This window comes from Pelecanus crispus, chromosome 3 (assembly GCF_030463565.1).
Source record: "Pelecanus crispus isolate bPelCri1 chromosome 3, bPelCri1.pri, whole genome shotgun sequence".
In the NCBI taxonomy this organism is placed as follows: domain Eukaryota; kingdom Metazoa; phylum Chordata; class Aves; order Pelecaniformes; family Pelecanidae; genus Pelecanus; species Pelecanus crispus.
Genome location: NC_134645.1, coordinates 28578097 through 28722275, shown reverse-complemented (window position 1 = coordinate 28722275; position 144179 = coordinate 28578097). Strand labels below are relative to the sequence as shown.

The window sequence follows — 144179 nt, the reverse complement described above, 5'->3', positions numbered from 1 at the left end:
TCCAATTGCATCTGACATTTCTAATGTGATACTCCTGGTTCACTTTCAACCTTTCCTCTTCTATAAAGGATAAATAAGAACAGACAGAATTGCTCATTGCATTGATGCAAGAGCTGATTTACGAGTGTAAATTCCCGACTGGTACAGATCAGCCACTTTTGAGCTGCGGTAATTTCTACAAACTCAGAGTGGTATACTGGTGATGTATGAAAAAAAAATATTTTCTTAAAAATAAACAGCCCAATACCAAACCCAAATGTCTGAAGTAAATATAAAAGCATAGTAACATTCACTAGCTTGATGAAATTCTACTGGAGTTAAACATTTCCTTACCTATAAAGGATTGTATAGGGAAGCGCTGTCCTTACAGTTTAAAAGAAGCAACATTCTGGGACAAGATAAGGATAGTTTTAGCAGTTATAGTTTTAAATATAAAATATTGCATTGATCTAAAAGCCTACCTTTAGCTTTTGATAAAAATATAAATATAATTGGCTTTGAATAAAAGACAAATCAAAAGACATGCTATTCTTAAAACTCAGCTAGGTTTCAGGTATGTATTCAGCAGCACGCTTCTAAAATAACAATTCTTACGCAAGCTACCCATAATGATTAAAATACATCTCCGAACCTCGCTGCCTTAATCTTCACAGTAGTTTTCAGTGATATGGAGAAATAGCAGAAGTGCTTACGACCCATACCTCATTAAGGACACTCAATTTTTAAGACGTCATGCTTTCAAAATTTATACATTTCTCAGAAGCAAGGAGTTGGAGTTTTAATGTCAGCTGGAACTCTGCTATATACTGACACCAAGTAAAAAAATCCCTGCAGAAGACAATATCAAGTCCAAATGAGACTGGTAAGCACTTCACACCTAATCACAAAAACAGTGCTTAGTGGAAAATGCCCCTCTCACAGCAGGACTGCTAAAAGATGTAATCAGCAAAGCAGGGCAGGAGTCACATATACAGCTTTTCAAAAACCCTGTTTCTGGTCAAAGTGTTGAGACACTGTGCGGTCAGACCTCTCCTTGGCAGTTTGCACGGGGCTGAGCTTGAAAAGCAGTTATATGCCTTTTGGTCCACGTCTGCATGAGAGGTAGAAATTGAACTGAAGGTGTGAAGACACAGGAAAATTCATAGCATGCCTGGATGCCCTCACTCAGGAATTTTAAGTGGCTGTAGATCTCTGTAGTTTATGCCTCAGAGAATTAAATTATAGTGAATTAAAGACTCTGCTGCACAAACTCAGGTGATTCATGTTGGGAAGATTTAACCAATTAGCAGTCTGTTCACTCCTGTAGCTGGAGACTTTTCCAGCAGGGTCATAACTTGGCCTGCCTTCAGCCTCTCTGCAGTGCTGCACTTATCACTCTGTCTTATTAATTGCTTGCACAATCAATTGCAGTTTGGATTACCTCTCGAGTCAATGAACTGTGGCACTAGGAATTAGGCCTTCCCCGGCTCCTGCACTCTTGCTTTGATGATAGGAGTAAGTGGGGAGGACAGGCAGGTGGAAAAGGCAGTGTCCTCTGTCACGCCAGCTAAATCTTGCAGAGCCTATGTGTTAGGACCCTGAAGCCATCTTAACGTCTTGCAGAGTGAATGTGCTTTGAATTATGTGCCTCGCCTCCTGCCTGCAGCAGGGTTTCCTTGAGCTTCCTGAGTATGTCTATGTGCAAACAGGCCCCTAAAAAGGGGCTTCTGCCCTACCAAGGCAAACAGGAGAGGGAGGCTGGCTGAGCGTTCCTGCCACCTGGGGTTACCCCAGGAATAGTCATGTGGGAAGTAAAAGGTGCTTTTGCCATTTACCTCATTATGTTGCCTGGTTTTCTTACTGAAGCCATAAGCTTGAGACTGTTGCTATAGGCGGGGATGCTGAGTGACGAAAGGTCTGTACTACCCACTTCAAGAAAAAATATGCCAGCGTGAGGTAGGTGTAGAAGGAGCTGAACCCCACAGGGATGTAAGTTCAGAAGTGGCTGAGCACTGTGTATTGAAGGAAATGAAATAAAAGGGAGTAAGTGCACAAACAGACTTGTATGTGAAGATCTTGAGTGGCTCCCCTGCCTGCAGTGGCTGGTGAAGAGGATGCTGCGGCTGTGGTCCCTTTCTGTGCCTGCTGAGGTTTCCCGTGGAGGTCCCTGTGCTGGCCATGGCAGGAGGGCTGAGTGGCAGAAGGCAGGACAGCTGCCCACCTCTTCTACAGGTCAGGAACAGGAAAGCAACGGACTGAAAAGTTAAAAGCAACCACCAAGGTTGCAAGATGGCCCTGAGTTAATTCTCGTTTGAATTATTAGTGAAACCAAACCAAACCCTCCCCTTTTAATGCAACACTTTCCTGTGATGGAGAATCCAATTTACCCTTGGTAAATTGGCCCAGTGATTAAGTACAAACATTGTTTAAAAATTACACAGGGTTTCGAGTCTCACTTTTTCTAGCTTCAAGTTCTAGCCATTTGATCTTTGATGCATTTGATTGCTAGATAACAGACTGAAATCTGCTCAAATTCTTTTTCCCCAGGTAGGAATTTTTAGGACCTATCCAAGTAACTCCTCAGACCTGATGGGATAAATACCTTGAGCCCCTGGAATTGGTTGTTCTTAAATGTGCTTTCAAATCTCCTAATCTTTCTCAGGAAATTTCTTGGAATCTTTTCTAAGTTTTCAGAGGTTTTTTGAGTGACAGACGCAGCATCTCCATCACAGATGGGTAAGTCTCATATGCAGAGAAAATCTAAGCTCCCTACTTCTATCAATACTCTTTAATTATACACCTAATGACTACATTTGTCCAGGGCCACAGTGCTGTACTAAGAACTCACACTGAACTGATTATCTGTAAATCTGTCCTGCTGAAGAGAATGTTTGTTTACTGTAGAGAGCCAGGGGAGGATTTATCCTGCTGCTGACTTAAAATGCAAATACTTTTTCTAGGTGGCTGTGCTAAAACATGCAAAATACCATTCCCCTCAGTCAGAGAACCAGGCTCTCTACCCCAACTAATATTCTGCAATGACTTGCTCATGTTTTATCATGAGAAGACAAGGAGGCTGGTTTTTGCAAGTATGATGTGTCCCACACTTGGTCTGTGGACGCGAGAAAGAATTTAAATAGACTCATAAGTGCCAAGGGAACAGAGGGAGACACAACACAGCAACTGGCACCCCTCTCACTTGATTTCCCACAATGGCTTTGTTACCAGGACTAGCTGCACTTGTCAAATTTCCTCTCCCTTGAAGAAAAAAAATGAGAAAAATTGACAACAATACATCCCTGAGGGCTGCATGCCCAGAGCTAATCTCTGCAGCTCATCTCAAGGCTGTGCAGAACCGCCTGAGGAACACCAGTTTGTGAAAGCAAAATAGCCAGCATGCAGTTCATTTATAACAGCAATGAGACCTGGCAGAACAGTGCTTGGGGGAGGGTGGAGCTCTCCGTGTGAGTTCGTATATTAGGGAATGAATATTTAGTCTTTCAGGCCTCTGTTGCTGCTGCAAGTTTGCATCATGATAAGGTGGCTTGCTCATAACCTGCAGATATTAGAGGAGCCATGGGTCGTATCCTAGTGGTTGTAATGACTAACATCCTAGGGAAGGAATGTGATTAATGGGATGGAGGCACTTCATATGTGCTGCAGCAGTGAATTGCACAAATAGTAGTCAGCAAAACCAGCATGGTTAATAATTTTGGTGTAATAAGTATATGTCACCATGCTATAGAGTCATACAGAAGAGTTTTCTGCAGTGAATGTACCTGGGAGATAGAGGGGACCTCTGGGCTTAAGCGTCATAGGATGTAGATGGGAGACATGAAGATACAGGAGGAAGTACATTTAAGAAGGGTTTTGGGCATGATTCTCCACACCATTACTTTTAAGTGCCTCTTAAGTGAGAGAGGGAGCAGTTTATACCTGTGTGTGTTGGCACCACAGAACTGTGGGTGACAGCACACCGGAGGGGATGGCAGGGGAGTGCACACAGCAGGAGGGCTGGAAGGCATGGGAGTTGCCTTGGGTCTAAGACGGTTGTCCATCTTCTGGGGAGTTACCTGACTAAAGTGACCCCAAAGACTTTAAACCAGCATACAAATGAGGGTGAATTAAGGGGCACTAACACCGTACATTTGCTCAAGTCGTATTACTTAAACTCAAGGTTACAGAAATGTAAAGAGCCAAAGCACCGAGGCATTTAAAAAAAAGTAATTCTTTAACAGCCTTTCTACCAACACGAGGAGCTTGGGCAATAAACAAGAGGAATTACACATTCCCATTTGTGAAAAGAAATTGGATATCATCAGGAGTAGTGAGAGCTGGTTGTAAGACCAAGGTAGCTGGAGTGCCCAAATACTGGCCATAGCCTCTGCAGGATCATTAAATTGGGCAGCAGGGGTGTACGTGCATTTTAGGTGCTTGTGGTAGGCTGGGAGGAGCTCTCTGCATCAAAGATGCCATTTGTACGCTACAGTGATTTATTTCTAAAAGGCTAAGAGCTGTTATATGCTGATGGTCACAGGGCAACATACAGAAGGGCTGGGAGGCAGTGGTTGAATGGAGGAGAAAGAGTGAAGGAGAAAGACCTTTGTGGGTCACCAAGAGCATGCCCTTATAATCTAAGCAAGGTAAGCAGAAGTTGTCAAATTTTGGAGCATGTGTGCATTCTTCCACTCACACCGTAACCTCAGAGTTTCTAAAAATGGTAGGTAGTTTTCTAAGAACAAAGGAAAACCTGGTTTTACCTATCATTAAGAAAACCCTATATTAGACATTATTCTGTTGGATAAGGCGGCTTGGTTACTGCAGAAGAAAGTAAAAAACATTGTTGAAATGTGAGTGATCAAACCCAATTGCATTTGCTAATCCTAACTGGAAGACAGATATATCCATCAATCTCTCTCCCTTGCTTTCTCTCTGCTCTAAAAAGAGATAATTCTCAAAAGACAAAATCATAATGAGAAAAATTGAAACAGCACAGTACAAACGATAATAGAAAACTCTTCAAGAAAGGTTTATTAAATTTCAAGCCCCAGCAATTCAGCAATTGGGGAAAAACAGGCTACAGATTAGAAGCGAGAGCAGCGATTACATTTGAAACCAAATACATGTATACACATTCATGTACATTCCCATACAGCAAATTGGAATGTGAGGATGTCAAATTTAACAGAAAATTCAGAAAATTGATAAAAGAGGCTAAAGAAAACTCTGAACAGCCTAAACATCTTTGTTTTAAAGGGATTCTTTAAATATATGAGGAACAGATGAAACCTTAGCATGGGTACATGGAGAGTCATTGGCAAGGATGATAAAATTATCAGTCTTGATACTAAAAACTGGAATTTTTCTCATAATGGTGCTGTTGGAGCCATGCTAGTTTAAAGTTTTAGGTAAAGCACATTTTACAGGGAGTGATAAAATCTTTTATTAGACTTGCTATCAGTATGATCAAAACTATCCATTAGTCTAATAAAGATATTACCTTTCCCTGAAAGCTTTGCCTCAGGATTGTTCAATAATTGTTTGTTCTGTGGTCAGAAAGAGGCAGAATGATCATTTCGTGTCTCAGTGTGGTAACAAACACTTCTCCCCCTGTTCTTAAATAGGGACAATGTTAAACAGCAACTATTGAAGTTAAACATTTTACAATTTCAGAACTATAGTGCTTGTATCCAGAAGCATTGAAAGGATTGCCTGAGGAGGTTTATGAACTGCTTGCACTGATTTCTAGCAAGTCTTGGAGCATGAGGGCTGAGGGATGCCAGAGCTCATATTATGCCACAATTTAAAAGGGTAAATTGAACGACCCAGCAAATTATAGACCAATTAATCTAGCAATTCTCTGGAGGAGACATCACGTAAAAATAGAAGAGGATCCATAAGTAATGAATTAAAAATAATAGTAGAAGTATCGCTGTAGGTTTGTGAAACATCAGTTTGCCCTGCTTAATGATGTCAATGCAGTATATTTTGATTTCTGCAAAACACCTGAAATCTGCCATCTTGATGAAAATATTGGCAGTCTGCAAATACCGTGGTGGGCCCTTACTAGGTGGATCATATGCCAATTAATCCGCTACATTGCAAGATGTAACTGTGAATGGAAAACTGTTATCCAAAGGAGGGTATGTCTGTCGGCTCTTCACAAGAACTCATTCCAGTACTGGTTTAACACTTTAGAAACCAATATAGTACTATTCAGCAATTATTATTTATTATTTAGCAATTTTATGAATGATTTGGAATAATCATCATCTGTAGAGCTTGCAGTGGTGGTGAAATGGGTGGAGTGGTCAATAACTTGGAGAGACCAGGAGGCATGCAAGGTGATGTGTCTAGGGACAAAGCATGATGGGCATCTCATTAACAGCATTAGGGCTTGTTGTGGAAGGTGCATTGAACATGTGGGCCAGCCGAGCTGTTGAGGCAGAGCCGGTGAATGCAGTGCTAGGTGTACAGGGGAGAGGCTGTTAAGAGCGGACAGGGATGCAGCAGTAGCTCTCTGTGGAGCCGCAGTGATGTGGTTAACACTGCACTGTACCCCATCCTGGTAGCCTGGCTGTGAAGCACTGAGAAATTGGAAAGGGTTCAGAAAAGTGTGATTAGGTTGTGTGCAAGTTTGAAAACATGCCCTGAAGACAGTAAACCTGCAGTGCAAGTGAGCTTCTAATTGGAAGGGCCCAATCATTCACTGCGCAGACAGCTTCAACTGCAATTAAACTTTTTTTTTTTAAGAGAGATTGAAGTTGGTCTTTTCACTTGGGTGTGTCTAGTTTATCCAAGGTAAAGAGGCAAGCTGTTCATTATATATGTCTGTCTAGAGGAGAAGAAGATGCTGGTAAAAGCCAGCTCTGTAATGCATCAGGAAAAAAGAGTAAGAACAGAGATGGAAGAGAGATTCAGGATGGGCATAAATATATAAATGCATGCTTTTTCTTCTTCCTTTTTTTTTTTTTTTAACAGAGAAATAATCACCCAGGTAGGCATCTTATGTTGAGGTCACTGTGCCAGTTACGTTTCTGACCACGCTCAGTTACCTTTCCAGGGGACTTGGCACAAGTGCACCAAAGCTATAGGTTTGCTGCAGATGGTGTGGTGAGTTTGGCTTGTGCCATGCAGACAGCAATGTCAGAATTGGCTTTCTGGCCTTAAAATCTTAGAAGTGAGGAATGTCTTACTGGTTTAAATGAGCAGGGGCTTCAGCCTGAAGGGGTGAGTAAGCTCAGTTGGAAAAATAGTGGGAATCTGCTGGAAGGCGTGGGTTTAAGGGCAGTTGTGGGTGTCCGTACAGTGAAAGGTTGGGCTCTTCTGGCAGTTCATTTGTACTGCTGTTTATGCTGACAGAATCACATTAATCGTTTTTTAGCTCCTCCAGAATTTTAATGATCCTGTACAGATTTAACTTTGCCATTATGGGAAAGTGGTTCTTTGTTATGAACACAAGTGCTCAGCCTGGAAATCTCAAACCACCTTTACAATCTCCATCCCCGCAATAAAAGTCTCTGGATGGCAAAAACTGCAGAACACCCATCTAGCTTTTATGAAATCAAACCCTTAGGCAAAACTCATAAAAAAAAAAGCAGTTGGAAAAGAATGATTTTATTTTGAAGTACTTTGCATTTTGCTATGTGTTAAAATATATTTTTTCTCTAATCTATTCCTATATTTGCAAGCAGAATCTAAAAGGAGATAATATCATGCAAAGAGCGCAGTGACCCGATACATTTACTATTACCATATACTTGTAGAAGCCAAATGAAACAAGAGTGTTTTCAATTCCATGTAAATAAATACGTATTTTAATAACAGTTAATGTCAGTTCATAAAGGGAAGCACACCAGGAGAGTTCTTTAAGAGAAGATTACACTCTTGGTGCAAAATCCTTTTCTAGAAAGTGATTGAGAAGAAGTATGAACTTACAAAATATCATCTCCAACACAGCAAAGTCTCAGTTCCATTTTGTTCTTCCTCCCTTAGGCAAGTGGAAAGACATTATTAAGGCATATCAATCAATTTTGGTAACACCTTTATTGCCTAATAACATCACTGTGTACATACTGATAATTTCTCCACATATTGTTTACACAGTACATCTTACCAGTCCCTGCTTCCCCCATATAAAAGTTATCACAAAAAAGTGCATGTTGAATAATCCATGTGCACAAAGTGCTCAGTGATACTTTGACGTTATCCACCACTGGCAGAATCTGTGAGAAATGTAAAGAAGAGAAGGTCCCTTTCGCTCGGGTAGCATAACCCTGTAATGTTAGTCATAGTCAGTACTCCTCATTGGCTTTGCCTTCAAATTGTACAAGTATCTTTCAGGGGAAACGTGTCATGCAGTCGTGCACGAAGAATAAACTATAGGTGTATCTAGAAGTTAAAAAACCTGCACTTTATCACGAATCTGCTGTCAGTCTGGTTTTGGCCAGAGCTCAGTACTGTTTGGTCCTTGGGTTTCATCTCCACTCACCACAGACATAGAGTCAAGGCTGAAACGATGAGTGGTTGTCCCAGCATCTCCTTCAGCTCTTACATCTCCTTTGGCTCTTACATTTATTGTTTACTGAGCGTGAAATAGCACGTAGTGAGTCTATGCTACCATACAGGAAGGTGGGACTGCAAGGAACCAGCTGTGTCTTCATGACTGGTCCCTCCCCATCACAGGCAACCATGTTTTAGGCACTTTATTATAAAGAACCGTTGAACACCTTATGCATGTACCATTCCTTTCCTCACCAGCTACAAAACAAACTGAAGAAATGTGGTAAAAGACCAAAACCTCCAAATACAGTGTGCCACAGGACAGATGAGGGCATTTCCAGTGTCCCAAGACTTGCAAAAGTGAGGTGTTAGTTGGAGAAAACTCCCAGACTGTCATGAAGTAGGCCATACCAAGCAAGAGAAAAAGGTGGAAAGCAACGAAACTGAAAGCAGTCAGCCGGGTAACAATGATCATTGCAAACTGATCTGGAGAAAAACCGGTTTCAACTCCAAACCAGATGATGAGTTTAACCCTGAACAAATGAGGGAAACACACCAACTGGGCACCTGGTGGGGTTTAATATCACTGAGCACACACTATATGGTCTCCTGTGGACAAGCTCTTGTGCTTCAGAAGAAGGCGGAAAAAGCCCAGCCCTTCAGAAGCCATGTTACGTATGTATAAGGAGGAAGAAAAAAGCAAAAGAACCGCCCATATCCCCTGTTCTAGTACTCTCAGAGATTTGAGGCATGCGTAAGTGCAGAATAAATAAAGTGTGAACAAGCACTATGAGCAAACACTATTAACAAGCAAGCTCCGATCAACAGCCTGCCCTGCAGATATTGAGAAATTGGAGGTCTCAGGACTGATACAGCAATCTTATGTTTTAATCCCTTCTTTATAGAATCCCTTCCATAAATTTATTATCCTCATTTTAAAACAGTGGGAGGTCCAAGCTCCCACTATCTTGTATGTAGACTGCTTCACAGTTTTATTTTTTGGTTAATCAGAATCAGTTTTGCACTTTCCAGTCTAAATTTGTTCATTCACTCATGTCTATTTGATTTTTATCAGTGTTATTCTTAACTGAAACGATTATTCTTTCCTTGGTATGCACTTTCAAATCCATTTATAAATAGTCATAATAACGGTGATGTCACCAAGAAAACTGTATGTTTGGAAAATGGAATTGGGCAGCCCACATCTTCTGGCAATGAGTAGTAACTGTTGACTGACTGCGACTGCTTCTGGAACTTACATTTTTTGGCTAGTACTGCTGAAACACTCAACTCATCTCACAATAGACCTCTTGCAAGTTAGAAGTGAGAAGATGATATAAGTGGGGCCAGAATTAGCATTTCAGAGACCTGGGCTGTCTTAGTACATGCAATGTAGTATCTGCATTAGCATTTTTGAGCAGAATCAGAGTGTGTTTTGAAATTAATTTCCTGACCATCCCTCCTCATTCTACTTTTGGTTCCCACTGTGGCGTAGTCTTGGACCACATGGCCTTTTTAGAGCAAACTAGAGACATGCACCTAATGCACTGTGAATGTGGGTTCATCTCTATGGGACCAGACTAGAAATAAAGAAATAACCAGGACTATCCATGTGGGTGTTGTGAACCGCACACAAATATCGTGGACCTCTGGTCTTCAGGTATTCCTCCCTGCAGCTACACTCCTCCTGGGCTGTGCTACCTGATAAGCCTTAGATGTCCTGCATGACCACAGCAAGTGATTTCAAGGATCTGTGGCCCATGTTTGCCATCTGTAAGATGGGGTAATTTGTGGTTTTTCTTGAGATTGTTAGAATCATCTGTGACTTGTGCTGTCTGCTTACAACAGTGATTACAGGAATTTTTATAACCTCTTCCTTTTTGTGGCACCAGAAATTTCCCATTGTTGTTAGTTAGTAACCAACTGAGCAGAGGAAGAAAAAAAAAAATAGCTGACAATGAGTTTACTGAAAAAAACCATGGCTTTGAAGAACTGAAACCAATTAAATGTTTGGTTTGAATTTATTAACTATTTTTGAAATGAAAGGTTTTGTTTCGATATTTTACATTACTTTTTAAAATTTCCATAAGATGTTATTTTTCATTTAAAATTAATACAGATTTTGTTTTAAAATATAACACCTGGTTATATAACAGAAAACTATATCCAAAGCATTTCATTTTTAGGTCAAATATGACATTTTTTTTTTTACTTTATCCAGAATATATGTTTTCTAGAGTTTTTCTTCGTCATTTTTCAGGTAAAAGGGTAAATATTCTGATCTGATCACGAAATTGAGAAGAAAAACAGAAATCCATTGTTCCCCAAGCTACCCAACAAAACACTGAAAACGAGCAAAATAAACAGAGAGTGAGATTACTTTTAAAAGAAAAAGCCTCGCGTAACCTCAGTATTCCTTGCAAGCCTCCTGTGGTTACACTACATCTCTGTAGTGCAGCTTTGAATCCTAGAACGACAGTCTTTGGTGCACTACTACATCATTAACGTGTCTGCCTTTGCCTCTGAGATGGCAGAGCATCTCTGCTTGAGACAAGATGTGCACCCTCTGGGAAGAAGGGTTTGTGGCTTAATGCAGCCCCTGGCTCAGGCGAGTATCTGTCCTTACGTCACCATAAACAACTGTGATTCATATGCAGATATGTTGCATACATTCACACATTTAAAGCATTCCTCTTTACACTGATTTAGACTCAGTTAACAACATTAGTGAACCCTTTTAGCACTTTTTGACAATAGCTCTGAATTAAGCTATTTTCTTTTTTTTCTTTCTCTCTCCCTGTGTTGTGAAACAAAGACAAATATATCTGAAATTTTTTCTTCTTATGATTGCAGCTTGGAATAATTAAATTCAGTAACTCCCTTCTACCCAGCAGTGAGAAAGACTTTCCATCATACTCAGCAGTTACGTGATACAAACCTGGTTTCTGGTTCCTGACTAGCTCCAGCAGGATTTTCTTTGAGATCTATTAGAGACTGCAAATCTTCAGCAGAAATTGCAAATGGAATAATTTAGCTGCCTCCAGAGCAGCACAAATTTCTGGTGTCAGAATCTCATTGATTTGTTTCGAGACCATTAATAAAAGCCACATGGCAAGTATTCTGGGCCTTCATTTGTCTGAGCTCACATGCAGGAGTTGGTTAGAAATAGTCTCTCTTGATGCCAGTCCCTGTTAGATATTTGTTATGGACCAGATGATTTATTTCCTCGTGGTTTTTAGACCCCCAGTGAGCTGAATGTAGAAGGCTGCCTGGGTCTGTAAACCGCAATTCCCCAAGCTGCCTACAGGAATGGACACACTGATTAATTGGAGGGAGACAATTAATTAATACAAGATTCAATGCCACAGAGCATCTGTTCCAATAAAGACAGGCCAGTCTTCAGGTTCTAGAAGAAAAGCAATAATGTAATGTGTAGCGATATTTTAAAAAAACAGACTAATTTTTCCCATGACCCTCCAATCAAACAGATAATAAAGAAGAAAGAGTTTTTTTCAAAATTGGTTGGGCTTGCTTTAGCCACGTGAAACAATGCTGGGTGGAGCTGAACGGTTCTCACTGCAATACTACTTTGTGCCTGCATTTGTTGTTTTTGTCCTCATCCTTGAGGCAACAAAACAGCTGAGGAGCCTTGAGCTAGCCCTGAGAAGAATGTAGTCTTCAGCGATCTGGAAAACACTATGTGCATTCCTAATGGAGAACTGGATTGTTTTGTCTGGATTTACACCATGATTCAGGCAATGAGTTGCATAGTTTTGTTCCTTTGCGGGGTTAAGATTAACCCCATACTCGGATCATGTGGCTAGTGTGATACTTTGTATGTTCGTATGGTAAATCATATATATCATGAAAGCTTCAGTGATGGAGGATGTAGGTAGGATGTCCTTTATTTTTAAGACTTCATTACTCTTACAAGATCAATGACAGGAAGGAAATATTAAGGAATAAAACCACATATGCTAAGAGCACATGAACAAAGCACACTTTATGTTGCAGATATTCCTTTGTTCATTATTTAATGAAATTCAGGCACTGTCATTGGAATGAGTCTCCAGTCTACCATCGGAAAGGCAGCAAACTGCAGTAATTCCTTCTTGCATCCAGATTTTCCTATTACACGAAACCATAAGTTCATTCCTCAGCAAACATGTGTGCTCAGTAACACTGCTTCTAAGAAGAAATAAACAGTTCCCAGGGCAGACCCTCTGCCTATGGTCCTGGAGATGATAGCTACAGCTCTGATGGGAGCAACCTTCTTCCTCAGAGACTGACTTCTCCCTTCTGTGGTCATATTTTGCTGCTGCTGGCAACCTGGCTGTACATTTTTCTTGGAGCCTCGTTGTTGTGAATCTGGCGTGTTTGGTAGGAAAAAAAAACATTCCCCTGGCACCTTTCCCTTCTGGGTGTCAAAATGCACTGAAGGGTTGTGTAATTTTCTTTGCAGTGTATGTCCCCTTCGGAACATATTATTACATTTAATCTAGCAGTGTGGTGGGTGTTTGGGGTTCATGCTGAGCAGAATGCTTGCATACATTCCCTCCCTGAGATTTCACAGAAATATGACAACTTTTCCAAGAATAGCTCTGGGAACATGGTGGTGTTTAAAGTTTCATTTTGTGGGGGTTTTGCTGCTGCTGTTTTAATTTTTAGACTTTTCTCAATTTTTTCAAAGAAAGCATCTCCTATATCATTATCATTCATAAATAAAGTGTGAACGTGCTAGGCCAATATCTGACACTTAAATTCTTGGTATTTTACTAGATAACAGTGGTACAGCTGACAATTCAGAAAATTTCAAAATAAGTTTTCTTATTAAAGCAGATTTAATACCAGCTTCTCAGTATAATCACCATGCAGTATCTGATATAATTCAATCGATGAAGGGTAAATCTTCAGTGAGCACCACCGCTGCAGCCCTTTTAAACTGTCTGTATTCAAAACTCGTAACCTGAGCATCAACTTTTGTCCAAGGACGTATGGAAAATACTTAGTTTCTTGGTCTTCCCAAGGCAACGCTGAGGATCTTCTTCCTCCTGTGCATGTGGAGCATTTTGTAGTAGTCACTGAGAACCTCAGAGAGCTAGCCCCTGTACAGGAGTTGTAACCTCAGTATAGCAGACTTGACTCCCAGAGCACATTGTCTTTTTATTAATATAATTAGTCTTTTGTCCCATAAATGGAAAAACCTGGAAATACATTAAAAAACCACTTGAAAGCATAGTGTAAATCTTTACCAATGCACAGAGAGAGAAATCCTGAAGTGAGTGTGCATCTATTATAGGGCTGGAAATAAACTAATCTATTTTTCTGAATTTCCTTCTAGGTGAAATGCTTATTTGAGAGGGAGGAGAAAGAGCAACAAAATGACATATTTGCAGCAGTATGTGACAGAAGATACATCAGGATGAATGCCTGCCTTTTTGCTGTGAGCAAATCTCTTCTGTCAGACTCCTATAAAGGGTTCACTCATGTGTGCAGCACCGTCTCCAGCTTCTCACCAGGTATTAAATGCATCCTAACTCCTGTCAGCTTCAACAGCATGGACAGTGGAAATGATATCTGGGGATCTTTTACATAGCACAGGAGAAACTATAACCCTAGTCATGGTCAGATATCTGACTCAGGCCAGTTATAGCTTTTTTCTTTGTCCTATGCACCTTTCAGATGCTATTGACATGCAGAGAGCAGCAATTGCTGAGCACTTGCAGAGTGCTTGCAGATGGGGTAAATTCAGTATCACCTGCCTGTGCCAAGGTTCCTCCGATGGGTTAGCAGGGCTGGCCATGGGTCAGGGCCAGCCATGTGAGCATCCCCTGAGGTCCCCTTTGCCCCTCCCATGTCAAACTTGAATGTGCACTGGTGGGGGGGGGCGGGGGGCTCATAGTCCTTTGCTCTTCTCAGACCCCCCGGAGATGCTGGGCACCTTGATGCTTTTACACAGGTGGGACTACAAAATTTCCCTCACATACCCCATCCTCTCTCTAATGAGTTATGTCCCATGGGCAGGGAGCAGAGGAACGAGGTGGGCAAGGTCACAAGCACTGGGGTAGAAGGAGGTGGCCTCTCCTGTCCCTACCTGCCAGCACCCTTGCATTTTAACCATGGTTTTTGAGATAAGCTTTCTTGCTGTTGTCCTTAAGGAAGGAGTGTTTCTCAGTTTAGACATGATGTAATGCTCCTTTTTTCATTTCGGAAAGAAAACAGGCATTACAGTCTGTACTTCAATAATCTATGCAGTTAAATAACTCACTCTGCAGCTGTGTGGGGGAGCATACTGCAATGTCAGTCTCAGAGTAACTCATTTTTCAGGCACAGCAGCACTGAGGAGGAGAATCTCTGGCACAGGGCTGACCTTGGATGGGGAAAGCAGCCAAGAGACAGTGCCATGCCGGAGGCTGCTTTGCCCGCTGTTTGCCATCTGGAGTGATGGTCAATCTGGGCAAAACCTCCCCCCAAAGCATACTGTGAACTGAGGCAGAGCAGAGCATCGTGGCTCTGGCTCCCTGAGATGGCACTGTCTCACGTGGCTCATTCCTCTCACCTTTGGCTCCACGGCTCTCTTCTGAACCAGAAACTGCAGCAGGAGGGAGCTGCTTTCCCCTGCAGTTTGTGCTCTCTGTGGGGCATTTTGGACATTTCCCAAGGATGAAGGGGGTTGCATTACAGCATAGGGTGCCCCTTTCCAGCATGGCACAAGCTTGAAGTGCATGAGACATGGGGTGGAAACATCTCTCTGGGCATCGGGCATCTCTGATAAGGCAAAATTTCCCTTGATGTTCAGCAGCTTGAAACGCCTCTCATTGGCGTCAGTGGCATGTTTCCCATAGAGCAGGGCATGGGTCAGCTGCCCATGCACCCTGTTGGACATGCTTTCCAGGGTGCTGCACACCCACCTTTTTGGGACCGCTGTAGTAGGGCTGTGCACCTCTGCTCTTAATGTACAGATTGCCCCAAGAGCCTGGAGTTGCTGCGGGGCATGCCTGTCATTTGTACACCAGCTTTCTTGGCTGCAAGATCTGCTGTAGGTAAAACATCTGATTTTGAGACCATTCAAAAGTTTTCAGCTGCTTGGAAACTTCTGTCAGCTCCTGCTGCTCAGCCCTGGTTTTCATGTCCTTCTCCGAGCCCAAGCCTCCAGCATAAAAGCCTATTGTATTGACACAAAGCAAGACCAGAATTTATTAGTATTTTTATTATTTCACTAGCATCAAGTGGCTGCTGTGAAAGCCCATCACGATAAATTCCTCTGGGACATGATGGCCTGAACCTGATCAAAGACATTAGGGAAGCAGAGTAGTGAGCAAGCACTTCCAGCCAGTCCACGTGTGCCAGGAGCGTCAGCATCTCCGAGGACTGATGTGGAGAGAACAACAGGTGCCCAGCAGTGCTCTGACAGCAGCCAGCACGTGGCGTTACTATGGAAAAGGGATTGTATTTTTTTCTTTTTTTAAAATGCTGTACCTAAAAGCTTTGAAAGGTCAGAAGTTCTCCAGCATAATGAACACATTTTTCTGAGGTGTGAAAGCATAGGATTTGCTAATCCATAATATTTTTTTCCAGCTGAACCGGTTAGTAAACAAAAACCTCCCTGTAGGTCCATGCTACCTTACTTTCCAAGAAGGAAGAAAAAAATCAGAGGTCAAAAAGGATCTGTGGCCTGAGCAGCTGCATAACCCACTAGGTTTTACTTCACAACAATCTCTAACATGTCAGGACCTCAAGCCTCTGCAGAAAAATTTATACCATTTGTCCAAAATGGCTCAGAGGTCAAGTGAAGCTTGACTGAACTTACAGAGTGTGTGTTGCAATGTGAAGACTATTGCTCTCTGAACTGAAAGCAACAAGTCAGTCCTGGTTTTTCTTTTTTAGTACCATGTGCACATTTTCATTATGCTACACTGAAATGTCACATTCTTCCTCTAGCTAAACCAGAAAAAGCTATGGATGGAATAATTTTGGTCTAATTCCCCTAAAGGAAGAAGTTTGGAGGAAGCAGATAACAGTTTCTTCACCCTCAGTCATGGCAAGAGAAAGGGTTAACCAAGCTGTCCAGAAAAACTTGGTGAGGCTGCAGGTGTGAGAAAGGAGGAAGCAATACTCACTGCTCTGAGAAGAAACCTTGAAGTCCATTCCTGGCAGATGCATGGGTTGCATGTAGAAAGCAGAGCAATCAGGTTATAAATAATTCTGAAAGATATGACAGAAATGGTTATTGAGCAGCACTGGTAGCTAATGCCATCCCATTCATATGCTAAGCACTGGATGCTGTAGAAATCCAGGACAGCTGCTTTCTACTTAAGAGGAAAGGGAAGCTTCTGAATTATTAATATGGATGGGTTGAGAGTGGATATTCTATGCAACTGTGAGTTAATCCCATTAAAGGGAATGGCTAGGAAACAGTGATGAAGCGTCACAAGTACAAAAATAGCAGGTGGTCACAAAATCCTGATGCTGGGAGAGCATGGGTGCATTGCACAAACTCGCCCTGTCCTCTGGCCCCTCCAAGCCCAGCTGACAAGAGCCGGTGAGCAGCGGGGACAGCCCACCGCCAGGTCCCCATCTGCGGATGCTGCGCCCTTCGTCTCTGCCTGCAGGGCTTACCAGGCAGAGAGAAATTGTGCAAAGAGCTAGGGGACGTGAAGAGGGGAAAAATGCATGTTCACAGCAATTGCCCGGCAATTAGCATTTCTGCTTTCTGCAGTGGCTGCTTGGTGCTAGGAGCTTGGCCGGGCCACCTGCAGAGCGTGGGGCACACGTATCCAGCCAGCCTGATTTTGTGGCCGGAGGCTGCTTAGACGTGCTTTTTTTTTTTCTGGCAGAGCTTTTAAAGCACAGCAGCTTTCTTCACTCTGCTATTGCTCTTATTAGCTGGTAAATGCCAGCCAATGTCCTGTAAATAATGTGATGATCAGTTTTCATAATTGCTAGCATCTCTACCTCTCCATCTCACTCTGTCTAAACCTAGCTCTTCTGCAGGGTTTAGTCTCTGTTTGCAAAAGTCCTCTCCAAATCAGGACACAAATACTTTCAGGGATCCTTTGGGCTTGGCGAAGGCTTCTCCTTCCATTTCTTCTTTTAATTCTCCCAAACAAATTGTCCCACCTGTCAGCCTTTTGCTCACCCTGGGGAATGCTGACCAAGCTCAGGCTTCTTGCCTTGAGCCCCTCAAATCTCCCCTTTAAGTTGTTTGTGTGCTTGAGGAGTGCAGGCTATTCCCATCAGAAGTGAAACATCTGCCCCAGGAGCCACATGCTTTGTCTATGCTTGTAGGCACAGAATGAAAAATGGAAAGGGAAAGAAAACCAGAATGTGTTTGCATGTGCAGGGGAAGAGGGGAGGGAAATGCATGTGTGGAGGGGAGGAAGAGAGCATGAAACACTTTCTCTGATGAAAAGTCATCTCTGAGGTAAATGACAGCTGTCAGTATCGCTTTCACAGTGCCTTTCGTGTTTACTAAGGATCTTGTGAAGGAAAAAAGACAAAAAAAAAGAAAAATAAAAGAAAAATATATTCTTAGTTTTTAGAGAGTTTTCTTGATTACAATATTTTTCTGTTTCAGACATTACTTTGTAACTCCATAACTGGTGTCCCTTACAGGCGGGGCAAGTGCGAGACAAAAGGGAGATGTGAAAGCATTGGTTCAAAGAGATATAACAGGGTGGGAAAGGGCAGAAGCAGAAAAGCAAAGGGAACATGTATGCCTTGAGAGGTGGTGGAGAAAACAGGGAACTGGAGTACAGAAGAGAAATGTGGTGCAGTTTGGTGAGTAAGGAAGGAGGCACAACAAAAAGGAGCTGTAACGATGGCAGAGCTGTAGGCACTGAGAGTGGTGCCTGATCCCCGTAACCAGCTGGACTGGGTGCTTTCTTCCTGCTCCAAACAAGTGGGTGCTTTAGCTTTTAAAATGCTACATGTGAAGAATGTGTAGGCTTGCGGGGGAAGCAGAGGGTCTAGCTCTCCCACCCCCCAAAGAGCCAGGGCCAGCCCTCAAGTAGCTGTCAGGTTCAACTTGCTCCCACGGAGCCCGCAGATCACACCGTTGAGTAGTTAATGGTGTTCAAACACCATCTTATTTTTATGTCCTGGCTCTTAACAAGTAGCAAGAACAATGCAGTAGCAAAGCACAATGTATTTATTTCCATAGCTCCATTCTTACTCCCTTGCTCAACATACACATTTGCACCAAAAAAATTTTGCAATAGGATGAAGGAGCTGTGTGAAACAGAGGGGAGGGCAGTGTCTCCCAAGCCTGCTGTCTGCTCTCCTCCATGCACCTACCGCTATCTGTTTTGATTTAATGCCTCCACAGTAGGCAGGACAATATATGCTCAATTGTTTCACAGGCTTTTCTCTGCAAGTTACTCTCATGCAGTGCATGATCAAAGGCAATTCTGCAAAAGCGCTGGGGGCTTGCTCTCATTTTGTAGCGCCTAACATGCTGCCTGGGGAAAGCACGCCTTGCATATACATGTGTAAGTTTCTTGGGCCATGCAGCTCTGATGACCTCTGGGAAGTGAAGAGGAGGCTTGAGTCAGTCTGCAGATACCGCCGTGATTGTTGATTTTGACATTATCACCCAAGGAGCAGTGAGGGATGGGGTCCTGGCATGCCTGTCACTGAACAGACACGAGGTGGGAAGAGAGATAACTCTGTCTCTAGTGGAGACATTAGTACCCTGTGCAGGCATGGGAAGACTGTGAGAGTGGCAAATGGGAAGGACTTGGTTAGAAATGGATCAGTTTCATGAAAACTGAAGAAAAAGATGGAGATAAAGCCTGGAGGCAATGAAGGAGTGAGACACTTGCATTCAGCAGTGGTAAAAGTGGTGCTTGGCAGTGAAACAAGTGTTTTTGTGTATGTGTGTAAATCCGGCTGTAATTCAGCAGAGGAGCTCATTTCGTTTGTTCCTATTTGTAAGAATACATATAAATCCCTGCCAGAGGCAACGGCCAGCCCAGCCGCTTGGCTGTTGAGAGGACAGAAGATTTTGTGGCCTCTCTCCTGCCCTCTTGCCGCCTTCCAGCCCTTTGACCACTCTCTGCAGAGGGAAGGGTGCTTGCTTGGACAGGCTGGGAGCCAGGACACCCAGCTCCAACACACCTTCCCTTTGCTCAGGCTTTCTTCCCTCTGTTTTTTTCTCCACACAGCTAGAGCAGACAGGAGTTCAGGAGCTCCTGTAGCCTGTTTGCCTGCTTTCTGGAACTTTCAACTCAAAAAAGGCTGTCCTGATCCCAGGACACAGGAGTTGCCTATGGAGAGGTGGTAGATGCCCCATCCCTGGAAACATTCAAGGCCGGGTTGAATAGGGCTCTGAGCAACCTGATCTAGTTGAAGATGTCCCTGCTTATTGCGAGGAGGGGGGGGGTGTGGGGGTGTGGTGGGTGGAGTAGATGACCTTTAAAGGTGCCTTCCAACCCAAACTGTTCTATGATCCTAGGATTTACCAAACTTTTTTTTTTTTTTTTGAATAGTATGTTGCTCTGTCGCTATTTCGTGATTGCAGAGCCTCAGAGCCAAAAGGGCACATAAACAAATGTGTGTTAGGAGCGGCCGGGGCCGATGGGGCAGGGGTGGGCAATTTTTCATAGGCAAAAAGCAAGCATTCCCTCCTCAACATGCAATTCACTGCAGTGCAGAAGGCCAGCACAAAACTTACACATCATGTCAGCCCCACTCTAAAGGTCATTTATTGTGGAATAGTTCTTGTGCTGATTCTCTGAACAGGGATGAATATTTGTCTTGGTGTGGAGCATTGCTTGCAGGAGGCCCAGCTTAGAAAAATTCAACATTGTTTTTTTATGAGCCTCCTCAGTGCAATTCTTTTCACTCCCCTCATAAGAATTATTTGTATAGTCTTATTTTAAGTAAGAGAAATTTCATTCTCCCTGTCTTCCCTCTCCCTCCTTCCTCAACACTGTTTCTTCAGAGTTTGCCAACATTAAAGAAGCAATAAAGCCTTTGAAAGCCTCACTAGAACTCTTTCCTCAGACAGCCATCTTCTTTTTGCTGGCTGAAGAGCACGGGACACAGGAGATTTTGTCCCAATACTATCTGGTTTCTGGGTGCAGCCTTAAGAAAATCCTTCTACTTCTGACATATGGCAAAAGCTCCTGTTAAGTGCTTTATTGCATCTTGTTTTCCTGGACTCCCTCCCTCCCTCCCTCTCTCCTTCCCTCCCTTCCTTCCTCCCTCCCTCCCTCTCTCCTTCCCTCCTTTCCTCCTTTCCTTCCTCCCTCTCTCATTTGTGATTCTCCTTATTCTGCTAGAAATGAGTGCTTCACCAGGCTTACCCTTCAAAAGCCTTTTTATTCTTGTGGTCTTTTGGGAGGGAGGGAAAAACATGAGGGTAAGAAGGGTACCACTGGAGGCTAGCCTTTGTGTAAGTATGTATTAATTAAAATAGGGCAGATGATCATCTTGTTTCATGCAAAACCGTAACCCCTCCCCCCCCAACAGTTTTCTGAGACTAAAGGGATGCTAAAACCTCAAGTTTTCTAAGGAGGTCTCCTCATGAGTGTCCATGAATCCCGCTTACCCAGCTCCTTAGGTCCCTGTGAAGACCTCTGCCTATGTTCTTCACTATTGTTGACATGCAACTGTTAACTGGAGCTTTGCAAGAGTGAGGAAAGTGTGGAGATTGCAATAACTCGATGAGCAAAGGAAACAAGTATTATGCAAACAGCCTCAGCTTGCTCACAGCCCTAGGCATTGCCATCTGTGTCTGCTAGGCAAGAAGATGCCAGACAGAGCACTGGCGTTGTCTCTCACCTATTGAAAAAGTGACATGGGATCTTTAATTATGAAAGAAGTAACCAGAAGCTTCTTGGGCTACGATTCACATGGGACACTTCACAGAAAGAAAATAAATGTATTTGTTAATGAATTATTCCTAAAGAGGAACCAAACTAAAGGATTTCTGGATGGTTATTTTCCAGAAATTAGGTCAGACCTAATTAGTTGCATAATTAATTGCTTAATTACCTAACTAGTTAACTGTTAGTGACCTTTTTTAACTTGTGACAAATGCATGCATGCATGTTTCATAGGAGTGGCCCCACAGTACTTTACAGACTGTAGCTCCAACTCGGCAAGTTGTGCGACACAGTTTAGCAGTGGTGACACTGCCCTGCGATGCTATGTGATATGTGGACGTTTACATAAAGCAACAAGGAGAGCTTTGGGAGCTGCTCTTCAAATGCCCTTCAAGGTTTTTGAGCAACAGTGAGGCTTTTCTGAACACAGGTCGCCTGCTTTCTCCCCAGTTTCACATGACTTCACAGATGGCCCTCCTCATGGACAAAAGCAGATCTCTTCTGCTGGCATTGATGAACATCAAAAAAGGACTAGCACCTACAATCAGGGTAATCAAAATGGGAGGTCACTTTTGAGGAGCTGAGAATGATGATGCTTGCCTAGTTAACACAGGTGCACAAGGGACAGCGAAACTGAGACCAAAAGCACACTGAGCTGGTCCCTTCATTAGCAGCATGCTGCAGGACAGGTGCTGAAGCTGAGCACTGGTTACAATGGTGTTAAATGCATGAAAAAAATTCTGTAGGCAGAGTGTTACCATGAGGTAAATGACACCTTTATGTGAAAAAATAGAATATTGACGCCTTGAAAGCTTTTTTGGTGACTAATGAGTGTGTCAGTTTTGACTCCGGTGGAATCATGCAAAGACACCACCGTCCACAGGAGGAAGGAAAACTGCTACTAAAAGTGGTGGTGTGGGCAGCAGCAGTTGTTAAAGGAAGAGAGAACAAGTAGTCCAGGAGAAAGGTAATGCTGGGTAGGAAGGGAAGCTGAAGTCTCTGGAAAAACCCCCAAACCTTGATTAAGTCAACGTGGTGAAAATGCAGTGTCATGGATATGCCATCTCTAGAAAAAAAGTCTAGTTCAACTCAATTTTTGCCTAGTCCAGGCAAGATAGGTCTGCTGAGAAACAGACAATATTAGCACAGGTACAGCTTTGAGCAAAATCACTGTTTCTGGTGCCCTTGCTAACTCAGCATTATGGCACAGCCTCATGCCATATAGGCATACGCAGAGACGCCACAGTAGAGTGAACCCAGTCTTAGTGCAGACCTTGGCGCAGGAACGAAAAGTTAAAAAACAGAAAAGGCTTTGGGCTTTTCCTTGGTGTGAGTTCAGGCAGTCCTTGGAGCATGTGGGGATTTAAAAGCTGCCCTAATTTGGCTGTACTTTTCCAACTTTTGATGGCCGCACTTTTTTGAGACTGTGTTTCCTCCCTCCTCCTTCCCCAGCCTTCCCCCAGGGCACTTAGCGATGCCTTATGCCACCATGACATCTGTGGAGCAAGACAAAGGTGCAGCTGGCAATGTGGGGAAGGAAAACTCTGAATCACCTATGTAAAAATAAGATTTTTTTCCCCCAACAAACTCCAGGGAATGTGCAGAAGGTAGGGAGATGGATCTGTGTGTTTCACCCTGATTTATTAAGTTGTCTGGCTCAAAACAGTGACTGTTTCAAAGCAGAATGTTTTAAGCTTGGGAAAGGGCCAGTTATCCTCACAACAGTCACTCAAACAAATAACCAAAATGGGAGATAGAAAGTGTAACGCAGTGTAAGAAGATGTGCACCCAAGTACACAGAGAGCAACGAGCAGACTTCTGATCTTCCCACTGCTGACTTCTGAAGAAATATTTCTAAGGGACATGGATTCTGTTCATACATGACTGCAGGTGAAACCAGAGCACTTCTAAACACAGGCAGCACAAACCATCATCATGGAAAGGACCAAGATGGGGTAAAGCTGGGACAATGAAGAGGCAAGAGTACAGACGTCCAAGGGGCACATGCTTGTCCATACAGCATAGGCAAGAAAAGAGGAAGAAACTGGGAGCATTTAAAGCTAATTAGGCATTTGTAGCTCACAAGAAATACAAAAGAGTTGCAATGCAAAGGTGACTGTTGATGGTGCAGTGTGGAGCCTGGATGGCCCCTAAAGGAGCTGCTATCCTTTTTTCTGGAGGCACCATATACACACTATTTATATCAATCTTTTGCTTTTTTTCTTTAACACAGTTCTTTAACAACGAAATAAAAACCTGTGACTTGAAATTCCTTTTAAGTTTGTCTCTCCAGAGGATTTTCCCATGCAAATTTCTATTGCTTGTTCCCTGGGAACTATACTTCAGCCAAAATAGCCCCTTTAATGCAGAATTTTAACACTGGATATTCGGATGACTCAACAGAAAAGCCCATATTGCTCAATCCTGCCCTGCAATCTTCCACCCACTCATAAATACAGCATGTTCCCATCTGTGCACTGCTCTCATTGTGTTCTTGCTTCTGTTCTTTTTTGGTGTGGGTACAACTTGGTGCAGGTGTCCAGGTTGGGGTTATGAAGTTCCAGATAACACATAGCAAAGTCTGCATGAGACAGAAAAAAGAAAATACAATATTTCAGTTAGAACAAGGTTAAGTGAAGCATTCGTCTGATCTGTTGGACCAGGAAACATGTTTTTTGTCTCACCCAGCATTATTTCTCTTGGAAAACCAGTGCTTTACAAAAGGTTTTCAATGGACTTGGGGCGGGGGGGGGGGGGGGGCAAAGGGTCCTCTGCAGTTTCTTAATGCTTGAAATCCATTCCTGAGTACTTTCATCCCTAATTAAAGGTCACCTACTGGTTCGAGAACAACTGTTAATGAAGAGTTTAATTATCCAGATGACAGCTATAAAATCCTACTCTTTTGCTTGAATATTTTAAAGCAACAAGGCCCAGATTTCCAAAATGTGCTGGTAACCAAGTATGTAGACCTAAAGCTCACCCTGAAGAAGAGTGTGTATGTGCAATTCGCATGTGCATACACAATGGGAGATTATACATGCCCATATTAAAGATGCAAATCTGTGAGGAGGTTTGCATGTGCTTACTTGACCATTTGAACGAGACCCACCTTTCTTTTCTGTTCTTTCATTCAGGGAGGGGGAGGGATGGTTAAATTATTCCTCGAGGATAAATCATTTTGCATTATTAACTCTTCTGAACAACAAAGATGCATAAATTAAATGTAAGATTATCTGCTGTGTCCTCAGTGAAATGATTAGGATGGAATCTACAGGAAAGAAATGTGGTCAAATGATCTGAAGACTTGCTAAATGCGATGCAAAGCCCCATCTTGCATTCCTAACAAGCTCAAATGTAGACCTGCCTTCTAATGAGCAAATCCTGCTTGGCATATCTGTGCAACCCCCAGAGCAATGTTATAAAGAAAATGGCTCATGGTTCATTTGCTCTACTGAGTCAGGTTTTTGCTTTTATTGATGCTTTTGCCCAGCTGCTCCCATTATCTTTACCTGTGGTGGCAATTTTCGTGATGCGGTCTTTAGTCCGCCAAGCCCAAGTGGCCCCATTTCTCACTTCCCATCACAAGACCAGATATGTGTTTTTCGGGGAGGTCAGGTATGGGTTCCCCACAAGGTACATGCCTGAAGGAGCAATGCTTCTGTCAAGCAGATGAAGGAGTTTATTATGTCCTCAAAGGCAGCAAATTCACTGCCACATAGTCTCTTTATGTCACTCTGATGATGGCACCATAAAGGCAAAGACAGCCATAACTCTTTAACTGGGCATTTTCTGGGGCTTGGTGAGGACTGAAATGCAAGGGCCATATAAGGGTATGGAGGGCAACCAGAAAGTATTACAATATTGTTGACTGTCATATGGTCTTTGGAGCAAGCTAGCAGTGGGCTCCAAGTTAGAACAACTCCAAGTTTTTTCCTGTGAGTCAGAGCTAGGCTTTGACTCGGTTTCCTTGTTACCTGTGGCCTGTCTCTCCTACACACACATGCACCCATGTGTGCACACAGATGCACACTTATTTGTCTGAACAAAAGACTCAACAAAACAGAGCTCCAAGCCCTGGCTATAAAAAAGAGGGAAAGAAAATTAGAGTGCATCACATAATCATATATTAAAAAGCAGAAAAACACCTGTCAAATTTCTGTCAATGGTTTATATCTTATTTAATAGAAAATGTGAATTAATAGAAGAGATCGGTTAAAACAGACAGTCAGTGCTGCTAAGTTATCTGGTTAAGAGGTCTCAAACATACCTTTCTGTGCTTTGTTAACTCTCCAGGAGGCTACAGGAGGGTTTTCTTTGCAGAGTCTCTCATCAGCCAAGTTTCATCCGTAGGTCACAGTGACCTGACTGTGGAGGCTGTGCCGCATAAATGGAGCTCTCCAGATAAGCAGTAACATTTATTGCATACTTCGTCAGCATATCTCTGGCCGTACACTTGTTCTCAAGGCACTTTGTTTTGATATTGGTTTTATTAAAATAGGTTTCAGAAAGGGAAATGTAAAATAGTTTAAAGATTACACACATAAACATGTTATTCAGTGCTGAGAAAATCCACAGCAGAAACCAGCAGGCTTTTTTTACATTACAAGCATGAATAAAATGTATCTTGCATTTTTTTTCTTATACTACTTTCTTCAAAGAAAAAACATTGCTTTGAGAAATTTCTATAAAAGGACCAATGTCCCACAAAGGGAAAGACACAGGTCCTACGATGCCCCTCACCATTTGGAAGATGCTTAAAATTAAAATCCAAAGAAGAGTGAAAACCACGGAGATCTGAGGACTGTAAGAAGGAGGTTTTTGTCTTGGCAACCACATGGTCAGCCTCCCAGCTTTGGAGCTGCTGCCACAGCCTAAGCTGCCACTGGAGCTCCTGTGTAGCACATGTGGGCAGGATGACATGTGCCTGAAGCATTTCTGTGCTATTGTCCTGCTAGGGATGAAGCAAGGTGTCTGGTTATGCAGGCTCTATTTGCTCTTCAAGTATCATCCATCCCTTGTTTCCTCTGGAGGAAGAGCTATGGGCTAGATGGCTTCATCCCTTGGGCCCTGGTCTGGCTCTGGCTACAAGACACAACCCTGCCAGGTCTTTTTGCAGGGGTGTTTATTTGTAAAGCATATTTAACTGGGTCCTGATTCTGCAAAAGTCTGGGCGATGGTTTTGCATGAAGTAGATGATGTGTACCAAGCTCATGTGACTGACATAGCTGTGAGAGGATTTACAAGACTGGTTTCTAGACTATGCCTCTTATTTCTTGAACTGCCAGGTCTCAGCCTATTGCCTTTACAAATGGTCAGGGCCCAGGCAAAAAACTGTGATGCATTACAAGTATTTGCTCTATTTATCAATAAAAATGGGCTAGTATTTGCCAAAGAACACTCCTCATTTTTGGCCCAAGAATAGATTCAGGAGCCTTCTTTTAATGCAAGTAGACTATTTGTCATTTTGGAACATCATCATTCAGACACTTCCATTGGGATGGGTTTTAATGACTGCACACTAGTACACTGTGTATGACATAAAGCCTTTGTGAAGAAATGATTCCTCTGAGTAGTCAGAAGAGCTTCCCAGAGATGAACTGTCTTTCCTGTTTTGCTCTTTCGTTCTTTCTCCTGGATCTTGGAGGAAGTGTTACTTGTATTGAGTAATGAAATTTCCCCCCCAAAACACACTATCTTTGATCTCCCCTGTTTTATGCACTAGGGAGCTGATACTTCCTTCCCTGGCTAGGACTGAATGAATAACCATCTCCTGTAGTTATTCACATCAGGTTCAGATGCTGAAATGTGAAGCTGATGACAGGGGAAATTATGGATAGAAGCATCAAGAATTGCTACTGGAATTTTAGGAGTTGTAGGCAGGAAATATTCAAAGCTCATCACATTTAACCATGAAGACTCCAAAGATTTGTTATCTCATGGGGCAAAACCATGAATATGAAGTGGGAATGAAGACTTAACTCCTGTCCTGGTGTTTTCTTTATGCCCACATACCCACACATAGCCACACAATCAGCATGAGAAAACCCTACCCAACCCTAAATCTTTGGTGTAATTTGGAATTATTAACTGTCAAAGAGTTTGATATTCAAATCATGTAAAAAGTCTGTATGTTCATTGAGATGTTATTCAAAACCTCTGTAAAATCAGGAAATCTTGATTAACAGTTTTTTCTTTTTTCTTATTTCAACATACGCAGCACATGTTTTTTTTCAGGTCTTTAAATCTGGACCATCATCTGGTAATGTGCACGTGAAGGATTTCTATAGAAGGAAAGGGGAAGAAGAACTTGTAGGATTTCACAAAAACTTTTGTTCAGGTTTTCTAAAGCCATATCGGATCCACCGTCCTTTACATAACCCAGACAGTGCAATGCACTAATACTGCTGTATGGCAAACCTGCCTCAGGTGTCATGTTAAAGCAGCCTGTTGGCCCATCTTGCCATACCCAAGGGGTTCAGCTACCCAAAAGTGATTTCAACCCAACTTTGTGAGACCAAATTGAGAAAACATCTTCCTTATTATGAAGGGGTTCTCCTACTCTCATTTTTGCTCTTTCTCATCTTGAAAACAAATCCCAAACCAAACTCCTTAATCCAAACTCAGATGACATCTGGTTCTCTAGGTCTGCCAGTCTAGGTCAACACAAATCCTACCCAAAGTGACACTTTTGTGCAGGGTAAGACAGGTCCATGCAGTGTGGAACAGCTAACAAGCAGCCTAGCTTCTGCCCCTCTGCTCTGGTGAACAGAAATGGAAACAACACAAAATATTCTCATTCCTAGTAATTCTGGGCTGAAGGAGGGCTTTAAGTTGGCCTTCTGTGTCCTGTAACCCCAGGAAATATGATTAAAGAGCTAATTATCTGTCATTATTATAACATGTTTGTACAGACAAAAAAAATTAATTCTACATACTTTTTTCTTTCAACCGTATACAACCATGACTTAATTCTCAGTAAGCAGTTAACATCTTCCTAGAACGAAGGCAATCTCTGCCTGTATGGTGGGAGATACCAGTTTATAATCTTATTTATTTCTTGAGACAATTCTACAAGAACACTTTGGCACATGCAGAAGTTTTGTTCTTTGTCCTTCAAGAACTGATGAAGATGATGTGTCATCTCTGATGGCTGTTCATTGAACAAAAACCGCAAAGCGGAAATAAAAATGTTTTCCCATAAAAAGTTTACATGCTATGCTGCAGTCATTATTCAAATTCACAGTTGCAAGTGATTATCACACTGCCTCAGACACAAATTCATGCAAGCACTTCAGTTCAAGTGATTCATAGGAACCAATGAATAAATAGTCCCATCACTGTTTTTTGATGCAGGAGGGCAATGGCCATTTCTAGTGTGGAAATTATGCGCACATGAGGAGGTCTCTGTTCTGTAAATCTGGGCTTGCATTTCACAGCAACCAAACTTGCTCAACAGGATGAAGAAATCCCTGCGGAAAGTCTTTGTGAAAATGGCATAAAGAAAAGGGTTAGCACAGGAATTGATGGGGTAAAACAAAACCAGAAGGATCTTGGATTTGGACACTGTGATGAGAGGAACCTTGAGTGAGGCTGATATTGCAAAAAAAGATATTGGTGCCATGCAGAGGAAGTCCGTGAAGATCAGTATGGCCATGCGCTTGGCAATCTTGGTGTCACTGTTTGAAGAGATTACATTAGGGTTTCTCACAGTAAAGTAGATGCAGATGTAGCAGGCACATATGATCACAAATGCGAGTACATTCAACACTAAAAGAAATATAACATAAGCCTGAGAAAATGGTGTTTCTATATCCATGGGCAAACAGATGCTGACCTTCATGTAGCTGCTGACTCCAAATATGGGAAGAAGTGCCACAGTGAAAGCAAACATCCAGCCAAAAATCATTATAATCACAGCATGACGAAATCGAACTTTGCGGTCCAGTTGCATGGCATAGGTGATGGTATGCCACCTTTCCAGAGTTATCACAGTCAGTGTGTAGACTGACAGTTCACTTGCAAACACTGTAAAAAATCCTGCAGCATTGCATCCTGCCCCAGTTTGCCAGTCTATGGCATAGTTGTAATACTGGCTTTTGGTCTGGATATCTACAGATGCAATAAACAACAGATAGATACCTATGCAGAGATCTGCAAATGCAAGATTGCACATTAGAAAACGAGGTACGGTGAGTTTGTATTGACTGCTTATTAAAATGATGAGGACAACAATGTTCCCAGTGATAGCTAAAATATTGATAAACCATATCAGGACTCTCAGAATGTTGTATCCCATGATATCTTCACATGGATTGAAAGCATCAGGTTTAGGTGAGCAAGCTACGTTAACTACTTCATTGCATAAACCATAGTCAAATTCACTCTCTGCTGGGTCAAATCCTATGCCATAGTTGGAAATATAATCTTCAGCTGCAGATCGCCTATGTATCTTATCGCCAGGCTGCTCATCAAGGTCTTGCTTGGCCTGAGATATGCTGCATATTGGATGTAATTCAGTGCTGAAATTGTAAAAAGAGTAGAGTTGGAAACTAAGAGTCATAGCACAAGGCATACAACAAACATGAAATCATCGAGTTTCCATTAACAGCTCAGTTTTTTTGGGTTAGCTTATTGCATAGACTACCCTGGAGCTTGAAATTAATAGTCTGGCTGGTCCCTATTTATAAAATATTACATGGAAGTGTAAATGATTTGGAAACATCATAAAATGTAAGGGAAAGGAAAGCCTGATGTTTGCTTTACTAGCAATCATGACGCAGTTACCCACCTGGACAGGTGCATTCTGTAAGAAGCTGTCCTTATTTCAACTGAATTTCTCACATAATCTGTCATTGATAAGCTGATTCTTGCATGGAGGAAACATGTGATGATGAATTCCTACATAAGACTGAACTTTGAAGAATGAGTCAATTTAGCTGTGCCCGTAAGGATTCTGTATAATCACAATAATGCTACTATCCCTTAGTATTGCTCTCAAATTCCCTTTTTCCTAAAGTTTTTGGCAGTCAGTGTACCATATTCAATGTTGTAACTCCTTCAGGGCACAGAACAACTCCAGTTCGTGCCATTCATTTCGAGTATCTCACATCATATTGGTAACTGGCCATTAACACAAATAAATAGCATAAATAAATTCATGCAGTCTTCCAGATAATCTCTAGAAGCCAGATGCCAACATGGGTACAAACACAAGACATGGCAGAACATGTTGCTTAAAAATTGTTTTTCAAAGAGAATGGATTTGAAACCAAGCAAAGTGAAGCCAAGCCAAGCCAAGCCAAACCAAATGAAACCACACCACACCCAACGTACCCAATATTTCTGTAGAAACAGTAGTTGCTTTTGCTTCTGTCAGAAAGTCTTTTTTAAACCTTTTGCATATTTTAGAAAAGGTAGACAAAGGAAATAAAGGAAGAGTTTCAAGAAAAAATGTCTTTGAAGGTAAACCAAGTATTTTTTGACAGTTTTGTGTTTGACTTCACTTACTAGAGGACTAACTCTATGCCTTTCTTCTCCATGCCTAGACCAAAGGAAGAAACACATGTTTTGGCTGAGATGATAGAAAGATGATCAGCTCCATCAAGCTAAGAAATATCAAGGCATGTTAACAAGAAATAAAGGGTCAGACTTTATCAACTGCTTCTCTAGGCTGCCTTTGAAGTTTGGTGTCCCAGAAACTTGCATCCATAGCTTTGCATAAAATGGATCCAGACCTAATCTGAGTTAGGGAATAGAACAACTGACAACGTGTTGCAAAACCGACACAGTTCAGATCTGCCTACTTTCATCTACAGCCTAGACAGCAATTTAGGTGTATAATTTCTAGGACAGGACCCCAGCTTATCTTCCACCCTGACTTGCAGTTCAGTTGAGAGAAGAGCTTTCTAGGCAAGTTAGGCTGAAATTGTTAAACAATTGGTAGCAGCTTAAAAGGAAGAATTCTTTTTTGTAACTTAATTTTACCCTTTGCGCACTCACTACATCTTCCAAAAATCGAGTTTAAAAGGTCTGCAAGAAAAGAAAACTAATGAAGGCCCAGCACCAGAAGGTGAGGGACGTTTCCTATGAGGTTCTGAGTATCCTCTACTATTATCAATATTTTTTATCTTGCCTGTCAACTGAGGCAGAAAACTGATTTTCTGTGAGGTCAAATATGCACTATGGAGGTCACAATAGCAATAACAAGGCATTACATTTTGCTCCCCTGTGTTCTCCTCACATAAGGATGAGTGAGGGGTCCAGTGTATTGATCAATATATCAGCAGTTCTCTAGCTGAAAGGGAATATGTGCTTCCAAGGAGCAATAACGGGAGAGAAAGTCCCTCACTTTTGAGTGCAACAGGCACTTGAGGGTCCTGAAAGCTACTGCAATTGGTGGTCCTTCATAAATGAACTGAGGGGAATGTTTTTATCCAGTCATTTCTCAGCTATGGGTTAAAAACAAACCTTTTCCAAAATTATGGTGGCACTGCCTGGAGCTAAATCTGTCCCCTGATAAGATTGCTATATAAGGCCAATTAAGTATTTCAGATTATTACAATTTATTCATTCTTGAATTATTTTAGAGCCACTGGTGCCAAATAAAATCAGGTTCCCATGGAGTTAACTACTCTGTTTTCTCCAAGGATGGGTGGTGAGGAGTCTCCCACCTGGTTACCTGTACTGTGAGCAGATAAGATGGGCAGTTGCAAACTCCCAGGGGAAAGAAGAGCCATCCTCTGGTACTGACTGCTTACTGGTTCTTTGCCCTAGGATATTTGCCCTTTGGGCTGTATGGTGCATTCAGAGCAACAAGTTAAAACATTTTTTTGGCAAGAGATGCTTGCTTTCTTTTGAGACAGCAGGTATCATAACACAGTTCATTTATTCAGTCTATTTGTAACCCTCTGTTAGTGTTTAACATTGTTTCGCTCAAGTAAACCCTCTGAAAAACAAACTAGAAGAAAGGACAACTTAAAGAATAATGTTAAAATTGGCAGAGCAAGCTGACAAAAATAGACAAAAATGACTACCTTTGTACAAGTGGTTATTTTATGCGCTTCGTCTGGATCCGGTGACAGCAGGATCTTGTGTGCTGAGAAACACACTCAGCAGAATAAACAGTCCCGAGCTAGGTTCTGTATTAAGCCCTATCTCAAAGCAATCATCCTCACTGAAAAGTGACATCAAGTGAGTTGTAAGCAACTGATATTATGTTCTCATGAGACGAGGCCCAAACACAACTCCTGATGCTGCCACGTTTTTTTAAAAAAATAGGATTTCAAGTGACAGCTCCTCCAAAGAATAATGATCAAGTGTAAGGACAGAGTCGTATCAATGTCATTCTTTTAGGCAGAAGGTGATCTTTGTGTCAAAGAAAGCCAAAAGCTTGCTGAAGTTCATAATGGTCTATGTCAAGTTGAGGGTTTTAACATCCAACCTCTGCCCTATCCACACTTCAAGGATATTATTTTCCAGTCACAGGAAAACGTGAGGGGTGTTCAACACACTGCACTGGGCTTGTCCTAAGAAAGCAGTTTACCTTCTGTTAGGCCAGCATCACAATATTCCAGTGTAATAAATGTACAGATCAATATTTACCATATAATCCTTCTTGGAATGGGGAAAAAAAAATCAAAATTGCCTACATTTTAATTTGTGTTTCAGTCTGGTGGAGCTCTGCTTGATCCGCCATCCTCCAAAATTTAGAAAGCCCTGCTGCTGTAACAGGTTTAAGCTTTTTGTTATCACAATAGAGCCTGTTTGCTGGTGCAGGCAGATTTGGGAGAGATGACTGAGCATGATCCACTATGGCAACTTATTTTCTCTAGGGTTCTCGAATGCTGGACATGTCTCAAAGAGGGGAAATCTTACATAAACAGGGCAGCCAGAAAGGGGCCACACATCCCTGTCTTAATTCCTTCCCGAATTTCCCATGTGAATGCTAACTGCTGCCGTGATCCTTAGAAATGCACTTCTGGGGGTGATGAGGCATCTTTTTTATCCTCCCTGGACTACCTGGAAGTATTCTGAGACCCAAATGGCCACAGGAGGATGACTGTCTCCTGTGAAGGTGCATGGCAAGTCAGGTCACATCACGGTTCTCACCATCACAAGAAATGCCTGCTGCACTGAACCAAGCACAGCTCTTGCCAAAGAGATAATACACATTGTGTGATCAAGCACTGCAAGCTATTAATAACTCTTAAACAACCCGAGCAGTCTTCAATGCACATGCAGCTTGTGCCAGCTGTCAAGAAAACTGCTTTGAAATGAAAGTGGGTGTAGCTACTGTATGTGTGTCTAATCTCTGCTGAAGTGTATGGCAATACTTCCGGTATTCAAACTGAACTAAAATGCATCAATTTTCTCTTTTTAAGCTGGAGAGTTGGTATCAGTCTCCCACCAATTTCAGTACAAGACACATGACTGTGTGAAAGAAATTACCACTTTTAATTATGTTTTGAAGCAGTTAACAGGAAGGGTTGATCTAAATAATTGGTTCTAATAATTTTGCATTTACGCTTAATATATTTTTTAAAAGATATGTCTGGTAACTATTAAGAACATAGATAAATACATTCAACTTTGTTCTGTTGACCAGGGTGATACAGTTCACGTGCACATTTATTCAAGTAACTACACATCATATAAAGAAGAGCATTTCCAACTTGCATACTATTTCTTAGCATTGTATTACACCTGATACTATAGGGGACTGTGAAGTCATGACCAGACTTGCTCCAGAAGCAGCCCTGCTGCCACGTGGTGCTCTAGCTCAGCTTGCTGGTGATCCACACTTGGGTTACATGAGTTCTGCACAGTTCATTGGCATTTCTTTGCAAAATTGAACTTGCCCAGGCTGTGGGAAGGGCTATCAGTGTCCTCCTTGGTTTCTTACCTGCCAGGGCAGAGGCTTCCGAAAGCGGTGCTGTACTAAGGGGGAAGTGAATGCTTCAATTCCCTAGGGCAAGTGTGACATAGAATCATAGAATCGTTTAGGTTGGAAAAGATCTTTAAGATCATCAAGTCCAACTGTAAAGATAACACTGCCAAGTCCACCACTAAACCATGTCCCTAAGTGCCATGTCTAAAAGTCTTTTAAATACCTCCAGGTATGGTGACTCAACCACTTCCCTGGGCAGCCTGTTCCAATGCTTGTTAAGCCTTTCACATGGAAGTTATTGAAAACCCAGGTGAGCGGACTAGATACTGAGAGATTACCAAAAGGTCAGAATTATTTCCTCCTGTAGCTTTCTTTCAATAGTAACTCTTACTCTGTTTTTCAGAAGTCCACTTGCATAATTTAAGGGGTGGACTCTGGGATTTGGATCCTGATTTGGCCCGAGCAACCCAGAAGCCAAGTACCTTCAAAAATACGAATCATAGTGATATCAAGGTCCCTTTGCAGATTCAGGACTAAACATGTTTCCATTGGACTCTTTGGCCAATGGACCACTTTGTCATCAGTGCCGGAGGACTGGACCCATTTCTACTTAGCAAGCTACCAAGCACTGTGCCTGCATAAGCCTTCAGAAGTATGTGAAAATGTCTCCTGTTGATAAGCTGTCCTAGCAAAAAGTTTAGCATTTTGGATCAAAAATGGGCAATGGGGTATGTATTCTGTCAGATACTTCCCTTATCACTGCAGTCTCTACTGTGAGACTTGCACTCTTTACACAGGTAGTTTTGCAAACACACATAGGTGATATTTATTAGCTATCAGCACAAGCAAGATCAGTTACCTTTCATTGCCTGGTGACAATACAATGCTAAAAGTAAAATAAATGGCTGTTATAAGTATTAAAATAGAAGCTACTAATAGTTTATGCTTTCTCTGCATCATTTTACTTTTCTTTGAAGTTTTAGGCAACTTCTAAAGACAATGTCTTGAATTGTAACAACGATCCATATTTTTTTTTCTGCCATGGCAAATTCCAAGTCTTTGAGGACATCCAGTAAAGGAAGAACTTCAAACAATAACAGGGGTTTCCGTAGGTACCAGTTCCTCATGTTTTCCAGTGGCACAAATTCAGGAGGTTCATTAGCTAGTTAACGTGTACATTTAAAACCTATCTGAGCAGCCAAAAATACTCAATGAGGATCATTGATACCTGAAGTCTTACTGCAACTTGCTAATGGAAAATTAAAATATGCGTGGAAAATTACTTTGGAAGGCTAAAAAGACACCCCACCCTGCTCTAGGTTAACCATTTAAGAAATCATGTACAAAAATGTTCTGTATGTAGACTCAACAGACAACATATCTGTGGCATTTGGTTGGACAACATTACAACGTCAGTGCAGCTTGCTGAGAGAAGAGTTTAAGATCATTCAGCAGTCCTGTTACCCTCCTGAACTGATGGCCAAATATTGACCAACTTCTCTGCAAACACAGCTTTTCCTCCAGCTACCTCCTGAAAAGTTATCAAACTTTTCCTGTTGAATGTCTTCAGCATGGCTCCAGGCTGATCCAGGACAGCAGGTCCCAATGAAAGATGGACCTATTGCAGGTTGGGGCTAGAGCTGCAGCTGGGAAAAATGCTGATGCTAACACAGCTATCAAAATTTATTACCCCCCTGGAATGGAGAGGCAGTGCACTGTGTAGCATGCATAAACATGTATGTATTGTATATTTATTTATTTCTATCCATTTACTTACCTGCACTGAAAAGACCTTTCCTATCCAGATTTTGAAGAAGTCTATTTAATTCACTATCAACTGCTGAGAAACACCAACAAGGAAAACAAATGAAATCACTTACTTTTGCCTTTTCCAGTTTGTAAACGCACAGCAATGGCTAGGATAGGTGAAGTTTGCCTCAATCAAAGATCTAAATTTGCTTAAATCGGGAAGCTTTTTTAAATTGTATGTAGACCTTGCTCTTAGCTTCTTAATGAGTTCTAATCCATGACTTGGCAGGAAACTGATTCTTGTTCTTGAAATATCCCTTTAAGAAAACATATGAAAATCTTGGTAAAAAGCAAATTTACTTCTGCCTGACAGTGGGTATGTGTTTTAGAATGTCCTACTCATTCTCAGAGTAGTGATTGGAAAGAGATCAGCTGGAAATCCATGCTGAAAGCAGGATCCAGGGATAACTTTGGTGTTCCTTCAGGAAACCTGAACTAATATTGCAAACAACAATCAAGTGATGGCAACTGGTTTGAGAAAAAAGAAAAAAAAAGTCCCCAAACCCTCTGAGTAAGAATTAGCAGGAACATAAACCATTAGTGCCATATGATTCTGCGTTTAGTAAATACCCAGTAAATGCACCAAACACCCCAGAAAACTGTTACAGGATAAAAAAGGCTGATGAAATCACAACAGAAGTTTGTTACATGAACATCACATGATGGGAAGGCTACTGTGGAAAAGGCAATAAACACAAAGAGAGAAGCTCACAGGGGGGTACAGATGTGAGGAGAGGTTGGGGATATCAGGTTTTGTACTCATTAGGAAGAAAAAGAGATTAAAGAAAGACAGGGGTGACATGGTTCAAACTGTGAGGAACAAAAATAACAAAACATTTCCAGAGGTTTAAACAAACAACAGAGAGAACAGACTGAAGCAAAGAAAGGGGCAAGATTACAGGAGGTTAGGAGAGATGTATTTATGTGGAAGGCAATTACTGTGTGGGACAGGCTATCAAAGGCAGCAATGGAAGCAGCAGCTACAAATGTAGTAAAGAGAGCATTAGTGAGGCTTTTAGAAGGAAAAACATTGTGCACACACTAAATCTTGACTTGTGTCAAGCAGGTGGGAAAGGGAAGAAGGACCAAGGGTGCTCCATCTGTAGGCTAAGGGATACTTGGAAACCCATCCCCATGGTTCCAGGGTGGAACAGCTAGAGCAAAATGTCCTCACATTTCCCTCACTAGGGCACAAACTGTGTCCCTCAGCTCGTGACAGCAAGCTCCTTTCTCTTAGAGAAACAGTAAAATGGACTATGCAAAATCACCCTGTCCTCCCTTAGCACATGTGCTCTTATGGCGTGAGACTGATCCAGGCTGCAGTGTTTCCTGAGGCTGCTCTGTTCTTTATTCTCTGACAAAAGAAAGGAATTTTTCCTAATCAAGGAATTGGACTGACAATATTTGTAATTTTCTCCATGCCCCCTCCAAGATACAGTTTCCAATTAATCCATAACAGTACCATGTCAGGACAACATATTACTTGATCTCTATTACCCAACATGCACAAATTGTTTTTATTATCATATTAATGCAGTAGAGTGGTGCCACATGAGGGGGAGACCAAGTCTTAGCAGCATGTAATAAACTTTAGACAGTTGCTATGTACCATATGCACATTTGCACCTTTGTTCTCTGTTCTAAGCAGCAAAATTAATACCAGGAAATGCCTCTGTTTGAACTCACAGTCTTTAGCTTATGGTGGCCGAGCCTAACAAATTCATATGCAGCTAATAAAGCAGTTATTGATGGTGGGTAAAGATGATCTTTGTGTCTGTGCTGTACCTGCAGCTGGAGGCTTTGCATCCAGGCTCTGAATGTATGTAGAACCTTCAACAACTGGACCATGAATTGTGGCAGCAGAGGAGCAAACGTAGACCCCACTCCACTGCCCTGGCCTGAGGCCATGACTTCTACTGGAAGGGTGAGATGGACCTGTGGAGTCAGAAATACTTTGAACTTCTGCAGGTCAGGCTGAGAGAAGCCATGCTGTGGTCCTGAGGTTGTTCTGGGACTGACCCGTTTCTCACAGGAGCTAAAAGCTGCAGCTGAAGAGAAATTTTAGGCTATCGATTTCTGACTTAGACTCCTGAAGAGGTAATTAGGTTGCAACAAGCAACCTCGATTGTTTCATGGACTGACTATTGCCCTTAGTATGCTGCCTAATGAAAACTGTCACCTAGAGTATATGTTCATGACTCAACAACTGAACAGCAGTTTTCTGCCTAAATCCATGGACAGCATCACTCATGGCATCATTAAGAGCCTATGAAACTTCACAAGGTCTCATAATTCTGAACAAGAGCATGGAAAATGTTTTCTTTGGCTTGTTAGCTAAAAATCTTTACTGAGTCCAAATTGTTATTACACTGGATGGAAATAACAAGTAAATATAAATAGTAAAATCACCTAGAATTAAAAATGGCTAAAATGTTACTGCGTCTCTGGGCATGTCCAAATAATTTCATAAATATTAAATATTTGTCCATGAAAATATTTTCTTCTTCTTTTAAAAATCCTTCTTTCTATGCTCACTATTGCACATAAACAGATGTGAGTTAGGGAAAGTGTTTTGCACACTACTGCAGAGTTTGTTGGTACGTCTGTTAGGGATATTTATTGATACACCACTGACAGACCCCCAAACAGTAAGCACAGATATTATGCAGGTGGTTTAGTAACTTACTCCACTGAATTATCACAAGCAGACCTCAGTGCAGAGGTTCTTTGGGATGTTCATCTCTAGTTAGAGGCTTGATAAATTAAATAAGCACAATGAACAAGATGATAAAGTGGCAGTAGGAAATCAAATCAGAATACATGTTCTTGTACTGTTGTTTCGCTGCTAGTCATCAGCCTTGACAGCAGCCGGTGCAGGAACAGCAAAATGAATCTGACTTCTCTTCCAATCACTTCCCTTTCCCACTGGGAGTCTCTGTTGGATTAGCAAAAATACTGACCAGCTGATGAGGTTTGAAAGGCACATACAGAAATAGCGAGAAATGTCTGGCAAAGCAGAAATCAGAGTGGGGTAGACTGATCGGTAAGAACAATTTTCTCTGTGCTTGTATCTAAGCTGATCTCTGGCTGTGCTTCAGGGACTCAGCTGTTGAGCTGGGGATCTATGGGAGCTCTCCTTTGCCCCCCATATGTGGGTTTCCCGTTGAAGACAAATTGCAAGGATAGGATGGACCACAGCCATACCTTGCCCTGCATCTGAGTCAGGACACAGCCAGAGAACTCCTAAGGACTTCAGTAAAAACTGGTGTAAGCCACTACAGCTCTGCAGGCACCAGAAGATGATTAAATGAAACAATCTGGCTGAAAATTGAAGCTATGAAAATCCAAGTTGGAAATACAGTGTATTTGTGTAGAGAAGGAATGTGTATAAGTGTGGGAGTAATTAGCCATTTGATTTACTTGCCTACTGTCAGCACTGAAATCCTTTAACTCAAAACTTGATGTCTTTCCAAAAGAGATATTCTAATTCAGCCAGGAGCTGCAAGCCTGAGAGAGGATTTGATTTGTGAAACTGTGTAGCCGGTACAAAGGCTAAGATTGGTGCTTTCTTACATTGCTGTTTGTGTTTCTTTCACATTATTTTAATATGCTAAATTATAAAATAGAAGTTGGTATTAACTGGCAGCAGAACACTGGTTCAGGAAGGACAAGAGTTAAAACATCCTGACGTTCATTCTAATAAAACATTGCAGTCTGCAACACAGATTTGATTGCAACAACACTATTTGTCCCAGCAAAGGTATGATTATGGGTCAATCATTTCCACAAGTGAAAGCACATTCCTGGTGTACACTACAGTGACAGATGAGTAAGAAGGCTCTTCTTTTGTGATCTCAGTCAGGATAAAAAGGTAATTTCCCATCCATAGAATAATGGATGTATTGGTAATGGAACAGAAAACTTCTTACACAAATAACTTTGTGTTAGAAATTGAACTATCAAATGAATCTGAACTACAGCCAAATCAATTTGATAAACCTCCAGAATATGATGGTATCAGCTACAGCTTGCAAAGAAAATGCATTTACTTTTTGCTACAGGAAACAATGCTTTTCCATAGAAACATAAATGATATTACTGCGGAAAAGGTGCTCCACTGGCAATCTTTTCCAGAGAAGGAAGACACTTTGAGGGAGTGATGGAAGTGGAGCAGAATGCAGTAACACGTACCATAGCTCTTTATATCATAGATGCACTGACCATCACAACACAGAAAAAAGACCTTCAGAAGAGCTCTGATCTGAACTCAAGTTTAACCAGACATTTTTCTCCCACTTTTTTAGATTTCTAACCACTCTAACCTCTGTGTAAAATCTTCCAACAGCTCCAATGACCCCTTTTGACCCTTTCTGGGTGACTCCTAGCCCTCTCTGGACATCCAGGGTAGATGGGAAGAAAGAAAAGCTCTGATGAATTGGTAAGACAAAAAAAGACTTCCATGTCTCTGTTGTAGCTCTTACATGTTGTAGCTTGTGCTCAGAAACACAAACAGTTGTGCACACTCACAGGCATTTTCAGATCCAATGGAAAACCGTGGCTTGAAGTAATGGTAACTGAGATCCATGAGCATCCTACTGCTGAATTCTCTACTGCTGAGACCTTGCTTTCCAGCTTATCACCCACAAAATACATTTTGTTGTAACTGTGTGAGATATCTCTCATACCTATCCCTACAGGGGATAGGAAATCCCAATCCCTATCCCTATAGGGTAGGGATTTTATCTTTAGAATTAAGTTTCAGAGATGCAGTGGCAGATCTTCAGTAGCAAGCAATTCAGATTTAAGCACTGAGGACCCACACACCTATTCTTGAGTTTGCTCAAACAAAAAATGAACAGCATTTTTCTCTGGAAAAAACCAAAGCAGAACTACTCTCTTACAGAGCTTAATCAACTGTGGAGAGAAATCTGGATCTAAATCCCTGGATCCAACTACTCCCAAAAACTTGAGGACAAAATGAAAACATGGATCTAGACTGAAATTTCAGATATGGCTTCCAGTTTTTTTATATTCAGAACTACACCTCCAGTTTTGAACTCCAAGATTTGTGAGATGTTGAAATCCAGACTGGCAATCACATGTTCTTCTCTGTTCTTTTCTGGGGAGTTAATAATTAAAAAAAAAAAAAATTGAGTATTACTTACAGAACAATAGGCCCATTGGCTCCTTGGAAGACCTCATTTGGTAATTTTTCTAGGTTGTGATTATCACTTAGATTTCTGAAAAACACAACAATATTGATGCTAAAACAATCTGAGATTTAAAAAAAATAGCTTGCAGCAGTTACTACCTTCTAATAATTGCTTTTCAGAATAAACAACAGAAATAGTTACAGCTCATCCAGGTAGGTTCCATTAAATGCATGATTCTCAATTTCCCGAATCCCATTTTTATTTAGCCATCTGCAACAGAGTAAAAAAAACAGAAGACTTGGGTTCTTATTCATGCTTCATAGCTAAAATGTATGTAATTCAAATCAGTGAAAGGGATCTCAAACAAATAAAATTATTAAGTGGATATTCAAATGATGAAATTTCTGTGAATACTAGCTTGTAAGATCCCAACAGTTGGAGGAATTCTTTGGAGAGTACAGACAGGAATAGGGCAGATGAGTGCCACCATCAGCGATGATAGCTAGAGTAAGTTTCTGAAGCAAGGGCAGAGCTGATGAAGGCACTGGTGGTGCTCACGGCTCCCCTGGGAATGCTGCAGCGGAGTCGGTGAGGCTGTTCCAGGTTAATCCCAGCAGGGGTGAGACCAGGATCTTTCCTGCTGGTCCTGTTGGTGCCACTTGGTTTTACTTTTTTCAAGATGCTTTTGAAACACTGAGCCACAGCTTAACCTTTGCCAGTTATTAGAAAAAAAGACTACCACCTGTGGTGGTCTTGTGTCCTCAGTGGGGCAGGCAGAGAAGGAAGGTTGACCATCGCCAAGCTGGGCAGGAGGGGGATGGTGGTGATGCCAAACTGTCCGGGAAGTGGCTGATTCCTCCTAGTCTGCTGCCTTGACAAATTACACTCCCTGTCTGCTCTGCTGCCCCAGTCCCACCTCCGCAGGCTCCTTCCCCCAAAAGGAGACACAGGTAGTGAACCTGGGAATCAAAGCTCCTGGGGCTTTCCGCCAAGTTTTTAGTGTTGTGCATTAACTAATTAGTGTTTAACGTCCTTCCCTCTCTTCCCTTCACAGTCCTAAAAATTTACATTTGGGTCAGTTATATTTTTCATCTTTACGGTGTAATCTTTCATCTTGCTTTAAATGTCACTTTGCAACTCACGCCCTCTCCAACAGGCAATGACGGGTCTGATTGATGGCAAAAATGGCCTGATTTAATTAAACTGTCAGCAAACCTGGACGTTTTGTTTCTAATTCACACTGAAAGCTGAGCATGCAAGTGACCCGCTTATCTAAGGTCCGAGGTGGTGAGCTAAGGTCAGCATGAAAATCAGTTGTGGGTCTGGCTGAAAGGATTACTCTTTTGACCATGACAGGCAGATGTACATAGCTCCATGTCTATAACGTCTGTCAGGTCAGATCAGGAGAACTGTCACCGTCCCCTTCACTTGCAAGCACTGTTAGACATGAGTGAGCAGGCACAGACAAGAGACATGTCCCTGCTTATAGCATTTAAAACATTTATTATATTACATTGATCTTATCCATTCATAGCTGCCAGGCTGATATATATGCTTTTAATCACAGTATTAGCACTTACTGCGTTCCCTCACTGAACATGATGCTAATGCAATGAGATACTAAGGTTGTAAAATCAGAGTCACTGTTGCAATACAAGGTGGACTATACACTCTTGTCACCTGGCTAATCGTATTCAAGTAGTAAAAAACGCAAACAAAATTTTACCTAAATCCCAAGACCCCATTATACTTTATACAGACAAGTTTCTATTGAGACAAATTCTCCCCTCACTCCACTAACTCTTACGTTATCAACAAGTGACAATGAAGGCAGAGATCCAGAGCTTGGGCATATGGGCTTTTACTGACTATTTCATGGCTACAGCAGTGTTTTTAATACACACTTTAAAATTCACCCGGTGCAGCAGGCCACTGCCCCTGAGGTAATATTTACAGCCTATTTCAGGGCAGGAAAGCTCTATGTTAGGCTCTAAGTGACATGCAGACCTGGAAGCAAGGTGAATTTCTTCCATAAATTTCTAGCACTTCTTTACCAAATGTATCCACAGTTCCAGTCTGTGCAGATCCCATGCATAGTGCAAGATCAGATACAACCCAAATTACTGGCTTAACCATGCTTGGAGCCTGCCACAGCTAAACCTGCTAAAATTTGGTCTCTCCAGAATGTGGAGGCTCAACGGGTCCTCTGTGTTTTTAATGCCATCTTGACATGCCTGATTTCACAAAATGATGTTGCTGTAACAGTAACTTTTTATTGCATTGCATAGTGACTTCAGTTTTGTCTAGAAAACCAGCAAATTTGGGTCTAAAATGAGGCAAGTTCATCACAGCACAAGGAAAGCCCAATCAGGGACTCTCAAAGAGCACACGCAGGACCCCTGTCCCAAGGGAGAACTACAGCAGAGTCAGGACATTGTCGGTGGAGTCCCCATCCCTGGAAGTGTTCAAAAAACGGGTAGATGTGGCATTTCGGGACATGGTTTAGTCTAGTCTACCCTTGATTGGCTTAGAGTAGACTTGGTAATGTAAGTTAATGGTTGGACTGGATGATCTTAAAGGTCTTTTCCAACCTAAACGATTCTATGATTCTATGATTCTATGATTGTATGACCAGGGAGGTGGTGGCCAGGTCTGCTTGCACAGCTCTTGCTGCTCCTGCACACACTGGTGGGCATGGGGAGCCCATGGCAATGGGGCTGTTTCAGGAGGCAGGGCAAAGCACCTGGAAGGGGACACGATCTGCCCTCCAGGCCAATTTTGCTAGCAAACCAGCAGCCTTAAGTCCTCAGAGAAGACTATCCTTCAATACACAGGCAGCAATCATATAAGCAATGGGACATCCTAGGGAGAGAAGAAAGCCAGTTTCATGCTGCTCAAGTGGCACAGAGAGGTCAAATCACAGTAAAAATCTGGGACATTTCTCTCACCCCTTAGTGATATTATGGAAACAAATACAGTACTTGTATACACAGTCCCACCTGAGTAGCAAATATTATCATCACAGGAGAAATGATAAACCAGTACATTTAGGGTATCATGACTTGAACATATATTTGAGAAAACTGCATGTGTGTTTAAAACTTCAGGGAACTTGATGTAGACAGACGTTGTGCATAACTGATGGGGAAAAAGGAGAGAAAACAGCTAAGTGACTTGTTACTGGCCTCTCTTCAAATACTGATGGTCTGACCTTGCTCCCACCAAAATCAACGTGAGCCCAGTCAGTCAATCAGATCTTGCTTGTCTGCTTTGATATACGAGGTAAACTGCACACACACAGTGGGAAATTTTTCCAGTCTGGCCACTGGCTAGGTGAAATGAAGGCAGCTTGTTAGCAAGCAAATAGTACGTTTTGATATACCAACAGAAAGGATCAAAGAAGCCTGATGGTTCATTAAAAAACATGACTGTTAAAGTCAAAAGTAGAGTAATCTAACCACGCAGCTTGAAACTGCCTTGTGAACTGGCCTGTATCAATGCATTAACATTGTGTACAAATATACTGCATTTCCAGAACATCTACAAATATTTTGCCTGCGTAATAAACATCTTTGAATGATGTGTCTGACTGTAAATATTTATGAGTCATGCCATTCTTTTGAACACAATTTGTATCATATGGAACTGTTGTTGTAGGTGGAATACGTTTAACCTTGGCATCAGTAATTACTAAATTTGCTCTATGCTGTGCTTCTAAAATAAAGAGCAGGATTAGAATACAACAACAACAACAAAAAAAAAACCCAACAAAAGCATTCATTTTTCACAGCAGGAAAACAGAATACAGAGTTTTGAGGGGTAAGGGAGAAGTCTAAAACCTGAAGCTGAATTTGGAAGTGCATAAAATAGTGCCAATCCCCTGGTTTCCTTGACCCTATTCTGGAGAAGAAATGAGCTAACGAGGAGAATAATGGATTTGCTATGTCTTACTCACAGAATTACACTTTCAGAACTCAGGCCCGTGAATGAATTTCTTTCAATTGTACGTATATTGATATTGTCTTGAATATCTCTGAAAAATAAAATACAACAGAAACACCACCTTCTTCTACCTCTGTGAGCTTTTCAATAATACATACCATTTCAAACACAGTATTTTTCCTTATAGTCAATCTGAGGAACTATTATATGCAGAGGGTGATGACTTAAGTTTTTAAGACATTTTGTCTGCAGAGCACAAAACTTCCTGGTAAAAAAGGCTGGAGCAAAACATTTCCAACACCCCAATACTTTCCTCCCAAATATGCTGAAGCCATTAAAATGCATAAAAGCTCAGGTCTTATAATCCTGAGGCAGATTAAATTGTTCCTCCCGCAAATATACTGCCCAGAAAATGCAAGCTGAGGGGCTGCGAGGCCACCAATTCTTGCAGCCTTCCAACCAGAAGAAGGAAAAGCCATTAGCCTTTTTGGCCTGATTCAGCAGGGTACCTACCAGCCCACGAATAATTCCCCTGCTGATGTCAACGGGGTTGCTTATAAGCTTTGTATGTGCTTAAGAACTTAAGACATGGGACCCCTGTCAATGCAGTTTGTTGAACTGACAAGTAGGCATTTCAGACTTTCAGCAGTTTTGACTGATATGAAAAAAGGAACGGCAGATATACGTTCTGTTGCTTGCTCAAAATAGACCTCAAAGAAGTTAAACAGTATTACTCATAATTTAGACTGGGGATATGGTTGTTTTCATGCTGTTTCTGTTGGAAAGCACGGAACGAAATGAATTATCTGCAAAGCTTGAAATTTAGTGCGGTTCCAAAATTATCTCACGCTGACAGTTGAATACAGCCACAACTCTGCATTAAATGACACTTACACAGAGGCCTCATTCTGCAAACTGAGGTCAGCAGAGGTAGGAATAGGGAGGGAGCATGGCAGCCATACAAGTGAAGTGAATCTTTCTGCTAAGGATCTGCACAAGCCCCTTACAAAAAAACCCGACTGATCAAGACCTATCTTAGGGACTTAAACATTGGTACAACTGAAGCCAATGGGAATTTTGTTATTGACCTCAGTGGGGCCAGAGTTTGAACGAAGGTCTAGTTTGGGACTCAAGCAGTACCAAGGCCTACTTACTCTTACAGGAAAGTGAGGAGTTTCACCTGAAAAAAAATCAACTCTTGCTCAGCAGGACACAATAATTCAAGTCTAGTTAAGACTGATGATAAACACAAAAGTATACAGGAGGAAGGCTCTGTAGCTCTGTATCTGTTGCATTTGCTTAGTGGTTTTGGGAAGCCCTGAAAAACAGTTCTCAGAATTATCTATGTCAAGTGTATTACAGAAATTTATTTCTTATCTTATATGTCTGTATACTATATTCAGACATCCCCCTCTATGTTTTCTATGCGTTTTTATTTCTATTAATGGCCATTACTAAGACAATTTCAGGATTAACATTTCTGCAGCTTGAAATCTTCTAATCAAAGATTTGAACATGTAGAACTTTGCCTGTGCATTAACAATGTATCTTGTCCAAAGGAAGAGAAGAAATAGTTGCTTATTTCCTGGGTTTTCTGCTTTCAGTTATACTAAGAACTGATGGAAAAATTTATGTCAAGATCTTTTTCAGTGAAAAAAACATCAAGCTTTTTATGATATGCATTTTTTACAGAAAAAAGTTGCTTTTACAGAAAAAAAAAAGCCTGCTTTCACACAAAATTTTAAACAAATATTTTTTTCCCTGTTGGCACTGGAATTTTCCATAGAAAAAAATATTTTGTACTCTGGACAGTTTTACTGCCAGTGAAAAAAATGAGCATGGTTGAGACATTTCTCTGTGATTTTTTTCTTTTTTTTCCTCTGTGATGTGGTCACCTCTCCACAGAAAATAGCTTGGAGATCAGCAACTCTTCCCAAGCAGGCCAGAGAACTGTCACCAGGTGGCAACAAATTTCCACTGCCACCAGCCTGGTTTGGATTTCAGCTGGTGAAAGAGGAGTAAAAGGCTGTTATCTGTCTCCTGGGCCATCCAGACACACACTCATAGTGTAGTTAAAGGAAGAGCGGTCTGTAAAGTGCAAGTTATAACTCTTTGTAGAAGGGAGACCTAGAGAGAGCTAAGACCTTTTGGGCCACATTATCATCAGTGCCTACAAAATTACAACTCAAAACGCTACCACGAAGCTAATAAGTGAACAGAAGGGGAATCACATCTTGAAAGGTTTTGCTGGAGCAGGAGAACATTCAAAGGGAGCTTTTAAAAAGTGAAAAGCAGACAAAACTTACAGTAAAACTTTCTGGAAAGAGTGCACCTTACGGACAGCAGGTAAAAACCGAAGGCCAGTGTTTGATATTAACCTAAGGGGGAGAGAACAGATGAAGATTATTCTCTCTGCCCCAGGAACAAAGCAATAATTAACAAAGAAGGAGGAACATTGGACTTAAAACAGCAGCCACAAAAGGCAGAGTTTAGTCACAAACAGGGGCTTTGCCCATAGGAAACTTGACATTCTAATGTAAAAAGGTTTTTCTCCAAAGCATGAGCTGAATTCTGCCCCGCTGAAGTCAAGGGAGAAACCCTACCTTGGATAATTACACAGTTCCTCCTGATGATCTCAGGAAACTGTAGGTATTAATCTCCCCACTGCATTCTAAGAAATCAACTGCAGTGACACAAGATAATTATTTTCATAGTAGCTCTTTTAAGACAGAAGTATCAACTCATGACAATTTTAACCTTCTAGTCTATTAGAGGATACATTAATTCCACTGGAAATAACATTATTTCATGAAATTAAGAGACAACTAGGACACTTTATTCCCCAGCACCCCCAATAGAGAGGAAGTGAACACATGGGAATGTTTCAGCAGTTCGTGTAACTGGAAATAGGCCTGATCCTCTGTATTTAACTACCCTCCCACCACGTCAAGCATCACTGGCCTCTGCATTATGGTTCCTGTCCATGAAATACCATCCCAGAAACGCTGACTCTGAAGGACTCCTTGTGCCCACAGCCAGTGCAGAAACATGGTCACAGGTATCCACAGAGCTGTACCATGTCTATTTTAAGAAAATTTTGTTATCCAGAGCAGTAGCAAGGGCAGGACAAACATGATGTTGCCATGCAGCAGGAGATGGCTGGAAGGAGGGCTGAGCGCAGGAGGGAGGAGGAGCTGGACCGGGCTGGGCTCCAACCAGCTGGGTGTTTTTCCTCAGTCACCACATGTCTCATTTTGACTCTACCAAACAAAGAGAAAATTTGGGTTCTTGAAAGTTTAGTTATACCTTTAGTGTGTAAGATGGTAGAGAAGGTAACCTTTCACTGAGAATATTGGTTCCTTAAGGAACATATTAGTAGCATACAGAAGGTATTTGTTATCCTGGCACTAAAACAGAACAATATTCTTTCAATACTGGATATGGGGTTGTTTTTCAGATTCATTCCTGAATAGTTGAATGGTAATGAAAAGCACTGGTTGAGACTGGAAAAAAGTAACAGCATTCATTTGATATTTATTAAGAACCTAGATTATTCCAGGAGAGTTACAACCTTTCCGGTTTCATAATCCAAACTGAAACCGAACACCTCCATGTGACAACCAAATCCTACATTTGGGCACTCAGGGTGAAACACAGGTCATTAAAATAGTCATTCACTTGCATAAGTCTGCTCTGAGCTCCCTGAGGTGGTATCTGGATATCCTCAGATGTTGAAAAGCCAACTTGTTATCTCTATCATCTTATAACAAAAAGCAATGCAATATGTGCAGGAAAAAAATAAAGAAGTATAGTGAATATTCAAGAAGCCAATTTGGGAAAGTTGCTGAAATGTCATGACTGTTTCATCTCAGGAGTCAGAGTGGTCTGACATTGCATTAGCTTAAAAATAACAGCTGTCACATGTGAGCAAAAAAGCTCTACAAAAATGCCTTTGAAAAACTATTACACACAGTTAAATAGAAAGCATGATTAATGAAGCAGGTGGATTTCACAAGCCTCTTATTATTTAAAGTACTTCTGCACTTATACTTTGTAAAAGGAGTTAGCTGAAAAAATTAGAATAGAAGAACCCATACGTCCCCCCCTTACAGTATTTTAAAGTACACTCTCTAAATTACTGGAGATGTACAGGGTTTTAATTGAAAGCTGCCTTTAATTTTAAATGAGTCATATGATAAAAATTCATGCAATTCTTTTCACGAGCCACTTGTTAAATACGAATTATGACATGCATTTCCTTTAGTAGGTAAATGAAGAAGCAAACTGCTGCCAGGTAGTGTGTGGCTATTGCAGGACAGAGGAGAAGGCATGAGAAGCTTTCCTTTCTACAGTACTTTCCCAAGAAAATCTCAGTCCTCATGTTGCAGTAATGGAAAATGATGGTACTCTAACATATGTTATTCAAACACTGCTCCCAATGGCAACTTACTCCCAGCGTATCAAAATGCCACACTGGTTAGCAGGGCTTTCACCATACATGTGTGAAAAAACACATTCAAGGCCTTGGGTGGTGCCATAGTCCTGATCTTTCCAGTAATCTCAAAGTGTTCAGGGTTCAATTTGTACTGGTGTTAACTGAGCAGCATGAGATGAAGAGGAAAGCATCTTTGACAAATCATTACATATTGAAGTAAATCTACAGGTGGCACAAAGCACTGATTGCACTGAGTCACAGAACGGTGATTAGGAGCAGGAGAGGATGTTCTTTTAATTAATTGCAGAAAAAGAACTAAAAAAATATTTAGCTAGACTGCAGCCTAGATCTTCCCTCTCTTTTTATTCAAACAGCAAATCTCCAGAGGCCTTTAAGTGGATAATCTTGTTAGAATGTAGATAATCCAATTTACTGAATATCTTTCCTGCAGGACAGTTTTGTCAATATATTTACCATATAACGTATACATCCTTAGTAGCCTCACTTTAAACAAGTGTCCTCTTTAATCTGTGTTATAACTGAGTCCCCCCTTGCCATGCATAAACAGCTTGGTAAGAACCTGTTTTTCAGATAGCTGATGGCTGCTTTCCAAAGCATTAATTGTCTTTCTGAAAAGGCTTACCGGAGTCAGCACTTAAGAAAACGTAGCACCACGATCAGCAGAGAAAAAAGAAATCTTTCAGAAACTAATTCCTGGAAGATTCTGCCTGCTTGTCTCCAGATATAGCAACACGCCTGCTCTTTTTTTACACCAAATTGGTAGGAGCTACTCTGACAAAACTGGGAACACAGTTTAGCTCATCAACTTATTGTGGGTATTTGCTAAATTGCAAACCCAAGGTAGGCAGAGATAAATACAACATCACTCAAGCAGCATTATTTTTGTGTCCCTTAATCATGCTGGTTACTTCATACTGCACATGAGCCTGGCTCCAGAAAGAGATTCCTCTGACTCATGTGTCCCAGCCTTGCAGGCTAAGCTGAGCCTATAATCCACAACACCCACTTCTGGGGCAAGGCCTTTAACCATGAGGCTGCCATGTAAAAGGAAGGAGTGGAGCATCACTTCTTTTTACTGAAAAGCCAACTCCATGCAATAGGTCAGCAATTCTGTGGGCTTTGCTGCATCTGCAGAAAATACAGGTTTGGGTTTAGGAAGCATGCCAGGTACACGTGTGTCAGGTCCTCCACAAAATAAGACCAGGCAGGTACAAGCAGCCACAAGACTTTGGAGTGGGTTCTGCTCTCCACAGTGCAAACTATTTTGCAGACAAAACACATGTTTTTGTGACCTACATTTCCCCTCCCCTCAACAATCCAGCTATATGCCCTCAAAATTGATCTGAAAGGAGTGTTACATTTAAATCTTTCTATTTTAAGCTGAGATTGCTTAATACAGGACATTGACACATCCACTGTAAAAAAGAACCAAAGGACACAGATTACACATGAGGACTAATTTGGGAAAGAAAATAGGTTTGAAAAGCCATCACTACATTATTAAACAGACAATGCCACAGCTCTCCCTAATGAGAGCCAGATAAATAATCTTGTACTCATGAAAAGGTCAATAAGTTACCATTTTGAAGCAGTCTGTCTCTTTGGCATATATCCAAGAAGACCAATTAACAATTCTCTTCACTGCTTCTAAAAGACTGGTGAGAAAGTTAAGGTTGCATTTTTCTAGAAGGTTTAGAGTATTTCAGCATTGCATTTTTTAAACATTTTTCTTTCCTTAGTGTTTTTTGCCATACTAGTAATGACGATGCAGGAGATAAAGTGAGTGGGAAAAGTATTTGTACCCAAGCTGACAGAGATAAAAGCATATTAATGTTCAACAACTAGTGGCTGTAATGAACCCATGAAGCTGATGAGAGGACTGACAAGGCTAGCCAGAGCTTCTTGCCTGCCTGTAAATAAGACCTAGAGGTGATACAACTATTTTTAAAGCAGCACAGAGAAAGCCTTGCAAACAACGTGTTGCAAAGATCATTAAATTGATGGGTTATGTGTCTAGGCTCAGTCTCAGGCATTAACACTGGTTAATTTTTCTCTTTTTTTTAATGAAAACTGCCAGTAAGTATATAGTTTTCTGCGAGATTTTCTGAACTGTGTTTTAACAGTTCCATCACAGCCATAGCATTGTCATGAGGAACCAGAACACACATCTCATACCCTGCCAGACTGCCACTGCAGCTGGAAACTTCAGAAGAACCACAATGAGCCCAGCAATGGGCAGGTACCTGAGTCCCCCTGCTTTGGCACGCTGGTTGCATCTGGGTCTCGCTATACCTCTTTACACCAAGATACAGGGGTGCCTGTGCCAGCTGTTTTAATTGGTGGGTCGAACCAGGAAAGTCTAGAGAGGTCTACGGCAGGGTCTGCAGCAGAAGGTCGGGCCAAGGACCTCTCTGAGTACAGGCCTCCATCTCCAGCTCTGCTGCCTTGATGTGGACTATTTGGAAAGCTGGCATGAACCCCAGCTGGGGAAAAGATACACCACATGGGCAATAGGAATACATTCCAGTGGGATCAGCATCAGGTTTGCTTTTCCACTCACACACAACCCCATGCATGGTCAGACAGAATCTTCTGATCCATTTTGTGACAAGATATTTATGAAGTCACTTGCTATTCCTTCCTAACTTCCAGTTTAACTGCTGGAGAGAATTAACTGGGAGAAATAGGTTGTGATGTACAAAGGTTTGTTAGTTTCCCTTCATGGCCTTAAAACTTTTATCATTTCTCAAATAGCTGTTGACAGTGTTTCTATCCACACAGATGCTTAACCCTTTTCTGAATTATTTTGAACTCTAGTCCCACATAAGCTCCCCTCAGCATCTTGCCTTGTATTTTCACTAATTGACTCTTCCTCGTATGTCAGTGAAAGGTGAATACTGGGACTGGGTTGCCTTTACCAACTGCCATTTTGCAGCCTTCCATCAAGGTTTCTGCTTTCTCATTAACTTAACAGTCCTATTCTTTCAAACAGTAAAACTCTCTGCCCTTTCAATGGGAGGTTTCTAAAAGGGCAAGCACCAGTGAGTGAAACAAGGGAATGGAGAAAATGGCAGTCTTTCCTACAAAAATGTGCCAAGAGAGAGCACGAAGGTATGACTGTACGTAGAAAGAGTGACTTGAGCATAATGTAACTCGGCATCACACCCAACTCACTGCTATGTGGAAGGCTCCTGCAGGGACTTTGGGTCCTGCTCCTGATCCTTATGGTGTGAGTTGGTGTAACTCCACTGAAGCCAAAGGTGGTGTGCTGATTTATACCCTCAGCACAGCTACCTCAAACTTTGTCATTAGCACGAAAGACACATTCATCTGTTCAGACTCTCAGAGCCATGAAGCCTGCACCTTTTGTACTATTTATAGTCATACAAGAGGGGTGGGGTTTTTTTTGCCTCCTAAAATGAAGGCACAGAGGGGATGCAACATAAATCCATTAGTGGAGTAAACACCAAAGATGGATTTTATCAATTTAAATTAGAGAAAAGCTTCAGCACAAGAATGAATGTGAATGAAGTGCCCATGAATAAAATTAGAGAAATTTTTCAAGTCACCAAATAATTGAGTTTCTGCAAAAACCTCCCCTGGAAAAAAGAGAGGAACCAGGGAACAGTGGAGAGCATCAAAAATGTCAACAAAGCACTTAATTAATGGGATGGGATACATGGAGTGAGGTCAGTAAGAAATGAGATACAGTAGTCTGTAAAGTCTCTTCCAGTCCTATATGTCCACAGGAGAGAATACCTTAAAAAATACCCAAAATAAATTTTCCTCTGATTTCATCCAGTGAGTAGAACCAGCTAAAGAGGGGTGGGGAATGGTTAGTTAGACAAACAACCCTCTACATTTTTGATCTGTTGCTTCTATACGTCATAGTAGAGCTGCTGCAGCCGAATTTTTATACAGGTAGCATGTCTGAATGTTTGAGCCGACATGTATGGGAGCGTGGAATGACAAATGTTCAAAAGAGGGAACATCCACTAAAGTAAAGAGAAAAACTTGCACTACTTCAGATATTTAAAGTGGGGATTTACCTTTTCCTCACAACCTATAGTTTGTGTGTTCCACATTTAAAATTCACTGAAATTAGTGTGTTCATTACTGTGTTCACATTTCTTCTTCTTGTTCTTCAATTTTGTATGAAATAAATGTGCTCACATTCTTTCTAACCATCTGTACACCTGACAACTCTACTACCCATAGCAGCTTGTTCTGAGGATTTTACATGGGATAAACAAATGCTGTGTTTTCATTCATAGGTAGCCAGAATTACTCAAAGACAACATTCACCGCTGAGTGACTTGGGCTTGAAACCAAATGAATAAGGCATATGATTTCTCCTCAAGACAATGCAGATTTAAAACTTTGTTTTCCTGCTGCCAGGAGAAAAATCTGTGTTTCAGTTATGGACATAAAAAAAGTTAAAATTTATCAAGGTGACTGGTGAATTTGGTAAAGCAGATATTGGTAAAAATACTGGGGAGAACGGCAATCATACCACAACTCTAACCACATAATCCAGTTCAATGAGGGTTTAAACTGTAATGGTTTGTGTAGTGCTAAATACACATTATCTCTTAAAGTCCAAACCTTAAATCTCAAATCTTCAAGTTCAAATTCAAACCAATGCCTCTTGGCATTTTTGAGCTCACAACCTGTCAGTGATTTTCAGAGACCTTAAACACTCATTAGCTTACTGGGAGCTATGCTTATTAGACCACTGACTCAATTTCATCCCATCTTTAGGAAATATCTAACCAGACAATTAAGCACTTTTAAGTACTCAAATGTAGAAATCATGATCAGGCTTCTTGGATGAATAAGGCTTCTTGTATAAGTAAGGAAAACAAGGTCAGGTATATGTGCTCAGGTGGATGGACATACAAAAGTTAAGCTAATATCCTGCTGGGTGTATATGCCATTGCTCAGCAAAGAACACTGTTGGAGCTTATTTAAGCTACAGCCATTAAAAACAATTACTGTTAAACTGAGTTCATTGGACTTCATTGGGGTTTTATGCAGAGGAGAAATTATTAGTCACATTAAGATCACGTGCTAAAAGCTGTAAAAATATTTTTGAGTAATAGTTTATTTTAAGGATGGATTCAGTTATCACTGAATTGTGATGGCAACCCCGTGGGAACAGATGTGGCAACCACAGTTGTGCAACCGGCATCCTTGATGAGGCTGGCTAATGAAATAAAGTTATACCATACACCAATACATTTGTATTCTAAGGTTTTAATCATCGTTAATGAAAATCATTGCTATAGTACTGCCATTGCCAAATGAAAGAGAATTTGAATGCTTAATACCACATGTAGGAAGTATAACAGAAGGCAGAGCCATAGCAAAGACAAATGAGAGAGATTTTGTCCCAAAGATCTCAGGAGGAATTTCAATCTAAAGTTGTTTTTATAGACAGAAAAAAGGCCCAGCTCCTTTTCTCATCATTCAGTTTCAACCTGTTGCTTAGAAAGGCTCAAGGGTCTTATGTGTGTGAATGCTCCATGGAGGGCATTATCATCAGCTTTTCTGAGGACTGTGTGCAGGCCTGGGGATGAAAATGTGGATTGACAACAGGCAACTAGTAGGGGAGAGAGGACATTATCCTGTCTTACCACCCAAAAAGCTTGGCACAGCAACACATCTGTGTCATTCAAAATTACTATAGTACTTGCAAAGAACAAAAGATCTTACAAATATCTGAGGCTTGGAAGGTGTTGGAAGGCATCTTGATCAATGTATACAAGGTTGTTGGCCTTCTCAATTCTTCTGCAAAGAGAAAATGAAACATCAGAGGAAATATATCGATATATTGATCTTAGAATATCTGTGGTTGCCCCATGATATAGTGGTACTATATGCTGAGATTTTCTTTTTTACAGCAGAAGATCTGCACAATTTCAAAGAGCAGCCTACCACAGACCTGGAAGAGCCCACCACCTTTTGATATCAGCAGTGGTTTGAGGATAAATTTCAGGCTGCCCAGGGAAAGAAAGGGACAGATAGATAAGAAGATGGAAAAGACAAAGGGAGATTTCAAATGTTCCTTTATCACTATGAATTCTACAGAGCTTACCTGAAACAAACTGTAAAACCTTTGATACTTGCCTATAATGATTCTTTATAATTGTCTCCTTTGAATTTAGATTGATCATTACTTACATTTCATGTAGTTTGGGAAGATTGGAAAACACATTTGCTTCTATGACCTCCAAGGCATCATTCTGTGAGATCTCTCTGAAAAATAATTTAAAAGTCAAGATATTTCAAGCCATGGTGAAGACAGAATGGACAACTGAAAAATTCACAGTGAACTTTTTCCTAGATTACTGATGAGTTTTAAAAATACTGTGGATATCAGATAAGAAAACAGACCCCCAAAACACCTATGAGCTGCTACCAAGCCAAACAACAACAGTCAGGAACAGACATCTTCTGAGGTGAAGTTTGTGTCTGTAACAGCAGTCCTGCACCTCCTGTTGTCACCATTCCCTGTGTATTAGAAGGCAGGGCCCATCCATCATTGGCTATTGGATCTCTGACATCACTAATTACTGATAGAGATTTAATGAAAGCTTTTAACTTGGTCAAGAAAAGAGGGGGTGAAAGGCAACTGAAATAGAGAAGACAGCTAAAAAGTTCCCAAGATATATGACACAACTTCAGCAGTAGGACATGATGCTGTCTTGACCTGATGTAAATTACAGAGATTAAAATTAAGCCACCAGCAGACACATCCTTATTAGCAGGAGCTGGAGACCACAGATGTGAAGAAGTCTTCCACATCTTGGAGAAAACCCTGTTTGACCTCTTCTGTATACAAATAATGTCCACTTCCAGCCACAGAACTGCAGAATATAAATGGCCAGTTTTCTGTTATCAACACACCAGAATGCATCTCCTGCTGGTCCAGAATACATCCATTTTTTTCCTCCTTAATCTGTGGGATGGCAAAGAGATGGCTCAGGCTTTCATGTAATTTAGAGCTCAGGAGTTCTCCTGGTTGATCAAGGGGTAATTACTGCATTGCAACCTGTCCTGATTACATCCCTTATGCTGGTGATGACCAGGGAAGTTGAGGTAAAAACAGCTATGCCAAAAGATACCCCACTGCCATTTTTGGAAATGGTGCAAAAGCTATTTCCTAGGCTGAGGTCAGCTGTAGGAAGTAAAATTTGTAATACAGATGGTGATAGTGTGATGGTCTATTGGATTTTAACGGTAAGGTAACTGTGAACATCTTTGGAATGAAACCTTGGATAAATAGTCAGATTGCAAACTGGCTGGCACTTGTTCCTGGCTATCTTGTTCTTTTGAAATTATATTGGTTGCAAATAGATTTGAACAGGCCTGAGGAAAAACAATAGGTCATAACGATAGGTGCAGAGTCACAAAAATAATCACAAAAATTATTACAAGTAGTATAAAAAGTATTCCACTTCCTTCCAACTAACAACTGAACTGTACCTGCCAAATTACCTGCCCATTTAAGACAAGCAAAAGCCTTGCAAAAGATAAGTTGCTCATCTGACATTTTCTGCTTTAAAAAATGCCTCAATGAGGTGTTTTGATATTTGATAATTTTTATTTTAATAAATAAATTTTGATATTTTTTATTTTAATAAGAAGCTCTCCCTCCTGTTTCCTCAAGGTTTTCACAGAAGAAACCCAGCTCTCCTCTGCTCTGGGAGCTCTATACTGGCTGGAGAACAAGAAAATAAAGGTACATGAGGAGTGACAGTAGGTGCTTGGTAGGGTGCAATGAGAACTGGGTTTGTTTAACAATGCTGAACCACCAGCTCACATGTGAACATGTTCCTCTTTATTATTTAGGATTCAGCAGCAACAAAATGCTTTGACCGAGACTGGGATTCCTTCATGCCATGCAAGGTACACAGCCATTGCAAGGGACGTTTCAAAGACTTTTTATTATCTTCCTGCTTTCTTTAAAAATAATGCATTATAAGATATACGGTAGAAGCAATCACCCCCTATGCTGTATTTATATGACAGTACAATTCACTTGTTTAACTACAGTCTAGAAGATTTAACAACATGGGAGGTGTCTCAGACTTTTAAGATTCAGTTTGGTTTTGCCTGTGCACTTTTTGGGCGGTCAGCAGTATATTTGTCATTCCCTGCAATCTAAAAATCAGTAGTCTAGAAAAAAAAATTCACAGAAAAAGCAGAACATATAATACTAACAAATCCATTTAGCCAGAAGAGATTTCATGCCGCTAAACAGCTCAGGGAAAAATGCTGCAGATTTGTTGGCCTTATACAGGCAAAAAAAGTTTATTAAGAAATCACAATACAGTAGTGACCTCATCCGACTGATAGGGCTGTCGAGGGTAATAATTTTTTATAATCCAATCTGCTATCTAACTTTGGAGCAACTTGGATGATATACCTCTTTTAATGGAATGCTTAAAACCGAATGTTTCTGCATCAGGAGAGTGTTTTGGCTTTCTAAGAGTGGGATGGATTATGGGCTTTGTTTCGGTTAAAGAAATCGAAGATACAGATCTGATTACGGTAGGGCATGAGCAGGCCACAACACTTTGGAAGGCTTGGAGAATGTGTGGTTAAGGAAGGAATGAAAGAGAGGTAGGAAGATAGGAATCTCTAAACCGTTTTTACAAGATTAAGTTTTTAAAAGATTAAGTTTTTAAAAGAATTAAGTAACACTCATATGATGGGGGTGTTTCAGAGATTTGGGGAATGACTTGGCTTTCGTTCTAATATTCCCACTCACAGGTACAAATGTGACAGTAATTTTTTTTTTTTAACAGGTAATGAAAATATGTCCATTTAAAATTATTTTTGCTGTCTTCCAGCTCAAGCAAACAACTACTGCAGCAGTTGTGGTTATGAGCCTCTCAAGACAAGTAAAAGGAACAGAAGGGAAACTCATCAATGTCAGAAGGCAGTAACCCTTCTGGTGTTGGGCTTCATCCTCTGTCTTCATGGGATTGCGAGGGGTGAGGGAAAAGGACAAAGCCCTCTGTCCCCCACGATGAATTGTGCATCCTCTGCTACATTCTCTCCAGGAAATCCTGTTGGTGATGACCTTATTCATCATCATTCTTCGCAGACGAATCCCGGTTTACAGCACTAAAGTGCTGTTTTCTGATGGAAGGCCATTGCTATTCTTGTCCTTTGGGGTGTCCATATACCTGTTACAGGCTGTCATTCAGGTAAGAAGGATAAATTTAAAAAACCCATTCAGTTTAGGAGATCAGTCATACACTGTGAACAATGGGCAGTATTAGTCTGGGTTTTGGTTGCCTAATTTGCGTGAACAATTTATTCGTATCTGGCAACAAATGCACACCCTGCTCATGGAAAACTGAAAGAACACTATCTTGGATACAGGTATCTTTGGCATTAAAAGTACAAACCACTGCTGCTGACATCAAACAACTGACTCAGCAGACTCAGATTCTCTGTAGAGGAGAGCAAATAATACCTGCAGCAGCAGCTACAAACAGAAAAAGGGGATTGCTGGCTAGTATTTGTGCAAATGATTTGTCTTACAGTATAAATACACACAAACAGATGATTGCTCGTAATGCATATCTTATTATATGTCATCATGAGAGAAGATGGGACTGTTATTACATTGTTTGTTTGTAATGAATAATACTATTAGCTCTACTGCTAGCTATCACAGCAAATCCACATGGCAATTTGAGCATCATTTCTGATGCATGCAAGCCTTTGAATACATAGTATGCAAAGCAACCAGGGGCAATTTCTTAAAAAAATCCAAACCTCCAAAACCCCAAACCACCCAGTGGCTGCAAAGTGCTTAGGTGTCTACTAAGCTTAGTTTCCACTCACTGCATGAACAGCTCTGTTGAAATCAACGGTAATCCTCAAAAGCATAAATTGTTTACTCAAACACAGCCTAACAGAGGAAAACCTATTCAGTAAAAATGTTTTACAAAGGCACAAAGGATAATTGTTTTTATTTTTCTTCAAAGAGAATGTAAGACTTCAAGGTGTGACAACATCACATGACTAAGGAATTTCCTCTAATTTGCCGCTAACGTAGCAAACTGTAATTGTTACTACCTACTCACAAGCAACTGACTGCAGTGTAGCATTTCTATGTGCAGTAGCCAGTGACAGTAAGGAGAGAGATGGAAAATAAAGAGGAGGAGGAAGGTGCTGCCTAGTAGCAGTACAGTCTTAGCTTGGTTTAACCTGCCTGCAAAGCTGCCCTTAGGCAGGGCTGGAGGAACATCTTCATTCTATGACATCTGTGACAGAGCCCAGCATGAAGCATAAGAAGTATTCCTTCCCAGACCAGCTGCACTCAAAGCATGACCCATAAAAATTAAGATACATTGAAACAGCCTTTCAAACAATTCTATTAGCAAGGAATTTATAGTTCATGGCAGATTCTTTGTAGTCCTCTAAAGAAAAAGTCTTTTAGAGTAATCAAAGCCTTACAGCAAAAAAAAGACTGTATTAAACTCACAAACTAATGGTCTTGCAGCCAAGTGGTCTCACATTTCAAAATAATGAAGGAATAAAAGACTGGACATGTATATGTCTTTTATGATAAGAATTCCTTTCAGGATCAGAGCAGGGCACACAGACAGGTCACTTCTCCCCTGCTAGGAAATGTGCCTATTTAAAACAAATGTGTGTGTATGTATGTGCATATATATACAGATATAGAAGTTTGACATAGATGAGTAAGTGGAAACTTGTGTCAAAAGAAGAGCAACACATACGCGTGGCCGAAGACCAGCTTAGAGGCTGATCACAGCATCAGTCCCTTACACGGTGCCTAGGGATGTACTCTCTCGAGCACAAAGACCTTGTAATACCGGCAGCAGGAATGACAGAGTAACTGGTGCCCAACTGGTGAACTTGGCTGTATGATGACCACAGTAAATGTGGGATTCATGGATTTCTGCGTTTCATCTCCCTGTGGCAGACTAGCAGAGGGGGGTGCCCTGTGTGTCAAGGTTTCTTGGGCACTTGTTGGGTGCGTCCACCTTGCCCACAGACATGGCACATGGTGTGAAGGGGGGATTTTCCCCTCTCCAGCCACACTACCCTTGACTGTAGTGCTGGGTGTGACCCACTCCCTGCAAACTCCTGCAGCTTTCCTTAAATTCCCTTCCAGAGCAGGTACGTACATGGGCTATACACTTGATCTCTTCACCTTATACTTCTTGCGATATGTCATAATTGGGCCTTTTGGCCTTTTATCCTCAGCCTTTGAGGCAGTTTTTTGTAGCACAAATATCCTGTGGATTCCTGTGAACATTTTTTTCCGCTCTATAGGTACCTGTAATTAGCAGCAATACTGGAGGTATCAGGTACTGATTCCCAGAGCAGGTGGCTTCACTGGGCTCTCTGCACTGCAACAAATCATAGAATCATAGAATCATAGAATCATAGAATCATAGAATCATAGAATCATAGAATGCTTCGGGTTGGAAGGGACCTTGAGAGATCATCAAGCCCAACCCCCCTGCAGTAAGCAGGGACTGAACCTGTCAACTTGGCGTTATTAGCACCATGTTCTAACCAATTGAGCTAACCTGGCTTTGCATTGATTTAAGGGAAAAGGGAAGGAAAAAAAAGGACAACAAATTTTATCTTTTTCTCCCTCTCTTTAAATATAAATACTCTTTAGAGCAATTTGCGAGGTCAGTTTTACTTGGTGGTTTGACTGATGCCACAATTTATGTCAGGCTTAAGAAGGAATTAGCACTAGTGTGGTGTCACACAGGCAATCCTGCCCAGCATTCACTGGGTGAGCACCCATGGGAGCAGCCTGAGAAGTGTCTGAACTGAAAAATTAAACACCTGGCTACCTCTGTCTTTGTGTCGTAGATAGAGGAGCTCTCATTTCTTTCAGTCTGATCAGAAACAAACCAGTCTGAAATCTCCTTTTGAAAACTCCCCTCTAAAGTGACAACAAAATACTACTACATTGATTTAAACAGGTTACAAAAGAAAAGCTATTTTTCTTAAAAGTATTAGAGACTTTTGACCTTTTAAAAATAGATAGTTGACACTTTCTCCTGCCACTTTCCTTGTGAACATGAAAAACTTGTCTCCCTACCATGATTTATTGAACACCAGGGAGTTACAGGCTAATATATCTTAGCAGTTATTGACATTTCAAAAATGAATTCAAGCACTGACTCTTCTCATCACCTCTTTACTTTGCGGAAGATATACATACATGTTGTACTAACCTGACTAAATAAGTGGGATACCCATTTAACCAACTGAGTATTAATAGTGATTTCACACTTAGAACAAAATAGTGTACACATTAAGTCTTTGAAGGAGATTATCAGGAGGCACCAATACTATGTCTTCCTGCCTTCTCCAAAGGGCATGACATCGTATTCTCAAATAAATCAATGCAGGCATGGGAAAAAGAAAATGCAAATTTCCACACTGCAGACAGAAGCAAAGGGGACTTTATTTCTATTGCTGCTTTGGCACCATGCCAGCAATCCAGATGAAAGTCTGTTGAGAGTTTGGTTGCATCAAATTAATTGTCCATGTAACAGTTTTAAATTGGTCTCTCTAATCTGAAAAAGCACGCGATTAGTCTGCAGAATTGGAACTGATAATGACCGCATCCAACAGCAGAAGCCGCATCATTATAAGAATTGATTTTATAATCAGTACAGTTTGGGGGCATAGATATCTCCTCATACTCTAGCACTAAGGGGATGTATTATACTAGTTTTAGTTTATTGCCAGCAAAGCTGAAAATGCTTGAAGCTTTGTAGAGTCAAACAAGCAAGGACTGGGTCTTTGGAGGAAAGAGCAGCTTTCTGCAGAAATGCTGGCTCCACGCAGGCAGCCCAGAGAGATGGGGTTTATAAAGCGGTGCCCTCCAGCCGCTGGGGCAGATGTACGTGCTGCCCCCTGCATTTGGGCATCACTAAATTTTACCTTTGGCTACGAAAGCTTGTAGGAAAGGCAGAAAAATGTCTCTAAAATAAAAACACCCACCCTGGCAATGGCACTTTTTTTCTCAGACGTGATGGGCTGCAGAGGATCTTGAGACCATACTGGCAGACAAAGACGGTTGTTCAGCTGAGAAAGGGACCTCCTTGTTCAGAGATGCTGACACAACATGCTTTAAGGAAGGACACATGCACAAAGGGCCTCTGGAGGACAGTTCATTACTATCTCCAATGCATTACAGAAACAGGAAGATCCAGAATAACAAGTGCCTCAGATATGCACAATTAAAGTTATTAGCTAAGAGGGAAAATTATAAGAAGATCCCTCTTACTCCTCAGTTCTGGCATTAAAAATCTTCCCAGGCTTATAAGAGGACTCTGAGTATTCACCAGAGCAAATGATGCAGCATGTTACACTCACTTCAGTGACTTGACCCATCATGAGAAAAATATTAGCATTGCCTAATGTTAAACACAGTTATGAACACAGACATTATCTTACAGCTGCTAACACTATCCACTATATCTTTCAGGTGCCCTCCTGAAGGGATTTAGGTTTCTTTTACTCAATGTTACAGTGTCCCTGTGAAATACCTTTTTCCAGCACAGAGATTTCCTTCTGTCTTCTTTTCTACTTGCATTCATTCTTCCCTTCCATAAGAACTACTTAATATTTTTGTGTTTTGTGTCTAACTGAGGCCTTGACCCTACAAACTCTTATCCCTGAGCTTTGGCTCCAGGCTCAGCCAAGACCCTACGGCATAAATATTTGCGTGATTGGGGACCTCAGATATAACCTACCTATAACCTAGGAAAAGGATATTCTTTTATGCTTCCAAAGTTAAATCCAAACCTCTGCTTGTAACAGATTGCCAGAGAAAACACAAGCACCAGCAAGAAGCTACTCAGTCAAAAGCTTTACAAAACAAGTGTGCAATGAGGGTTATTTATCTGATTGCGATACTGTGCTATCATAAGCAGAAAAAAATTACCATTAAGTCCAAATCTGCAGGTTCTATACTGGAGGATGCAGAGATGACATACTATACAAACATGGGTATTACATACAATCCGTAACCCTTTTGCCAAGTGGCTGATGGCAGCAAAGAGGAGCCTGATTCAATACATCTAGAGTCTTATTTGACAAATAACTGAACAGCTCTCCACTATGAAACCTTCCTCATGTATGCCATGAAGGGTCTCTTGTCACAACTATGCTGTGTAATACAGGCTTGTAGAAACGCCAGACAAAGACTTCTGATATCATCTGCTGTTGTAGTGCTTTAACAAGAAGGTCCTCAGACTGGACTCAGCCCTTTCATGAGGAGCCCTCAGTATCGATTCCCCCACAGGAGCAGGAATGAGGCAAACCCCTTGAGAACACAAAAGGCAATTCCTGGCCACTTGGGAATGACCTGTTTCTCCCATGTAAGAGCACTTTGATCTCCCTGGGAGCCCTTCTCCTCCACACTATCCTGGGTCATATCTAACTGAGGACATAGAAAGAAGTTGGAGCTAGAGATGTTGCAAAAAGCCTTGTCTGAAGTAGTTCTTCCTTCTTCATCAAGGGAAAAGTAAGAGGAATCTTCCTCCCCAGCCACAGCGCTTAAAGGATGAGGCTGAACAAGAAACGCGGTTTGAATAAAAAATGATATTTTCCTTAGAAGTTGCTGTGTCTATTCCTTTGCTGTACTGCACTGCATATACTTATGATATTTTTCTGTCTGTCTTCCTCTACTGATGTAAACAAACTGGAACTTACAGTGTTTTCACAACACACAAGCCTGGCAAAACCTTTTTTGTTTCCAGTAAAACACTTTGAAGAAAAAATCCTGAAGAGATTCCAAACCACAAAAATTACCATTTGGACAAGTCATGTTGGTGAAATACACTTAAAAAATAAAAAAAGAGAAAATGAAATCCATCATTTCTGATTACTATCATTATCTTAGTTGACACGGAAGGAGATTTCAAACTCTGCAGCAGAAGGTATGAAAATCCATTGGTTTTAATATATTTGATCGGTATTTACATTAACATTCTACATTTTAGAGGACTGCATATTTTCCTGTAATTTTAAATAAGTATTGTCTCTAGAAAGCACACAGCTCAATACACAAGAGGACACAGAAGCACACACACTCAAAGGCAATCCTGTGAGAGCAATTTAGTTTTCAGATTTAAAGGAATGTTTTGTGTATGTTAAATACTGAATTAAAAATTCAAAGGCAACTGCTATATTGTTTCTTCCGTCAGACTAAAAAAAACCCATGTATTTTTGGATTATTTTAACAGGAAAATGAAGAAACAAATATAACATGTATTATGGACCATTATCAGAGCTCCCTCTGAAAGATGTTCTGTCCTGAAGTTACCTAAAACCCCAAAGATTTGGGTTGGATCCCTGGACAGGAATGCCTTTTTCTTACATGCAGACAGGTACAGCAAACAGAAAGCAACCAGCAGTACCAGAACACGTGTCATTTTTCTACACAAAGGTAATAGGGTTTCATTATAGTCTTTCTATTAGTTAGAAGATGGCTTTGCAGGATGTCTCTGGTTAAGAGACATGGAGGGGAAGAGATTCCCCAGCTGAATCCCTTGTGCCCCATGTCCAGGTGGGAGCCTTCGGTGAGGACAGATTAGGCAGCAGCTGAGTACAAGGACTGTTAATTTGTGTTTTCCCTGGGGGCTAATTACTGATAACATGATGTGGGCCTTCAAAATGGTAGGCTCAGGACTTGTCTCTGCAGTGGCACCTGTTTAACTCGAGGACGATGCAAAGCCCCAAACCAGATGTATCTGTTTCACTGTTAGAATAATTTTATTTGCATTTAGTTGATCCTAATAAATTTAGACACACTTTTTTCTTTTTCTTTTGAGTCACACACACTTCTTAGTAATCAATTTTGTATCTTATTTTCAATTAAATGAACGCAACTCTGCGAGCATACAAGTCCCAAGAAGCTGTAGAGAGAATACTCCATTTATTTATGAGACCTGTTAAAAGAGATTCATGCTACACAGTGGCTGCATTTCTGCTCACTTTTTTCTTTATGTGCTGCTAAAGTCAGTTTAAGGACATTCATCCAATGAAGACTGAGAGGGGCAGAGAAACTCACGTTCACTTGGATATGACCTGAACTCAGTACACTCTGATCTCCCATCCAGTCCTGTGACTCTCCTAGATACATTTTGCCTCATCATTCAAACTGTCCAGAAGGGTAGCAACAGGATGCATGCTCTTATATCCTCCTCCTCCTTAAAGACGTGCAGCTGGAGACTTGTTAGGAGAGCTAAGAGTTGTGCGTGACATGACTAGGTAGTAAGGTGCCAAAGGAGGAAAAGGAAGACGCCTGTTAAACAGGGAAGAATGCCTTTGATTTTCCTTTGGATGACATTTAGTTAAAAATAAGGTGAAAAGACTCTATTAGATGTGACTGGCAAAATCTTCCATTTATCCACAGATGAGGCACAGCACAGCCAAAGCAATGCAACCTTCCCACAGTGCCCCATATGGAGCACAGATACCCACTGAGACACCAGCTCTGCTGCAGAGCCATTTCAAAATCTGGCCAAAAGATGCTGCTGATGAAAGCCAGCTGCAGCAGCCCTAGCTTGCAATGAATCACCATCTCCTGAGGGCACAGGCTAAGATCACGGTCTCATGGTATGCAAGCCACCAACCTACCCATGTGAAAACAAACCATTCATCACACACACGTGGACTGGATATGAACAAGTGACCTAGAAAGCTGGGGGGTTCCAAGTCATATTACCCTCCACCTCAGGCATTCTCCTGTCACATGAAGCTTGTTGTGACATATTTCGTGTGGGCTGTGGGGTGGGGGGGTAGAGAACAACCCAAAGTCCTTTGTCATTTAGTCCTAAAATTATGCATAACTCACTCAACAGACAAATAAAAGAACAAAATGACTATGAAAGAGGAAAATGTGGTAGCAAGGGAAAAACTTCCTTGTTGCATACTGTATCTTCATTTGAATTGCAGAATAAATCTGAATGAATTATATTTTTTAATTTGTTTAACTATGCTAATAGTCACCATGCACTAGTGGTTTTAGCAGTATTTTCTCTTTATATGTGTGACTCAAGAATTACCATAGCAACTTGCTTCCTAATTAGCCTTCAGTTACTAACAATCAATATGATTAGACAAGGTCAGTGCTGGAGTAAGCTCTATAGATTTTTTGAAAAGGCTACTGAGAGTCAATAACAGCAAGAAGAAGAGTGGGCTCCTGGACAATCTTCCTCAAAGGATAGTCGCTGTTCTGCTATTACTCACTCTCCTATGAACAAAAAGAGCTGTGGCAAATGAGAGCTTTGCCACTCACCTGGACTGCAGAAAGCTTTTAACCTGCCAACAAATTCACAAAATATGGAGAATAGAATCACCCTTAGGTCTGCAGATAAAAATACACCTTATTCTCACATTTCTGGGACTGACGTTGACTGCACATCATCAAAATAAAGAATAAATATGTCATAGATTTTTATCAACATGGCTACATCTGAAATCAATCTCCCTGTGAGGGAAGGATCCCTGAAACCTGCAATAAGGTGAGACTGGCCAGTTCACAGGAAGATGCTCCCTGGGATTTAAGCCTGTGCAGTGCTCAGCTGAGATCCCATTAGGAAGTCCTCCCTCTAGTGACCTGAGCGATTGCCCATCAGTGACACAATTTCCCCCTCATTTTTACAGCCTGTTTCAGTTGTTAACATGTTATCTCTTACCCTGAAAGCACAGTGCCTGGCAGCACAGTAGGATGAAAACATAATGTGCTATTCAGAGGTACTCCAGGTCCTGGGAATACAAAACAAGCTCCTCGGTACTGACAGATGAAGGCTCATGAAAAGCCACTTTACTTGTTAGCATGTTTAAGCCTGCTACCAAGAAACACAGGTAAAAACAAGCTTATTTTTAAATAAACAGTGTGTGTTGTCAATTATGCCCAGGCACGTGGCTGTCACAGATGAACTGTGGTCTATTTACTTGCCTCTGTAAAAATGTGCTGCTGCTTGGCTCTCTCCTCTGTTCCCCACTGGAGGTTACATCTGCCCTGCAGCTGTGCCTTCAGCCTCAGCTCATCCTGGCTCGTAATGCCAGGTCCCCAGACAAAGGGTCAGGCTTGGGGAATGGAGGAGTCAAGACGTGGCACGCAGTGAAAATGTAATGACAAGACAGTCTGGATAGTGCTGTAAAATGGCACATCAAGCCATGAGTTTTGAGGCAGTATGTCTTGACCTTCCTCTGTACAGAATGCCCCAAAGAAGAACAAAATGATTTTAAGCTCAAAAAAGGCATTTTTTATTAGAATATAAACTAGGATAATTAACTTTAAAGCAGATAAAAATGCAAAGGAAATTGGCCAGATGGAACAGAACGGAGAAGAGTTTATACCCCCTCTCCTCTGACATCCAGTGCCTTTGGAGAAAGTTTGGAGTTCCTCAATGACTTATTCCGAGTGGCAGTAAGCTCTGCCCAGATCTCCTGCGAAACCCCTGGGGCTGCTCCCTGCTCCCCAACACAGTCTCTGAGTGGCACATACCCACCTCTGGCCTGTAAACCTCCTGCCACTTGTAGTACCTCAAATCTGCTCCCCTCCGAGCATGCTCTTTAGCCCACAAAGGGAATACCCAATTCCCCTTCCTCCAGGGAGCTCCGCCGCTGCCAGTTTTCCTAAAGAGCATTATCTAACTGGGAACAGAAGGAATAAATAAGCACATCCTTGTCACCTTTTCGTGCTTGTCCCTTCTCACAGCACAGATGGGAAAAGCCAAAATCTTAAAAATCCAGCATAAGAAGTCTTAAAAACAGGGAAAATAAAGCTGAGAAACGTATCATCATAAAATCTCACTCAAAATAAAGGTAAGATAGACAAAAGTATTAGACATGTCTAATGAGCACCTTCACTTCATAATTACACTAGAAAGGATAAACATTTCCAGATAAAGATGTAAATCTTTGTGCTCTTGAGAAGACAAGCAAGACAGAAGTAAATGATGCTTCCAAATAACAAAGACTAGTTTAATTCAGTCCACAGGTAAAATTCTGCATTATTCCTTGTTTTAGTGGAGAAACTTCACAGCACAAAGGCAACATGGAGAGACCATTCCAAGTGTTTGCGCCGAACAGCTCATTATTTATTAGGTGCATTTCTCCTCCTCAGAGGAGAGCACCCTATGAGATGGACAAAATAAATTCTCCATATGGATAAGCTATTCCATAATTGTTCCAGAAACTTTCTCTTGAATGTCCTCCTTCAGCAATTGGCATCTGCAGCTCTCAGGGATGAGGTTCTGAACACAGAAAGCCACCAGCCTGTCCCTCTGCCCAGCTCCTAATCCTCTGCTGACTGCATTGGAAAATGCACAGACACCAACAGCTTTTCAGCAGTCTGCATTTCTCTCACAATCATTTGTAATTTCCATCTGTGGTGTTGGCTCCCCAAGCATTCAAAAGACTTTGTGCCTTAGTATCTGTCTTCCATTCTAAATCCTAGCCATTTAAATCTTTTCCAGACTGCTCTATGTGTATACATACACATATGCATGTACGCAAGTGTATATATATACGCATCTATTCTACCCTGCAGTAAGCAGTTTACTCACAAAAGGTACAACACTTTTACTTATTTTTAAAGAATCAAGCACATTATTATCTGGAGCTCTTCATCAAAAACATGTTCCTGCTTGAGAAATCAAAACAAATATTCACAGTATTTTGTAAGCAAATTGTTCTTGGCTTGGTCACAAAATAAAAAATGGGCACAACGCGTCTCTGGTTTTACACCTGGGATAAATTGGGGCCGGCAGTGTCTTTGATAGAAAAATGAAAATGCAGGTTACTAATAACAATAAAATGCTCAGCTGCCTCTCCACTGAGCAAAGCAGCCATCAAACTAATGATTAAATCCACATCAATCATTTGGCGTAATAGAAATAAAGGCCGTGCAGTATAACGCTGTCAGAGAAATCAACATCTCTTGCTTAGAAAATAAATGTCTTGACTTCATCTCAACCTTTGTTTTCCATAAATGCTGAGGTTTGTATCAGCATTTGTATAGCAATGGGAAACAATCCTTCATTGCAACAAGCCAATTCCACCAACAGTATTTCTAAAATAAACAGAAAAGCTAGATAAAATTAATACAGGAAGGTGTTTCTGAAATCCTCCTGAAATTGAATTACCATTTCCAATCTGGTGCCAGCCTTCCTCCTTCTATCAAACAATATTTAGTAGTGGCAACAATAAATATTGAGAAAATCCCATTTAGAGCAAATCGGGCACAATTTCAAATAGGTCACACCTTTTGCACTCACTCACTGGTACAGTTAGATACACAAGATTAATAGAAAAAAATCCTATAAAAACCTGTTTTCTCATGAAAAAAGAACTTTCCTTTCTAATTCATACTTTTTTTTTTTTTTTTTTTTTTTTTTTTAATAGCAACACTTTTTAAAGCAAACCCAGAAGCTGGATGTATCTGGAAGGAGATGGCACTACAATGCCTCTCGGGATATGCCGTCACCCAACTTCCCACAGACTCACATCAGCACAGTACCGTGGTGCATGAGGAGCAATTGATCCTCACCAGCCTGTCTGTCAGGTGGAGGAGGCGGAGGTGCTACATGTTTGAGCTGAACCACCAAGTGAGGTGCAACCCCTGTAATTCTGAATGCATTTGTTTCCTCTCTGAATTGCTTTGTTATTTGATTTCACACTAGAATGTAGGTTTTTTGGGTTGGGGTTTTTTGGTTTTGGTTGGTTTTTTTTTTGGTTGAAAGAAGCCCTTTTATAATAATCCTCTTACACCTCTTTAAAAAAACATTTGTTGACTTTAATGCTGCTTACTTGTATTAATTTTGTTTTAATCTTGTATTTACAATTCTTTTCTTTTTCAAGTCAACACATTTTATTCTGAACTCTTTCCAGAAATTTCAGAGTTAAGATGTAATTAATATACAAAATACAATTATTATCTTTTTTACAAATTATTTAGGGATATTAGAACTGATTATACTTATTTTAACAACAAAAAGGTAATTATTTAAATCAGAGTAATATTCTGAAATGTCGTATGAGAAGAACCACCTTTTGCCATGTATCAGCTATGAATTACATTTGAAAATGTAAAATGTAATTAGAACCATTCTGAGTTCTCATTTCATTTTCTGATATACACAAGTAAGTTTAATAAATTTATTGCTCAGCCAGCATAAGAATTATTTTATGTTTCTTAGCAAATATGTATTTTTACATTTACAAAGTCACTTAGAAGGTCACTGATTCTATTCTGAAAGTACAAGAATCTTATAATAAAACACAACTTGAAACCTCCTTTACTTCAAATTAGTGTGAAGAACTTGGAAGGAAGAGATGGAACCTGAAGAAGTGACACTTTTTACACTTTTTTGGGAAAAAATTTTGACTAAGTCAGCAACCATCTCACATTTTACAACACTGGTTCTGGCCCCTCTTGAAACAAAAAAAAACCACCCAAAAGCCCCTGAGATGATTTTCAGAAAGTTGGCCAGTAAGCAAATGTATCAGCCCCTTCAGTATGCATAAAGCATATCCCACAGGAGAAAGGAAGAAAGATTATAGCACTATAATTCTGCACCATGGGATGACTGTCAATTCTGAGGCTCCTTGCTATGTTTATCAGTTGCAATAATCAGCTTCATGCCTCTGATGCAAGGACCTGGACCTAGAGTGAGGCTGCCTTCCAAAATGGAATGATTCAGAGAAAGCAAATATCTCTGCATGAACAACCACAGATAACAAACCTGAAGTCCACCCAGCCCAGTATCTTGCTCTAGTCATGGTAGGGGAGGTCCCAAAAACAATGCAAGAGCAGGGCAAGACTATTAAGGAAGCCCCTCTGAATACTCAGTCAACATTTTTTTGTGATTTGCAGCTCAAGTCTTTATGTTTGGTCTGTAAGTAGATGAGACACATTTTCTTCCCCAAATTTTACAAGGGAGGCTCTTTGTATCAGCAAAGTCTCGGAGCAGAGTTCCCCAGCTGAACCATGCGTTGTGTGAAGAAGTATTGCCTTCAGGGGTTTTTTTATTTGTCACTTACTAGTTTGATTTGAAATCCTGTCCGCCAGTTATAGTATTAGAAATGGCAGGAGTAATCATTCCTGTTCACCTTCCCCATACCAAACCTAACTGTACAGACCACTCTAATATGCCCCATCAAAGGTCTTCCTTCCAGACTGCAGTCTTGTCCTGCTCCATTATTCCTCAGGTGGAAAGTATCCATGAATATGTTCATCTCAGTGAGTATTTTCTGGTTTGTTCCCTATCCTTTTCTTAGTAATTCCTAACATTTCCATTTGGAGACTTTTTTTGACCATGAGACTGAGACCTTTTTTTTAGAAATGTTCATTTGACCCTCAAATCTCATTTTGAGTGAATGAGGCTAATTCAGAGCCCACATTTAGATATGCAAAAGAGCTATCTTCATTTAGCCCGCACTTAATTTTATCTGATTTGTTTGTGTAGAGGAAGGCAGAAGAACATTGGATCAAAGTTTCCTCCTAAAGAAGGGTGGGAAGTGACACAAGCATTTGCTCACATTTCATCTTTCATGAATTCAGGTAATCTGAACAGTATGTCACTGGCGAGAGGCATTAAAACATTCAGCATACCTTCAGGCAAGTGGATTTCCCTTTTTTGCTTTACCCATCTCTACGTCTAGACAACTGCAAAGCAGGGACCAGAAATGATGTCCAAGAAGATTCTTCCATTAAATACTTCAGTATCTAATGCTGGCTACATACCAATACAGTTAACAAATAAAGATTCTGCTAACAGTTCATTACCACAAAACTCATTCTTGCTCAACAAAAGGAAGTAATGACAAAATGTATTTCCTTTTTTCTCTTTCTAAATCTATTTTATCAAAGACAGCAAGCATCAAGATACGAAACCACACAGAAAGAATTATGGAATACTTCCTTTATTGTACTCTAACATGTTTCAATTAAAATATGCAAATATCAGCATGATTTTTCTGGGACTTTTTAAATAGAAAATTTAGCAAATGTTGATATGACTATGAGCTGGTTTTACATTTCCTAGCTTATTCTTTTAAGGGTTTTTACTTTATTTGTGATTTTGTTCTGCCCAAGCATTAGCAAAAGATTGAGATCAGGTTATGCATTTACTGAAATATCACAAAGCTGTAATTAAAATCTCTGCTCTTTGACATCAGCAGCGAGTTGCTGACATGGATAATAAATGTCTACTCCACTTTTTTGTAACTGTGCGAGGGATGACAGCAATAACTGCAAGTGTAAGATCTCTTCCATAGGTAAGGTTTCGCAGGGAAAAGCAGAATGCCAGGTGATGATGCAGCAAAAACATTTATAGATCATAATAAAACCACCTAGTCTTTGTTCATTACTTATTGTGTTCAGAGCAAAAGGCATAGCTTCTACTTTCAGGAAATAAATGAATTAAGAACACACCAGGCTTCCTATGTATTCATACCAAACACTTAAGTTTGCTATCCAAGGGACGATATTTGCAAAGGCTGCAGAAGGGTAATCTGAAGTAACGGCACTCCTTCGAGGAGAAAATGTACCCAAGCCACTCATGGCCATACTGAGAGACAGCGGGACAAGGCACTGGTTTGCCCAGCTCCTCCACCAACAATGTGTTGGAAGCTCTGGGAGAAGCTCGCATAGCTGTTCACCTTTCAAATCCCATTTGTGGGAACCCATTTCAAAGGGCAGAGTGTAGCGATAGGCAAATGAAGACTGGCACCCTGCATGCTGTTGGGCTAAGGAATGCGTACAGCGCATATAGCAGAGGATAAGCTCTCTGACATGATTTTGCTGCTGAACCAGAGGCCTGAAGTACAAGCAACGCCTCCATTACAGAAAAGAGCCAGTTCAAAACCACTGATCACCGTCAAACATGGACAGTCAGCTGGGACGGGGGCATCTGGGGCTTGTGAGTCCGCCCGCAGGAACCAGGAAGCCTCCTGTGATTGCTCACTGCCCGACCACCAGCCTGCGGTGGCTGGGCAGCCTTTAGTGCCTGCTGACTTGCTCAGATCAGACCAGGCAGACAGAGGGAAAAGCCCCATATCATAACAGTGGCCCCATTAAAACATTTATTCTTTGGGATGTCAGCCTGAACTTTGAATTTCTTTGCTTATGCTGGTTACTCGTCTTAATATTTTTGAACTGTAGTCCTCTGTTCCCTGAGAGAAAAATGCATATTTAGACTAATTTAAATGCATTAAGTAGCATACTTATTTTCATGCCCTGCCCTTAAGATGCAGAATGTTACACATAACTTCCTATAATGTAAATTAGAATTTAATATCCATGGAGTTGCACCTTGAGAATATACCCTGGAGTATTTATTACTGAGTATGATTGTTACCCGATTCAGTACATATTTTGATACGCAGAATGCAGCATGTCCCCCTTTCACCTTAGGGATGTAAATAAGTATTTTTGTAAACATGCACTATGTTACTTATATATGACAGCAGATCCTGCAAATCCTTATTTTGCTTCTTGCAAAAAAAAAAAAAAAAAAAAAAAGCGCAGATTTATCCAAATGATGCAACAAAAGATAGAAAGGAACTCCTGGCTAGAACCAATTTCCAAATGTCTTGGTTACACTGAATCCTACCCATTTTCTCAAAATAGCTTTAATGACCTTATTTAATCACAGCCTTTCACATACCAAATGAGGCAGCACATGATACACTGTGCAAGAAAAATTGGAGAGGCTGCAAAATACTGACCAGCTTTCTTGGTAGCAGAAGACACAGAATGCTCATCCTTAGGTGATCATGTGATTTCTGCCTCCCCCCCTCCTTCCCATCTTTTTGGGCTGTATGCTGCCAAGTGTTACAGAATCAAATGCTGGGGCTCAGTGAAACTGATTCCAGGAGCACATGGGATGATGGACATCCCTTAGCCATTTGGTAGCCCAGGCAGCTTTGATGGCTACAGTTGAAGAAGGTCTGGATGGTGAATCCACCAATGTGCCAGGTTGTTAAAACCTGCTAAATAAAGTGAGGACTTCCCACTATGCCAAATTCTCCTGATGAGACTTTAACAATCAAGCCAAGAACTTTGCTCCTTCCCCACTCACAGGAAGAGAGATATGCCTTGATTCAGCAATATGTTTTATCAGGTGCCTCAAAATACTCTATCAAGTGGTCTCCACTGTCCTCAAGAACCTTGCCCCAGTTTAGATAAAATGTAAAAGATAACTCAGTCTGATCTAATTAAGTGAAAGGAAAGTGTGACCTGCCTTTTAGCCTACAGGGGCAAACAGTAGAGATTTTAGCATCATACATCAGGTTGGTTGTTGTATATGAAATAAGCTGGTGCTCATGTATCTAGGTCACAGACCAGCAGCATTTCTTCATATGAACCATCACTAGATCAACAGTCTCAGCAAAAAAACATGAAAGGTTGAATACACTGAGTGATTAAGTAAATACACGATTCAGGCCTATTTTCTCTAGAAATTCATGAGAAAGCTGTAGACAGCCACTGCATATATTCCTGTTGTCTTTGATAGACAGAAGGCTTCAATTTCCAGGAGTGTCAAATCTGGCAGATTCCCTAACCCTAAAAGTTTTAGCTTTCCATGATTTTCAGAGCTTACCAAGGATTTAGCTTACTAAGCTCAGTTAACCATAGCATGGTTCATGCTCTTAAAATATGTCTTTGCCAAAATCTGTTAAAGAAATTCCCTTCTCCTATTACTCCAAAATACAAAACAGGGTGGTTTTTTTGTCTGTAACATCTTCTAGTTCAGGAAGCACTTCATCCACATCGCTGGATTTCCTTGGGCCACACACAGGTTGGGTTTGAGAGTGAATGTTGAAATTCATTAAATTAAGCATTATGATGAAATTAAGCAGTACGTTTTAGCTTAAACCCTTCAAAATAATAAATAACTGATGATGAATTTTCAAGGGGATTGTGCCTCAGGATACAAATGTGAAACCTCCTTGGCTTGCACAAGGTAAGACAATCAGACCAAACTTCCTATAAATACAAGGCCCAAATCAGGCCTTGTTAGACCAATATTCACAAATCTACTTTGCTACTTTGTAGTAACAGGAGAAAACAGCAAGAGAAAAAGGGAGACTTAATATTGCTTCAGACTGTCTCTCCTCCAAATTAAGCACTTTCAGTGCAGGTCGGAGATGACATAGCAGCTGCAGAGCATGTTGAATTGATTTTGCCAGTTATGTGCCTGCATGGGTCTGCTTTTCACTTTAGTAACTGGAGGGTTAATTAGTTCTGGGAGTGTAAACAAGTTGGTTAAGCAGGAGTCCCAACGAGCTGCCACGTTCCAATCAGCTAAGGCTTAGGAGCAGACTAAACATGTTTCAGGAATAACTAACCTGCTTCCCTGAACACCTATTTGCTAAATTAAAATGAAGCCAGAGCTGTGCAGAAGTTGGAGAGCTGCTAGCAACAAGCTGGTTAGGCTGTTCTTCAGACCTGTGGGTTTCTGAAGTCATTTTCTATAAGAAAATTCAAGCTGCACCTTTAGTAAGAGAAATCTCAGATAATTAGACCCTGCCAGTTTATTTCATACCTTTAAACATTTTATTTAAGAAGAAAAGAACATTTTTCTCCTAGAACATACTTGGGGAAAGTTGTTTCTCTATATGACAGTCTGCAGAATGGACATTTCATGTCTTTTTCAGTAACTGAAGGAATTTAAATGGGTGAGAAGAAAATAACAAGATAGAGATGGTTCAAATGGGCTCTCGTTCTTTCAAAAAACTTCAAAATGGCTGAAGTATTCCAGTGACAATTTTATTCTTCTCCCAATGTCTGTATTTTGCCAAAATTCATGAAAACAAAAAGATCTTGAGTTGGTAACTAAAACTGGAGTTTCACAAGGGAGGGCAGATCAGGTGCTCCATGCCAAAATTTCCAGGTCATCCTATTTTTTCCCATTATGAGTCACGGTCACTAGTGTCCATTCTGGAAAGTCCTTGGACAGTCCAAATGGAAAACAAACCAGATCTTTCCTGGGCACCATGACCGGAGTCTGACTGGAAGTATCAGACTGGATGTATTTGACATTTTGTGGCAAAGTACATTTGTTCAAAGCTCTCGGCTGTTTAGGAAGAAACTAAAATGCATATAGAAAGCAGGAATACTGAAAAATCTTATTGAATGATTTTTCTTTGAAAAGCAGAAATTTTTGGTCACTGTATTCAAAGGCCTTCATTTACTTTGAACGTAAATACAACAGAGTTAAGATTTTCGCGGAGGACTCATCTCTGATTTAACTTATATTCAACCAGCTCATCCCAAATGAATGGTGCCAAAGACTACCAATCCCTGCAATTTTTGGGCTTTAAAACCTACACCATTCTCAGAAACATAGTTAGAAATGATCTAGTAATGATAAAAATCACACGTGCAGATATCTTGGACTGTATAAGATACTGGTTTTCTTCAGTAATACACTCAGGAAATATTGTCACTCTCAATTTTTAGTCTATTTAGTTCTAGGTGAACACATACGTATACTACATTGAAGTATCTCATTTGTATACATCAGGCTATCCACATTTTACCATATGGAGGTATCACATTATTAATAGCTGTTTTCTTTAAATAGACTACAGTTTGCTTTAATCTTCCTTTCTGTGCATGATCTTGCAAGAGTAAAAAGGCTTTCATACAAAGGCTGTGTTTTTATATGCAAATCTATCATTTGATTACACACTTTTTTGTCCCTACATTATCATGAATATTTCTGATGAATGTTTTATGGGTTAGGTTTAGGATTTGTGAGCTATTTCAAATTTTATCTGTTTGCCATATCATCTGCAAATACTGCGTCTTTGTTGATGTTGATTGGTCTCATTTACATATTTATCACACTTTTATTTTCAAGGATGTTTTGCTATAAACTGTCTGTCCCCATTTCTCCCCCATGTACTAATAGTACATAGATATATTTTCAAACCAAGCTCATTTCCATATATAATTTTTTTGGTTAACAATAAATCACCACTTAGAGACATCCTATTCAATGCAATCGCTACCTTCATACATATCTGACATATGGTTTCTGAGTAATTAAAGATAACAGGAGCAGTTTACAATGCACTTTGCAACCCACTTCATAGTCCAGAGAGCTCAATGATTTTCCACAACGACTAGGCTAAAAGGAACCCTGCAGGACTGGGGAGAAACAAGTGCCAACAAAACTGGCCATGCAGAGCTGATCTCATTCCTAACTGCTAACTCTTGGCTACAAAAAAAAAAAGACCTTCTTTTTGTTTTCTCAAGAAAAATGTTTACAGTGGTACTTGATGGGGTTATGAGGGTCTGGATCTATGATTAGGGTGCAGCAACTGGAGGCTTTTTAGTGTGTACCATGTGCCAACAGCAGACTCCTGAACCTATAGTGATGCCCTGAAATGGATATCATGCTTCAGAAAAGGCCAGGTGCCATGTGATCTCTACCACTTGCTGCTGACCAGCAGCTCTTCAATCCTTCTTGCACATTTACTACTTGTTCTTCATCTATCCATACTTCTCTAGGTTCAAAATCCTTTCCCTTTTCTTGCCATACCTTCTGGTGTGTTCGCCTTCTTGCTAAATCCCTTACTTATGCAAGAGTATGAGGGAAAAAGGTAGAAATGATGCAGAGAAATGTTGGTAATTGATTCCTTTTTAGTTTTGCTGTTACACTCATAGCACTGAAAAAGGCACTGACGTTAAAGTGCATTTCCCCACTCCCACTCAGAATCCTCTTGGGTGAACAGCCTGTTTGTCACCGTCTCCTGTCAGGGTGTAAGCACTGGGTGTGCTCCTAAACAAAATGTTGTGATTTGCTCATATATGAAATAACTCAGAAAAACTGTACATGGCCCTGACAATTGCCCATAAGAAACTTCTCTCATGCATCCTGCTAGCTGACTCTGAACATGCACAAAACAATCTTATTTATTCATTAGTGAAAAGAGAATCAGCTGCCCTGTTATGAACAGGAGTGTTTTCCTCCTAATCTTCCACTGGTTTATTACAATCTATTACAAAGTTCTCAAAATAATCAGTTTCCCATGATCTTCTGCTATGGCATTTTATTTATTAATTGCAATGACACTCCACACTGAATCAACCCTTTGACCAAGGACCGCCTGCTGGCTGATAGAAAAATGTATTGGAACATAGTCTTAAAAAAAAAGTTTCTAATTTTTTAAACAGAAAGATGAAACTAGATGAAGGTCAGAGATAGGGGCTTGCTCACAGGCAGTAAAAGGAGCTGCAACCAGAAACTGCTGTTTCGAGTAAAATAGTTGTTTCCGAGTAAATATTGACACAATACGTACATTTTCTCTAGGTCACCAAGTCCTGCAAAAGCTCCTTTTGGAATGACTCTCATCTTGGTGAGGACAAATCTCCTGAAAATAGAGAAAATGGGGTGATTATTCACTATTCACAACACAGGACTGCGTGGCAGCCTTGTCAGCACAGGAGAGGCTTTTATCACGGGTACAAGGATAGTCTCCAGCCTGAGGGCTTCGGAATCTAAACACAGCTGTAATGTTCAAAGTATTCATGGGACTCCAACTGCCCGCCCAGACCAAAATTACAACGCAGCGCTGAGCTTCTCAGCATCTGGAGCTGCTCAGGGGAAATAGCATCCATCAGTAGTTGCAATTTCCCTGTTTGCTTCAATAAGAAACCCAGACGCAGTCACTGCAGCTTTGCTGTGCGCTGGGAGGAGGCAACATCTTTCTCATCTCAACCTCTCTTTTGAGAGATGCTCAAGCACAGGATGAAGCAGCCCTGTGGAGCCAGACCGGGATGAGTTTCTTACACAAGGTTGTAAGGTGGTACATGCATGCCCATGCAAGATAAGCCTTAACCTGCTGCACAGATAATTTAAGGAGTCAGCTACTATCTCCCGTCAGTGCAACATTAATACCCTTTATTGCTTCTCAGTCTCTCTTCAAATTAGTTCATAATGTGCCACAAAACTGGGACTTTGGAACACACAACTCAATCACACATGCACCAAGACAACAATTTAATAATTTTTTAAAAGTCACAAAATACGCTTTATCAAAAAAAAAAAAAAGTTTAAAATATCATATAAACCTTTTTGTTTAACCTGGACCCATCTCCTTTTATCACAATAAACAAAGAGGATGACAGAACTTCTGATGGCACTCAGCAAATGAAAGGTAGGGTATCTACTATTCCTTGGAGAAATGAGGTGTTATCTGGGTAATTGTTTTCTTTCACGCATTTAATCATTCATAGATAGTGAGCACAAACAATTGCATATATTAACATGACCTGCTCATCAAGATACATGCTTCACATGATACACTTATGACTAGATGCCAGGTCAAGAAAGTATAGCTGAGACATGAGAAAGCCCACAGAGATTTTGCAGGGAGAAATATCGTATTTTTGTATTTGTTGCTCAGAATAAAAGTCACATTCAAACTCCCAGGTATTAAACACAAAGAAGATTAAATAAGCAAGACATCAGATAATACTGGTTGTATAGAATGATAGCTGTTAAAAAAAGAGTTATTTTATTTTTTAAAAATACATCACCTCTGTTACATACGTGAATACTACCCTGTGATTCAGTTTCTTAGTCTATTTTCCCATGGAAATGGAAATGAATTGTTTTCCGAATTACTGTGGAAGTCTTTTTTTCAGTGAGCATGCCTGCTAGAGCATCCCTCATTTTTATCATCTCCGACCTGGTGTTGCATGGCTGCTTGAGATTGCCTTTCAGCTCATGTCTGTGCTGCCTTATTGTAAGGTCTGCAGGAGGACAGAAGTGGGAAGTCAGCCTGGTATTACCTACTGTGTAGTGCTGGAAATTTTAACACAATACCTCAAAACTAGAGACTTACTTTCTTACCGTTCACATAAAGTATTTATACAATCCTCATCTATTTTTTATTGCAGCTGATTAGTTTAGAATTTTCATGGGAGATTATCATGTTTTAATCAAAGTCATAGGGAAAAAAGTATTATTCTGATAGAATACCACTGTGAAATGTTCCTATTTTTTAATTGTAGGTCTTTAGTAGAATCTACCCCCTCATTTAGATTCCCAAATATAAGTTAATATTTACTTAAGTGGGACAAAGTCAATGCATGCCTCACCTAGCTCTAGAGATATCACTGTGATTACATACTGTGAACTTGGCCCCATGCTTTTTTAAAAATTGAAGTTTATGGCATTCTCAGTCCTGAAAGATGATAAAGTCAATTTGGTATTCCATTATTCTTGTACTATCATTAATGTAAGTCAGAAAGAGCTTCAACACACTGTCACACAAGAATTACAGTATTGAGATCATTATGCAAATGTTAGAAGGATTAAAGAGCTTCCAGAAAACACCTAACCTGGATTAGGCAATTTGTAAAGCCCTACTGAAAACATGGCTGGTGTAATGCATGCAAAACCATGGCTGTGCTTTCACAGTGCAGCTAGGTACAATGGATCCTTGCAGAACACCCAGCAGGCTTAGTGCTACAAAGCTGACCCATCAGGAAACTCTTTAACTTTGATCTGCTTTGAAACCTTTCCTAAACTCTCCTTTGTAGAAACGCACACCTAATTTTGGAGCCCTAGAAAGTGGCTCTGTCTGAAAAGCCACCTATAACTTTTTTATGGCAATGTTTGAAAATGAATGTTCTCTCTGCAGGTGCAGATCATCAGGAGGGTTGCAACTTTTTCATTAAACACTGGCCTACGCCACGCTTCAGCACAACAAGAATTTACCACCTGATCCCAAAACTAATTAAAAGAGGGGAACCTCATTCATAAATGAGGTTACCTATATGAGGAAAGACACAAGTGCATCAAGTGCATAGAAGTAAAAATCAAACCTTGAGTTTCTGTGTTAAATACCCTGCAATCCTGCGTTAATAAGGTGCCAGAATTCAGGAGCCATATGTATAATGCTCTGGAGCAGTTAACGTAGAATTGAAGTTTAATAGCAGAAGTCTCACATTCCACATTAAAAAATTAAGGTTAATTGTTTTTAAACATTCCTGAGTAGGCTAATAAAGTCAGCCTTAATAGTATAATGAACACTGAAAATTAGAATCAGCTGCTTGTTGAATTATCAACTGTATAATGAATAGGAGTCTACTATAACTAGTCAAATGCTGTATTGTCAACAAATCTCACCAATTAGGCTCCAAGAATCAATCTGTACTTAACTTGAGATACTGGCTGTTCAGTGCTAATTCTTTATGAGGTACATGGAGAAAATAATTGAAAAGCATTTCCTTGGGTTTGTTGCTGGCATTATTTTAGGGTCAAAGAAAAGAATACATCTCACCTTCATTCAAGCATGTTTCATGCCAAGACAAACAAGTAAACAAAAGCATCCTTCAAAAAAACATGTGCTTAATAGACAGATGCAGTATTTGGTCCTAAAAATTATGCTAGCACTTAGGCACCAGCAAGGAAAACACTGAAAAGCCTAAACACTCAGTGCATGGCATGGAATTGAAAACCTACAGCCAGGTGCTCAACATAAGGTGTGAGAAAGGTTAGACTGAAAGTTAGGTGATCCAAAAATCTGTACGCAGAGCTAGCCCCCCGGAAACACCAGATCTCATCTCCCAGAGCTTTCAGCTGTGCACCAGAGCTACAGGCGTAGCACCAGCCTCAACACACACAGGGAGCTCCGCTCACAGCAGGCTCTGCCAGGAGGGAGGAAGGCATCGTGGTCTCCCAACACAGCCCTGGCAGCTGAAGCGCAGACACAGGGAACGGGAGTCATGGCTTCAAGTCCCCCCTCACCCTGAGCGGTGCAAACTCCCCTATTTCATGCCCCAGGAGGACACTCAGCGGCCAAGGGACCTATCCCTGACTAAGCTCAAGCGTTGTGCAGCCAGGGCTAGACTCCTTGTGCCGCCAGGCACAGGGGGAACTTAACCCTACCACCTTCTCTAAAGGCATTACAGTTAGAGCTGATTTCCCTGGGACAGATTAAAAAAAATAATTACACTTTTTTAAGTCCAGCTTTCAGGATGCTATTGTTATTTAGGCTACAGCAGGTCCCAGAAGTCCTAGCAAGGACTCCAGCATTGGAGCCACCAAAAACTTAACAAACGAGAGAACAGAAACAAGCCCCAAATAGTGACATGGTTATCCTGAATCATGAGAAGGCAATATACACGTCTGGAAATAGAAGAATGGCAATATTAACTACGTACAGAGGTATAAGCTAGATTTAAGTCTGGCCCATTGCTCCTATACATGCCCTAATATCCACGAGAGGTTTCTAAATCCTGATTTAAATACTTCTGTTGAAAGCGATTCTTGTGGATTTTATTGATAGGAACTGAAGTTATCTGCTGCAGTTGTACAATCACACTTATACTTTATATATTTAAATATATGTGTGTTATGAACTATAATATAAATATTTACTTAAATATATAATATTGATTAATATTTAACTGATTTTTACCTACTTCTGCTTTTCTGACCAGTGAGAGTAATTGTTTTCTGTTGTACAGTAATATCCTTTTATATCTAGAAGGACAGGTAAGCTTACAATCAGACTACATATATATAAGGTCCTGCACCTGGGACGGGGCAACCCCCAGTATCAGTACAGGTTGGGGGATGAAGGGATTGAGAGCAGCCCTGCAGAGAAGGACTTGGGGGTACTGGTGGATGAAAAGCTGGACACGAGCCGGCAATGTGCGCTTGCAGCCCAGAAAGCCAACCACATCCTGGGCTGCATCAAAAGCAGCGTGGCCAGCAGGTCGAGGGAGGTGATTGTGCCCCTCTGCTCTGCTCTGGTGAGACCTCACCTGGAGCACTGCGTCCAGCTCTGGGGCCCTCAGCACAAGGACATGGACCTGTTGGAGCGGTCCAGAAGAGGGCCACCAAAATGATCCGAGGGCTGGAGCACCTCCCCTACAAGGCCAGGCTGAGGGAGTTGGGGTTGTTCAGCCTGGAGAAGAGAAGGCTGCGGGGAGACCTTATTGCGGCCTTCCAGTACTTAAAGGGGGCCTATAGGAAAGATGGGGGCAATTTTTTTAGCAAAGCCTGTTGTGACAGGACAAGGAGTAATGGATTTCAACTAAAGAAGAATAGATTTAGACTAGACATAAGAAAGAAATGTTTTACAATGAGGGTGGTGAAGCACTGGAACAGGTTGCCCAGAGAGGTGGTGGAGGCCCCATCCCTGGCAACATTCAAGGCCAGGTTGGACGGGGCTCTGAGCAACCTGATCTGGTTAAAGCTGTCCCTGCTTACTGCAGGGGGGTTGGGCTAGATGGCCTCTAAAGGTCCCTTCCAACCCAAAGCATTCTATGATTCTACATTTCTCTAGACTGAACATGCACAATTGCCACAGATTTTTCTGGTTTTCAATTTTACGTGTTTTATATGCCTCTTTATTGTGTCATTCTAGTTTGTCTCATGAATGGCTGTGAGTAAATTCTTCTAGTACAAAACTACTAAAAACATATTGCTAATTAAGGCTAGACCTGTCAGGACTAGGGCAGAACTATCTCCTACTGATTTGGTTATTTATACAGAGACATCTAAACCTGGTTATTTAAAACAGTGGGGTCTCAGTTAATAGGAAGCCACTGACACAGGCAACTTACACCACTTTATATCACCAGGAAAAACAAACAACCCAAATACATCTTGGTTCTGTATCGCTGTGTCTAGTATAAGGGAAATATCATAGCTCCAACTTAATCTCAAAGCCTATAGAGGACATGATGCAAACAACAGAAACTAGCAGGTATTGGTAAAATGTTCCTGAATAACCCTCTAACATTTCCAGTTATGAAGAGATTTATTGAACTTTTCCTAAAATAGAGCCTTCTGCAGCTGAAGACATTCAGACAGAATGTAAGATGTGAAGGGAAAAAAAACCTCCAGAAAAATTAATATCCTTCCATCCAGCCCCACATGATTCCAGTGACAGAAATCAGACTGACCTCATCACGAAGGGATGGAGGACTGGACATGATTATTCAAGTATCTGGTGCCCAAGGGATGGGTGATTAAACAGACTTGGTAAATTACAAGATAAAAAAAAACCTGGACCCACACAGGTAATTTCTGCTACATGTCTCTAAAAAAAGTGCATAGGAAACATGTGAAATGTGCATATTAAGCAAATCAATGCAAATATACTGTGTTTGTGAGGTTAGCCATTTATGTGTGAAATGATGTATCTTTCATATTCATCAAATGAGTTTTCAGACCCTGCTCCCACAAGCTTTTTCTTGAACAATTATGAAGATGCTCTTCGGCATAAGTTCTCTACCAGAACTTACTCCCGCGCTGCGCTTGGTACCCCCTCCTCCCAGCCCCCTTCCTTTGCAAACATCCCCAACCACTGGCAATAACCTTGCACAACAAAGGACTGCACTGATTATCAGAGATTAGTCTAGTTAAGGAAAAAAAAAAATCTCCGCTTCATAAAGCATGGCTGAATTTAGATCTTTCAAAACACTCTTTAAGACTCATTTCTCAGATCTACTTAAGTCACACACAGTTAATCAGAAAGTGTGTGCATTGTAGAATTATCTTCCCTGGCTCAAGCAAATTGCAAATTCATGATGTTAAAATGAACTATATCAAGCAGATACTATAAACTTTATAACTTAAGGACCAAAGGAAAATAAAATAAAAAGCCAAAAAGATTTGGTGACCATAATGCTAAATACCAAATTCGGTTCCAAAGAAATAAATGTGATAGGATTTTGAAGAACATTTCACTCTAATCTCTGAGCTAATAGACTGATGTTATCACCTTCTAATCCTCTGCAACAATGTGTATTTTGTCAAAGAAAGATTTACAGTGAAATTTAATTTACTCTTCATATATTTTTTTTGGTTGTTTCTTTGGTTTTGCCTCTTGCTTTAGAGATGTGTTGGAGGTTCCGGCACAAGAAACAGATGAGTCTTTGCTTTACATCAGGAGAAGACAAAATGATGCCATGACCTATTTAGTGTGCTCTTGATTAAATGCAAAAATCAACAAAATCCTGCCCCCTGGTTTTTTTTTCTGTTTTCACTTGATTAGTCAATGCAACAGTGAAGGACTATTTTGCTTTTCATGCTGTAATAGGAGACAAATAGATAGTGCAGACTGTGTCTCAGATGGTGTAAATCAGTTGAGCTCTGTCATTTTGACCCTAAACTTTTGTCCTAATTCTCATTGGAATTAATCCTGAGATTCCTTTGAGCTGAATGCAATTTGATTTAAATTTATCAAGAACATTTGTAAGCCCATTGAAATGGGTTCACATTGCCATATGACTTAACTATGACTAGGGTCTTGTTCTAGTAAACATCTCACTAGGAAGAGGCATATGCAGATATACATGAATGTGAAAGTATTTTTCCTAATCAGCTGCCTAGGTGGAAGATCTCTGTAATCTATGAAGTCATTTGTAGGTGCTTTCAGACATAGCTATGGTTTCCCCTTCCTAACAGCAGACAGAGAGGAGTCCAAAACTCATAAATCAGATGCTAAAACATCAGGCTTCAAAAACCATCAAGCTACATGCAAAAAGATTGGTTTTATTTACTTTCTGGTTTAAAAGTCTTTAGAGCACATTCATATCATGCTGAAAAGCTATTTTCAACACACATAAGGCTTTAACTTAAAACAGAGAAATATTTATATTAGTTGCCTCAGTTCCAGGTGGTACTTCATAAGGCTGACAGGACCACGAGGAATGGCGCTGGCAGTGACAAAACACCGCTCCCACCATCCTACTGGCTCATCTTTTCAGAGTGCTATGCCATCATCTTAAGGGAAAATCAAAGCCAAGCAGAACACTTTTCCAAAAATTACTATTCATGTAACTACAGATTCATTTCAAAAAGGGGACCCTGATGGCACAGGCATGTTTGAATAATGGAGGAAGAGCTTTGCAATTCCTTTTTTTCAACTGAGACATGATCCATGCATTTGAGAATCTGAGATCCCCTACTTTACACACATGTAAACTGACTTATGAGAGAGAGAGACTGTAATCGCTTGCTAATAGGCACAATCTGGCTTGAAGCATCTAATCACTGCATTCACCTATTGTCCTTAAATCAACTGCTCATCCCCTTCAAATGCTTGTGAAAGGACAAGTTATCTAGACTGTGCAGCTGGTTTATTCCTTTTGTGGGATAATAAAAGCAGGTAAAGGTGGGTATTCCAAGAAAAAGTCAATTTATATTTTATGGAGAAGACAGAAAACAAAGATCCCCTCCCCAGTTTCAGGCTGTACTGGGCCTGGCTAGGAAAGAGTTAATTTTCTTCAAGGCAGCTTATACTCTGCTGTGGTTTAGATTTTTGACCAAAACTGTACTGATAACACACTAATCTTCTAGATTTTCTGAACAGTTTTTGCACAGCATCAAGGCCATCTCTGTTTCTCACTTTGCCCCCTGCAGTGCATAGCCTGGGGGGTGGGCTATAGGCTGGGGGGGAACACAACAGGGCAGATGACCCAAAGTAACCAGGGAGATATTCCATATCATATAATGTCATGCTCAGCAATACAAGGGAAAACCATTCTTCTGTCTGACTGGAAAATGCAGGAAAACTCTGGGAGGGCACACGTCCCCCTTTCAGGTATGTTACTTGGGAATCTCTCCAGGTCTGCGTGACAAAAAGGGCATCTCTGAGAAAGCAAATATTTTGGTTTGTGCACTGTTAAACAAAACAATGTACAGACAAAGTAAATACCATTAGAACTGCAATGATAAAGCTATTAGCAATGCCTGTCGTCTTTGCAGGTCTGAGTCTAAAAGGCAACATGTGCAGTAGCTCATGAAAAATCACTCCTTAATCTTTACCAGTGGCCTCCCTTAAAAATCAATTTGCTTTTCTTTTTTGAATTAGATTAAAAGGATAATGAATAGTACTGATGGTATTCCTATTCTAGATTTAGTGAATACTTGCTTGGCGTAATAATGCCATCCAGCCACAAAAAGCTGAAGGGAAGCATTTTAAGATCACACAGCTGATGTCCTGTTGGCATTTCACTTGTAGGGTGCCCACAATACCATAACATGGATAACAAAATGCCCGTTTCCCCAGCAGAGCTGTGATGCTGCAGACACAGGCACACAGCAAAGCTGCTGTGGGATTTGTTTTTCCCCCAGGACCTTGCTTAGGTCAGCTAATAAGTCACACACAGTGCCCCTCAGCAGCTCACAGCTGATAAGGAGAGATAAGGAAGGTCAGAAAATTGTTTGGAGAAAAAAAAAAAACAAACATCGAAAAGACTAAAAAGTGGTCAAGCAACACACTTTTAAAGCTTACTCTGCCTCCCCCCTGCCTTAGTTTTCCAAAACCATGGTATGTTTAGTCTCAGCACTGATACCCTTTTAATTTCTGGACAAAGCATGCACTGTCCTCAGTAACACTGTACATCCCCCCACAATGCTGCAGATAGCTTCTTTCCGAGGTCACACGTGCAGGCAGTTAAAAATAAAGCTCCAAGATGCTTTTAAATACCTCTGCTTGAATAAGGCAGGATGAATCTGGAGATGGGGGATTAAAAAAAAAAAACAAAAAACAAACAACAAACCAAGATGGAGGAAAAAAATAGAGAAGACTGCAAAATTCCCAATCAGAAAAAGAGATGTAACACCAGGACTTTTACTCAATCTTAGACGGTTAATGCTCTACACTTAGTGCAATTATTTCACTGTACTTAGGCTGGGCTGCTTTACACTGAGATAAAGCTAGAGAGGAACAGAGCTGTGACTATTCAGACCAGTTGCCTGCGTGTGTTAACGCATTTTGCAAAGTGTTTGACAAACAATTTTGTTGAAGATTTAGGTGCAAGTGGCAGTAATGCACAAGATACGTAACAAACACAAATGACATCCGCCCTGAGCAGACTTACTGCAGAACACCCTCTGACACAAGGCCATCGGTCCCTTCAGTGGATCCAGGTGGCTGCAAGTCAGAGGGCAGTTTGTCTCCTGCACCCTTGCAGCAGATAAAGCAGACAGCAAAGCAATGCCATCTTGGCAGGAAGGCTCTCCTCCTTTCTTCAAGCTTGCCCAGAGCTTGAGCAAAGCAAAGCAAAGCTGGAGCTCTGGATTCCTCTACAGTACGCACACAGAGAGAAAAAAGGTTTGCCACAGAGCACAAATTGCAGCAACAAACAAGTCCTCTTTAGGCTTATGAGCAGAATCACAGTTATCATGTTCACATTTGGGAAGAGTTTTTAACTGCTAGGAACAAGTTACCCACAAAAAAGGCCAGCAGTAATCTTGAAAGCGCAGTAAAAATTGCTTCTATTAATGTCAAAGGCATGCTGTGAAAAGTGTTTTGTGTAAGATAAATAACACAAGTGAATGAAGTTATCCCATCTTGGTTTACACAGAGCCAGAAAATAGTGATTGCTTTATTTTTACAAATAGCTATACTTTATTAGTATCGATCATCCTGTAAGACGCTACAGTACTTTTAGAAGAGTACATCCTCCTTCCTCACAGCTTACTCACATGGGCCTTTGAGAAATGTACAGCATGTGATAAACGTGCAGCTTCCTTAAAATTTGACCTTGATATGTGTAACCATCTTTATGGTGAGGAGCCATTAAAAATTCATTCACTCTGAGCACACTCTCGGTGTTGCATCTATTTATATTAATATCTCTGCATACTTTCCTAACAACAGGAGCATTGTACAAGTACGGGGTATTTTGTTCTTGCATAAAGAGAGTTTTACTTTGTGTTCTTTCCCACGGGCAACTTCTCAAGGCAAATAGGGTTATGGAAAATGTCCACAGTCCAACCAGATGGGGGGCTTTTTAGGTATTGTCTTCAAAACTTTCTTCTCCTCTTTTGATTCAGAGCAAGAATAGCTATCCTGCTCACACACAGCCGGTCACTTCAACTCTTTTCCTGTCCCAAGAATGTGTCAAAAAAGATCTTATTCCGCAGCAGGGAGAGAACAGTGGTTTGTTCATAGGCTGAGGTCGTGGCAGGAAGGTGATAAGTGTTCTTTGTGTGTAGTGTTTCTACCTCTAAGACCTTGGGACTTTCTATGTTGGCAGGCCCTCCATACATGATGTTAATTTTATTGACTGAGACAAATTGTCCAGGGACAAAATTCCTTAAGTTCTATGTTAGATACCTTAGTGAAGGTAAAAGAGAAAGAAAGAGAAATCTTTTCTGCACAATATCTTGCTGAATGATCACTATTTAGCAAAACACCAAATAACTTACCTCTGCCACTTTATCTTGCTTGACAAATTCATTAGAAAGAGCTAGCATGCTTTTTACCGCCTTTCTCATCTGTAGCCTTATAGGCACTATACCTATGTTACTTAATGGGACACAGCTGAAATATCACAGAATACTAATAAAATAAAGATATTCACTGCTACATTCCCTAATTAGCATACACAGCCTAGTAAGTAACAGGGTCCCCACCAAATATTTGGATTAATTTGGATGCATCCAAAGGCTTTGAAGTTGTAATGAGATATCTGATACTCCTTGATGCCAGAGCAGTCAGAAATCATTTAAGGAATAGCATCTGGAGACTTGATTGTACTCTTTGTTCCTCTGGATCTGAGTATGAGCTTTGTTAACGTAAATATTCCCCCTGCTATCTAATACGCACCGTATTTTCCAAAGAGCAGCATGAGTGCCAAACACAGCTAACTCAACTGGCAGTCTTGGGAAAACAGCATCTCCCAAAGGAGGGGTCCGGGATGCAAATGGCACATAATCCACTGTTCTTGGGGCACCAGCTAGACTTGTGGTGACATAACTATACTGAAATACAGAAATATACTGGGCCTAGGCCATATGCTCCCACTTCCCTCCCACTGTGGCAAGTGGAGCATTTCCTTCTTTTTACATACTGAAGTGCATACTTAAATTTCAAATACTTACATCTTGAAATAACACTAAAAGTGACAAAGGTGAAAAATCCCCACCTTGTGTTACTCTAGCACCATGCAAAGAAACAAAACCTCCTGTTCATCCCCTCTGGTCATGCCTTCCTCTAATCTGAATGTCTCTGCTGACTATTTCCAGGGCGGCAGAAGCTGATTCCTGGAATTGCTGCTGCCTGTGCAAGAAGATGAACCACACAGTGCACTAAGAATGGGAGCACCTGCGAAATTAATGTGAGCAACAGGCTCCTGTGTGCGTAAGAAAGCTCATAGTCCTCACACTATAATGCACTTTGCACATTTTATTCAAGTCCTGTAAACGTTCCTGTTTACTACCATTGCTCACCACACATTCCCATGTCACTGATGCTCTTCCTAGCCGCACAGTTTTCACATCAAGAACTTTTCTCAGCTCATCTAGTAGCAGATTGCTGAGGGAAACATTCACAGCGATATGAATTGCGGGTGGATGGACTCTCTCAATTTCATCTTGCACTCTCCTGAGACTATCTCTTCTCCCTCACAGTCTTTCTGTTATTGAGATCTCTTCCCCATAGACATCATCAATTTGATAGAAAAGGAACGGCAAGGAATCCTTATTACTTCTTGTACTAAAAAAAAAGAAACCAATGTTTTCCTGTTATTTTAGTAAGAATTAGCTTCCACTGCAAATGCTGAGATTATCTATCTAGCTTCCACTAGCCATGGATTTACTTTCACACGTTAAAATTATGTTCCTGAATAAATATAGCATGGCAGCTAGTGTACCAGTATCCTTAAAAATACTAACTGTACTATTTCCTGTAAGATTGACAGGTCAGTTCCCAGGAACACACAGGGCAAAGCTTGCACTGGTGTCAAGCATGGATCTTTAATGCATTTGAAAGTGAGTATTATTGTTTCAGAAAGATGCCAGCGTGACCACACTGGCAACTGGAACACTAGCTTATGTTCAGAATAAAGATGTGCTTAGTGCTTTCACCTTCAGAGTGCTTCTCGAACATGAGCCCTCTATGGAGCACTTAAAAATAATAAACATACATGGTCCTCTTAAAAAGGGTGACAGAACAGTGAAATATAGACGGGAGAAATTTGACCTGCTTATGGCACAGCTGCAGGTTATGAAAGACCTCTAAGAAAGAGCTTAGCAGTTATGCCTAGGAAAATACATCCTTTGCAACATCTAACCTCAGTGGATGAAACTTAGACTTCTGCCCCCTTCCTACACACCCTTCCATCAGCTCCCTTGAATTGACTGTGTCATCAGCTCTCTAAATGACTGTGATAGGCATCTTCTTGTGTAAAATTGGATAAAACCTGACTGGAAGAAACAAGGATAGATGTAACAGTCATCTGAGTGAAGGAAGGTCATAAATGGCATCCCATGGAGACCTGCATGAGGCTTGCATACTGTAGTCATAAGCGATCTGGAAGGGGAGCGAGGACCAAGGTGACAAACATGTCTGATGACCAGGGTAGTAATACAAGAGCTAGGTGAGAAGATTTGCAAAGCAGAAGGAGTTCAGTCTTCACACAGCATGTAGTTCAACAATGCAACTCCTTGCTACAAAACACAGTGGATGGTAGACATTCAAGAAGAAATGGATAAATACATAAAAGCAAAATATGTGAAGAGGGTTGACTACCAAGATGTCATGCTACTCAAGATGTCCCTGAGCCAGGCAGAGTTGGAAAGGTACACTTCTCTGCTGAGATACGCATCAGAGCAGCAAAGAGCCTGCACTGCAGCCAGCCTGGGACAGCTCTGCCAAAATGGGGAGACATACCCACATCAGCACAAGCAACCACCACCTATTCTGGCACTCTTTGAAACAGGCGATCTCTGTCTAGATTGAAGCATTGAAGTATTCTTCAGTATTTACAGCTAGTGCAAGTTTTTGTACTTTACAGAAGAAGGGGTTGCTCCTTAGGTTAAAACAATTCAAGGATTAGTCCCCTCCCTTTGCCATAAGATCAAAGGGTAAAACTGAATCAGGGGTAATGTTTTCAGCATTGCATTCAGACTCCTATTTCATTGCACAGAATTGGCTCTACAAGACATTTCCAAAAATAAATTTGACAAGAACACTTCAGCATTCTTTAATAATAAAAATATTAAAAGAATGTTTCAGCTCTCCACAAACTCTTTTGCTAGGTCACTTTGATAATCTTTGTAAAATCAGGGGAAATGCACTGCCACTGCAAAATTTCAAGTTGTCCCTTACTGTCCTCCCCACCCCCACTTTGGGCGGTGGACTATAAGGCAGACTCAGGCTCATAATACTCTCAGTGCTTAAGGGTTTTGTGTCACTTGTTTGCTGCACTCTTTTTCTAAAACCTTCCTCCTCCTTCTCTGCAACAAAAAAACAGTGGTTCACATAGCCTTTAAATAGAGGGTGCAGTTCTGATCCCTTTCATCTCAAAAAGGGTATATGAGTATTGGGAAAAGTAGAGAGCAATAAGGTTGATCAAATGATGGCTTCCATAAGAGGAATAACCAATTTGGCTGGGCCTTTTCTGCATGGAAATCTTAAAGGGATGCTAGAGATCTACAAAATGTCTTGGGGAGGGTGGGCAAGGACTGATGCTTTATCAGCTCTTCCATTACAAAAACTCAGAGGCAAGACCAGCAGCAGCTAGATTCAAAGCAAACAGGAGGATCTGGCTCTTCACACAGTGCACATGGACTGCCAGAACTCCTTCATGCAGCCTGTCTGGGTGCAAGAGCTGATGCTGGCTCATGGGTAGAATGTACAAGTATTTTGAGGAGAGATAAGTTAGGGTTACTAAACAAACAACAAGAATTTTAGGCAATCCCCCGGGCTGCAACAGGTTGAAGGCTGGAGGAGAATTGTAATACATCTTAAACGCTTGCCCTATTCTTACTCTACCCTTAGCAGCTCTTAAGAATCCCTGTTGTACACAGAATACTTGATCCGCCTTACCATAGCCATGGCTTATATTGCAGGCAAAGGAGGGGCTCCCTTCCCACAGTGGAAAAACTGATCATCATCTGCCGCTGCTGGGCTATACTCCTGCCTGGAGGCCTGGGGGCAAGGCAGGGGATTTTGGAAAGAGAATCTAGCATGTCCTTGGTTGGGGCTGATGGGCCAAATTTGAGCGGCTGACCAGTCTCGGAAGATCCCTGCTGGGCTATACAACATCTCTGTGAAGCTCTGGGGCTAGATCATGTCGTAAACAGGCTGAGGGCCTTTGCTTTCTTACCATATCTGAACAGCTGTGGTTTTGCTTAAATGCTGGTTGTAGAAGGTATCCGATCAATACTCTAGCTGTGTCTCTCAAGTCAAAACAAATATATCTTCTTACTGCACTACATAAGGCATTTCTAACCTACAAAGAAATATTCAGTAATACTGACTCCATCTTTCTGTGTCCACATTGGTTCTGAAGTAAAGTGTAATGTTTTTGAAAGCAGACCAATGCTTTGGAGACTATTACCCTATATCTGTTTTCCTTATGATGATATCTAGGCTTATATTTTGTCCGATTGATTCCAGCTGATAGTTATGACATATTGCAGAAGAAATCACAGGCTTTAGACTGTGAGGATGACAGCAGATGTCAGGATAAATTAGGAACAGACTATGAGGTTTTTTACTATGGAAACAATACGTTACAACAACAAACATGGAGAGATGCAGTAGATACGATACGCAGTCCCTGCACAAGCAGGACACCCAGAGAGCTTTTAACCAGCTGAAGAATTTGAAGACTGAAGATTTAAAGAATTGTGTTAAACTAAGGGAAAGAAGGCTACAATAGCATCACCAGCAAAATGCATCAACAGTAAATAAATACCACTAAGTCACTAAATGCTGATCCTTGGCCAGAGACTCAAATCCAGCTTGGTGCTAAAAGGTGCCTAGCTCCTTAAGGTTTTATTTTTTACCTGTTTTTGATAGTAAGGGCTTTATTTGATTTTTCTAAGTCTGAATTAAGGTATTTATTTTTAGAAGACTATCCCCCAGCCCTTAGACAAACCTGTGCTTCCCAGGAAGAAGTAAGGAAAGGATTTCCTCTGCTAGCCCTTAATTCAGGAACATGGTAAGTCCCATTAACTCCAGTATGGCAAGATGAGTGCATTTAAGCAAATAATCAGATTTCTTTTCTACCATAAAGGTAGAGCTTTGATTTAAGACAACAGAGAACAATACACAGTGGGCCACCGTCTGAGCAAAACCTGCATGAATATGAGCCAGGTAAACTTTCCTGAGCTCACTTCATATATCAGAAGGAGGAATCTAGACCCCCCCTGCTCTCACTGGAGGTGTGAAATTAAATGTCTTTTTTCTCAGAGAGCAACAGAGGACAAAAAAAAATGAAACACAGAACAGAACTCTGCTTGAAAACAGAGTGAAAATAAATCAGCAGTGAATGGATTAGCTTCAGATCAGACTGCCCGGAGCAGCCTGATCTGGAACAGCAGAGCACTCGGGGCTTGTGTTTTTTAAATTAGTTTTAATAAATAGAATCAATAGCTCAAATTATGAAGAAGGACAAAAGCACAGATCAAATCGATCAAGGCTGTAGCTTATCGTTATAAGCCAAGGGGTGTCTTCTCTTGTCTGAATGAGATAAGGTGGCACAAGAATCCACTTGCAGCTTTTCAGTATCTCTCCCAGAACAGCTGTATGTGGAGTTGGATACAGAGCCTGAAATTGCTCCTGGTTATCCAAACACAAACACAGCCTCACTTTCTTTTTCCTTTGCCCAGTGGGAGGGGGTGGGGGGGTGGGGGAATAATCAGGAAATGAATCTTTTGTCCTGAATATAAATGCGGGAATTTACAGGGAGGATGGAACTAAGTAGACAAACAAGCACAAAGTATCCTTCATTATATATGGGATTTAATGCTCACATGAAGAGATTCTTGTTCAAATCACTGGAAAAGTGTCTTTCCACATATTAGGTTAGGAAGGGGTGTTGGAGAGCGTTCAGGAGTTCTCTCTACCCAAAATAGTCAGCCAAGGATTATCCACTGGAGGGGAGTGAGAGGGACGTCATTAACTGCAAACAGGTTTTTGGCGATGGGAGGGGGCATTTGCACACAGGCACCTTGTTTTCCTCTTTGTGGTTTTTTTTTTTTTGTTTTGTTTTGTTTTGTTTTGTTTTTCCCAGAGGGACTTTACTCCTGGAAAGGGAAGCTGCAGTGTTTCACTGCAGGGCCAGCTGCTTTAACATGGGGCTGAGTCACCAAGGAGCAGGGCAGAAGCGTGCCAGCAGCAGGGTACCTACTCTGCACGGGGTGTCTTTGCCTGGGCACACAGCTGCATGTGTGCTCACAGCAAGAGATGGCCTCCAGATCTGCCGTGGGAATGTAAGGGTACAGCACACAGACACTCCTGCTACACGACACACCACCTACAAGGGTAGGAGAAAGCAGCAAATCCTAGCTGCCTCCTTACTCAGGGTAATAGAGGGATGACTCTACTTCAGATAAGCTTAGAATCATAGAATCATAGAATCATAGAATTGTTTAGGTTGGAAAAGACCTTTAAGATCATCAAGTCCAACCATTAACCTAACACTACCAAGTCCACCACTAAACCAGTTCAGGGTAGAGTAATAATTAATTTCATGTTTCCTGGCTTGGTGGCTGGATTATGTTTTAATGAAAGTACAATTAGGAATCACTAAGGTTGGAAAGGTCCTCTAAGATCATCAGTCTAACTGTCAACCCAACACGACTATGCCTACTAAACCGTGCCCCGAAGTGCCACGTCTACACATCTTTTGAACACTTCCAGGGATGGTGACTCCACCACCTTTCTGTGCAGCCTGTTCCAATGCTTGACTACTCTTTCAGTAAAGAAATTTTGCCTAATATCCAGTCTAAACCTCCCCTGGTGCAGCTTGAGGCCATTTCCTCTCATCCTATCGCTAGTTACCTGGGAGAAGAGACGAACACCCACTTCACCTCAGCCTCCTTTAAGGTAGTTGTAGAGCACGATAAGGTCACCCCTCAGCCTCCTCTTCTCCAGACTAAACAATCCCAGTTCCCTCAGTCGCTCCATAAGACTTGTTCTACAGACCATTCACCAGCTTTGTTGCCCTTCTCTGGACACGCTCCAGCAACTCAATGTCCTTCTTGTAGTGAGGGGCCCAAAACTGGACACAGTATCTGCAGCCTCACCAGTGCTGAGTGCAGGGGGATGATCACTTCCCTGCTCCTGCTGGCCACACTATTCCTGATACAAGCCAGGATGCTGTTGGCCTTCTTGGCCACCTGGGCACACTGCTGGCTCATGTTCAGCCGGCTGTCAACCAACACCCCCAGGTTCTTTTCTGCCAGGCAGCTTTCCAGCCACTCTTCCCCAGGCTTGTAGCATTGCATGGGGTTGTTGTGACTGAAGTGCAGGACCCTGCACTTGGCCTTGTTGAACCGTGTTGAACCAATACAGTTGGCCTCTGCGCATCAATCCAGCCTGCTTGTTTTGATTAATAGTGGCCTCCTCCCCCAGTAATGAAGCCCAGGAGAAGCATATTGCAGCTCCAAACAGCTTTTCAAGTCTCAGTTGGACACCAGGTCACCAGCCCTGGGTCTGCATGCGGAGTGCTGGTACATTTCATCACCAGGACATCACCAGGAGCTCCTTTTTCAGCTCAGGGGTTTTACCCCAAACACCCTGAGCATCGGCTCTGGAGCACAAGTGCTGCACAGGAAATTAAATCAGTTTAAAAATCCTTTTTTTCTTTTTTTTCCCACCAATATAACTTTCTTATTAAAATTAAGCCAAGTACAAACTACCAACCCTGAATTTATTTCATCAAATACAGTATAACTGAAGAGGTTTTTGGCACACCACATGACACCCTAGAGGTGTGAGAACAATGCATGGTGCTGATAACCTCTGCTAACTCCCATTCATCCTCAGGTTGAAAAGCTGGCATCAGTTACGTGGGCTTTGTGCCCACATATAGCACATAAGAGTCTTTTTCATTGTTGTGGTTGAATTATAGATAAACAGCAAAACGGGAATAACAATCTTATAATAATAGAACATATGACAAATGTACTACTGAATATCATTCACATGCTCCAGTGATGAGCGTGGTTCAAAGTCTATTTGGAATAGCCTTCCATCTTGCTAATAAATATTCAGAGACTTTTTAATCTTCAAGGACATAATATTGAACATCTGACAAAATCCAGTGTAGATCCATAAGCAGTTTTTATTACATTTCAATCGGAAGTAGATTTCACAATGTTTTATAGCAAGCAGTGCCTTTGCCAGAAGACACAGAACTTTCTTGGCCAAAGTAGTCAGCGGTTAACTGCAAGTCCGACAAAATAAACAAAATACCAATTATGATTGTAGTGTAGTGTAAGTTATTTTCTATTCAGTGAGGAAGAATTGATTTTCCCAGCAGTGTCACTTACACTGTAATGATTATTGCACATAAGACAACTTAAGGAAATGATGGAAAAACAAATTAGATGGGCTGCAGATCATTGGCTTATCTTGACTGCTCACCTTGAGGACAGAGTTAGGGAAACATAATATACAGTACCGGATGTCAGGGTGCTTGAAACCTCTGCTTTCCTTCCACCTCCCTGATATTTCATATTAAAAATTCAAAACAGAAATAAACATTTCCAGCAGGGATAAAGCATGAAGAAGCACATCTTGACAGTCTAAGGATGTTTGCTTAATTAAAAACAATGATAACTTGCTGTGACAGAAGATAATTAAAGGGTATAAATTGTCTAAGAACTTGGCTTTGTCTAATGCTCTCGTTTTATATACACATCTATTCATGAGTCATATGAGAAAAATGTTGCCACCGCTCAGTGGCTTTTGTTAGCTGACACTTCAGTACTGATGACCAAGTGCTGAAGCAATGCAGTAAAAGACTGGGCCCAATATTATGGCACAATCTAATGGAAATCAATAGGAATTCTTCCACTGATTTTTCAGCATGTATTGGATGGACCTTTTATCGCATGCATAAGCCTGAATAATGGGAATAGAGGTTAACCAATCAGTGACATAAAGATAACCTCTTTATGTGGAGATGGAATCATCCCAATCAGAGTTTGTAACAAAAAAATGAGTTGCCTCACATTCTTCTCCGGCGACATCCACAATCAGCCAATGTACTGTACATTAAGTGCTGCACATCTTATCTAGCTGATAGAATTCGCTGCAAAAAGCTTGGTTAACCATGTTTGGTTTTGCTCTAGGGCCAGTAAAAATGACAGTCAGAGTCACCACCAAACCTGAAGTGTCATTGTGAAGTTTCACACATACCCTTCCGGAATCATTAAGTTTTTCATTGGATTTATTTAAAAGGCCTGCATCATTACTTTAAGATCTCCTCTAATTGCAGCTTCCCTGCAGGATCTCCTACTCTTTGCTCTGTTCTACATGGCAAAAAGTCTCTTAAGTTTTAAAGATGAGTTGGCCTTGCAAAAAATGAGAGAATGCATGAATTTTGTAGTTCACTACTTTGTCGAGAAAACACACCACTACTTTATACCCCTTGAGCTGTTGGGGTAGACGTAGTGCTTGGTATTTCAGTGCTTTTGATTATTTCATCTCACTACCCAATCGCTTCTTTTTCTTTCTTTTTTTAAGTGTAACATCTATATCTATTCTTGCAAATGGATTGTTCGAACAGTAGGCATGATAGCGGTCATTCTTTCTCACTTTCTCAGATGAAGGCACACTTTTGGCAATGAGAAAATGAACTCTTACTCTGAGTTTGACAGTTGTAAAGGATGTTTATTTCCTAGGGGTTTGTTTATAAAACTGCAGTGTTTAAAAGATTATTTTATGCTGCTTTTAGCAAAAGTCACAGTTTGTATAAGTGCTACTGTTGTTATTGTTCACCAAAACAATGTTTAGGGCCCATATATTGGGTTACAGAAGAGCAAATAACATGCAAGGGAAGTATGGAAAGACACAACCAACATACTGTTTGCCTTTTTGTATGCTTTTTGATTTTCCTACCTCCTTCACTCAAGCATAATCCTCTGAAACACACAGATGTTTCAGCTGATTATCCCTTTATCTGGCAGAAGTAGCCTCTGACACAGTGAGTATTGCTATTTCAGCACTGAGATAGCACTGAATGGTTAGTGATCAGTTTGACACCTTTTTTTTCCCCCAGAAAGTATTTTCCATGATCACCTCTTCAATAAGATCAACAACAGGGAAGAACATTCGGATGACCATGCAAGCCAAGCATAACTCGGAAGCATGCTGTTAGGCAGGCTAGTAGAGGAAGCATGGTCATTGGGTTCTGTTACAGCAGCTACTGAAATACAGGTACTGATGCTGAAAAAGGACTTGCCAACTGGTGGAACTCAACATCATGGAAATTCCTACAGTGATGCTGTACTTGATGGTAAAGGTGAAATTTAGACCTCATATTGTCTAGGTGCACCTTCTTCCTTTTTTGGAGTGTTTTAAGAAAACCACTTGACATCATATTGAAGATCAGGCTTCTGGGACTTGTTGGCTTCTAGGATCTATGAGAGCCAACCTGAATCAGTTTAGTTCAGAGTAACAAAGTATTTCTATGTAACATAGGCTGAAGCCCAAAGCTGTTGTTCATAAAAGTAGGATACTAGCATAAGGTGCTTTACAGAAATGTATAAACTCCTTTATAAAATGAACATTGTAAAGATGTACTCTAGCTGGCAAGTCAGGCACTGCTAATAAAAATAGCAGCCTGCCATCCCTCCAAAGCAGAGGTTAACAAGCTTTCTGTGGAATGCAGAAAATCTTGAAGGAGACACAAGCAGGAACTTCTGAAGCACTCCCTGCCTCATTCCCTATTTTAGCTGATAATCACTGCTATGTGCATTCAGCCTGGAGGACACTAAACAGATGAATCTACACCTAGAACCAAGGCCACCTCTTGGCAGCCTGATGCGGAAGGGAAAAGAAATAAAGTTTTTCAAAGCCTTGAAAAAAGAGCCAGTCTCCCTGTTTCCTAGCGCCGCTGGAGCGTTTCTTCCAGACAGCGTTCATGCCTCTGACAGACAAACAAAATGGCAAGCCCTAGCTGCTGCTGGTCCACAGCCCTGAATCTACAAAGCTGTCCTCGCCAGACCAGGGCATCAGTAGGTCCAAGGGCAAGCACTCCTCAACAGGTGCTTCATGGAGGCTCATGTTTCCATGTCCAGCCCATGTAATGCTCCTCTAAAGCTCTGGATGGACGTGCTCCAACTTTTAGGGTAAATTGCTCAAAAAACCTGATTTCTGGGATGTGGGCCCATGCTGAGCTGCACTGATATAACACAGCGATAACATGTACAGAAATGAAGGAAGCCAAAGTAATGTTGTTTGTTACATGAACACTGTATATATATGAAAAGAATCCTGTAGATGCATCATTCTTATATTTATGAAGGGCTAAGAAGACATATACAGATAGTAGCTAAACTCATAAAAGGGTGAAAACCTTCCAATTAGTGCTCCATAGCCAGCCCTACTGACCATAACAAAGTCAAGTTATCCGTAATTGAAATGCCCACAAAAATCTCCACCTCAGCTGTCTTTAAATTACTGACTGTAACACTACTGCGAAATGCTGTTTTTCTAATACAGTGACAGAACCTGATACAAGAAAAGTACAGAAATGAAGAAAGTGGAAAAGGTGATGATGCAGAAGCACCATGTCAGTACAAATATATCTGAGGGAAAAGACCCTGAAACTGTATATGCATCACTTGACCATTAAAAAATAGTAGAGCTATGACTTTGTACTGCCTTATTTAGGAGATTCAAAGCAGTAGGCATGCGTTTCATGCCACTGAGCATAAAGCCTTCCTGTGATGAGAAATAGTTATTAGAAAGGAATATAAATGTGCAAGAGGTAATTTTTTTTTCTTTTGAACAAGGAAATATATTGCCACAGGAGTATGGTCTGGTGAATAAGGTCCTAAAGGGGCTATAGTCCCAGCTAAGCCACTGATTTGTTACCCTGTACTCTTGGGAAATTGCTCATCCTCTACATCCAATAGCTTTGCTGTTTCTGTAATGGATAAAATTATGTTTACATACTTGCCAGGAATGTTGTAAAGTCTGTTAATATTTATAGAAAACTTTGTAAGCCCTAAGAAAATCCTATCATTTCCATATGGCCCATTAAAACAATTAAAATTTCCCCTAATAATTTGAAATAAATTTAAACAGTTGGCTACCTATTTCCTCTGTGAACACACATTTTATTTTTCCCTAGAGTGGTTTCCTGTCTACCGCAATAGCACAAAGTCCTGAATCTGCAAATACGTACAGATGGGTAGTTTCACACCTGCGATTCGTCCCACTGGAAGGCAGCGGAGCTGCTTGGGCAAGCAATTAGGATGTGCATGAATGCCGGTGGAATCAAACCCTAGATTTTCTTGTAGGGTATTCCCTCACAGGGGCCACTAATGCCGATTTCAAAGGACTGAAGAATGAGGTCTGGGCTTCATCTGCCATGGCAACAATATACCGCAGATAGGAAATTACAGCTCCTGGGATTTGGACAGAGTGAGTATTTCCCCAAACCAGTAATTCCACCTAGAGAGAGTTGTTCTGTCAGGGAATTTCTTGTTTTGCTGTCATTTTCTGACACAGTCTGTACTTCTTTTATGACTCTCCATTTGCCAAAAAAAGAAAAGCAAAAATTGCCATAGCAGCTCTATTGGCCAAAGAAAACTTTGGGGATATGGCAGGTTTTGTAGCATCAGCCCGCTGTCTTCCCATAGCAGGGGGGTTTATAGCCTCTCTTCTTATACCTTGCTTGTTCAGAAATTTCTGTATGTCTATAAATATTCCTGCTGGGAGACTGGACTCTACGGAAAGACTCTTCAGAATTGATTGCTTCCCAGTAGTTAACAAGAAGGAAAAAATGTATTTGGCTAATCTGTGCTCCTTCTTTGCAGCAGTGAAGAGACTGGAGACGCCAGAGAAAAAAGCACGGGCAGTGCTTCCACTGCTGGAGCCAGATTTGCTTTCTTACCTTGGTGAGTGCCCGTGGCTGTCACAGATATGAATGCTTCCCATTGAATAGGGTGCCCTTTGACAAAGGCTCTGTCCTCAAACATGCTTACTGGGCTACTAAAGACAATAGCCTAATATTTTTGTATCATGTACAAGTGAAAAAAAAAATAATCAAAGCTTACCCTGATGTTACCACTGAAATCCAAACCTCTCAAAGCCAAAGGTAGGCAAGTGTGTTACGGCAGGGATCATTTCTAAGCACAAGGCATAGCACAGAATATAAAACTATTAAAAGGCTTTCAAAAGGTCTGTAAATAAAACCATTATAATCCTTAGCCTGCCCATGTGACAATCCTTTTCAGTGAAGAAAACCAAACCAAAATAACTACTTATCACATCTTCCCATCCCATGCTCCTAGTTTTGGAAAAAGGGATGGGCAGACAGTCTCTCCTTCCATTGCTACTCTCTCCCAGCCGAGCCTTGGCCATTTTATCAGTTACAACTACATATACATGTTTCTGCTTTTCATTCTCATCTTCTTTGCCTGGAGTCAAATCGGTGGAGGAAGAGGTTAAACACAGACATCCTGAGCACATGTGCAGGTGTGTGCAAGCATGCTATTCCCTTCACTTCTTCGGAGTAAGGGCAAGGGGAGGTTGCTTTATGGGGATCCCACTGCATCCCACTGTTTCCCACAGTTTCATGTTCAGAACATAAATAAAGGAAACCAGAAACTCTCCTGAGGAAACAAGCACCACTTTCTCTTCCAGTCTTCACACAGTCAATCCAGTTCTTAATTGTACACTACTATTTCAAATTAAAAAAATATCTGCTAACCATCATTTGAAAGTATATTCCCTCCTTGCTCCACTCTCAAACAAAAGATGAATGAAACATTGAAAACTTGGAAGTTTCCCTCACTGAATATTTACACAGTGTTTTTGGAAAACCACTGACGATTCATAGACTTCTTACAAATAAATATTTACAAAAGAATTCCAATTAACTGACTTTATTTGGACAAGGATTCATACCAGAAAGTACATCCTCATGTGTGCTATGAGGAAACTTTATGTCAGTAGGACTGTTACAAGAGCAATGCTTCATAGGTGTTCACAAAACAGGATTTCCAGACAAATATGCTAAAATGCTGACTAGTAACCACATTCTTGTGTAGATAAGGAAGCAGACAGAGATGAAAGTTTCAGCCTGCCACTCACCCAGCAGGTACGTGTTTAAAGTCGAGGCTGTCCTGTCTATAGCAAGTTTTGAATATGTTACATTCAAGGATATAGCATTATTTAGCTAATCCAGGCAAAGACAGAGGCTCAGAAAGCTCAATATATTTATGGAAAACAAAGGCTGTTTCATACTGTGTTGGTTGAAGACTGTTTTCATTTCCCTCAGAAACATATCTCCCTCTGCATATAATAGCAGTCTGTAAATTCTGCTCTAGCTAACCAGGAGCAAATACATCTGAGTGGCTTGATAAGGTAATGGAAGATAAGAAGCATCCATAGCTTCCAGGCCGAGTGCCTGGAACACCTAAGGATGTTTGGAGGAAAACATTAAGCAAAAGCAAACAAATCACAAGCTTTCCTGACCCTAGACCCCCAAAATCAAGGAAGCGGTACCCGAGTAAAGCCAGAAATTGGGCTCCTTATTACAGTGCATGCAAGATAATTAGAAGAAATAATTTTCTATACTCATATGAAATCCAGGCTTGACTCAGACCTATAATTTGAAATAAGCTTCTTTTTAATGACTTAAATTTCACTGCTAATAAGAGCAGTCCAGTCAAACTACAGGCAAAGAGTGTAAAATAATTTACAGGTTTTGTCTGAAAAGGTCAAGGTCTTAAACAAAGAAAAGTGACTTTTCCTACCAAAGTGCTTGCCCCTTGCTGTGTAAAACTAATAGACCGCTGTGAAAAATAATACCCGTCTTTTGTGCCCAAAGTATCTTGTTTACCAAACACACACACACATATTAATTACCAATCAGCTACTGCCAAAATGAACAACATATGTCTGACAGGGGTCCCCATCGCCAGACAGGGAAAATGAACTTAGTTCTTTCCACTAAAGTTAATGAAGCTGTGACAATTTAAATTAGCTGTGAACCTACCCCAATTATCTTTTAGCTTGCCTGCACAAGGACACTCAGGAAAGTTAAGCAGAACTAACTAAAAAGCCATCAAGTTAGAAGAGAGTGAGGCATGTTGAACTTTACGTGGATTTCTTTCACTCCTCAGTTGGGTGTCTAACAGGTTTGTTTATTTTTCTTTGCTATGCTAGATAATTTGGTTTGCCTTTGCAGGACCCCCTCCTGCATACAAACTGCTGGCACTTACAGTAGCTATCCCCTTTGGGATGTATATTCACTTGGCATCTCTCTTCTGTGCAACTGTTCTCTCTGTTCTTGTGGCACTCCCAATACACCCTCTTTTTTCACCCTTGTTAAGCTCTCCACATACCCAGTATTTTCAGTAACACATCAGCCCAGTGAGACCCCCCCGGCATCTGTGAAGGAAACTCTTGAGCTGCACAGCAGACTATCTCCTGCTGGGTTATCAGGCAACACATGTGTGTGATACTCTTCTAGAAGAATTCAATTTGGAGCTTTTAAAGACATCTTCTGCTGGAGGTCTCTCTTACATCTCGGAAATGCTGCTGGGAAGAGCAAGTATTTGAGAAGCTTTTTTTTTTTTTTTAAATATTTTTTTTTTTATTTCAGAGGCATGGCCTGGGTTTTGAGAGAGATAATAAGCTTTATTCTTCGGAACCGAAATGCTGATATGAGTTTGCTAAGGGCCAGATCCAGAAAATTATTAACTCAAATTCCCAAGCTGTCATTTATAAACCTGAGTGAGGAGCGGAAAGCATATTGCACGTACAAATGCAGATACAGGTATAACGGATGAGTTGTCCTGGCTTCGTGGCTCTTACAGCATAGCAGCTTGTACCCTGCTAGGTCAGAGCATAAGGGGCACGTCCCCCCCCCCCCACCCCGCTTTCTGCATCCCCCTCATGTATAAATAACCTGAGCTCACTGTGTAAGGGATGGGAGGGCAACTCAGCAAAACTGAACAACTGCAACAGAAACACATAAGCAGTTTAATGTCTTCCAAACTCATAAAAGCACTCTTCAGAACTTTCCCCTAGAGCTCTGACTATGCTCTGGTCTCCCAGCTAGTGACAGTTGCGTGTAAGTGTCAATAGGATTCGCTGGGCCAAAGTGTCTTGGCCTCCCTGGGTGGGATGAGAGATGAAGTTAATACATTTTAATATTAGAAAAGAGAAGGCAACAAAGTCTAAAATACAGTGTTTTAATTCTGTGCAGTGAAAACTGATGACTTGTGAGAAGCTGTAGTAAGGGGAGTAAATGAAGCTAGGAAACCATCCATACTGTTGGAGAGTTTAGTGTGGCATGCCATTCAGAGCAAAGGAAATTAACTGCTGCATGACACCAGTGAATTCGTGATTCCTCAAATCTGTTTGGTGATTCATGTTCTTGTTGGAGAAGTAAAAGATAGACCTCCATCCTACTTTGTAATGACCCCTAGGCTTGTCAACTTCTTCATTTTAACCAAATTTTAGTTTAAAAGGACTTATTTCTGATCTTACCAGCGCTGTTCTCTCTTGCTGTGCCTCTATGCTAAACCTTGGTATTTACCAGCTCGCTTCTCATGAATAACATTACTGTCAAACTCTCCTAGGTTGTAATTATATGAAACATTTGAATGGGGAGACACCCAAGATGAAGACACCATATTTGAGACAAGAACATGTGACACCTACAAATGAGTAGTTTAATCTTCCAAACACTTTAGAAATAACATTGATGATAATCTCATTCAATAGGCAAGTTTTGATTCTTTTTAGGAAGTGAAGCAGAGTATACCATGCCTAAAATGTCTAACAGAGACGCTTTATTTTGGGACATGGAGCTGACAGGCCCCAGGAACCTATTTTTCCTGGTATTAGATGTGTGGGGATGTGACATGGGCCCTCTATTTTTTGTGTGTGTGAGACAGAGGCTGCTGGAAAAGCCAGAACTTGTACATTGGGAGAGTCTCTCTGTAGCTGACACCAGTGAAGGGCATCAGCTGACACAGACCTTGGTACCCTCTCAATGCCACAGGCAAACAAAATCAAGCCTTGTCTTTCACTGTGTTTCCCTGGAAAAAGTTTAGTGATTTAACAAGTCATATACTTGCCATTAAATTTTAAGTGAATACGCTTTCATTTCAAAGATACATTAGATACATATGCACACATCTATACATCTTCAGACTTGATCACACAACTCCCATAGATGCATCAAGCTGCAGTCCTTACAAGTTGGGTGGAAGTCATGCATATGTATTTATCACCATAATATCATGAGTAAGCCAGCAGAGAGTACTGCACTGCAAAGCAACTCCTACTGCATGCAGCATACCTCCTCACGTTGAAAAGCTCCCAAAGATTTGGAAACTGGGTGTTTCTATAGAGGTATGTACTTCGTAATTTATAGTAGCTGAGGATCTGCCCTGCAGAGTTTATTATACTTCTTTAGTGTTGCTTTCTTCCTTTTCTTTTTTCTCTCTTATGCTCTGCCTATTTCTTTTTATCGTCCCAATGAAAATGTCAAATATTGAATCCAGCATAAGCATTGGACCACTCCACTGATATACAGCCAGTGATTGTACAGCAACCTCTGTAGGTGCTTTCTGCTTCAAGGTATGAACTGATCATAAATTCAGGAAGAGAAGAATGTAGCACTAACTGTAGACTTTTTTCTACCCTAATGGAAGCAAAGCTGGTTTAAATAAACAAACAAACAAACAAACAAACAAAAAGCTTTCAATAGTGTGTAATATGTTTTCAATATGCTCTGCTGTGCAAATATTCTCATCCCCTTCTGATAATATGTGTGTTTATTGATTAACTCTATGATTAACCACCATAACACAGACACTTGAAAGCTTCATGGGTCTTCATTTTGTTAGCTTACTTTATCCTCTCCAAACCCTGTCCTTCTTAGATTAAGGTCAGTCCCCCAGTATAAACACCTGAGCAAGAACTGTAATTGTTTGCAGGTTTCAATGTAGTTCAACTTTAAGTGTGAAAGCATAAAAAAATCCTAATTGCAGCTGTCAATAACAGTGTGGCAGCTACTGTTCACATCATTTGCAGCTTCTGTCGCAGGGAAGCACATCTGACTCACTACATAACACAGAAGTTGCTATTTCAAGGCAGCCACTGTTTTAGCGGTCAGACGTCTACTCAGCCTTGGCTTGATAGTCTAAAGTAAATATCCTTGAGCAATTGTACAAAAACACCTATGCAGAGACCAAGTAAAAAACCCCACTGTTTATAGTTTGCAGATACTTGCGAGAAAGCAGTCTACATAACTTGCCTCTAAATGGCTCTGACGACGGCTAGGCTGGTTAGTGAAGCCAGAGAATGGATTTTAAAATACAAAATACCATGTGATCAAGCCTAGGCCTTAATTATTTCACCTGCAGTTTCCCTCTCTCTTAGATAGCACTTTAACAGATGGGTGCCAAATGATGGACTGCCTCTGTTGTCAATTATTTCAGTCATCTCAGTTGCTCCTTTCTAAAACTGGCACCAATCTCCTGCTGGACCCTCTGGCACACTAACACGTTAAACAATTCTTTTTAATTAGCTGAGTCACACATCCAAGTTTGCAAGCTTTCTTTGAGGAGCCTCCATTCTCAAGAGATGTTTCTTATATAGCCCCCAAGTGTAGAAACAGTCAGGCAGAAGGTACCAACTGGTCAAAATCTACATGCTGCTGTGGGCTGCTTCACTTGTACCCCAGCAAAGGATGGCCGGTCATCAGGGGAGTAAAGTTTGGGAGTAGGAGAAAATTAGGAAAGTAACTGAGTTGGAGGCAGTTTCTCTTTATAACAAACACATGACAAAATTTGATTTCCTGGTACCTTTTTATCACAGCATTAGTTACAGGATGCAGGTAAAATGCTGATATCAGTATTTCTTTCACATGACTCTGCAAGCAGAATTGGACCAAGCAGTCTTTTTCCCCTCCCTTCTTAGGCTGCCTTGTACTGTTGCTTTATTTTGTCAAATCAGAGGTACAGTCTACTGCCCAAATGGTTGCACCTAGCTACTGTGGTAGAGCTCTCTATTTCCCTGGGATACTGTAAGAGTGATTTCAAGCACCGCTGAGATGAGAAACCCAAAAGCAAGGAATGGTGCTGTAAGAGAATGAATAAGGTTGTCCTGGCATTTCTAGTTGTATTCCCAGTTGATATTCATGTTTCTGCTTAAAGTATTTTGCTAAATCTTAAGAAGGATCCCTTCTGTTCTGATAACAAGCTATTTTTGTTTGCATTACTTTCTCAAAACAAGGTCTGTAATGACTAAATGAAATCTTAGTGAATACTAAGGCTGGATTACAAAGCTTGACACTGGATTTTAAAACTGTTTTAAATCTGCAAAGGAGTAAACTAGGTGACTTAGCCCTCCCCTCTGCAACACCCTTGCTAAAACAGATGCTAATCCAACAAGGAGCAAAACCCTGGCTCTTGTACCATGCTGCAGAGCTCATGTTCACTGTGGAGCATAAGCTCTCACTGTCAGAAAACCAACCACGAAGAAACCCATCACGGCAGCATGTGTCAGCGGCCAACCCTCAAAAAATAAATAATAATTAAAAAAATCAGGCATGGCAAAAAGCAGAGATAATGGTTGTTGAAGGCAATGTTTTTACAATTATCCTGAGTTTTCTTACCAAGTAACAGAGCTGGCTGCCACATGCCAGTGTCCTGACTTAAGAAACAGCTGTAGTAGAATAGAAACACACAGCAACAGGAGAAGTGCTTGAGGCTTATCAGGCTCCTGTTCTCTCTCCAAAGCTTTCACCGGCATGTTATTCAACATCTAAAAGGCACTAGGAAAGGACACTAGGATAGCTTAGGAAAACTATCAAGACCACATAACAGAAGGTGAAGAGCTCTAAGTGTACTGAAGAAAACCCCCTCCTTTACATCAAACAAAAATAGACTACATCCAGCACTCACAGAATGAGCTCTCAAGTGAAAAAAGTACCATGCAGGAGCTGTGCTCAGCAAGAAGTCATCTGTGCTTGTGTCCTATACAGGGTCCTTAGACACTGTGGCCATCCACGCTCAAGTTGCTATACTGATTTTAAAACCCTTTTGACTCATTGAGGCTTTTTGAAGAAAGATAAAGCAAGCTTTTTCTGTTACCAACAGTGCATTTGCAACAACACCTGGAGCAGTAAAGTCCATTTTAGTCACCTGAATCACCCCACTGGGCACTCATTGGAGAGCTGCGTAGGAAGGCACCTTTCTAGAGTCCCCCTTTGACCCTGAAAGAAAATCTAAGGTTTATGACTTAATAGCTCTTCAGCTAATGTATCTGGCTTTAGTAACATTAACATTTGGTATATTCAAAGCAACTCTACAGAGTTTTCTTGGACAAATTCTCAAGCCATGCTGAAATCAATCCCAGGTCTATAACTGATTTAACAGGCCCAGAATTACCTCCCAAGGAACCAAAAGTTGGTGTGAGAATAGACTTGAGAGATTCTAACTCTAATATTTTAAGACGCTGCCAGAAGAAAGGATTCACTTGCTGGTTTTGGTCACACTAACGTAGTCGGCCTGTTTCACACAATACACACTCATGCTGAGGAACCCATGAATTAGCATCCTCAACAAACCCTCGTGAAGTTAACAAGGATCTTCTGCAAACAAATCTCATTTTACTAACAGCTGCTTTCTGGTGATATAAAACTCTACTTCTTTGCAGAAATAATTATAAACTGCTTTTACTTAATCCCTAGAAGGCAGACCTTAACTGCGTAATCTAAAGAAAGAATCAAAGGAAAATTAAACAAAATTAGCAGTGTATGCCTGGAGCACAGTTCACTCAGGATTTAGATGACCTAAACCACAGATGGATTATTTTTCCCTCTAGTTGCGAGAATGATTTAAACTTTTACTGACCTTCTGCAGTTAATTCGGATATTTTTCTCAAGTTTGCACCATGGTCTACTTATTCAGTGAGCATAACAACTCCTCCTTCTGAACAAAACATAACTTCTTCCCTAGAAAAACTGTGGGGTAGTAACCATGGATGTATTGTGGTGTGTAAAATCAGGATAGGGTTATATTTTTCCAGCTACTGACATATCATTCTTCCTTGTATCCTCCCTCCAAACTTGCCACTCCACTTATTGATCACAGGGTTTATCCAGGACTACTCTTTTCATTTTTGCTTTAGGTCCTAATAATGTCAGATGGCTGTGGGTGTAGGCGAGGGGTGATATAACTTGCTTTAAAAAAAATTAAAATGAAAACACTCGCTTACACAATTACATACTTGCCATTGCGTAAGCTCTTTTGCTCGCCTGTGCTACTGACACAGAAAACAGCTGTCACACAGTATTGCTCACGCAACTTTATGGAAAACAAAGAGAAGCTTTAAGAGAGATAAAACTCTTCCTTGAGTAACGGAGTATGGTATCTTTACGTAGTTCACTCTCTCCAACTGCAGTTGTGCTGCTCCTCTGATAGAGGAGGATTGCTCTCTGAATAAACTCGTTTATCAGAGTCCTTTCTGTAATGCCTTCATGATTTCAAAAAGAAAACATGAAGTTGCTTCTTGGTAAACAAGCACAAACCTTTGGAATGCTCCCACAGTACAAACACAAATGCTTATCATCAAGTTGTTTGGGGCAGACAAGTTGCACTACACTTTTCGACAACACTAAAGCAAGCTGTAAAGAAAGCTTAGGCTTTATGCTTCAAATTACTGTCACAGCACCAAGGAAGCTTGTTTAAAATTTAGTCTGTGCTTTGCATTATAACGTACCATATTGTCTCTTAACGGAGATCTTAAAGTGTGCACGATCAGAGTAACAGAGAGGAGCTTCAAGAGGTAATTAAGCGAATGTCAGAGGAAGGGCTGTGCTTTCCAAACAGCTGGTGTAAGTCTCCCAAGCGACTCCCTACAAACCCGACCCTTGGCTTGCCAAGCAGCAGTTTGTTTTGAAAGCCAGTGACAAGGCTGCTGCTCTCAACCATTCCCTCTCCCTACTTACAGTTCGGTGGTGTTGGTGGGGATGTCCCGGGGAACCTGGACCACCTTGCTCTCCTGACAAATGAAGACCCTGCCCACGCAGCGGCAGGCATGGTGCTGGCATCCTGAGCAGCCTGCCAGGAAAACCAGCAAACAGGTGAGGACTGGAGACATCTCTGCCTTCACATCTGTGCCCGTCTCCTTCATCTCAAAGGGAGGAATGCAGACACCTCCCAGCCCAACTCCCTGAATGGAAGATCCGCCCCAAAAGCTGGGATGAACCACATGGCTCTTGGGGGATGGCTTCTGAGCAAGTTTTGGTTTATGGCCCCAGATCCCTTATCACCTTAGAGTAGGGATGGAAAGAAACCATGACAATTTTCCATGATAAAATTATTTTATATTTTAAGTGGTGGTGAAATCATAGGCCCCAGATGAATTAACCAGGGTGCTTTTGACAGACTGGGTATCTGCACTGGGAAAAGGTCCTTCCTTCTCAGCTATTCTATTTTGCATATCTCCTTTGGTAAGACCGAGGGACAACAAAGCATTTTTACTTTCTACAGCCCAGGCACTTTTGTCCCTGAAGGAGAGGCACTATTTATGCTCCTCTTCATGCATTCAAGAGCCCCTGCTTTTGTGTTGCTCCTAGGCAAAAAAAATGTGTTATTTTTGTATTTTATAGGGTATATAATCTACCTGATAGGTTAAAAGCTATACAATCCTAAAGCCAGAGCTAAATAACATGCCTTTATTTTTAACTGTGATTATTCTTCTCACACTTGCTGATTCATCTCCTCTTTTCCTTGGCACCTTTTTAGGAACCCAAACAGGAGAAAATGCCACAATCCCAGTGGTCCCTGGGGACTGGTAAGTTAATTTCTTCATCTGGAAAAAACCCAGAAATACACAGAGTCGATATTTGTGAGACAACAGGAGGAAAACAGCTTCAAGAATACTATCATAAGGCCTGGATGTTGAATCCCATCTTTGAGTCCTTATTTGTTTTGTTTACCTTTTGACTGAGCTAAATTTCTTGTTACAAGTATTAATCCTTGGGGAAGGAACCTTGCTAACTGTTTCCTGGCACTCAGTCATGCTGCACCAGGCTACCATCTGGAACCAGGTTTTGTCTACAAGGCACCTGAAATGAGAATTTTGAGATACAAAGGTGGGGTTTTTTGTTGGTTTTGGTTTTTGTTTGTTTCTTTTTTCTTTTTTTTCGCCCTTTTGGACTGTAAATAGCTCTTTCAGACACACAGAGCTTTTAAGTCACATGCATTTTAAGTGAGTGCTGGAGCTGGATTGCCATGGGTAATTCTGCTGAACTTGACTCATGTTCAATCCTTCACACTGCTCAGAAGGATTTTAATCTTGTTAAAAGCAGCTGCTAGGTTGTTTTTTGGGTTTCTTTAAACTGTTTTTTTTTCTTCTCCCATAATCAAAAAGCATAAGCAAACATAATGAGATACAAGACAGCATCTTTTCTCTGAAGTGTGCTATCTGAAAGATTCTATCATTCTCACCTTTAAAATAACATCAAAATGTAGATGTTTCTGAAAGGATCTAATTATGATTTTCAAAACTAATTCAACAGATTCTGTAAGTTACCGTAAGAGTTACCCTAATTTTACCAAATCTCAACAAATATTTATTTTTCCCCACTCACTTAAACCTATTCAAGATGAAACACTGATGTTTACATAAAAATGATTTTAAAAAATCATTACAATCTCTTTCTAACAATTGTAGGCTTGTAATGAATTGTAAGAGTATTCATTTGGCTGTATGTGTAAAACGGAGTCCATTTTGCTAAGGTGTTGAATAAGTTTCATGAGAATGACAGTGACTACCAGAAAAAAGGTTGTCTAAAATACTAGTGACTTTTTCCTCCTGTGTATATATTCTTTCCTTCAAAAAATCTTAGACCTACAAGATCTTCTGAAATCAGTACTGCCTTTACTTTCCTTCATGCTGAATGGGATGAAAACTGTAGAAGTCAGTCCTATGGTCAAAGAAATTCCCATATAGTAAAGAATTGCTATAGTCCACTGCAAGTTGGACTAACTAGACACTGCAGGATTTAAACAAATGCTAGGAAGACAACTCATTTGAGGCTTTTCTGGGTTTGTCTTTTCAATAGCAAGTCTCTAGTTTCTACAGCTGTAGACTGAAAGTAGGCTGAAAAAAAAACCCCAAAAACAAAAGGTGAAGCCTGAGCAATATATAGGGCACAAGAACATTTGACTACAAATGAATGTAAGTCATATCTCTTCATCCTGAAATACATCAATATAAATGGTCATATTATACTGATGAAATGGATAGTAATATTTATGATGTCGTTTAAAAAGCAGTAACATTCTCTGAATGTCAAAATAATTTGCCCCAATATGAAGACATTGTAATTTGATTAACTTTGGATTTCATAGATCAAACTACAAAATTTGTTTCAGATGATAATAACAATTATTCTATATGCAAAAGTCAGGAGGCTACAAGAGATCTTTCCAATTACTAGTGACTTTCAAGACTATGCCAAGTATGTTTTATTTTAACACAAGTAAAACATAGATGTTTTAAAACCTCAAGTCAGGCCCAGCAGCAAATCATGAGCATAATGAAGAAAAATTGGAGGGAGGTTGTCTCTTTCCCATTTTTGTTTGGTGAGGCCATTTTATCATTACAGTACACATTGCTCCGCTTTCAGACTCTGGTGTCTATTAATTTTGTGAACTGGGAATCTCTCCTGATTTCTGTTCAAGACTGCCAAATGACACACAGCCACATCACTACAGTCCCCTGGATGGATTAATTGGCTGATGACCCTCTGTTAACAGCTGTATTACCAGTTCAGGAACACAAATCTCTCCTCTCGGGAAGAAAATCTGTGTAAAGGAGGGGGAAAAAAATGCCAGGATACCTCCTGGTCTTTTTCTGGGAGGCTGCACTCACAAGCCCTTCTTGAGCACCAGGCTGGAGTTACCACCATGCCTGAAAACCCAAGGGACCTGTTGCAGGGGATTCATGAGAGCTACTTAAAGCTAGTCATAAATATGTCTCTCATCTTTGTGCCATCACAGGGTTTCCTTCTTTTTCTCAGTAGCTTGTTCAGAGCAATTCAGGGGGCAAACTCATGCCTCCATAGGCCTGCCCCAGCTACGCACTGTGCCACCTTCAGAGCATCATGTGCTAGGAGCAAAGAGCTGTCCCGTGGAGATGGCTGGCTGTGATACACTGTCATTGAGATACTTACTGTTGAAAGTATAAATGCAGAGATGATGGTGCTTTCAGATATTTCTAAGAACTTTATCTTTGCATGCCTTTGCAGAAGAACTATGCTCCAGCTGGCAAATTGGTCTTGAGAGTGTAAACTGTTTTCGTTGGTAAAGAAACAGAAATTTCCCCAAATTGAAACACTGTATCAACAGACATGCAGCTAAGTGAATTATGACAGAAACTCAAGGATGATGTTATAGATTATGTAATTACATGGCTTCTGGGATAGACAGTTTTTAAGATTATATTGTCACCAAGGAATCTTTTTTTAAGACAATAGTAAAGGAGTCTGGTTGATAGTTAAGCTCTGAAGTTACCATTGGCCTCTAAAATTAACATTGGTCTAATTCTGCAAGCACTGAGCTGGAGGAACCGAGGGGTTTTGCAGATCCCATCCTCTAACCAAGCAGTGGTGCTTGTCCTGGGCCATGCTGTCACCTGGACTGAGGGGGATATATCACCCCAACTCTCTCCCTCTTGCCCTTACTAAGCTTGCTCCAAATATACTGAAATGACTCTGAGCTCTTCCACTGCAGTGCAGACATGGTCTGCTCAGCATCTAAATCCAGCTGTTGGAGGTGTGGGAAGAGCTTTTTTTTATAAGGCAGGAAGCTTACAGGGTGTTGGAGTGTACCAACCTACAGGCAAGCAAGTTCACAGCAGTTTCTGCTTTTGTTTCTGTCTTTTGAAACACAACATGACAGCTAATTAAGTGCATACTCTTTCTGCTGACATTTCCCAGCCTCAGAATGGTGTTTAATTACTGAATGCCATTGTAACACTGGCTTTGCTTAACCACAAGCATTCTGTAAAAACGTGTAGGCAAATAAATCACCTGTATGAACAGATGACATACAAACCACATCCAAAAGAAGTTTATCCTTCAAAGCATGGGGATTCCTTGCTCTTTTGATGATTTCCAGCACATAGGTTCTCCCTATGGGTTTACAGGCAGTGATAACATCTATTGTCCTGACTACCATGCTATGATCAGAAAAAGATGTTTTCTATCCAGAAAAGCTTGCAATGTGAGATGTAATAGAGAGATGCCTAAGAGGGGATTAAGAAGAGGATGTTTGACACATCATTGATTTGTCTTTTGTGGATGACCAACTTGGGTTTTAAAACAGCAGATCACTCAGGCTAACAGACCATTTACCTGATAAAAACATAATGTTTTAGGCTTCTTTCCAGAAATAGTCTTTCTGAACAGATTTAGTTTTAGCTTCATCTTTTTCCATGAATGGGGATTATTTTTAAATACATTTGAATGGCCAGACTTTATCTGTGCCCTCAGTGTTGAGAACATAAAACTGTAAACTAGCCTAATAAAAACAGTAGCTTATTGCGCTCTCAGTTCTTTTAGCCAGCTGCCTGCATGCAACCTTAACTCTAAAAGAAGAGTGAAATGGAGATAGTAAATTAGCCACCAGAGGGAGTGCATTCACTCGAGAAGAGAAAACACACTGGTATAAGGAAAGGATTAGAAATTGTATAGAATTATGCTCACACAGATTTCCTGTGACTGTCTGGCTTTTGACTTCAGAACTTGGCTGTGATTAGTTCCCTTATTAAATAGCACCTCCGCAGACCGCAGAGCAGCACGCCACATAGCATTCTCTTTAACACAGCAATAACTGACTGCACTGTGTCTCTTGCTTCCCTCGCTCCACCCTACCCTCCTTAAAACCTAATTAGCATTCCATGCAAATGGTCCTGCCTATCTGTTTAACTAGGGAAGCACACTGCTCAGCACGGAATGGCCTCAGACACTTCTAACGTTTTTGCTGACACTTCTCAGCAGCGAGCATGTGCTTGTGTTACAATCTGGAGGAGCAGGGGAATGATGACTTTCTTTATTTCACTCTGCTCCAATACTTTTGTGGCCTTGATGGCTGACAAGCTCCTACCCAGCCCTTTATCTATATGATTTTTCAGAGGCAATCTGAGGATATAAGCACCTCATGTATTTTTGGACCATGGGAGACATATGCAAGAGACAACACTGAAGTCAGAGAATACTCAGATGCCACCCCATCTAGTACTGCTCCTCAGGTTTGGGTCTGTTCATCCCCAGTCGATAATAAAAGACGCAACCCATCTGCTAGGTTTCTATTACATGTCTGTAGAAGCACAGTTATAGAAGTACTTTTTCTTTGCACTGTCCATGAGTGGGTTTGACTAGACCAAAATAATGCACAACAGACACTGAAGCCTGCCTAGAATCATGCTTTGCATGATATATTCTTCCGTGATGCTTTCCCAGCCAGCAAAGCATATCTGAAGGCCAGACATGCAAGGCAAGAGAAACCTTGCCTAACTGTAGTGTCGAGTAACCTCCCTATGGACAAAAATAACCATACATTTCTCACGTTAGCACCAGTAGAACCTCATGAAATCCAACAGAGACAAATGCAAAGCCCAAAACCTGGGGAGGACAAGCTCCGTGCAGTGATACAGGCTGGGCACTGCCTGGCCAGGGAGCAGCTCCGCCAGTAGATTGTGAGAAGTGATTATTCCCCTTTACTCAGCACTTGTTAGACCACATTGACAGTACTGCCTCCAGTCTGGGACCCTCAGTAACAGACAGACATCATTTAACTGTGGGGCTGGGGGGGCGGTTCAGGGAAGGCCACCAAGATGGTCAGGGCAGGAGCTCTTGCCCTGTGAGCTGAAGCTGTGAGACCAGGGCTTGGTCAGGGAAAGCGATGGCCTGTGAGGACCTAACAGCAGCCCCCAGTGCCTATGAGGAGGTGATCAAGAGGTGGACCCAGGCTCGCTGCAGAGGCATGGGGTGGGAGAACAAGAGGCAACAGGCATGAGTTGTAACAAGAGACATTCAGACTGGCTACAGGGAGATAATTTTTCACCTTGAGGACAGTCAAGCAGTGGCACAGGTTGCTAGAGAGATTGTGCTGTCTCCTTCCATAGAGGTTTAAAAGACCAGACTGAATAAGCCCCTGACCTCACAGCTGACCTCACTTTGAGCAGGAGGTGGGACCGGAGACCTCCCAAGGTCCCTTTTCCACCTGAATTCTTTTGTGATTCTACTTATGGCTTGGAAAAAAATATCCCTAGGATGTTTAAAACAGAGACTGACTATTCATGCTTTTCCTCAAACCTTCACTGTCAGTTGCTTTTGAGCATGGTTACAATATACTACTCAGCTATTAGTTTTTAATCCATAAAGAAAGAAGAAATGTTCATCAGCATGAAAAAATAGGCTGGCAATGCTTCCTGTCTACCATTTCCAAGTCCATGAGCCTGCCATCCAGGAAGCTATGCAGTTTATGAGCAAACCTAAACTTCTTACTCGCTGAAATTCAAGAGGTCATTAATACTTTCAAGTACAATTTATTATGAAATAAAATGAATTAAAGAAACTTCACCCTAATGATGCCTTCACAACATGTCACGTAATTAGCATCTCCTGTTAAAGAAAGAGAGCAGTCTGGCAGAGCATACATGAGGAATTTCAAGGACTGAAGTACGGAGATATCTGTAAAGAGAAAACTTGCTTAACTCCTCTAGTACTTACAAGCTGTCCATAGACAGTGGTAACAACCTGTTTTTAGCCAGAGCAACTAAGTTTGCTGAAATTAATTCAGATTGGATGAGCATTTCAGGCACTGAAATACATTAAAGAGGTCTGAAATGGAAATATCTTTACAGCATACCATAGGTCACTTAACTTTCTACTTCTTATGTCTTTATTTTCAAGGTACTCTGCAGTGCTTAAGACTGTATCTTGTCTTTTCTTGACCTCATACAGCTTAGAAGAAACCATCTCTGCATGAGAAAAGGAAGAGCTCAGCCCTGATTGATACATGAAAGACACTAAATATCCTTCCGGGAAATTCATTCAATTCTGAAACTTAATAAAAAAAAAAAAAAGAAAAAAAAAAAAAAGAAGAGGTAAGAATGAAAAATTAACATTTGTTAAGACCTCTAAAGAAGATGCAAATGACTAACTAATCCCTGTAGCAGATTGAAGAAAAAGGAGAAAAAAAATGAAAGCATTGTGCAATTAGTTCAGGTTATTAATATTGATAGAGGAAGGCTAAAAAAGTGGCCCAATTACTTTGCAAGAGTTACAATGTGTTGTATACTTCTTACCTTCATGACAGGTAGGCTAAATAAGCTGCCTAAGGAGATAATTAGGAACCAAAGAGTCACCGAGTCCTTTTTTAACACTATACATTGAGAATGAATATTGCATCTTTGTTTTAAAGCATCCCTAGAAGGGCATCCAAGGTTTTTCCTACTCTTGCTGAAGCTTTTACACCAAATTAAAAAAAAAATATTTTACTGCATTCAGTGACTGATCTGGAGCTACATTAAAACCTAAATATTGATCTGATCTCTGGCAGCCATTTTGCTCTTTCACTCTTCTCTGCCCTTCCCACTGGGACTCCTCACCTGCTGCTGAGCAGTACTATTTTCCACAAACAGATCCACTGAAGTAAATAAGGTTATTTCTTGAACAAGGTTCTGCCAAACATGACTAAAAAATTCAGAATCTACCCCTTCATGTATAAAACATTGAAAAATGACACATGCACTTAAATGTAAGCAAATGAGCATTGAAAGGAAAGCTGGGCATGTCTAAGTCTTCACGCACCTGGAGTCCTGGCAAAATAAAAAAGGAGCAGCTTTCAGTTGCTTCAGCAAGCTTGAATTGGTACTATAGCATTGCCCAGTGATAAACTCCTCCTTGGAACAGTTTTTCTTTGACACTTTTTCTGCCAGGAAGCAGGTTATTGCATGGAAGGTGACAGAGAGGAGCCTCTGATTCTTGATCTACCTGCAAGTGCTCTCAGCGCACAGGGAGCAGGTCAGTCACAGCTCTCTGCAAAAGGAGGAGAAGAATAAGGTCCTGCCATTGCTCTTAAGGCAAAGAAAGAAATGGCAGGTAGACTAATAAGATTCTGCAGATAATGAAAAGGAAGCTTCTCCATCTTTCTCAGATACTTTATAGTCCTCGTTATCATGTTATCAAAGTGCCTCACAATTCTAATACCCATTTTTGTCTCCACTTCTGTAGCACAGAAAGACCTCTAGCATCATTTTACAGATGCTGCTGGTTGAGTGTCAGGGAAACTATTGGCACATCCACAGCCTGGTGGTGGGTGGATCCAGCAGGGTGCAGAGCAGAGGTCCCCAGAGGCAGATGCCAGGGAGGCGCAGGTCTGTGCAATACCAGTGTGACCCCACAGTGATGTGCCCAAGCCAGGAAGCTGTGCTTTGAGCCCCACACTGCAAATCCAGATGTAGGACTCCTGACCTCCCCCTGGCCCACCCGCAGCCACTTTTGGCATCTGCACTGTGCTTCTCTGCGCATCCAGCTGTGACCTGGCAATGGAGAAGCAATGCTGATGCCTGCACCCTGGGGAACTCACTGGCATCCATTGGGAGAAGCCTGAGGAAGGACACAGAGAAAGATGTGAGGTTCCCCCTCACATCCTAGTCAACACTTCAGCTTCCCCTTGTCTCTAAAACTCCATCACACTTGACATTTATATAGGACTTACTTGCTATTCAAAGGATTCAAACAAACTTTACAAGCCATGGTTAAAGTCCCAACAGATGTATAGCTACCCAAATTGAAACCTGACCTGTGTAGGAAAAAAAAAAAAAAAAGTGCTAACAGATTTCTGTTAGCCTGCCCACCTGCAAACCCTGACAGATTACGTGTCTTCCACTCGGAAAGGCTCTTCTGGCTGCTGCCACCCTTCTGACAATGCTGGAATATGGTTCACTGATAGGTTAGAGAAGAAAAGTGTTAGATATCCAAAAAAGGTTTAAATCTATTGAACACTGTAAACTCACATCAGAAAGAAAAGCCATACTCCACCAATATATTTAATTTTTCTTACTGCCACTACAATTTTCCTTATCCTTTTGAATCACATGACATGGTTTAGCATGATACAATTTACCAACAAATGACACATCCTGTTGTGTTACATCTGCCTGACATGAAAAACCCAGGCACCTTTTAGACTAAGCTGACAACAATTTAGGCACAACAACCCAAACTGCCTGTGGAAGGCTGCAAGGCTATTTTACCTTTCATGATCACCTTTCTCTGCTATTTTTAAGATGGACAGCAAAGGCGAAGCACAAACTGTTAAACCCTGGCAAACCAAGTGATGAGGACCACACCTTGGCTAATTATTGCTAGCCCAGGTGAAGTTCGAAGTGACGGGAGACCAAAGAGCTCACAGGTGAGGTTTTGTACCGTGTCTCTTAAAAAGCATCTACATGGTATTTTACAAGCCTGTTCTGCATGTGCTCCAAGCTGAGCAGAAATCTCAGTTCACACTCAGTGCTAACCAGTCTTGCTCATATAACTCCTGACTGGCCTGGCATGTGGATAAAGTGACCTTGCCTCTGCTTGCAAAATAACGTGTGGTGTGCCTTTGGAGAGAGAGCACCACGTTCCCAGCCTCAGGGAGATTACTGTTGCTTGTTTGAAGGCAAAGCAAAAGAAAATTGCTTTGCACCCTCCCAAACCACAGCAGCTTTGGGAATTGGAAAGAAGGCTCCTGGCCACATATGGATGCCCTCTTACAGAATACAGGAAGGCTGAAAAACTCCTTTCTTTCCTAATTGTTAAAGATTCCCCACCCCAGCATAATCTGTTAAACCTGAGTTTGCAGTGCTGTCCTCAGGAATCAGTTATGCTTGTTTGCTGCTCTGCATGAGCAAAGCAGTTTCCATCTACTCAGGATATGGGGCTACTGTTGGGACCAATTTGAACTGCCCATTCCTTCCGTGTATGGCAGTGAAACTATAAGGGTTAGTGAAGATTTATTCCCAAACTGTATTGACATTCATCAAACTCTCAAGGTTTTCTGGTTTTATCTCCCACAGCCCCTATAAACATTTCATCAGCTATGCAAAAACCATGAAGCAGACCTGATTCCAACAACAGATCCATTGAGTTGATGTTGACACGTTATTTATACTGGTTGAAGATGAATGTCACAATAAAAGAAATGGAAAAATACCAATAGGATACAACTAACATTACAGAATATGATGTGATATAAGTGAGAAGGAGCCAGGACATATTTCCCTAGACTTCAGTGCAGCTATGCCAGCACACCACTGCTGAAGATTTGGCCTGCGGCGGTCTGGATAAACAGCTTGCCTCTGGACCAGAGCAGCAACAGTGATATGTCAAAAAGGCAACAAATCTTGGAGAATGGTGGTACGGATGTGCTGCTGGGCTCTAATATAATCAGCTTTTATAGAGAGCTTTCCATTGCTCGCTCTTAAGGCCTAATTGCAAGGCACTATTTTGCCAAACAGTGTATAGAAGTAGCACACAATGATGATTGCCTGCAGGAACTTCAGGTAGTGCAGCACACAAGATGAGGAGCTATTCTTATGTTGCTTATTACCCAGGAGCTGATTCAAGGAGTAGCTACAGTTGAGCCATTAAGCCACTGGTCACCCTAATATATCTCAGTTCAAATTCATTATAGGAGTGATTTTACCAAATGCTAGCAGTGACACTGAACTGTGGGAAGAGGATTAAACTCTGAATGAGGAAGAAAATTACTAAAAAAACTCTCCGGGGGAAAAAAAAACACTTTAAGAAATTAAATTCTTTAGCTTCTGCATGGTTGTTATGCAACCTTGCCATACTAGCATAACAGGAGGCACATCTACACCTAAAGAAAAAAGATGAATAACAATGAAGACACATGAGCCACTATAAAGGTCTATAAAGTCACAGCTTTAGGGGAAACAGAAACCCAGCCCAAATGTACCCTTCAGATAGGTTATTTGGCCAAATTTAAAGCTAGCATCAGCTGACAGAGCACCAGAAAGTCATACAGTTTCTGGGCAGAAAGCATGCCAGCTCCAGCAGGAAAAAGTTCCCAAGGCTGATCATGGCCAATATTCACACTTTCACATCCTACTACAAACTCTGGCTTTCGTCACTGACAGACCACAGCTGTTGTAGGGAGCGTTCTCCAATGTGTGTAAGAAAAGGTGACATTTCTGCCATGTATGAAGGTGACAGCACCAAAGTTAAGCCTTGCAACTGTAAATAGCTTCTGTTTCATTCCTTTTCTTCTTCTCTGTCTCAAACTGATCTGTCAGAGGGCAATGTGGCACATTTCTGGCAGCAGGACAAGGCAGAGGAGTAAACACTGCTTGCTCCTGCTTAGTCTTCAGATCCCATGATGAGATTAGAGTGTCAGATTCAATTAAAAAAAAAAAATCAAACATTTCTCAGATACAAAGTTCTGAATCCTCCCCATTCTGCAAAAAGCTTGAAACAATGATACAGATAATACAATTGCACTAGTTAACCTCAGCTCCAGATGAGCAGTAACCTATTGCAAAAACCAAATGGCAGTCACCCAGGAGGTCTAAGAGAACTCAAAAGTCAAGTAGTTGCGTTACTAATGGCAATATGTAAGAATATTAACCACTTAAAATGTTCTCCAATCTAAAGAATAGGTGTAGTGTCAATCCTTTAGAAAAGGTCCCAGGGAGACCTGGGGAATCGCAGGCCCATAATCATGGTGGCAACACTAGGCAAATTAGCAGAAACTGTAATAAAGGATACAGCTACGGAGCATGGAAAACTGAGAGTTGTGAGGAACTGCAAGGGAAATCCTGCCTTACAGATCCTTGCAGAAAAAGGGGATCTAGTTGATATCGTCTATTTGTATTTACAAAAGGCTTTTGGCAAAGTCCTTCATCAAAGACTTTTAAGGAAGCCAAATAGCTGTGGGAGAAAAGGGACAATTCTGACTGGTACAAAAACCTAGCTAGGACACAGGGGTCAAAGTGAAAAGGCTGGAAAAAAGACCCGATGTAGAAGAATTTGGTACAAGTCTACAAAATAAGGAGTGGCATGGAAGTAATAAATCGGAATCAATTTTTTTACCATCTCTTTCATTCCAAGAACTAAGGGGCTTCAAATGAAGCCAGGAAAGCTGGTTTTTAACACAATAGATATCAGACCTGTGTAATTACTTCTTAAAGCATATTGTGGGTGCAAGAGTGGACACTGATTTAAGGAAATATTGGATGATTACTTGGAAGAGACGCAATTTAGGGTTGCTAAATGGACAAGCAATAAGAGACTTAGGAAATCCCCAGAGCTGTATGAAGTTGGAGGCTGAGCGAATGTTAGGGGAAGGTATCAGATAAGTTTGCCTGCTCTTTAGGTGTCCATTTATGACCACTCCTGGAGATAAAATAGCGGGATCCTTGTGGTGTGAACATTTTCACCGGTTTTAGGCATGTGAGACGCTACAATGGCCAATCCTGACTTAGAGAGAATTAGTTTTCTACAATAGCTGAGGAGCTTCTACTACGTTAATTGGAATACTTTATTTACGGTAATCTCCTAAGTTTCTTCCCTGACATACTCACTGTCTTGTATAGAAGTTACAGCACTGAAATATGCCGGTACCGATAATTCTAGAAATGGGAGAAACTTTCTAGTAGTTAGTTCTTGAGTCATATATCTCTACTGCTTCCAGATTCACGTAAGTACAGTGGTTCATTACTAAGAGTTGAAGTCATTGCTTGCCAAGTACATGTTTAATTTTATGCATTTGAATTGTTTCATGCATATCAAAATGACAACTCATGGTTAAACTTGGAAACTCGTTTGAGAATATTCCTTGGTTAGGGACTTCCACTGGCAAGGGATGGCTTCCCCTGTTTTGAAAAAAATGCATCAAAGTATTTTCTTTTTACTTCTCCTTTGTTAAACTAATCTACTTCTGAGCACCTGTAACTGAAAGACCACCTGTCCTGGTTTTGGCTGGGATAGAGTTAATTTTCTTCCTAGCAGCAGGCATAGTGCTGTGTTTTGGATTTAGTAGGAGAAGAATGTTGATAACATGCTGATGTTTTTAGTTGTTGCTGAGTACTGGTTATGCTAGTCAAGGACTTTTTCAGCTTCCCATGCTCTGCCAGGCGCACAAGAAACTGGGAGGGGGCACAGCCAGAATAGTTGATCCAAACTGACCAAAGGGCTATTCCATACCATATGATGTCATGCTCAGTATATAAACTGGGGGGGGGGGGGGGGTGGCCAGGGAGCAGTGATCGCTGCTCGGGAACTGGCTGGGTATCAGTCGGTGGGTGGTGAGCAATTGCATTGTGCATCACTTGCTTCGTGTATCATTATTATTATTATCATTATTATACTGTTACTATTAGCATTACTATTTTACTTTATTTCAATTATTAAACTGTTCTTATCTCAACCCAGGAGTGTTTCTCACTCTTACTCCTCCGATTGTCTCCCCCATCCCATCGGGGTAAGGGGGAGTGAGTGAGCGGCTGCATGGTGCTTAGTTGCTGGCTGGGGCTAAACCACGACACCACCTCTGGTCTCTTGGTGCATGGAGTAATCAAGGGAAAAAAGATGTTTCTCTGATCATTACCTTCGAGTGTGCTTGCAGAAGAAGGAATCAAGACCACCTGAACTAAGATATGGAACAACCACAGCCCTGCCTTAAGCAATATTACTAGTAAATTATCACAAGCATAGAAATCATCAGAGCAAACTCCAGCTATGAAACACATCATTATATGTGTCCCCTGCCCTAGGTTCTCTTGCAGAAATACAGTGCCACAGGACACGGCATGCTCTTTTGATGGTTTCTTTTTTCAGACTGGTAGAGAAATTAATTTGCAAATTGTCTTTGCTTTGGAGGCCTTAACAAAATTTCTCTGTTCAGTGAAATAACGAGATAAAATGCAAAAAAGATGCTTTTATTTTTGGCAGAACTAGTTTGTCCTGAAAGCTATATGTGGTCCTGAAAAGGAGAGATGTTTTTAGGAACTGCAGAGTTCCCTGAAAGAAAAAGGCTTAGCAAGTAAAAAGTTCAGAGGCAAATGCCTTGATTCGGTACTTCTGATGTATTCATCTTTATGCTTTTTATCCTTTGATAATGAATCACTGAATGTTAGTCGTTCTGCAAAATAATTTACTGATAGCAGTCTGTACAGAAACAGTATATGAACTACTACATTTCCCTACAGAGCTCTGCAATTGCCTCCGAGTACTGCTATGTGCCTAATGTTCATGCCATTTCCCAAGCCTAAACAGGGACGAACTACTGTGATAGACTGTGGACCTTTGTTCATTAATATTTACCTTAGGTTTTTTGGTTTTGTTTTAGCCTAGTTTATACTTAGCCCATTGAGTCTATGAGGCATTTTGTCAATAAATTATGATGGTATTTTGCATATGTGGCACTCCTTGCCATTGTGCATCTAACAACTGTATTAGCAGAACACTATCTGGCCACAGTATCTGGGAAACTCTGTACAAAACAAGTTTTCTTATAAAATCCTACTCTTCCTAAGGGTGCTTCAGCTTCTAGAAGACTCTCTTGACTTGGATACATCAAGCTCTTACTAATGAGGTGGTTTTGCTCCCTAAAACCAAGGTGCTCAAAACTTGCCATTGGAAATAAGAAGTTCCAGTTCAGTGCAGCAGTACATCCTCCTAAGGGTACTGCATTTAAATTATTTTGCACAGAATTACACTTATTTTTCCTAGGACTGTGATGCCCACTGCCACAAGCTGGCTCACTTATATTAAAGCATGCCAGATACCGCAAGCAACGTCACTGCTGGTGGGAGATAGCAGCAAAAAGCTGGTGCAGACCACACAGCACATTGGTTGGTGAGCATCTGTCTTGTTGTTTTCAATTATGTTTTATGATCTTGTAAGGACACAGGACTTGAAGAGACCTTTGAAGGGAGAAGAGATGATGTATCTCTGGGTATGCTCCGGGAGAGAAGGCTGCAACCATGCAGGGTATGGCAGCAGTAACAGAGAAGCAGCACAGCCCAGGGCTGGAGGCCTGAAGCTCATGCAGGGGCTGTAGCAGGAGATGGGAAGCAGCCAATTTGGCTCCAGAGGGGACAGAAAGACCCCCAGGAAACAGAAGAGGCTGGGCAGAGTTTGCTGCCATTTACAAGGTAACAGAAACCAAGCCTAGAAATACAGATCAATTTGTATGGGCACAGGGCGTGGAAGAACTGTGTATAAAACTTTTAAAATTTCTTTCTATCCTGTTTACTTTGATGTTTCTCTATTAAAAAAAAACAACAAAACCATAGTTTAATTTCGAATAAAATTTGCCTTTTACATTTTTTTTCCCCTCTGTCTCCTTTGGGACCTTCTCAATACCACAGATGCTCAAAGCCCTGGCCAGCTGGGGTTCCCATCTCCCAGAGGCTGCAGAATCTCCGTGTCAGAAGGTAATACACTGATGCGTGCACAGCCTCTGGCTTTTTCACCTCTCTGTCATCTGCTTATGGAAAGTCTGGAGCTAAGCAGCACAAAAAGGATCAAAGCTGCATGCTGCCAGTCCATTTTGGGGTATTTTAGTCCCTGAGCTTTGCATACTCAACATTTTTGCTCCGATGTGGTGCCCCTCCAGAGCTGCCCTGGACATCTGTCAGCTTATGGAGTTGGTCTGAACATGAATCAAAACACAGTTTCTGCATGCTGGAGGCTTGATGGACAATCCCATAATGAGGGAACGTGATCAAAATATGAACACATTTGACAGGCAGAAAGAAAAGGAAGGATGGTAGCAAAGAGTTAATGTTCAGACTCCTCAAAATAAATACATCATCAGGGTTAGCAGTTTCTAATGAATTCGGTGATTCTATTTAGCAGTGGAAATGCTGTTTACTGCTTGGCATTTCAGTGCTTACATAATTTATAGTCTATTATTTGATAATGTATTGAAGCAGGTTGTTGTCTTTGGCACCATCAAAGCTGTCTGCTAATTCACTGCTTGACCTTCTCTGCATGCATGTAAAATGGAAGAGAAGTGGTGCAGGGCACGCTGCAGCAGTTCCAAAAATGGCTTAGTGTTCAGACAGTTTGATTTGTACGCACCTCACCACGAAACTATAGTTTTACCAAGATACATTTGGAAAAAAGTAACAAACAGGTGGTAAAGCAATATTTTAAAAGACTGACACATTTCTGTTCTGTTTGACTTCTCAGCCAAGTATCATTTTATAACCTAGGTAATGAATATATCTTGGTATTAGGGTGTAACTGGACACATCATGCTTCTACCCCATGTCTATGAGTCACCTATGCAGCCAAAGGTGTCCTGTCATGTTCATCCCTGGGAATGAGAGGAGGTATGCTAATATCTGGTGAACATATGGGAAGCAGGATTCTGTGTATAGGAACATTTACAAAAGTATTTCACTTTCTGGATACTGATCATAAACAGTTTGCATCCAGTTTTCAGAGAAGTTAAAAATGTTACATGAAAATGAGCCACAGATGATCCACAAGTCACCAAAGCACCATGACAAACAGTCAGAAATACCAATTCTGGAGAAAGCTTTGCTTGATGCACTCCCTATAACAGGGAGAACAGAAAGTATTGCCAGAACGCGACAAATGGAAGAAAGCTGTAAGGCTGTCCATTGATGGGGGCTCCCCAGTAGTGGGAACAAACTGCTCAGCATTCCTTGCAGTAAGTAGCCAGGGGACAATTTGCATGTGCCACAAAGTCACAGTTCTTCAAGCAAGAAGAACTGATTTTTAAGCACCAACAGATTCTCATTGACTTCAGTTTGGGCTGCAAGGCTGGGGACTCTATCTGCAGATATAGCAAAAAAAAAATAAATACCTAGATTACCCTGCTGGTGCAGGCTTACAGAAGGGAGCATACGAAAGTTTGCATGAGGTGACAGAGCTGTCACCCATCCCTCCCAAACTTCACTGGACAGTCCACACTACAACTGCTGCTGTTCAACTGCCCCAAATTGAAAGTACATTCCAATATTTCTTTTCCTTTTTCATTTCAATTTTGGGTTTAATCTGGTAGAAATATAAGTGGGCAATGTACTGAGAGGGGCAAGAAAAATTTAAATAACTTGTTAGTGCCAAAGTCATTGAAAGGGTTATTTAATCAGAGATGCCAGGTAGGGCATAAGACAGAGAAGGCTACATTGTGACAGGGTTGTCTTGATGCTCTTTTCCCCAAATGTGACTTTTCTTTTCCCTTATGAGTCACTTTTACATTTTAGAGGAAAAGTTGTGAGCCACAAGTACATGTTAATGGGAATTGATCAAGGACAAAATGAATAATTTACTTTCTGAAGAAAAGATCATCTATATTGCTACAGACTTTTTAGCAAAGCTTTTTTTTTCCCTAATCTTACAGCCATCCTGTTTCAGCTGCATTTACATGTAGCAAGAATTCTGCTTTGTTTCTAAACTGGCATGTCCCAGCAGAATTCCCCACCTTTTTATTGTTTTAATGCTTCTGATCTTAAAGAGCATGAATTATTCACAAAGAATTCCATACGTCTTCAAAACATTTCTGTTAAATAAAACTGCATATTTGATTTTTTCCCCAATGAGGAATAATGATTTGAATTGTTGAAGATGATGAATCCCAACCAGCTCTCTACATATGACTACACTCAAACCCCTGTAGTTTGTGCTACTTTAGCACAACTTATATTTTTATAGATTGCTATATTACATCTATTTCTGTGATAGCAGTATCAAATGTTTTTTAATAGTCAAAAACCTAAAAACAGAGTAAAAAGGTTGAATAAGACATGAGAATTCTCCATGCAAAGAAAAGTTGCAAATAACTAAACACAATCAACTTAACACAACATATTTATAAGTATATTCAAAAAGTCAACATGAACTCTGCCATTTTTGTTGACTCTCTTTTAAAGTTCTCATTTTAAGAGACACATAAACTCTACAACTGCAATAAAAAAATGCGCATGCAGTATAACCAAATTCATTATTTAGCTAAAATAAATTTTTTTACATTCTTAAATATTTCATTTCTATTAACAGTGGTCAAGGCATCATACTGTGTTTTTGTTTCTCCCTTTCCCTCCTGTTTGGCTTAGGTTTCTGAGTAAGACACATAATAACAAATCTACCACAGGCCTTCTGCATAACCTCCATACCCATGTTCATCTTAACTTCCATGCCTTAAAACAGGGAGAAAAGTACTTCTCATTTACAGAATTAGTGCAAAAGCCATTTTTTGTTTGTGTGGCCCTTATTTACTGAGGCCCCGAGATCAGTGAATATTGCATTGCATACATAACATATTATAGTTGTATATTAACTGCTTGCTTGAAACTTGTGGCTTAAAAGTTCAATATGTCAAAGTTTTTCAAATCTTTCTGGGCTTGTGGATCTCACAAGCTTTGTTACATTCTCTAGGATATTGAAAGTGCATTTTAAAAACACGGTTTTAGACTTTCAGCATTCACCTTTGAAGCTGAGGAGGGCGGTACTGGTGGGAACAAAATAAAAAAGGTCAAATGAGCAGTCATCATTTTTTGCACAACCTGTGCCTATAGCAAAATTTTTCCATGGGGCAAGCTCGGTCCCCTGCATTCTATCAAGCTCCAACCCCATTGAAAAACATGTTCCCTCCTCAGTCTGGGCAGACTTTTTCAGTCTCGGCACATTTTATACAAAGCTGGAGAGGCTAGTATTGAAACTTTGCTACTCTACTAGCTAAAGAATAACAGCACCCATTCCAAACCAAACCACTTACAATAGGTAAGGCAGACAGTGATGTCTAGGGATCACCTTACAGAGGAGATCTAGCATGTGGTGGGTATACTTGTCTTGTAGGTCACTGAAGGTCTGCAGCAGCTCTAGGGACCGAACCCAGGCTTCCTACATCTCAGTCCAGCATCCAGATTCCCTCTCACCAAACAGATTTTAAGATCCTGTTCCTGTTAAAAAGGTGGGTTTTTCTTCAGTGGGTGGGGAAAGAGGAAGAAAATTCTCCCAAGAACAGAAAAATGGTACATGACAGTCACACAACTCTAGGAGCACACTTACACTGATGTGAGATTCTTCAGGATGACTGCCTGTCTGGCATAGACTTAGACTGTTGTTCGGGTGCATAGTGAACAGCCTTTCTTAGAAAGAGTAAGCATGCTGTTTGCAAAAGTATGAAATACTCATGGAAAATAGAGCTTAAACTACTGTCTCTGCCCTAGAGATATTTTCCCTGTTAAGACCTGAAGTGTATAAAATGCAAAAGGAGGAAGAATTTGAGGACAGAACCATGACATCAACCTATATATTGTAGGTGGAGCCTACACTGCACTTACAGCACCTCTGAAGTAATCCGCTGAATAAAGAGCAACTTAGATTTACCAGCATGAAACCTTCCTGTTTTAAGAGCCAACATGTGGTACGTGAAATGTGATGGAGGCAGTCTGGTGAGATACACAGCAAGGAAGAGAAGATGATTAGCATAAAGTGACTCAGACTATTGGCCATGCTGGATTTCTAACAAAGAATCTGGCACAAACATAAATTCAGGGAAAACACAGTCTGTATACAGAACTAGTGATGGCTGCTAAAAGATAAAGAACTGAAAGAGGGGGTTCATCCATCTCATTGGGAAGGAAAAAAGGAAAAGTAAGATAAACAGCATTGCCAAAACCAATACCTGAAACACCAGACATCTGATAGAAGCGTTGAAGCAGCATGTGATCCCAAACAAACAAAGCCAGAAGAGACCTACCAGGTACTTGCACAAAAATAAGTAACAGGAATTTTATACTTCAGAAGTGAAAACTTTCTCATTTACCTGTAGTTTTGGAGATGACTCCCTACCAACCTAGGAACCAGCTACAGGAGAGTTTGCTGAGGGAGCAATGCTTTTTCTCCAGGGAGGCACATCCAAATACTGCCACCTGACTTGGGCCATCCAAGTGATTAGAGAAAACAGCAAAACACAGTTTTGGGGGAAAAAAAAAAAACCCACACAAAAACCAACCCACACACAAAGAAATAAGTTTAAGCTAAAGACAACCATGAAGAATGAGAGTGAGAGGTGCAAGGAGGATGTGAAATAGAGCCATCTGTAATCCCCAATGCTGCAGCTGTTTCAGGAAGAGAAGAGTGAGCAGTGCATACACAGACCAAGGATGCAGAGGGCTTTAGTTCAGAAGATGATGTCTGCAGTGCAATTTCAGTAAAAGCAAGGACTCTCAAAGCGTATGCACAGCCAAAGTCAGTCACCTATCATTCGGCTGCCATATTTGCAGCTATACTATTAAATGAATAACTGTTTTGATTCCAGCTGGATTGTGGTGCCAGATGCAACATCATTAAAACAACAATGATGAGCAGCAATCTTAGACTGGACAAGTGTGACCAGCTGCAGGTGATGGAAAATAAAAGTCTTCTGAGGCCAGCTGGCAGGAACAAGCTATGGCTAAAAGCTGCACAAAATAAAATATGATCTTGTTTAGAGTTTACATTAGCTTACAGAAGCATTGTATAAAGCAAGGAGCTTGCTACAGAGCTGTCAATGACTGGGAAACACTGTGCGCAGAGGTCAGGTCTGGTCCAAATAGCTGCTCGAAACAATGGCAAAAGGTAAACTGCAATGGGACTCGTCTATACGAGGCAGCTATGGACTCTGGGCAGCAGTGGAAGCTTTAGGACTCTAGCCTCCCTTAGCCAAGTATTTAAGTGAATGTCGCCAGTGGCAAGAAATTGTGGAAGAATTTTATCTTGGATATAGGAATTACTACAAAAGGATGTGAACAATCCAGAGGACAAGACACTGCCAAAGGACAAGGCAGTGTCCCTACCCACTTGCTGTATGGAAGTACCTACTGCCATCACAGGCTTAAGAGATACTAGGATGTGGCGGTATGCCAAAAAAACCTGTGTCCATAGTGCAGCCTAGGAACCAGCAATCTGGAAAAGGCAGGGAAAAACTCCCCCAAAATTTACAAAGATTTCTATGTGGAAAAAAGATGTAGCACAGTAAGGTGAGTGTTACTACTGTTTGCTGCAGAAGAGTTTTCTGGAGGCATCAGGAATGGCATCAGAGCCATCCCTAGGCTGACTTAGTACAGTTGTGGTGCTTTTACAAACAGATTTCTTCACAAACAACCCGCTTAGTTTTACAAGGCTACAGACCATTTGACACCTAAATAGTGTGGGAGTGCTCACTGCTGATACTGCACATCCATCTTGCATGAAGGTGGCATCATTTTGCAGTGTATCTTTCACTGGTACTAAATCTCTTTTATAATGGAAGAGGATGTAATCTTTGTAGGATTCCAGAGATTTAAAAGTTTTATTATTATATTTATTGACAATTCACAATAAAGTGTCTTCTAGCATTCATTGGCTTTTTAGCTGCCTCACTTTTAGATTATAATTGCAGAAATTTTTGCTCTGTTTAATTTTATTTATTTATTTTCAGAATTATTCCTTAGTTGATCAATAACCACAGGGACTGCATAGATTAGAAACAAATAAACTTCAGGCCTTTCACAGAATGATTAAAGGAACCATTAATTAAATCACAAGTGCATGTGGGATCTAGTATTGAGTCATAGAAGGAAGGTGGTGAAAGTACTTAATTGATTTACCTAGGTTAAAGAGGCTCCAAAACTTAAAAATAATAAAGACAATACGTGTAACCATAATGTAGTAAGTACAAGCATAAGTGATGATACCAGCTTGCTATAGCATCTTTGTAATTTCTGAAGCAGGTTCCAGCCCATTCTGGTGTCACTATGTGGATAGTTCATAAACTTGCAGGTATCTCAAGATAACCAGATAAGCACCTTCAATAAGAATACTCAGGAGTCGTCTTTGTGAATATGTATTTGAATTAGTATACTTTTTACTTTGGCTTTACATCACATTTTATGTTTGCACACTAGAGATATGTTTTAACAAGTTTACCAAATCACAGACTCCTGTACTTAATTATTACCTCATCACAAATGAAGCAATGCTGGACGGGTGTCATGCCATCTTTTTTGCTTGAGATTTCAGAGAACATGTGAAGCTGACAGTCTCACAGAAATCTGCCTCAGTCTGCACTGACTTTGAACTCTTCCTCATGGTGTAATGTGCGGTTCTCATTACCATGCAGTAACTTGTTTCTAGTAGTTATAACAGAAACATCTTTAAAATTAAATTCCCAAGAGCTATCCTTCCTAGCCAAACATAGTAACCCCCAACAACCGAGCATTAGCACAATGCAGAATTCAAATACATATGAAACAACAATATGAAACAAATATATTTGGAGAAAAATATATATTCTATTACCCATGGAAATGTTCTGCATGGAGACCTGTGGACTTCTCCCGGGTCACAAGTACTAAGGATGTCATTGACAAACCCATTAGCTCTTGTGCTGTTCCTTGGAGCTCAATATGTCTCGTTAACTATCAGAGCAAAGCAGGTAAAGAATAATCCATGTTATCCATTTATAAAAGAAAAATCAAACTCTTTGACTTCCCTCAACCGTTATGTTTATTTCCTGCCATGAATGCATTTAATTGGTTGTCTGAAAATGTCTCTTATTACAGAAATAGAAACAGGGTCAGATGGAGTCAAGGGGGGTACAATCAGCTTTCCTTTGTGCTAATTCAATTCATGATCATTAAAAAAAAAGTGCTAAAGGTTTGGGTCATCAAACAAACCTGCTGGATATCTGGGCCACACCTGTATCGCACTTCCCAACCCACAACCATGGCATGTCAGAGTCTGGACACGACTGGTTTTCCTAATCAAGCCTGATTGTCCTTGATTGTGTCTGCAAATATTTGCCAGATACCTTGGAAGAAAATATATTAAAAGAGGACTTGTGCTTGATCTGTGAAGCCTTTTGCTTTGACTGTTTGCTGCTCCCTCCTGTTGGTGTGGTATGACAGAATGGCGACCAGGAAGAAAAAAACATAACCTGTGTGAATCGAGACAGATAGTGTGGCTCCCTGTATAAATAAACATTTGGCATGAGATCCCCTGTGTTATAAGATTTGTAAATGTTTCAACTGGACAAGGCTATGCAAGGAACAACATAATAACACAAATACTGTAATTCATGCTGATTATTTAGGAAAAAAACACTGAAAAAAGTAGATGTCAGAAAAAAAGAAAAATATTTTCGTTTTCTGATTAATGCAAAGATAGAGGATATACTGATGCATTTCTTTATATTGACAGAACCTTCTACCGATCACAACCTTTTTCAGACAACAGAAATCAGATCCCTTCCTGGGGACAACAAAATAGGAGATAAAAAAATTAACATCACGTTCTCAAGAACAAAATGGTTTTTTCCCTTTCACTTCAGGAACACTAACAATATATTCAATTTGAGATTTTTTTTTTTTTTTCCCCAAGTGCTAGGTGAGCAGATTACAAAGGAGTTTGTTCATTAGGCTGTGGAAAGCAGCATTCTTTTCAACTGAGGGGCCACCGTCTCCCACAGAGCTACGTAACAAGACAACACAGAGCCGCCAAACTATTATCTCCCCTACCACTTGAGAGTCCTGCTGCCTGAAATTTTTCCTCTGGGTAAAATAAAAAGATAGGGCTATTTTTTCAGTCCATTTCTTTCAGCAATTTGTTTTAACGTCAGCAAAATGTTTTCTGTAACCACAGGTTGTAAGCAGAGCCTCACGGTGCACCCACACTGGTAACAACAGTTCATCAGGTGCTATCACAGAAATCATTTTCCCAAGAACTGAGCAAAGAGTGAAGACAGGCTCCAGGCTCTGATAAATGAACCTGTCTCGCTGAAGATGTCACACAAGTGTCCCCCTACTAAAAGCGACCAACCAGAAGCAGGGATGGCTCAGTGGGCCGTGCGCCCATGCCACAGCAGCGCTGGTTTATTAACTTACTGATGAATTTAAATTCCCAACAACAAAGATCAAGCGGTGCAAGAAATGCAAGTTTGAGATGTCTATGTCACATTGCCCTAGCACCACAGTGACAGAGAATCAGTGGATGCCAGGAGCATCTTACACAGAAACAACTAGATTTGCTGGAAGATGTTTTTCAGAGCACTCACTCACCACATACTCTGAAACTATCCTATTTTCCTTCCTCCTTCTGCCTTTAGATGGTGTCTAGCTGCCAGGATGAGCGCAAATAACGAGAATGTAATAGACTTTGCAGAGACTATGGGTGACCAGTTGGCTACAGTTGTGAGAAAGGTAAATGTGCTCTTAGGCTCCATTAAGATCCAATACAGATCTAATATAAAAGCTATTCTGTAGGACATTCGGCAAGATAGGATGTATATATACATCTATTACTTTGCTTATCCCTGTATTGTCACTTGATAATTAATTTGCTCTGAATCTTGTTAATATTTTGGTAAATCTTTGCAATTTACCAATTCAAAATTCAAATTCATTCTCAATATATTCCAAATACCAGTCCTGAATACATTCTTCTTATTGGAGAAATTGAAGGCATAAAGTCAGATTGTTGACAAGTGGGGGAGCCTTAGAAGGAAATAAAGTGAATGACTTTTACAGCAAACTTACTGATAAAATGTAAGTTTTACTTTTTTTTTCAGCAAGTCATGGGAAGCATGCTTTTAATAGCTGTTTACATCCTTCTGCCCCATCCCCTACCAAAAAAAAAAAAAAAAAAAAAAAAAAATCAGGTTTTGAACACCATATGCTGATCTGACAAAAAGGAAAATCCGTTTGATAAACTGCTGGTGAGCACTGACACCAAATGCATTCCTAACAAAGAGAAAGTTTTTTTGTTTTGGGGTTGTTTTTTGCCTTTTTTTTTTTTTTAAAAAATTATATGACTGCAGTACGGCACTCTGGTGGTTTCAGTGGCAAGATATTAAAAAACCAGGACAATTTAAAGAACCTCTCATTCTCTTCCCGGAAGATCATCTTTGCCATGTGGTTACTTACTATACCTTAACAGACAAGCGTGAAATAAAATTGCCTTAATAACTGAGTCAAAGTGTAATCATTGCTTTGGTCTTTGTGACAAGACGTTGTTTAGCAGTGTGCTGCATGTACTCTAGGACAGGTGTCAAAGACAAAGGAAAAGTACTTGCGAGAGTTATAAAAATTGGATGGTGCTTGTACTACTCCTCTCCCACCTTCCTCTCCCCTCACTTCCCTTATACTGATCTTTGTCCTAGTCCATGGAGATGGACTTTCTCTGAGAAGCAGAGGATGCTTCAGTAGCCAGCATCCCTGCTGGCCCGAGCCCCGAGGCGCTGCTGACTGCCAGCTGTGTTACAAGTCACTCCACACACTGCTGCTCTGATGGTGGCGGTGGCCTCTGAGGAGATAAAATGTGACCGAAAACCTAATTCTAACCAAAATTCAGATGTTGTCCACTGCTGCTTTTTTTAAAAGAAAAAAAATATTATTTTTGTAATCCTCTCTCCACCTGCTGATGGTGCTTACATTTTTTTTTTTCCCCCCTCTGTTTTCGAACATGCCTTCAAATTGCACTTGTCGTAATAAGCCAAATCTGCCCAGTCTTCTCTGAGCCACACGCAGCAATACTGAATGATGCATTGCAGGGATCACTAGGGTTTGTTATATCTTTTAAGCTGCATGACAGGAACTATGCAGCTCTCAGTCTTTCATTTTTCATTTCCTGCAGCCATGAGCAAGAGCAGAAGGACTTTAGGAAGCAAACTTTGGGGTCAACTTCCAATATTTGTGCTATTAACAAATTAGGGCACCTTCAAAAATTCTACAGCAGCTTTGAAAGGAAACAGACATAATTGTTAAGGTTGCTATAGAAATGTTTATAGAGATGGCAAAGATATGCTGCAGAGCCAGTTTTACCAAGAAATAAATATTGATTGGGATGGAGCTTACATACTTAACTATTTCATTGCACGGATTTTATAGATGACATTTTAAAAAGGTTAACATATTCATCCTTTCCTGAGTCAAGGATAGCCACAGACTATCATGTAATAGGGTCTCCTCGTATATACTGAATGAAAGTAATTCTGATAAACAACTTTAAAACTATTTAAAATGTTAATACCTATGTAAAAATACACATTTTAAATCAAAGTGCTTTGCCATATTGTTGTTAACCTTAAGGTGATGGTAACAGGAATATTGAAGTCTGATCTCCAGAAATTTAAAAATGAAGAGTAGGAAACCAAATTTTGTAACAACTTGCCTCTTTGCCTCATTGACGCAATCCTTTCAAGTAGATGTTCTCAGACACACACAGTACACAGTGATGAATGCTTTCCAAAGGTACAGTATATGAGTACTACTGTTGCACAACAATCTCATAATTTAGCTATTGAAAGTACAAAAAGTGATTGCTTCACTTTTAAAAAAAAGCATTAAACAACTCAGATGGAGCTAGGTCTCTATAAAGAATTATTGGCTGAACGTTATTTTTAAAGTTTATCTACTGTGCATCACCCATTTTCTTATTGTGCTTTGCAGTTTTAGCAAGGTATGGAACAGCATTTCCTGAAAAATGCTCTACAGGTGCTCTTGTTCCCCACAGGCAGGCTGCCTATTAAATAGTCTGTGTCTCTACCAACTGAAATACCATGTAGCTGAGTCAAAACTAGAGATGGCCAGACTGATTCAGATTAAAATGAAATTCCATCTTAACTTTATTCTGGAGCCTGGAAACCAAGTGACATTTGTCAGTCTCTGGTGAGGATTCTAAAGCACTGTGCTCACCTCGACACTTGCAGAATTGTTTGATTTCAGCCCTGACCTAAAAATGCACTACCCTGCCAGAGGCCATTGGCATTGCATTTCAGGTGAGGCTGGGATGAGGGAACACCTGAGCCTGCTCTCTTGGTTTTGGTCCAAGATTTAGGCAACAGAAGGGAGGGCCGGTGGAGAGCCTGTTCCCCTCCTCTCCTTTCAAGAGCAGGAACAACAACAGCGTGACATGGGGAGGGGCACCAACAGGTCCATGATGCTCAAGTACCCACTGCCAGCAGGGAAGGAAGCTCAGTCTCCAGGCCACGCTCCCAGCCCTGTTCTGACCATTTTGAAGCTGACTAGATAAATTAAGGTGAAGTATGAACCAGCCAAAATAGGACCCAAAAATACAAGTTTCTAAGTGAGAGCATGCCTGCTGATAAAAGGCACACACTCTGCTTTGCAAGGCACCAGTGTGCCAAGAAGTTCCTGGAAAAGGCACTGAGGTTGAACGCACAGACATGTGCAGAGTTTGGAGGGTGGGATATGAATAAGCTAAATGAATCACTGTTATAGGAAAGAAACCAGTTCTCACTGATAACGCAAATAATCCCCTGCATTTAATAGAAAGTCTGAGAAAACTCAACTTTTTCACAAAAGCTCTGTGAATTCTACATTTTACAAACTTTAAGCACTTGCACGGATCTCACAGGCAGACAATTTGACACAGGACAGTAGTCTGCTTTACTGCCTGTTTTCTGAGCAATTGCTGAGGTTTTCCAGAACCAAATTGAAGATGGTTATCTCAAATGATCTCTTAATAACCCTTACACAGCAAATATCCCACAATGTTCTGAAAGTCGTCATTTCAGAACTGTTTGCTGCAGATATTACTTTTAGAGTAAGTATCAACAACTTATGCCTCCTGCAAAGTCAGTGCATGGTCTCCATCATAGTTCACTTTCATCAAAAAACAGTGTTTCTTGACACATTCTGGTGTCTGCTACATAACTCATATCGACTACTTGCATTTTCTATATCCTAATCAAAATATGACATAAAAAATAATTTATAGTCAAACATTTCATTTTTACCTTCCCTTAGTGACATTCAGCTTTTCTAGTGCTAACTGCCCATATGTCCAGTGAGACCGATCATTCTCTACTGACAGATCCATTTTTAGAAAGAAATGAGAAAATCTTTCATATGCCACGTGATATAGCCACATCAAAAATGTTTCATCTCCGCAACAATCTTTCTGTCTTCAGCAGGCAAGTGCTCAAGGAAATGGATCCCATGTTAAACTGCTACCTTGGACTGATCTGGGTCCAGAATCAAATCAAAACTGAATCTTATTTTCAGAGGAGGCTTGGTGTACTGCACAGGAGCTGACACCGGGAACCCATGCAACTCCATGTCCCCAGCTGGGTGACCTCTCCAGGTTAGTGGTGCAGAAAAGCACTCTGGCCATGATTTTCAAACTTACATCAGTGAAAGAAAGATTGGCAATGTAACAGTTGATGTGTATCTTTAGAACTTCGTATTTTGCTTAACATAACCATTAAAGACAAGGTCCTGTATGTTGAAGTAACTTAAACTGTACTTCTAAGCATTAGTCAATGTAGATGTGATACATGTTACCTGCTTCCTCAGCCAGAGTTCTTCCTTGCAACCTCTGGGATTATAGTGGGAAAAAAACCACCACAGATCATTCTTTTCTTTGCACATATGTTGAAAAGACCAATTCCTGCTCATAGCAAGCTTCCTACAATGCAAGTGTGACACAAACAAATCAAGTCCAACCAAGTTGAGACTCGGGATATGTGAATGATAAGAGAGCTCATTACAGAGGATCCACAGTCATCTGGTTTTCCAGCTCCGTCTTCTTATTACCCACCTGTGTAATATATTACCTGAATTCTCTTAAATAATTGTGCCCTGTGAATTCCTCAGGGTATTTGAAGAGTCTGGTGGAGTATGTGTGTATGGATGGGGCAGAGGAAGGAATCCAGAGAAAAATGTTTTAGTACTCTAAACTTCTTCTTTAGCCAAAAAGACCAAAAAAAAAAAAAAAAAAAAGAAAATAATTTTGGTCTTGTCAATCTTTCAATAAAAAGCATAAGGCCTTACTTAATAAAAGTACATGATAATTTCAAGTCTTTGTGAGGTGTCCTGCGTTTCATAATTTCCAAGGAGCGTATAATTGACTTTCAGGGATTGGTACTTCAATGCATGCCCAAAATTTTGTAACACCACACACAGAGATGAACATATCTATGACAAGAGAGAGAAATAGGTAGATACAGATGTATACTCCAATGCTCCCAAAACTCTTTGTTTGCCTGCCAGGACTGATTTTCAGCACAGCCCTGATGACGGCGTAACAGAGAGAAGGCGACGGCTGCCAGCTGAGTTGGGTTTTAGTACTGTCATCGACCACTCATTTGTGAGCAGTACAGGAGCCTGAACTCAGTTCTGGCAGATCAAATGTTTAAGTTCACTTTTTATTCAACCCTCAAGCCAAATGATAGACTTTATTAACCTAGAGGAGTTACTAGCAAGGAGGAAACCCAGGAATGTTACCATTATCCTTGAAGTTTTGAAAAAAATACACCACCTATAGAAACTCATTTAGAAGAAGAAGAAACTTCTTCAGATGTAGTGAAACAGAATATAAAAATTCTACCTTTTATACCTGAGAATGAATCTGGCTCTGTAAGACAAGTGATGTATCACAACAGCAGATGCAGCAGGAAACAAAACTAAGGGAAAAAACATGATTGGACAAAACAAGATCTCAAAAACTATATGTATTAGTTGCTGGTGGATGCTGAATCCTGCCATATCACTGAGTGTTTAAGTCCGTATACACACTCTGTAATTGAATGTCAAGAAAAATGAAAACATATTGGTTTATTGCTACTGTTCATTGATTTATCGAAGTGATTTATTGTCATTGGACATGAGGACCAACAAATCATTTTGCTGACACCATCAGCTGCCTTAACTAGGTTGTCAGTTCACGACATTAAAGGTAATGGATGGTGATTATTTTACTGTAATGGGTTTAATCAGTGCATTGAATGACTTAGCAGTCATGTCATAGTATAACCAACTCATCATTCATCAAGGCAGCATTTTGTTTACCAACATCATCTATAATTCATTTGATTGTTGACAATCATCAGCAAATACCTCTCAGGCTAAGTTTTATCAGAAATGAAAATCTGCACAGCTGCAGCATACTAACTAACCCTACAGTTTACAACCAGAGGAGAAACACTGGAAGTTGCTCGTTCCTTCTCTCTGAGAAGAGGAACTGTCAGCCCAAAGAGGCACTGCCAGCCAAGGCTATGTTCCCATGGGCTGCTTTTCAGTCCAGCACTAGGATTTACAGCTTTCTGAAATACATAATGTTTGCTCTGTTGTATGGGAACACTCTGAGCAACCCTGGAATTCAGTGTTAAACAGAAATTTTGGCTTATTTTAGAAGACAGAAGTGCAACCAACCTGCTCTGTATTCCCAATAGAGGAACAACTCTAAGCATAACCTGTTGGATTTTCTCTCCCCAAATGGGGGTGAGTCCTACATTTATTTGTATTATGATGAAATTAATTGTGGAGAACTCCAGATTCATAAAAGTGCCTGTTAACTTTATGGAAAAGGGTACAATACTAGAAATATTGTGGTGGTATCATCTTAAGACAGGTCTTTAAATCATTACTTGTATTATGTCTTTTATGAGTAAGGGACAAGATGCAAATTGCTAAAAATGTTTCATATTAAGCTGACAGGTTAACAGCTTAATTACACACAAAGGTAGATTATTAATACAGATCGATGGAAACCTTCTACAGCTTCAGTAGCTTTTGTACTAGCTTTTAGTGCAAATTTTTCTCTGACATTTGCATCACAGATCTCAACATTGATATTCTTCTACTGATCTACTGGTGCACAGACAGAGAGCTACTTTAGATGTAGTGAAAGAAAAGTATCAAAGTTCTGCCTTTCAGACTTGAGAAAGACCCTGGCTGAGTAAAACACAAGCAGTGGCTGTTCCGGATACCTTAGCGTAAAACGAAATCATTTCAAAGTTTTACGAGAATCTTTTACATTTCAAAAACGTATTTGATTATTGTATATAAATATGTAAGAGACTTGCAGAAATGGAGTTTAAAGGAAAGACATTCAAAAAGAATATTCAATCAAAGTCAGAATAACCTCCCCTTCCTTACTCCATACTCAACATTTAGCCTACAAATCTTAAAACTATGAGAAATGAATGCATTTTGCAAATAGGTGGACCAAATTTTGAAGGTGCAGGTAGGATACAGTAGCTTACAAGGAATACAAGTTATCTACAAGGTCAACAGCAAACACAAACCAGTGTTCCAGTCCAAAGACTAGACTTGGAGTGGCTGATGTGGCTGGGGGAAAAAATAAAAGTGTTTAAAACACTATAGAAAATATTAAATTACACCCAGCTTGTTCAGGAGAAAATGTTGCACCAGATCTATAAGCACCCATACTCACTTCGTCATCAAATTCATAAAAAGATCCAGTGAAATAATGACAGCAACACATAGCATTAGAAATAAGGTATCATGAGTATTAGTAATACCCTGGCAATATCCTAGACTGGGATATCCATGGATTAGAGATGGTCTACAGTAGGGAAATTCCTTCTATTACAGGTAAAAGGTGATTAAATAACCTATAAGAGATTTCTTCCAACCCTAATCGTCTTTCACATGTGAAAGTGAAACTGAAGTGAATAGGAAGAACTGATAAAGACTGATACATAGCCTAACAAATATCATTACTATAAAGCGGAAAGATATCAATGCCAATGCAAAACCAAGACTACAGATGCCATACCTATTTAGTAAGGACTGTTTAACCATTTTATGAAAGCAATTGATATGAGTGTCAGACAGAAAGTACACGTTAAACCCCTAAAAAGCTTTGGAGAACTCCAAATCCACAGTCATTAAATACTGAGTATTTTCACAGAAAAAGATCTTGAAATCTGAAATACTACACTTGCTAACATCATGGCAGTTATGTATGATTTCATTAGCAGAAAGTCTTAATTCAGTCAGACCTTACGTTCTTACAACTTTACAAATTTTTCTCCTAAATATCTTCAACTGTGCAAGATTCTGAAACTAGATGTCTTCATGGAAAGGTTTGCTTCCCAAAGCTTAGTTTGCATGAATAACACCCTATACATTTCTTCATAAACTTAGCAACGCCTGTGTTTACTGAACATGAGGCATATTTTGCTACACAGATATAGTCCTTGTAACTTAGCGTACAAAACTGAAGTTTAAATGCTGTGAGGTAAAAACCTGGCTCACAGTCCAGGCTTGGGCTGACTTGGCAGGCAGCAGGGTACCTCATAAGAAAGATGTTACAACATTCAGCAGAATATCCTATCTAAAAAAGCAGTTGCTAGCTCTTACAGTAGATGAAGCAAACCTTAAATACATGCACAGAGAGCATCCCATTCAGAAGAACTCAATATTTGGTCTCTTCTTAAATATTCTCTTGAAGAAATCTGGTTTGGGGTGAAGGTTTTTTTTGTTTTGTTTTCTTTTTTTCATAAACTGGCTGCAGGTCCAAACTCAAGTCCACTTCCTGCCAACAAAACCTTCTGTTCTAGAAACATAACCTTTCCTCCCTTCAGCCCCCTGTCATTACCCTTGCACGCTCTGACCAAGATATTCGTAAATGCTCACTTTCTCAAAATAGAAGAACAAGCTGTCTGTACAGTCAGACAGCGTGTACCTACAGCTTTCCCTCTCATTATTTCCAAGATGGTGAACCAGCATGCAGAGTCTCCTTTTAAAGAGGCATTTTCTTTGCAAGAGATTTTACTGATGTCAATAGCAGCACT

The 144179-nt window shown here is 40.8% G+C and overlaps 1 protein-coding gene across 1 annotated transcript; it reads right to left on the bottom strand.

The window, feature by feature from the left end:
• Positions 1-28602: 28602 nt before the first annotated feature.
• Positions 28603-111795, bottom strand: FSHR (follicle stimulating hormone receptor). Its single transcript, XM_075707622.1, has 10 exons — positions 111539-111795; positions 78913-78984; positions 55741-55815; positions 55273-55347; positions 47408-47479; positions 45115-45192; positions 41361-41429; positions 41172-41246; positions 36078-36263; positions 28603-29830 (listed from the first exon to the last, which is right to left on the bottom strand). The coding sequence occupies exons 1-10, from the start codon at positions 111721-111723 to the stop codon at positions 28603-28605; spliced, it is 2115 nt and encodes a 704-aa protein (XP_075563737.1). The 5' UTR covers positions 111724-111795.
• Positions 111796-144179: the final 32384 nt, after the last annotated feature.

What these genes read in the sequence shown, in the direction of transcription:
- FSHR (XM_075707622.1), bottom strand. Translation starts at nt 111,723, where the DNA reads ATGAAGGAGACGGGCACAGATGTGAAGGCAGAGATGTCTCCAGTCCTC. An exon ending in CCCACCAACACCACCGAACT is followed by an intron (nt 78,985 to 111,538) that starts GTAAGTAGGGAG and finishes CTCTATTTTCAG; the next exon opens with GAGATTTGTCCTCACCAAGA. An exon ending in AGTTCTGAAAGTGTAATTCT is followed by an intron (nt 41,430 to 45,114) that starts GTGAGTAAGACA and finishes ACTCTGTTGCAG; the next exon opens with ATGGCTAAATAAAAATGGGA.